The sequence below is a fragment of the Electrophorus electricus genome, chromosome 7 (genome assembly GCF_013358815.1).
Source record: "Electrophorus electricus isolate fEleEle1 chromosome 7, fEleEle1.pri, whole genome shotgun sequence".
In the NCBI taxonomy this organism is placed as follows: Eukaryota; Metazoa; Chordata; class Actinopteri; order Gymnotiformes; family Gymnotidae; genus Electrophorus; species Electrophorus electricus.
Window position 1 is genome coordinate 3,249,128 of NC_049541.1, and position 144,179 is coordinate 3,393,306.

Consider the following 144,179-nt stretch of genomic DNA (forward strand, 5'->3'; position numbering starts at 1 on the left):
TAACATGCAGCAACATTTTCACTTGTACTAATTCAATGGTTCTTAGTAGCATCTGTCTTGCTTTCCTTTGTAGTCTTCTTTTGTATTTCGTCTTGCTCTTCCTCCACATGTTTCTGTTTTGGTCTCTTGTCTTTCTCTCTTCGATCCTTCACTCTCTCAGGACTCTCCTCTTTGTGCATTCTCATCTTCCCTCTGTGTGCTTTAAAACTGTCCTTTCTCTGCTTCATCACTGTTCTGGGCTTGTCTCGGAGGCATCCGGAAGCTCTCTCTCGAATCACCTTCCTTAACTTGCCTCGCCTTCTCTCTTTATCGTCATCGTGATCGTCATCGGCCACCCACCAGAAAAATGTTTCCCACAGAGAGGTTTCGGGCTTGAGGTAAGGACAAAGAACATGATCACCACAGCAATTGTGTGTCTTTAGATCCATGCACCTCATAGGATCACCTTGCACAATTATTGAGCCTATACCTCACTTTGTTTTCATGTATATTTTTGTTAGCCATCCTATAGCTCAACTCTGAGCTTCAAAATCAAATCCCACTCTAGATTTTCCCATCGAAAGGTCATTCATAGAGATTCCATTCACAGACCTCAGAGTCCAGGTCAACCAGTTACTTGTTTGGTTAACTACCAGTGATTACAGTAATGTGCCTAATAAACTGCTGCTCGAGCAATACACACATCCATTCCACTACTATGTTGGTGTTAATGCTGTATTGACAATGGAACACCACCCAAAGTATATCTATTCAGCAGTGGTCCTGTGATCAGAGGGTAGAGAGAGCCTGACAAATATACATTTTATATATATATATATATATATATATATATATATATATATATATATATATATATATATATATATATATATATACACACACACACACACACACACACACACACACACACTGCCTGGCCAAAATAAAAAGTCACCACCTGGATTTAACTAAGCAAATAGGTAAGAGCCTCCCATTGTATAATTACTACATGGATGATTATGTTTCAGCTGGCAACAAGTTTTTTAACCCTAACTGATGCAGTGAGTAGCTTCTCATTTGTTAAACAACCATGTCAAAACACATCCTGTGGTCATGGAAAAGATATTAATCTGTTTCAGAAGGGTCTAATTATTGGCATGCATCAAGCAGAGAAAACATCTAAGGAGATTGCTGGAACTACTAAAATCAGGTTAAGAACTGTCCAACGCATTATTAAAAAGTGGAAGGAAACATCATCGTCGAGGAAGGAATGTGATCGGAAAAAATTCTTGAATGATTATCAGCGATCACTTAAACGTGGTGAAATCAAATTGTAGAAAAACAACAGTAGAACACAGGGATATGTTTAATAGTGAAAGTAAGAGCATTTACACATGCACAATGCAAAGAGAACTCAAGGGATTGGGATTAAACAGATAGCCTTAAGAAAACCACTCGTCAGTGACATTAACCAGCAAAAACGGCTTTAATTTGCTAGGGAGCATAAAGATTGGACTCTGGAGCAATAGAAGAAGGTCATGTGGTCTGATGAGTCCAGATTTACCCTGTTCCAGAGTGATGGGCGCATCAAGGTAAGAAGAGAGGCAGCTGAAGTGATGCACCCATCATGCCTAGTGCCTACCGTACAAGCCTGTGGGGGCAGTGCTATGATCTGGAGTTTCTGCAGTTGGTCAGGTCTAGGTTCAGCAATGTTATGTGCCCAAAGAATGAGGTCAGCTGACTACCTGAATATACTGAACGACCAGGTTATTCCATCAATGGATTTTTTCTTCCCCGATGGCACGGGCATATTCCAAGATGACAATGCCAGGATTCATTGGGCTCAAATTGTGAAAGAGTGGGTCGGGGAGCATGAGACATCATTTTCACACATGGATTAGCCACCAGAGTCCAGACCTGAACCCCACTGAGAATCTTTGGGATGTGCTGGAGAAGACTTTGTGCAGTGGTCCAAATCTCCCATTATCAATACAAGATCTTGGGGAAAAATTAATGCAACTCTGGACAGAAATAAATGTTGTGACATTGCAGAAGCTTGTGGACACAATTCCACAGCGATTGCATGTTGTAATCAAAGCTAAAGGTGGTCCAACGAAATATTAGAATTTGTGACCTTTTTTTTTGGCCAGACAGTGTGTGTGTGTGTGTGTGTGTGTCTATATATATATATATATATATATATATATATATATATATATATATATATATATATATATATATATATATATATATATATATATGTCCAATAAGTATAAGTACAAACAATGTGCTTCTAAAAACATAATAGGCTTTTAATGGGAAATCCCTACATTGTCTGAATTGTCTGTTCAGTTTAGTCCAAGATTCATCATAATTTAGGCTTTAAAAGCAGCCCTTGTATGTTTTTTGGTATTCATATAGAGGGCATACTCTGACACACACTCTTTGTGTGGGTTAATTCAGCTTTGTGTAAAAGTTAGCAGACATGGTGAAGGGCTTGAGAAAAGTCACGTTGATTGTCTCATTACCTGAGTTGATGCTAGCCGACCCCTCCTCAACTCAGCCTGTCTGGTACAGAGTGCAGTACTTGTAGGTTCTATGCCAGCTCCATCCCTACGTCCTCGTACAAAGTCTGAAGGATGGGAGAAAACCCTATTGCTACCAGTGCATTGATATTGAACCCAGAAGTGTGTTCCGTTCAAGTTAAGTGGAACATACAGGGAAGACACACTGTGGCAGCAGGGTTGGAAGCAAAAGTGCTGACCGTGCAATCTTTGGCAACCAGAAGTGAGGATGAGTATGGTGATGGCCACGAGAAGACAGCGGTTAAGCGTCACACCCTCCCATGGGGTCTCGATCTGGGCCAGGTTCTGATTGGACAAGGCCTTGCGCAATGACACTGTGATTGGGTGGTGACAAATGAGAGTAGTCCTAAACACTAAGTAAAAGGCATTTATAAATAATCTTGAAACAATAGCATTTAATGGCTTGGCAAAGATTGATTGAGATTATGGACTGATACAACGGATACAGTCTGGTACAATATGAAGAGTTTGCTAAAATGCTAATGGTTAATAAAAAGTAATGAGGGCCTGTTGGCAGATCTCATTTCAATATAATTAAGAATCTCAATTCATAATTATGAGTAACCTCTACTGTATTTTGTGCATAATTAGCAATGTTAGCGTAATTGGGTGAAGTGGAGTGGGAAGACTTACTGCCTCTTGTGGGCAAGGTCTCGTGTGGTACAGAGTTTGGGATTTGCTGAACGATTGGAGGTTCCTGTGAAGCAGACCATTTTATGGATTCAAAACAATACTGATGGAATCCATTGCTGTTGCATTCTGTATATACTTATGGAATAAACTGTGTTTTAATTACAGTGGTATGTGTCAGAATTTCAAGTTCAAAGGTGCCTAAGTGTTTAGAATGAATGCTGTGTTTCAGGAAAACAGGGTATATTGCACCCTGAGGACCATAATCCTCTTGCTCAGTGTGAACCCCAGTCCCTGACCCCACTCGCCTCTCTCATCCTTCTTTGGGCGTGCATCTCTTTAAAAAAAGAAGAAGATAATAGTTAGACCTCATTGTGAGAATAAGTGGTTGTGTACATGTTCATAAGTAAAACCAAGAAGCAGCAAGGGAGGGGAGTTTGTTCAGTGTTCGTCAGCTCGTATCATGTTACTATTGCCTGGTGACTATGTTTAGTACGGGGCAATGTCAGTCAGAGCCGGTCGGGTAAACATAATTAGACACACAGGTGCTTTTAGGCCCTTAAATATCAGCCCTCCCTTAGACCTCGAGCATATATCTGAGATTTGTTTTTTTTTAAGGGACCACGCCTCCACTTTCCTACTTTAAACTTGGATAGAATATCAAAATTATTAAGACTACGTTAACTTCGCTTCTTCTTGGTTTAGATGCTAAGTGTGTGTGTACCTAGCTGATGAGTTTGTATGAGGGATTTTTCTGCAGAAACGTCCCGTAACAGTTTCCCGAGTTCTTTCTCAAACGTCTCGAACGTGCTCTCGTCCATGCTCCCTATGCCAGGTTAAGGGGTTTTTCTTATTGTTGGGCTCATAAAAATCCATGATAACTTCGTCATCATCGGTTATGATGGCGAGAACGTTTTTATGTGTGATTTTCTTTCCTGTAGCGGTTCCTTACACATAAAGACCACAGGTGTCTAGGTTTTTGTTGTTTATCCACTTTTCTAGAGTCTGCTGAAGAACATTTAACTCAACAGATGCTATTAGACCGTCTCAAAGTCTCACATACAGAGATAGATAGGCCTATAGAGAGGTCTCCTAAAGTTTTCTTCATGCAATGAGCAGTCATATACAGTTATAGAAAATTCAAGCAATTGCACAATACTAGACTAGCTGTATTCTTCTGTAAACCATTAGTTTAAAGCAAGCATCTCTGACCTTTTATAACAAAAAGTATTCCATACAAATACATTTACAATGAAAATACTTTGAAAGTGACTTGCTTGTTGATTTAACGTTAGCTAGGTTACCATGTCAAAGCTGGACTTGGTCAGTAGGCGTTACGTTTTGCGATGCGGCCGTGAATGCCCCCGTCCCCAAATAGAACCGTAGCCTCTATAAACCCCGCTAAAGTCGGAGCAGGAGAATCCCCTATAGACGCGAAAGTGAGACGGATGACGACCCAGTCCCCATATCCGGCCCATATCGTTACCTTGACCGTCCCCATACTGAGCCTCACCTGGACAGACATGAGGAGTGGGTCACCCAGGAGGCGCAGCTGCCGTGAGGATTCCAACGCTGAGTGGAACGTGCCATGCAAGTTTACACGCGCACGCGCACGCGCACGCGCCCCCTTTGTGTCGCCTGACGGCCGATAGCAGGTGGTGTGGCATGAAGAAGCCGAAATCCTGGAGGGTCAGTCTACTGCAGAAGGCTGCTTGATAATGCCCGGCAAAACTCTGCTGAAAACCATAGTAACTCCCGATGTCAGCGTCGGACATTCCTGAATACACACATACACATACGCATCAGCAATCATTCAGTCATACAGTCATACAGTCCTGGAAATGTTCAAGCGGCATCTGATGCCTAATACTCTATAATATTATTGTAAACATTTGTTTAAAAGTTGATAAAGCATGTCTGACTGTTTATACTACAAATGCTCATAACAAACAGAACCAATGCATGCAAGGTGCAATTACATTTCTATAGTAAGTTGTATTTTTGCTTTTTCACGTCCGTTCTCTTAAAATGAGGCACTTTTAAAGAGATGCAGTTGATCTCCAGTGGAATATTCCAGTGATTACATTTCACGCCACGGGTCCAAATATAACTTTAATAATATGAGTTAATAAACATTTAGTTACTCTTCTTGGTGAGTAATTCAGAATGCCTAATGTGACCAGCGTCTTACCTCTCCAGCAGAGTTCTACAAAAATCCACTAGAGGGCACAATTATCCTACAATTTTTAAATTGCAGGTGGTCGTGGCACAGATCTGTGTTAGTGATAGTCAGTAGAGATAAACATTTTGTAAATACTCAGTATTAGAATATTACACAGAGTGCTGTTAAATGTGATTTAATTGTAGCAGATATCTTTGGAAGAAAACAGTTTAGGCAGTAAAGCGATGTCACATTGCTCTCGGTCACGATCTTAATATAACGTTTACTTTACCAAGACAATTGCTGCTGAAACTAAGGCAGCGAGACTATGACAATTCTTGCATCATGACCCAAATCTGAAGGCTAGAAAGCAGTCTGCTCTTCACGCATGATTTCACTGATACTAGATGGCTGGTAGGGTGAAGGTAGTGTTAACTGGTAGGTTTGAGTGCGTTCAGCTGTCTACTCTCATAAAATGAGCCGTGTGGAGAAGACGCCTGGTTGTTTTTTCCCCTCTCTTTCGTTTTATTCTTCTTCTTCTTCTTCTTTTTTGGACATTACACCAATGTGAATCTTTCCATTTACCCCTTTTTTTCTTGTCCCTGTACTGGTGGTGAAGTCTGACCTTGTGACGTCACTTCGCCTGTGTTTGTTGTTTTGCTTTTAATTTTGTGCATGCTTCCACGTCACAGATCACGAACACATCTTAAATATTCCACAGTGCAGTAGTCCGTATGTCCATATATGCCAACCTAACGAGTGTATGGAACATGGAAACTGACACGACTTATAAACAGGACCGCCTAGTGGCCAATAGGTTCCTCTGATGACGTTGCTTGATTACTTCCCCTCTGAGCCAGGCCAAAGGGTACAATAGAGGGCAGTGTGCGCTCCTCTAGTGATGCCGGGGCAGCGGGTGACCTGAATCTTGTCCAAGCTTGATGGCGAGTTTTAGTTTATGCACTCGAGAGATGGGCGTCGGTTTAGAAACAGGGCTAATGTAGCCTCGGGCATCCCCGTGCTCTACATAGACTGCACCACAGACGCAGCGGCGGCACTTTTGTGCTTGGTAGTGTCCCTCTTCTATTTAGCCGGTACGAGAAATGAGGCTCCGTTTTGTTTGTCACATAGGGTGCAAGGATGAGGAGTGCTTTGGGGAAGGAGACCTTTCCGAGGGCCAGGCAATTCGTTGTTTCTGGCTTCAGAAGGTTCGGTGGTGAGGTCTAGCTAGGGTACCACTGCAAACAAGCTGTCGAGAAATGTTTGCATAGAAACGCTATGGCTTATCGTTGGCTTTCTATTGCCCTAAGAAGTAGCTGGTGCTGTATCGACAACTAAAGCCGGTAATTACCAGTTTGTGAATCACTCTCGGTTGTCTCTGGCGAACAAGTGTGCACTAGTTCAGTTCATTATGATCATGTAGTTTAGCTGAATGAAAGATGGTAGGCCAGTGCAGCGCCATGTTGGCAATAAGCACATCCGACGTGTGTGCGTATTTGCATTGAAGTGCAGACAGCGGTAACGGCGGTTGTGCGAGAGCTGCATGTGTGTTGTAAATGTGTGTAGATGAGGGTGAATAACCTGCAGCCTTACTTCCAGAAAAAGCTAATATTCGGTTCATGTTCAGCCTCTCCCACATATACCTTCTGTATCACAAGTGTTCACACACACACACACACTCACTCACTCACTATTCGTCAGCATGTAATCCGCTACACCCAGTATTTTATTTATTTTCTGGTACTCTGATGGAATCAACTGGAGTCATGGAATCAATTCTGCTACCCAATTCAGTTTCTGAGTGTCTTGAATCACTGCTGCATTTCAGCAGTCACTGAGATATTTGTTTATTTCTGCAGTGCTACTACTTATTTAATTCTTATTTGTTATACACATTTCTAGTCTGTGGGCCCGCATTCTGCTCCTACCCTGCCTAACAACACAAGTTGGCCATTGCTGGTACTATCCTGTGCCACAGGGTTGTTTATTTCGGTTATTTGACCCAAACTGTTTTATAGTGAACAGTTTTAATCACTGGGATCCCAGCACATACACACTGATCAGTGTTCTGATGGTATTCCTGCTTACTCCATGTCTGATCTTTGGTGAACAAAATAAATATTTTTGATAGACATATGTCAGTTCACAATAGATCCTTGCTCATATTTCTGGACACAACCCAGTTCGAGTCCAAGCACAAGACGATGACTGCGTCTCTCTTTCACACACACGGCAATGAAAGGAAGCTTATCAGACATCCACGTTCTAAACATGAGAGGCCACCGTGTGCAAACAGTCTCTGCAGTGTCTTGGGAAACCTCACAAGTGTACGTGCAGCGCTGTCGGCAACTGCTAGAATAAAATGAGGGAGAGGTTCAACAGAGGGTCTCGGTGCGAGGGTGAACTGCTCTGGTGGCCTGCTCTGGGTGTTGCAGTAGCTGACCCTCCCGTGAACAGGACTGTGCTGAATGGTACATGACAGAATTAAAAGCAGGGAGGTTCGGTGTATTTTTGGAGCCCCTAAGGCTGTGCTACAGCCGACAGGTTTAACATAATGTTCAGTTTAATAGAAGCAGTTTTAGTTGTATTACAATGAAAACCAACATTCCAAAGCTTGTGGTTTAAGCATTAAGCTTTTTTTGCCATTGGTTTCTGTAATGTGGTCTGACATACAGGAGCGTCACTGATAGCAAAATTAAGTTAAAAAATTAAGTTAAAAATATTCACTTTTATGTTGCCCAGATCTCCCTAGTTCAGTATAATCACTGCACAATTGTCCTTGAGACTGTTAATGACCCAGTTCTAAGGCTAGACAGGTCATGCCTTCTGTTTCCTTATCCAGGGGGAGTGAAGATGAAGCAGACAGGCCACAATCAGGGGGAGTCATGACACAGCACAGGCCAAAATTGGGGAGTCATGACACAGCACAGGCCACAATCGGGGAGTCATGACACAGCACAGGCCAAAATTGGGGAGTCATGACACAGCACAGGCCACAATCAGGGGGAGTCATGACACAGCACAGGCCACAATCGGGGGAGTCATGACACAGCACAGGCCAAAATTGGGGAGTCATGACACAGCACAGGCCACAATCAGGGGGAGTCATGACACAGCACAGGCCAAAATCAGCAGACGACTACACCTTCTTTGTATTACAACACCCTCTGAGATTTTTCAGTCCACAGTGCTCTGTGTGTGTGTGGTTCAGATGTTCAGATGGACAGCCTGCAGAGTGAGATTTCAGTTCTGAAAATATATTCTTTAACCCTACAGATGGGGGGGAAAGACAAGCTTCGAGATGGATGCTGTCTACATGTATCTTCGCTTCCATTGTGTGTGCTTACCCAAAAAAGAAAGAAGCAACTCTCAAAACTTTTATGTTTAAATTTTCATAGAGGTGTTCCAAACTCGGGCTATACAGGACATAGATGTAACCATGGCAACCTTACCTGGCAAAGGTCTTTCTAAGTTTGGATGGTATGCAAACGTGTGTGTGTGTGTGTGTGTGTGTGTGTGTGTGTGTGTGTGTATTGGCACTGCAGGTGAGCTAGACAGTCATACACACTGCAAAAAAGTGCCTTTCAAAAAATAAGAAAAAGGAATATGACTATAAATAACTAAGGGAGGCAGAAATGATCCACCAGTGGGGTGTGATAAGTTCACTTAAGAAGCTGAAATGACATGGGTAAAAAAAAAGCAGAAGTTGAATATACTTTTGTTCAGGTATTAAGAGGAATGTTAGCTTCACTGATGATTTTCAAGATATACTTTATATATTTTTGAGTGAGGTGGTGAGTGAGGTGGTAAGCCAAAACTATAGTAGAATTGTATATAGGTATATACACTTTGTATATAGTAGAATTGTATATAGTTATATACACTTTGTATATAGAATAATACACTTTGTATATAGTCGAATTGTATATAGGTATATACACTTTGTATATACAATAATACACTTTGTATATAGTAGAATTGTATATAGGTATATACAATAATACACTTTGTATATAGTAGAATTGTATATAGGTATATACACTTTGTATATACAATAATACACTTTGTATATAGTAGAATTGTATATAGGTATATACACTTTGTATATACAATAATACACTTTGTATATAGTAGAATTGTATATAGGTATATACACTTTGTATATACAATAATACACTTTGTATATAGTAGAATTGTATATAGGTATATACACTTTGTATATACAATAATACACTTTGTATATAGTAGAATTGTATATAGGTATATACACTTTGCTTGCACAGCTGGTGAAGGACCTCTGTATGAAACAGGTGGCTTAATACAAAACAAAGGCCTCCTCAAATCTACAAGTTTGATTCTAGTGGAACAAGAATTTAATGAGGTAACAAGGGACCTGACAGGAGGAAGAGAACTATTTTTCCCTGGGGTCCTTCATTAGGATAGGCCTGTTGTAGTTTAACATCTACATTAAAATCTGTTGGTCTGTTAAAGCTGGTTCATTCTCAGTCCTCAGAGGAGAAAAGTGAACTTTTTTGACCTCCAATTATTTTTAAATAGAGATGTGCTTTCATCATGTAGTGAGAAAGATTGGGGTCTGAATTCAGTGTCAGAGAAACCTCACTGGAGCTCTACAAGACATGATGGGGGGGGGGGAAAAAATGTGAAAATGAAGTTTGGGAAGCAGTGTAATGTGTCAGAAGAGGGACTGAGAGGCAGGAGGGAGATAGGAATCAGTTTGTCTTTATGAAATCCAACTACATGTATCAGTCATTCTGGTGCCGGGAGGAAGTGGGGGATTTGGCTTTAAGCCAGAAGATGTTTTTTGACACTCTCTTAGTCTCTTCTGTCTGCTTTGAGGTGATGAGGAACATGACTCTTGTTCTAGTTGGAGTGTGTGTGTGTGTGTGTGTGTGTGTGTGTGTGTGTGCGTGTGTGCGTGCGTGCGTGCGTGCGTGTGTGTGTGCGTGTGCGTGTGCGTGTGCGCGTGCGTGTGCGCGTGTGTGTGCGCGTGTGTGTGTGCGTGTGTGTGTGTGTGTGTGAGTGTGTGTGTGTGTGTGTGTGTGCGTGCGTGTGAGTGTGTGTGTGTGTGTGTGTGTGTGTGCGTGTGTGTGTGTGTGTGTGCGCGTGTGTGTGAGTGTGTGTGTGTGTATGTGTGTGCGCGCGTGTGTGAGTGTGTGTGTGTGTGTGTGTGTGAGTGTGTTAGTCTCTTCTGTCTGCTTTGAGGTGATGAGGAACATGACTCTTGTTCTAGTTGGAGTGTGTGTGTGTGTGTGTGTGTGTGTGTGTGTGTGCGTGTGTGTGTGCGTGTGTGTGTGCGTGTGTGTGTGTGTGTGCGCGTGTGTGTGTGTGTGTGTGTGTGTGAGTGTGTGTGTGCGCGTGTGTGTGCGTGTGTGTCTGCGTGTGTGCGCGTGTGTGTGTGAGTGTGTGTGTGTGTGTGTGAGTGTGCGTGTGTGTGTGCGCGTGTGTGCGCGTGTGCGCGTGTGTGTGTGCGCGTGTGTGCGTGTGTGCGCGCGCGTGTGTGTGTGTGTGTGTGTGTTTGTGTGTGTGTGTGCGTGCATGATTGAGAAACAATTGAGAGAGAAATAGAATCACAATAAAGAATAGTTTGGTATGGGAGGTGCATGGAATAGAGCAACAGGAACAGACTGATTCAGTGAATCTGTTTGTTTGTAATAGTAGATGTGGTCAGGTCTGGTTGTTCCTAAGGTGGACTGAAGAGGGTGTGGTTTCGTGTTGTGTTTCCATATATTAATGTGGAGGACTGTTAAACATGAATGGGGTATAGAGGACATGTATTAAGACCAGACAGACTGTGTGTATTTGAGTTTTTTACACATAGAACCACTTGACACCAAAATTACCAGTTTGAGTTTCATTTACCTACACAGAATTTATAGTTGTATCACTGTTCTGAAACAGAATAACATTACCTCTTAAAGGGTTCTAAAGTCAATCCCAGTTCTGGATATGGAGGACAAATATAACTTGAGCAATGAGCTATGTGTAGCCCAAGCTAAAATTAAATTCTGAAAACAGCAAAGAAGCATGAGCACTGAATTAGGACAAGCTGGGAAAGAGGTAGACACATGAAACTGTTGTGCATTTATGAAAGTTTCCAGCAGTGGCTGAAAGAATTCTCAGCTCACTCTGTGGGCAGTGTACATGTCTGTGTGCCTCTGTATGTGTGTGTGTGTGTGTGTGTGTGTGTGTGTGTGTGTGTGTGTGTGTGTAAGAAGGCAACGTGACTGGTTTGAAAATGACAGCCCCTCAGTAGCAGACCCAGGCACACCACGAATGGCGGAACTTCCATGTTCAGCCTGGTTCTCTGCGCTCGGCTCATCTCTGGATGGTTATAAATTGCAGCTGTAGTCACACCGAGGATAAGGCACAGGCCAGTAGATTAGCCCTCGCGCTGCCAAATACAACATCAGCAAGCAGCGCTTCTAACCAGCAGGGTGCGCCGATGCCATTATGAGCAAGTTGTGCCAAAACCCATCAGCATAACACATCAGCTGGCGAAGCCGAGATCACATCAGAATTCTCAGCTCAATCACCAAATCATCACAGAACAGGAAGACACACAGCTGGGGCCACCAAAAGTGCCTCCTTCTCTTTGTGACTGTTTGATGGAGTGATGCAACATTTTCTGGTGAAGTCTTTAAGCTTTGATCAAGCCCAAGGCATCTGTAGAGTGTGTCTTGTCAAAAATAAAACCATCACTGACAACCATCACAGACTGCTTAGATAATCTTTAATGGGTAGAATCTGTTCTCCAAGATGGTCTTATTTCTCAAGTATGAATGCTTTAATGGCATCTGACCCAGGATAGCAGAGTAGTGGTAATATCTGTACGTTGGCAGCAGCTGTGGACTCTTATAGAATGGAGAACTCTTATAGAGTATGGCTTTAGATTACAGCTGTATGGTTTTGATATTTGTTAATGAAACCCAGACACCTGCCCTTGAAAGGATGCCAGTCCACCAGTTTCTCTCTCTGCACATTTGGGCAGGTGTGGGTGGAGCCTCAGAAGAGGTTGCTGTTTGTGAATAAGCTCCAGGCAATTTGTGTGCTGAAACCCCAGTGTTCAGACCAGTATAGTGAAGAGTGCTTCAGCCACCTCTCTCTCTCTCTCTCTCTCTCTCTCTCTCTCTCTCTCTCTCTCTCTCTCTCTCTCTCTCTCTTTCTCTCTCTCTCTCTCTCTCTCTCTCTCTCTCTCTCTCTCTCTCTCATACACACACATTGTTTCTCTGTCTTTTTCTCTATCTCTTTTGCTCTCTTACTGTCTCTCACACTGTTTACCCCTAATCTCTCTCTCTAATTCTTTCTGTTTTTCTCTCATTTCAAGATTTGCTTTAGTTTAAGATATGCTTTGACATGACAAGTTTAAATTTGTATTGTCCAAACACTGCAACCATACAAATAAAACAATAAGTTATACCTATGGCATGTATAACAATCAAGAAGAGAAACTGCTCCTAATCAAATATATCTATTCACTGATAATAAAAAAAATTATTTCACTGAAGAATGATCAAGTATGTGTGCATGTGTGTGCGTGTGTGTGTGGTATTGAGATGTGCTCACTAACTGTCCTCTTACACATACCTGGCTGCAGTAGATGCTGATTCACCCTCTCCCAATACAATTGCCATTTTAGCATTATCATCCTAACGTTCTGAAATCATGTAACATTTCTGAAATTGACTAAAATATTTATTCCTGATATTTTCGTATCAGGCGCATTTTAGTAGGAAGTGCGCCTCTCTCTCTGTTTCCTGTCTCACACTGTTCACACATTCTTTCCTCTCTTGTTAAGAGAGGTTATTGAGTCTGTATTTGGTCAGGTTCTCTCTCTTTCTGTATCTGTTTCTCTTCTGTTTCTCGCTCCCTCTTTCTCTCCCCTTATCGGTCTGCCATTCTGCCCTTTTCCTGTTCACATCTCTTGGCCTGGAACACTTGCTGTCTTTTTGTTTCAACCCTCATTTATTCAGCATAGGTGCAGCACTGATGTCCAGACGTATGCCCTCAAACACATGCATTTTGGAACCAAATAACCAGATGACAAGTATGTTGGCAATATTTCCTGATAACGTACAAAAGCGGGTGGTATATTGCATGCATATGCCATTAAATGTTGGACTGTAGATTAGTTTACTTCCATATGTTCATATACATTGGATTTCTTTTTTGCATTGACCTTTTCACTAGACGAAACACCTCTAAACTAGGCTTGATGGGACTGGAGTTTGACTATTGGGTTTTGTGGAAACATGACATGATATTATTGGCTAATTTTATTTTGCCCTTCCTGTTCAACCTTGTTGATGCATCTAAAAGAAAAATAATTTGTAGAGGCAGGTAAGAAATATTACATTTTAATAAAATATTACACAAGATTTTTTTCTTTTAAATCATATAATACTAATGAATTATGCTCATTATGATCAGGGCAAAGAACTACCAAGGTGATAAAGATCAACCTAATTTCATATTCACTTGTGTCTAGTGTGTGAAGAAAGACCATGCCAATGTGGTGAGCTCGTTAGGATGCATACAGCAGTGGGAGAGAGGCTAATTTGGTATTTGGTGCCCTAAAAGTGCAATATGGCTTCCTAGAGCAAAGAGAGGAAAGCAGTCTGGCTCAGGTGGTTGCAATATTAAATAAAGGATTGGGGTTTATTGCAGTAGTGGTCGGTGTGGATCTCACTGACTGAAGTTGTGTCACGTCCCGTAGTGCTCTCGGCCATTGCCACAGTCCTCTGTAGTACTGCTCTGTCATGTACTGCAGTGATGTGATACCATGCAGTGAATCTGCCAGTGAGGCCCCTTTCGGTGGTACTGTGGTAAGACTTGTAAGAAGTGGCTTCCCCAAGGCTCATTTCTTTAAATGCCACAGACGATGCAGGTGCTGTTGTGTTTTCTAAAGATGTAATAAGGGAGATTTTCCATAAAATATATTATTGAGAATAAGGAACATTTTTAATGGTTATGGCAATATTTAAAGCCCAATGACAACCCATAGGTCAGAAAATGTGGACATAATAAGAGTATATTGTCTAACAAGCAAAAAATCACACTACTGTATGACTCACTCTGTGTGGATTTTATGCAGTTGTTTGTTGCTCATGTTCATAGAAGTGATTGAGAATTCAGCAGCTCCAATATGTTGTTCTGTAGCAAGAGCAAATTAAAACCCATTGCAGTCAATAGGGCCCTTGCCAGCTTCTCTCCAAATATGACTTTGTTCGTATGTTATTATTCCAATTATTCAGATTATTCTTTTTTATCAATTTAAGTGTGAGTTTAACTTAGGCTATGACCGAGTTCATCATAAAGTTGTATAAGGCGTCTAGAATCCCTTTATGCTTAGCTCATTAGAACGGAACATCAGTCCTAAAGTAACGTGATCCGATGCAGTCAGCTGTGGCTCTACTTCAATAGAACTCTTCCCGTTAAAGCGCCCTTTGATATGCGCGTTGTGGAATTGAGCCAGCGTTTCCTTGACCTTGCCGGATGGTTAACTCTCGGTGGAGAGGCGAGGGTATTAGGTCCAGCGGGCGAATCTTGACGGCTGTTTGTCCGATGAAAGCAAAGACGGCGAGCTCACTAGCCACTTATCAGCCGGTCAATTACAAGCATTAGCGGCCCTGACAGCATTCTGATGCATGCGCTGAGCTGCAGTGCGCGTTCGGGCCGCGGTGGCTAAGATGAATAGAGAGTAATTAATATGTACGGCCCCCTTGAGACTCCAGTACAATCTCATGGCAAATTGCTCCATCAATAAGCCTGCTTTTACTCGCGGCATCCAAGCGTATCTGCTTTCGCGAGGCTCATGGCCGATCCTCGGGGTTTGTAGTAGGCCTATAGTCGGGAAACGGCAACCTCAGTGAGCCGCAGTAATTTCATCTCAGAAGTATTTAGTCGTGATGGCTACATTTTATACAAATACGCAAATTTGTTTTTAGTATACTAGTTAATGGATTTGGTTAATAGACGAAGTCTGTCACATGAGAGTTTCGTTTTCTTCAAATAGCTAATAAACTATGTTGATTGTGGCTACAGGTTACATGTTCAGCCTACTCATAAGAGAAAATGTGAATTGCCTATCTTGAACACACCACATATTAAATTATCCGATCTCTCTATGCATCCCTCTCCTTATCGCTCCTTCCATCCCATCCTTGTCCGCTGTAGCCGATTTAATGCCCTCTTTAGTAATCGATAGCCCATTTCATCCATCACAGCTACTTCTACACTATTGATAAACTCGACAGTCTATCGCATCTCTGCTGGCTGTCACTCAAACTCGAGTCCCGGCAGGCCGTAAATACGATATGAGCCTCGATAGACAATACTGCGAAATGAGCTCGCGTTGAATTTTTTCGGAGTGTCAGTTTGATCTTCATATGGACCGCAAGATGTGGCGTTATCGGGAGTAGATCTCTAATATCGTCCTAGCGGTGTCGGTATGGGTTAGTTATATGAGATAACAGTGCTGCCTCTTGTTGTTTTAAGAAAAAGGATGGGAAACCACATGTGCCCTTCGGCCCCCAATCATTAAGGGATCCTGAGCTTCCACTGCTTTGTTAGGCCTGTTATGTATCCATCAACCTCGTGGCTGCCGTGTGATTCAGACCACACATGCGTAACCCCCTCCCGTTTCTAATTGTGTAGCCCTGTACAAGGTGTAGCCCTTCGAAATGATTCCGTTTTCTACACAGACTTTACTTCGTGTGATTTCCGAATTTGCTGATATCTGAGCAGAATGGCGCTCAAAGTTTGTGTACAATAACTGATTTTCTCTGTGTCTCATTATGTCCAGTGGGTGATCATATCTTTTTCTTCACACTCAAAGAGAAGTACTGGAAGCTGCTGACGTCAAGACCAGAAAACTCATAATGCACGTGGTACTTCATCCAAGAGCCATCATTCAAAGGCTGTCCACCAGCTGGACGGATGGAAAAACAGGCTTATAGAGGCCTAATGAGTTTTTATGATAAAGACATTGATCATCACACAAAAAGGTCAGTATTTATTCTAACAGAAAAGAGAGACACATTCTGTTTGTAAAAACTAGACAAATAAGGAATTTGTCTACTTATAAAAATCCTACCCTCACCCTATTGACACCACTATGTGGCGCTATAAACCTAGTAACCTGTGATCCTGTAGAAGCTCAGGAACCATGGAATTTTCCCTTTCCTGAGATCTTTGTTCATCATCAAGTTTGCATACACATGGTGGTGGTTAGAGTGGTTTTTTAAACTCTGGATGAAAATTCCCATTCTGTTATGACGGACAGCAGTGGGATGGAGTTCTCTGTATGGCAGTGTGTGCACTCGGAGATGCATGAGGTTAGCGGCCGTGTTGATAGAGCTACCCTACTGAATCTCATGCATATAATCTGCATTCACTATCACTCATGTTTGCCCATAGAGGTTTACTTGTGGGTGAAGCAGAGAGAGGGGAGAGAATGTGCTTAAAGAGATGGAAGGAGGAAGGAGTGAGTGAGTGAGAGAGAGAGAGAGAGAGAGAGAGAGAGAGAGAGAGAGAGAGAGAGAGAGAGAATTGAAAATGTTTGTTATGTGTTTGGAAAGAGATAGAGAGAGAGAAATGAGAGTAAGGGCAAAGTTGTGCCTGTGTGTGTGTGTGTGTGTGTGTGTGTGTGTGTGTGTGTGTGTGTGTGGGTGTGTATGCGTGTCTACTGGGCATTACCCTATAAGGTGGAGTATTTGATGTGTGTGAATTCTGATGGGGTTTTACATATCCTTTGACACTACAATCCCTCAATACCTAACGGGAAGAGAGCGAAATAGCTTATCTCTGCACCGGCTGCCCTTTCAAACGTGTGCAAACACATACACATACACTGGCACACATGCACACACATGTACCTTCTGTTTGCAGGTCTACTAACTGAGTGTTCAGTGGGAGTGGGAGTGAATTAGAATGCCTTAGAAATGTCATTCATGCCACACTTCCGTCCAGTGACCTTAGAACTAACATTATCTTTCACTGAGAGAGAGAGCAAGAGAGGGGGGGGGGAGAGTGAGGGGGGGAATAACTATCAGTGACAGGGATAATAAAGCAAGGGACCTTCATCCAGTGTTTTTTTTTCTTTCTAGTCCTTCCAGAACAGTAATTGGTCTCAACAGACCTCACATTTGCCCTGCTAATAGGCCAATGTGACATTGAGAGCGAGACATCTCAACATGTCTCTTATTTGCTCGGCTTATGAGATGCCAATAAGGCAGTAAATACATTGCTATCTGCATTAGAAGACTCTGAGCTTCAGTGATGCAGAAAGGAACAGACCTACACAAATGGTTTACCAATGTCTGCTTTAATATTCAGCTCCACACTTCACAACTTTATCACCTCTATGGAATACCTGCCACTCTCTAGGTCTCTGTTTGTCTTCTTTTCAGTTTCTTTTTGTCTTTTTCTCTCTCTTTCTCTCTCTTTCTCTCTCCATCTCTCTTCCTCTCACGCCTTTGTTTTCCTCTCCCAGTTATTGACTCTCATTTCACCCCCCTCTGTCTCTCAATCTTTGTTCTATCCTTTCTTCCCAGTCCACTATTTCTCCTTTATCCCAGCCACCCTGCACCAACCCACACACACACATTACCTCGGTTGGCCTCCATGGCAGACTGGCTGTACGTGTTCTTCTCAGCTGATTGGCTGCTGCTGATGACTAATAATTATATTATTACAGCAGCTTTTTGGACGCGCAGCTGACGGAGCACTCGGCCCGCGTGGCTGCTAAATCCGCTGCTCACGGGAGCTCTCACAGCCTTGCCTTCTCACTCTGTGTACAGACTCACCCATCCACGGCTTTTCCACACCGTAAGTGATAAGGGTTCCCAAAAAGACCCTTAGCACTCGCCCCTTTGAGTGCGCGATACAAGTTAGTGATCTGCTCCACTCCCAACGCCTCAAACCTTTGTGGAGGATGATACCTTCTAATGTGCAACAGAATTTGGAGCTCACGCACGTTTACTGGCAGAGCAAAAGTGCAGTGGGGAGCGACGGCATCCAGAAGGCCTAAGCGGAGCTCAGTAAACATGCTGCCCTGGTTCAGAGGATGTGGACTCACTGCTTTGTTCTTGCTGTTCAAAGTCACACAGAGAACTGGCTTGCTTGCTGCAACAAATCCTTTGGGGAATTTTTTGGGGGGGAGGAATTTTTACAGCTTTGAAGCCCTCTTCAAGATATTCCACATTTTAAAAGAAAGTGCCTTATAAATGCCTTATGCATTTGTGATAGAGTTTTATAACCTGTTGGCCGCACGTGCCTCATTCTGAACCTGCAAACATGCACTATAGATTTTACACATAGGGTCTGCCAAACAGATGTGTACTGTGGAAAATTCAGCCCCATTCATGGTCTTCTGTTTTACACACACTGGCAGTTACAGATGGATTGACTTTGAGAAATCCTTCCTCCTCTCCCTGGGTGGCAGTCTAGGCACAGGAGGGAGCAGTAAACGATTTCTTTCCCATGTGTTTCACTGATCTGGGGTCTGATGCCTTAAACTGCATCTGATGCTTGCTGGGCGCAATTGTGAAAAAGTGCATCTGATGTGTCTCTCAGGCTCTTATCTGTGTCTGTGCATTTGCATCCACATGTATGTATGCATGTAAGTAAGTGTATGCATATATGTTTGCATTTGCATTTATATGAAGGCATGTAAGTGTGTGTGCATGTGTGTACATGTGTATGAATGTGCATGTGTGTGCATGTTCTGTATATGTGTGGGGGCTAATGGGTGATAAGAGTGATACAATTCCCACACACCAGCTCAAGCCCTCTGGCCCACGTTCACACACGCACACATGTGCACAGCTTTAGGTGCTGAAAACATGGTAAGTGGGTGGTGAATTTTAAGTGAATGTAAAAAATAAATAGACGAAAGATGTCCTTTGTTGTGTTATTTTTCAGTTATATTGTTATAAGCCTTTTAAAATAGTTTAGGCAAACAGATTTCATGAAAGAAACCTGAGGACTCTTGACTTAATGCTGTTACAAATGTATACATGCAGTGCTGGTCTGATTGTGCATGAATCAGAAACGGTGCTTCTATTTGAAGAAGAGAGCAAAGATTGGTTTGTTTGCCAGTGATAAGTTCATGTATTCCGTGGAGAATGTCTGTGTCTATGTGAATCAGAGACTGAGAACTCACAGGACAAGGGGATGCCATGCTGAGCCGTTATTTCTCTCTCTCTCTCTCTCTCTCTCTCTCTCTCTCTCTCTCTCTCTCTCTCTCTCTCTCTCTCTCTCACACACACACACACACACACACACACACACACACACACACACACACACACACACACACACACACACAGAGATATACAGACAGGACTGCACCCACAGGCAAAGCTACTGAAGACATAAGATCAAAGCAATATGGGAACATGAGTGTGTTCCTTGAGACAGACAATTAGACCTGCACAAACACACACACACACACATGCTTTCATGCTCACTCCGCTTCTGTGGCTTCTATTCTCAATTTACCTGGCCCGGTGCTACACCATTTTGTATTCGTCTTTTCCGAGCCCACGTGTATATTTGCTTATCAAGGTTCAACTCTTGTCTGGACGGTGAGACCGACTGGACATGCTGGCTTGTCCTGTGCACCCTGTAGAACCTTCCAGAGTGCAGGAGTGCCATAGTGACAGATTTTTGTTTTTTATTTTTGCTGAACTCAGTAGTCGTCAGCTGTACAGTTTTGTTTTGTTTTGTTTTGTTTTGTTTTGGGGGGGGGGGGGGGGGGTAGTGTGTGTCTGTGTTTTGTGTTCCTTTTACAGCTGTCTGTCCAGGCAAGTTTGAATAAGCTACACTGGCTGCCCTTCCTCTCGCTATCCCTCCTTATCACTCCCCTGCATCCACACAAAGTCAAATCAGCCATCACACGAAGAGCTGGATGATTAATTGGCAATTGGCAGTCACACGTACACGCGCACATAAACACACGGTTACACTGACAAATAGTCAGCCAGCTACTTCTTTATCTCTCTCTCGCAGGCAAGCAGAGAATGTCAGTTCAGTCTGAGAGCCAAGCGCAGGCGCACAGAAACTTTGATGTGTTTTTATACGACCATAAGCCTTACGTGTACATATTTGACGACCGTCGAATTCATTCTAGAGTGCTGAGCTTTATGCTGCTATGTAACTTTGGGTATAGCGTCACCAGTGCGATGATGATGATGATGATGGTTATTCTATAAATTATTTATTTTTGAATGACCGTTTCATACATATCTTCATGATTAATCAGCTGTGATGTGACTTATTGCCAGCCCACGCTGAAGTTTGTTTTTTAATTGTGGGGTTTGCCTTTGAAGGAGTCGGATGAATCTGTACATCAGCGTACTGATGGACTCGATATTCTCCTGCAGCCTTTGGGATGCGCGCGTCTGAGAACAAACCTTGGCGAGTGCACGTATATGCATCTGAGGGCGAGCTAAAGGTTAGCAGGCGATCATGGTGTGTATCCCAGCAGCTGCGTTGGAACGGGAGAAAGAGCCGCTTGTGCACTACCAGCGTTTTGCATCCAAACGCTACCCCCCTTTTGCGCAATCGCTATTCGTGCCGTTTTAAAAGCCAGTAATTCGTCTCCTGAGCCAACCTGCGCTTTAGTAGCCTAGCTGTGGAAAATAATCCAATGTTGTTTCCTCAGAAGGACCGTTGCTGTTGTCGACTTTAGCCGTAGCCATAATGGAAAAGGAACTGCTATCTATTCTGACATGTCTTGGGCTCTGCCATCCTTGGACAACGCCTCCATATTGGATTTTATTTATTTATTTCCCCGCCTCTCCCTTCATGCCGTTTGTTAAAATCTCACTGGGAGAGAATGTCATCTCGGTGGAGTTTATTAATCGCTCCCGAGAGCGTGACGGCCCAATTACGGGCCGAAGCCGGCGGGTCTGCGCGCTCTGCTTCTCTCTTTTTCCCTGGAGAAAGAGAAATATGTGTGGTTGAGGTTTACAGAGAGACTGTGTGTTTGTGTGTGTGTGTGTGTGTGTGTGTGTGTGTGTGTGTGTGTGTGTGTGTGAGTGCGTGTGTTAAAGAAAATATATATGCATATTCATTTGTATTCATTCATATGTTTGTGCATGTGTGCACACTGCTCACTGATGCTGATTTTAAACTATACATTGCACATGAAGTTTGTGTAACATTTACACATGCCACGACTGAGGAGCAGTTTCCTCCAAACACACACACACACACACACACACACACACACACACACACACACACACAGAGACAGAGAGAGAGAACCATGTGACCATACTTATTCACACAGCAGGAAAATTAATCCTGAGCCGCCATGTCCTCTTAGTTTGTCCTTCGCTCGTTCAGGCTGTTGTTTTCTCTCCGGGCAATGGATTCCGGGCTGCACTTGTAATCATGCCAGCTCCATGACAGCCTGTCCCCAGTGGTGTGGGCTCCGCGTGCCCCGGCGCCTCCACCCGGCTGCCCAGTGGTGCAGCAGAGGAGGACGAGAGGAAGGATTCCTTTCCTTCTTTTCCTTCTTCTTCTCCTCTCTTTCTTTTTCTCAGTTTGTATGAACAAAAGAAGCAGGTGAGAAAAGGGGGTGTAGGGAGTCAGTGTCTTGTTCTTATATAATAAACAGGCACTCAAGGGCACCTTGGTGTGGAGCTACACACACCCAGAGTAAAAAAGGACATAGGCTTGAGATGACTGCATGAGTGTTTTAAAAACAGGCGTGTGTGTGTGGGAGTTTGGACATTTTATTGATCTTTTGGTTTTTAATTTTTTTTTTTTTTGGGGGGGGGATGCTTGTATTTGGTCAAAGTCACTGAATGCTGTATTTGATTGTGTGTGTGTGTGTGTGTGTGTATGGTCTGCCCTTCTGTTTTGGTCCTACTCTGTAAGTAAACAGTCATTAGGATGCTCAGTGGAGCGGGTCAGCGAACAATACCCGGAGTTCTAGCACAGCCGCCGGTGCCACACGGACCTCTGATCAGATGACGTCGCGGGACCAGGGCGCAACCCGTGAGGCCCAGCCATGCGTGAAAACATGCTTAAACTGCAGACAGTGCAGCTCGGAGCTCCGCAGATTACAGGTGCAGGCGTTGCTCTGAGGTCTGCGTTCTCTGCATTCTGGTCCTCACCTGGCAAGCTGGCACATCCATGTGTTTTTATTTGTGTTTTCTTTTAATCTCAGCTCCAGCTCGATGACGTGCAAGGGAAAAACATGTCACAGATTTGTAATATAAAGGGATCTTGCTCAAATAGAAATTCCAGGTAGAGAGATGCAGAGAAAGAACGAGAGAATAAAGGAGGTAGGTGCATTTGCTAATGAGGAGGTGTGGCTAAGGAGGTGTCTCTTGTGCAGATGCCCTTTAAATCCATTACTACAGCACAATCTACTAACGGCAGGTTCGTCTCTGTGAACTGTCAAACGCATGTCACGGGCATGTTGTGTGCTTGAGGTGTGCGTCCAAAAAAGTGAGCGTGTGAGCTCTTGGCTACCTGGTGTGCCGAACCACAGGCAGTGAGCACTCTTGCCTCATCAACACAAGCTGAACATCGTTCATTCACACAGCCTTGATGAATCTTCACTGTAATGGCAGACCACCCCCCTCGCCCCATTCACACACACACACACACACACACATGTGCACTCATGTACACAGACATGCAAGATGTGCACATGTGCTTCCAGTGCAAGTCTCAAAGGAACCGGGGGTGGGGGAGGGTAGAGTGTGTAAATACACTCAGGATGGCAGCTCATAGTGAGTCTATAAGCAGCCCCGTGTGCCTCCGAACTCCCTAATGAACAGCCATCATTCCCTAGCCAGCAGCATCAATCAGAGCCAATCACTTGCTGCCAATTAGCCAAATAAAAAGCCTGATTCTGTCTCAGTGGGACAGCTCATGAAATTCTGCTGTGTTCATGGAGCCAAAGGCAGTCGTAGAGAAAAGGAACTGCTATAGTTGGCTGTCTAGGTCATGCTGTTGTAAAATTTCAGCCCACTTTGGAATTATGATCGATGATGCTCATTAGGTGGTCAAAAATATCAATAATGACTGAGTCTTTGCAGCCATTGCAACTTAATCACCCTGTCTAAATAAAGAGGTTTAATCACTTTGTCGCACCAGTTCATTAGACCTCAGTGTTTTTTGAGCCTCGGGGGTCTTCGAGAAAGCAGATTTTTGTCCTGTGCCATTTGTCACATGATTTCGGATTATTGATTTTCCCAGTGTTCTGTGCTCTCGACGGCAGCGGTCATGACAACGTGGCACCGCCTTGCAGTTCGACCTTGGTGCCATCTGTCTCTGCAAGGACATTTCCCATAATGCTTCAGCTCCTCGGAGCAGGTGACAGAGACGGAGGGTGGCCATTTTAGCTGTCCATTCACGGGAAGCCCATTTTCCCCTCTGCCTTCCTCTGACTTTATCGGTCCATCATGAGCTGTCACGGTGTGATTGATTAGCAGTGTCATGCTCCAAAACGGGCGTCAGTGGCCGGGATACGTGCCCTTTGCTTCGAGGTTAGCATCTTGCAGCTGTGCGAGTGTTATCAGAGAGGAGTGTTTTTCTCCCTCGCTGCTCAGAGACACCGGTGTGCGCTCAGAGCAGTCCCCAGGGAAAGAAGAACAGTGGCGGTGTCCAGTGCACACTGTTTTATTTTTTTAAATCTTAAGGGATGTTATCTTTAAAACTGCAGTATGGGAGACCTGTAAACAAACATTAATACTCGTAGTCAGTCATGTTATCCTCATGCGGGTGTTTCACACTAAGCCAATCTTTCGCCTGAACGCCTGCCGGGTGTCTGTAAACAATAATAAACAATAACAAGCATTTTCCGTGACAACTGTTGCCATTATTGTTTTGCTAAGGCACTGAAAATTCCATGAGGTACATATATTGCATCAGACCCTTGTGGGAAGATGTTGGCCTTGCCAGAGCATATTGTACCCCTGGGGTTCCAGATAGGTTTGCCACATGGGACACCCAGAGCATATCATGTTTCTGGTGCTTGGTGGGATGATGTCTCTGGTGCTTTGTATGCTCCTAGGAGGAGTGGAAATAGCTATTTATTCCATAGATTTGGCCATAAAGTTGACATTACAGTTGCCAGGACAAGACTGTGCTAGGAAGCAGAAGGTAGATGATGAGAATACTGTATATTGTTTAAATCTGTATGTTTGTGTGTATTTGTGTGTGTGTGTGTTTGCTTGTTTAATTCCTGTATGGAATTTGGGTGCATGTCCTATGTGTCGCTGTAATCTTGTTAGTATATGTACGTCAGAAAGAGAGAATGTGTGTGTGTGTGTGTGTGTGTGTGTGTGTGTGTGTGTGTGTGCGCATGTGTGTGTGGGTGTGTGCGTGTGTATGTGTGTGCGTGTGTGTGTATGTGTGCGTGTATGTGTGTGTGTGTGTGTGTGTGTGTGTGTGTGTGTGTGTGTGCGTGCGTGTGTGTGCGTGTGTGTGTGTGTGTGTGTGTGAGTGTGAGTGTGTGTGTGTGTGTGTGTATGTGCATGTGTGTGTGTGTGTGCATGTGTGGGTGTGTGTGTGTGTGTGTGTGTGTGTGTGTGTGTTATAAAAGGCCAGGTACAGTCAGAGTGTGTTCATGTGGGTGGAAGCTGTGGGAGGTGGGCAGCTGTGGGCTGGTAGCAGTTCTGCATTCCTCTTTTGCTGTATTAACACTGTAATTGGATTTAGATTCAATGTGTGTGTGTGTGTGTGTGTGTGTGTATGTGTGTGCATGTGTGTGTGTGTGTGCATGCGTCTGCGTGTGTTGATATTTGTGTGTGATTGATGCTGTAATTGGGATGCATGTCACAGTCTCTTTGGCTGTGCCTGACCATGAGCTAATTTCTCTCAGTCTTCTAACTCATTCAGAATACAGCCTATCAGGATTAGTTAGAGATGACACTTTTAACTCATTCAGAGTACAGCCTTAAATGATTGTTTAGATGATGACACTTCTAAGTCATTCAGAATACAGACTGACAGCGTTGTTTAGACAATGACACTTCTAACTCATTCAGAATACAGACGGACAGGATTACTTAGACAATGACACTTTTAACTCATATTACAGCCTTACAGGATTGCTGACACTCTGGTATCGTGTGCTGAGCATGTTTTTTTTTTTTTTACTTTGACTGATCTGGACTTGAGAAGTCACATCCTGATGTGAACGATGTCATCGAACCGAGGATTAAACATTCAGAGTACTAGTCCCTCTGGACAGCCAATCAAGAGCAGAGTGACAGGGTTACTAAGACGGTGGATGTGTGGGGGTTGCTCTCAGGTACCGGCTGTGTGATGTGTTATGTAGTCTTGCAGGAAATCAGAAAGACACACCTTAAAATGAAGAAGCATCACCATTGTACTACACTGTTTTTCAATGACTGTTGCTGCCCGAGCAAGCAGTCTCTCTCCAAAGAACTTCACCTGTCTGTGCACTTAAGGATGGGTTAAGTATCCTCTGTTGCTGGCTCATTATCCTTGGGTTTATGCCAGACACCTGGACAACATAAAATATCTCATTACTGTAGTGGCCCAGGCCTCTTTTAAAGTGTAATAGGTGTTCGTGTATGATATCGGTAATGGTGTGTGCCTGGTGTGTAGGTGTAGATCTAGTCATTGTGTATTTTGTGCACGTTGGGGCTGCACAGTATCATTTGTTAAAAAATTATTGTAAAAACAGCCTTTGCAATGTTGATATGCAAATGAGCCTTTTAACAAATCGCAATTTATTATTTTGTGACTGTGCGTGTGTGTGTACTTTAAGCAGTCTGACTAATCTCAGATGTTCCAATGTTCTGTGGGCGTTTTGATGAATCACGGCATTAACATGGTCCAAAAATCACCACCACATTTTGGTTAAAAAGGCCAAAATATACCCACCTTACACCAGTGTTTTTAATGTATGGAAATATGTATTGCAGTAAAGTATACAGTAAAATATAGGGTTTTGTCTATATTGTGAAACCTTAGAGCATGTGTTTGTGTATGAATGTGTACATGTGTGCATGCATTTGTGTGTGTATGTGTGTGTGTGTGTGTGTGTGTGTGTGTGTGTGTGTGTGTGTGGAGAGAGGGACATCACAACGTTGTGTATTCAGCACAGCTTGTTGCTCTCCTGCATGTGTAAGTGTGTGTATGTTTACGTCACCAAGCTTTGTAGGTAATGCCTGTGGCTGAACAGATGGTATCGGTCACTGTGCTGTCTCCCTCACCCTCTATCTTTCCGCTGGCCGTCAGTCCCGACATGCATTGCCATCATGCAGAAGTGCACCCGCTGCCAACCACATGACCACACCCACCTCGTGCACGGATGTGGCCCCTCCCCCTTGGCATGTCCTTTACCACCCTCAGACTCTAAACCGACATCCAGAGGAGAGGAGGGGAGAGCAGTCATACGGCCCACCTCTCTGAGGGCTTTGCTGGCTTCCCTGCCTCTCCTGCCCCAAGCTCTGAAGGCTCCAGGGAAGTGGTTGGCGTTAGTAGCAGGAAGGCTAAACAGACGCTTACTCAGTGCCTAAGCTTATAGTTATCTTGAGCGAAGGCGTCATTAGGAGAACAGACTGAAACCTGCCAATCAGCAAACTGGGGGTAGGGATGTCAGCTTTAACCATGGAAACAGAAACCTCATATGATGACCATTTCAGTTTTTTTAAAAAAGTAGGATTTATTGGATGAAGCGTACAGTTTTAAGATGTCAGGGTTAGTGCTTTTTAAATCTCTGGAAACCATGTAATGATCGTTTGAGTTTAGTAACTGAATAATACACAATTGTTACTAAATATTATGCCTTAAGATTAATTGCAAAATAATAATAAGCCTTTAAGGGGTTAAGCAATGTAGAAAAAGATCAGCTCCACTGCCAAACCTTTCTCTTCATTCCCTCTAGTACAGCAATAGCAAAATAAAGCTTAATATGCTTTAAGATTAGAGGCTACATTAAAAATAAAGGCTAAAGGTTAAAGAAACACAGCATAACTGTGATTGAGTGATTAGTGATTTTATATATATATATATATATATATATATATATATATATATATATATATATATATATATATATATATATATATATATATATATGCATGTGTGTGTGGTGTGTGTGTGTGTGTGTGTGTGTGTGTGTGTGTGTGTGCGTATGTGTGTGTGTGAGAGAGAGAGCGAGAGAGAGGGAGAGAGGAAGTAAAAATTCATGCATGTGTGGGTGTAATACACAGGTTACCAGAGAAACAGAATGTTTCAGTCAGAGGACCTTCATCAGCTCTGCAAGCAAAGTGCTTCTCAAGGTGAAAGGAGTTTATACAGCTGAACAGCTGATGGAGAATGAAGGATCGCTGTCTGAAACATTCTGTTTCTCTGAAAACATCTATGATAATTTTTACTATATCAACACACTCACACACACACACACACGCACACACACAAAATGCTCCATGCCATTTCAGTTCCACAAACACCATCTGCATCTGATACTGACCATTCTGTTTTAGGTGTTAGCCTCTATTTTGGACAATAATTATGGTATGATCCAACACAGCACTTCAGTGGTAATATTTCAGCATCAGACTGTGCACTGGTGGCACTGAGAGGCTGTATGACACACGGTGAACCAGACCAGTGATTGGCTGATTGATAGGTGTTCTCTTAAGTCTAGAAATGCCCTTTCATGTCTTGTTGAGTTATGGTTACTACAGATAGCAAAGTATTATGTTCTTGTTAAAAATATATTAAACTATTTCAGTATAGTCCCAAGACTGATGTCATTTTTGAGATGTTAAACTGCGCCTTGATCAATGATGTCAAAAGTAGGGCTTAACTCCTTTAAATCCCTCATCTTAAGAAGTTCTATCAAGAAGAATGAAGTCAGATACATTATTCATTCCAGTTTTGTCTCTTAATACATTTATCAAAGCTGTTTCTATACTGGTCCTAACACTAGGAGGAAACCTATCATGGAATATCAGTCATTTAACAATAAACAACTACTATATGATAGATACAACCCATTTAGAGGAAAATATAATGAAATGAACTTTTTAATTTCACAAAATATCGAGTTTATAAAGAAAAGGGTCATTTCTGAAAGTGCATTTAGTTGCCAAAAAGACACTGTGTCTTTTTAGTGTAGTTGTGGGAAATGTGTACCACTAGAAGTTGTTGGTCAAGTTCTTCAGGCAGGGCACAGTCCGTGTACAAAACTGCAAGTTCAGAAACTCTGTCCTTTTCCACTGAACATGTCTCATTTAGCGTTTGCTCCTTAGCTATACTTTCTTGGACAAAAGTAATGGCAATCTCACTTGCTCTGCATGGGTTCCTGAAACCCAGCTTGTGATTGGGAAGGTGACTTGTATAGAACCATGGCAAGTCTTTTGTTAATTTCCTAGTTCATGCTGAGTCTTTACTTCTAAACCGAATGAAATAGAAACTTGAAGTTCAGCTGAAGAAAAATAAAATTACTACCTTTCATCGGGTTGGGTTGAAGAAATGTCTGAGAGTTTCTTTCTGATACAATGAAAAGTCTTCATAACGGACATGCACGGTAAACCCTTGCAGACCTTCTGTATACCTAACAAATACAGTGAGCTTTTTAACAGCAGTGTGTAATGGTGCTTGTAGGTCAGTGTGGTGAACAAGTGGTTTTGAAGGTTGGGATTCACTATGCATTGACAACTCAGCTGTCCAGGGTTCCAGTACTTTTGAATGTATTGAAGTATCACAACAAAAAAAGAAACTATTTGCACTCATGAGATAAGACAAATTAAAAAGTATACAACCCCATTGACCCCACGATCAATATCCAGTAGTCATTCCATCACTATGGACTACAGCTGTCTGAGGTGTAAATTTAGCCTGAAGCTGTGAAGCCAGCATAGACTCTCCCTTCAGTTGAATCTCTTCCTCCTTTAAACCTGTAGCGCCTCCCACAATTGTCCTTGGCACTACCAATAACAGGCATATTGTTACATGAAACCTGTAGAAGTTACATTGTTGAAACATGCATTAATTGCAACACTCCATTCAAGCATCATTATCGTCATCATCTTTATCATGGCCATTTCCTAATTCCTACATAGATATAGTCATCAACCAGCTCAATTTAATAATGTATTTTCTTTGTTTTTCAGGGGTACCTTAATCCCCCTCTTTCCCAGATCATCATTATGATGACATCATCACATAATATGCAGTCCATTCAGCTTCTATAAAGAAATGCCCAGCTGATGCTAACATAACCCGCAGCTTTCTTAAGTCTTTAGTCTGTTGTAGTTAATGCGAAGCACGCTGATAGTTCAGCTGATCTTTTCTAGTTTGCTGTCTCTCGCTGGGCCTCGTACAGATGTTTGAATCTATTTTGCATTGCTCTTTTGAGTATGACTCATAAGCTTTAGCTCGTCTTTTCAATTAGTGTTTTGCTATGGCTTTTCATCACCTCACAGAGTTTATATCTTATGTTTATTTTATTTATGCCCATATTTATTTTATTTGTAAGTCTCTTGAATGTCTGTTGAGAATCCAGAGTATTTGCTTAGTTTAGTTTGTTAGTTTGTGTTTGTTTAGTGTGATATATGTTGTGTGTGTGCACTTATCAAAGTAATCTATAACAGGAAAATGGATGGAGATCAAACAGAGTGGTAGTACTCAGGTAGTAGCGATGCAATGATGGGGAATTATTTTTCCTAAAAGTCCGGTGGCAGGGGCATAAAGCCATGGAAAGACAAACATTCGAAAGAAAATATACTAGAATTTGTTTAAGGACAAAGGTAAATTTTAAATGTAAGGGCTTCCAACTATAGCAAAATTTGGGCAGGTATTCCAGCAATAGCAAAGAGCCTTTTTTCAATCTATTATCACTTGCTCTGTCTAGTGGCTCTTGCCAGCGCTCTCTATCCCACACTAACTCTACCTGGCTATTGTCTGCTCTTTACCTGCTCTTCAGCCTTGGACTAGACCAATGACAGGTAACTTTACGTTTAGAGTTCCTAGCATCTCCCATTCATTTTGTCCAAATTAATACCTTCAGCATTTAATACATTGTCAATTATCATATACAAAATGTCATTATTAAAATCCACTCATGTTAGAACGTACAATACAACAACCAAGAATACTTCCTCCCTCTTCAACATTGGAAATTTCTTAATACTAATAATGTGATGAGTAAAGAACACAATAAATGTGATGAGTAAAGAACACAATCAATGTGATGAGTAAAGAACACAATAAATGTGATGAGTAAAGCACATCAACTTCCAGTGCTCCGGTTCTTTGACTTATGGTGCACCTGCAGACACGCTTGATGCAACAAGTATAATCTCTAGAACCAAGCACACTTTGAGTCATGTGTATATGGAGAAATCCTACCAACATGCAGGCAGTAATGGCAGTACAGAAAAAAGCTCTGAATACAAGATCAATATAGGCTGGGATCTACTACACCAAGCAGGACCCTGGATGTGCAAAAATGCACCTGAGACAATCCAGAACATAACAGCGGGATGCAAGATGCTAGTAGGCTGTTCCACTATGTGGCACCACCATATATGGCTGGCATAGTATACAGAAACATCTGTGCTTATTATGGGTTGAAAGTAAAGAGTGGGATACACCCCCAAAGGTAATGAAAAATGACCATGCTAAGATCCTGGGGGGCTTCCAGATACAGACAGACAAAGGGTAATGGCTAAACAACCAGACATAGTAGTGGTGGAAAACAGCATAAGAGGGCTGTAGTGATAGAGGTAGCAATTCCAAGTGAACAAGGAACACAAAAGGCTTGAGAAATAGCCAGGGATGAGAGAAACGCTGGAAAAGATGTGGAAGGTGGAGGCCACAGTGGTTCCAGTAGTAATTGGAGAACTAGGGACAGTGACCCCCAAACTGGGAGAATGGCTCCAGCAGATCCCTGGCACAACATCTGAGATCTCCATCTAGAAGAGTGCAGTCCTGGGAACAGCTAAGATACTATGCAGGACCCTCAAGCTCCCAGGCCTCTGGTAGAGGAAGGCGAAAAATCTGCCAGAGTAAGGCAAGTGGGGAAGTTTTTTATAGAGAAAGAAAAGGAGAAATATGTAGAGGTAGGCTAAACTGCAGCATTGTCATGCAGTACACAAGTTTTCCAGAGAAACAGGATGTTGCAGAGAGGTCCATCATCAGCCATGCAAACAAAGCACTTTGGAAGGACCTCTGTCCACTAATGTAAGGAGATTACAATTCGTCCTGGAATGGGTGCATTTGTTTAACTTGATACTGGTCACATAGAGTTGAAATAAAAATAGCCTTTAAAGTCATATTCGTGGTGCACATCATCTTTCCTGCTCCACTATTTTATTGTATATTCTTACGTATAAAATAGCTGACACAATATGAATGTGAATATAATTCTGATTCTGATGGTAAACAGCTCTGCCCAAGATTTTTTCATAAAGGCTTTCGACAAATTGTCTAAACCAGTCTCATTATTCAATTTGTAACCCCCTCTGAATAGCATTATGATACGCTGTGTGTGGTTGTCAGAAATGTAAACCCAACATTATTCTTTAACTTTAAGTATTAGTGCTTGTTCCTCTCTAGCCTTCTATTGAACGTGCTGCCTTGTTATGCGGATGATTCTGTAAATTCGGATGAAAAACAAACAAACAAAAAACACAAACAGAAAACATCTTCCCTGCGAGGAGGGCTGAAGGCCAGTGAGAGTGCTGTTCTTTCCTCTGGGGGACTGACAGCACTGACACATGTGTACATAGTTATTTTTACCTTTACCTCCATCACTGTTCCTCTTATGTTTCCATCCTTGGACCATTTGCATTTATGTCGTTTAGCAGATGTCCTTTTGCTTTAGTGCTTTAGTTGTCTACTCAGTTTCCTTAACTAGCAGAAATAGATATTCCCAAAATACCCTTAACCAAAACCAGGAATGAGTCTAAGTGCTGAAGCCTAGCTTGAGAGACACAATACAATGAGTGTCATTGAGTGTCAGTGCTGAAATGAGTGTCAGTGAGAGTCAGTGAATGTCAGTGCTGAAACTTAGATTAAGAGATACGATGCAATACAACGCTATAGTATACAAGACAATTGAAAAACAATTACTAAACAGCACAGGTCAGGTACAAATATGAAATCTTCTTCCAAGTGCCTGATTAGGTTTAATTTACATGCCTTTCAAATAGATGAGTCTTCAGTCTGCATGTGAAGACACTGAAGGACTTGTCCAGACAACAGTGGCAGTTAATTCCACCAACGGGGAGCTAGGATGGAGAAGAATATTGATGCTCATCTTCCATAAATTTCAAGGGTCATGGTTCAACCTGGACCATACTTAAAGATCGAAGGGCTTGAGGTACAGATACTTGACCACTATCATCAAATAGGAGGGAGCAGGTCCATTTTTGACCTTGTAGGCAAACATCAGAGATTTTAATCTGATATGAACAGCTACAGGACTCCAGTGAAGTGAGCGGAATAGTAGAGTGATATGGGAAGATTCAGGAGCATTGAAGACCAGCCTTGCTGTAACATTCTGGAGATGAGAAGAAGTTGAACAGACACCTGGGTGGCCTCCCTGGAGAGAAAAGGGCAAATTCTCTGAATTTTGAAGAGGAGAAACACAAATTTGTGACATGACCTGAGAGCGACAGCTGGTCATTACACCAAGGTTTCTTGTGTTTTCAGATAGAGTAATTAAGGAGGTCTTGCTGGGATTCAGCTTTAGGTCATGAGCAGCCATCCATGATGAAATTCCTGTCAAACATGCTGAGGTGTGGATCAAAACCTGCATGTCTGAAGGTGGAAAGGGTAGAATTAATTTGGTATCATCAGCATAGTAATGATAGGACAGTCCATGGGAGGACGTCACCAAGGAAATGAGTGTAGATAGAAAAGAGGAGCCTGGCCACCCCTACAATTCACACCTAAACCCACCAACATTTCACTGGAAACCACTAATGAGTACTAATTACAAGTTCTTCTTGCACTTCTTATATTATATAACATGATATCTCCTCCCTCGTTTCTCTGCTGTAAATGTGAAACTATAAAACACCGAAATAGAGAAGCAAGTTGGAAGTAAGGTTGGTATGGTGTCGTGGGTAACTATGCTGCTGCGCCTATAAGGGAGTGGGGTTCAGTCCTCTGTCACGGTGTTCTATGCTGTACCACTAAGGGTCCTTGCGCAGGACTCCTAACACTAAACTCATCGACCTTTGTAACATAACTGAAAATTGCTCTGGATAAGAGTGTCTGGTAAATGTAAAGAAAGTTCGTGACTGATATTGACTGACAGTGCATAGGCTGATATTAAATATCGGCACTTCAGTTTAACCGAATATTTGTCACACTTTTTTCCTTTGTGTCAAGTTATTCTGAAGCATTCACTTCTGGGTGATAAGAAATTAGATGCAGTCCATTCAAAGCACTGAGATTTGTGATCAAACCAGACTGAAGATTAGGCTCAGGCAGCTCACCGCAAGTGTCTCAGATCATTTCTGCATAATCTCAATACTTGATCTGATTATCTGACCCTTGATCCTTCATCTGACTGTGGGTTAAGATGCCTCTATCTATGTGCTTTATTCATGTCCTTAACTGTGCTGTAAGAAAACAGCAGCGAGATTACACACATTGAATCACTGGCAAATTATACATATAAGGATTTGTTCACATTGTTGGAAGGCAGCAAGGGCAGCGTTCATATTCATTTCCTACTTGAAAAGCATCACTGCTCTATTGTTTCTTTGTCTCTCAGTGTGTTGTTAAAATACCCCCTAAGCCCTCAACTCCTCCATCACCCAAACCTGTGTGTGTGTGTGTGCGTGTGAGTGTGTCTGTGTGTGTGTGTGAGTGTGTGTGAGTGTGTGTGTGTGAGTGTGTGTGTGTGTGTGTCTGTGTGTGTGTGTGTGAGTGTGTGTGCGTGTGTGTGTGTGTGAGTGCGTGTGAGTGTGTCTGTGTGTGTGTGTGTGTGTGTGTGTGTGTGTGTGTGAGTGCGTGTGTGTGTGTGACTGTGAGTGTGTGTGTGTGTGTGTGTGTGTGTGTGTGTGTGTGTGTGAGTGTGTGTGTGTGTGTGTGTGTGTGTGTGCGTGTGTGCGTGAGTGAGTGTGTGTGTGTGTGTGTGTGTGTGTGTGTGTGTGAGTGTGTGTGTGTGTGCGTGAGTGTGTGAGTGTGTGTGTGAGTGTGTGTGTGTGTGTGCGTGTGTGTGTGTGCGTGCGTGCGTGCGTGCGTGCGGGCGTGTGTGTGCGCGTGCACGCGTGTGTGTGTGAAATCAAAAGAAGCATTTCAGGAAAATTTTCTTGTCACAAGTTTCCACAAGGCTTTGAATGAATTTAAATGCAGAACATTGTCCACTGCTTAGTGATTAGTGAAATAACAGTCCAAACTACAGCATTTCCTCCTCTCTCTCTCTCTCTCTCTCTCTCTCTCTCTCTCTCTCTCTCTCTCTCTCTCTCTCTCTCTCTCTCTCTCTCTCTCTCTCTCTCTCTCTCTCTCTCACAGACACACACACACACACACCATATTTCCGGGTCATGGAGTCCTGTTATTCTTTCATGAATCCATAGAGATGCACTTTTTAGTGTTGCACGTAAACACTGTGGAACCTCTAAGCTAATAAGGACCTCATTTGCATTTCATCAGCTTGCTTGCCATGACACCCCCATGTCTTGTTGGCACTGCCTGACTTGAACCTGGATATTTTTGGAAGAGTTCCCTCAACTGCCTTCATGTGTTTGCAATGTGTGTTTGCATTTTTCTGCCAGACAGGCTCCTTTTGCAGAGGTAGGTGTGTGTGTGTTCCAGGTGTTTCAGCATATGGCTGAGCAGTCTGCTTTGGCTCTGTTTTCCAAGCCATGCTTTGACCCTATGGCAAATCCACAGGGACATATGAGTTTGAGCTGAAGCTTTGGCTTAAATTCATTCCTACGTTGTTTTACTGAGTGAACTTTGAAAAGTGTTTTATATGTATTTTTGTGCTAGTCTTCAAGGCACAAGATAAGGCAAAAAATCAATGACTTTTCTCCTTGGACTGTCCTTGGAATAAAACAATCTTTTCAGTTAGGTACCTGAATTCCAACAGGCTTTGGTGCACTGATTTCAGGGACATCATCAAGAATTAATATATGTATGCTAAAAAATTACACGAGACTCATTAAACATGAATAGAAGTGAGTTAGTTATTACAGTCATTACAGTTATTACACCTACTTTGTTAACTACCATATTATTTAAAGTTTTCAACAGGCTGGTTCCTGACAGGATTCTCAGTTCTTGTTACAGGCACATATATTCCTCACATTGTTAACTAGATTAACTTTTCAGTGATGCTACTGAATAATTCACAGTAGGTACTGAACACTATGCTTTATGATTAATAACTAATAAGCACCTCAGGAATCCGCTATGAACCGCAACAGCAGCACTGGACCTTGCGACCCGTAACCGAGGGCTTGATTACTCTTTCAGACATTAACGTTCACAACCCCCAGGTCTTCATAACCAGGCAGCCTTGTGCTTGATGCCAACCTCTGAAATAATGGCCCAAGGAGAGTCTTAATGGCCCAAGTGGTAGCTGTATCTGCAGGTGTTTGCTCTTGCTATGCGGCCACACATCGGCGGGTACTAATTATGTGCCCACTGTTGTTGAGGAGGAGAGCTCATTAGTGGAAGCAGGTGGCACGGACCTCAAACGAACGCTTGCAGACAGCGTTGAGAGCAGGCTCTGCATGGAGGAGGCGAGGGAGCCGAAATGCATCCACCTAGATTTCCTTTGAGAATGATCCTTGGAGTGTTAGATTATGAGTATCTGTGATCTTTTGGTGAAGTGTTTGCCCGTGTGCCTTGGCTACCGCTAGCAGTTCCATTCTTCGTGGCTTGCTAAGTGACACAGCTTTCTTCTAGTGTTGTGCTTCGGTTTTAAAAACTCCATCAGTTTCCATCGGCCAGCAATAGGCCAGTCACTGCTATTGGTCGTATCATTCCCTCCAATTAAGTGGAGAGCAAATCTGTTATAATTGGCCTTTTCTCTTTAATGTAGGTCTACAGATTCAAGCTCGACCCGGAAGTGAACATTCCAGAGGCTAGGCTCCTTCATCCTGACAGTGTAGACATTAGTCTTGTGTTCAGCAGTTCTGTGCTTCATGTTTTCCCTGTTGTGATCAAAGCTGGTATCACTAAAATCCCAACTTTTAGGTGTGAAATTCAAATCAAATATACATGTTTCTACTTTTATATTATGTACTTATACAATATAACAATCTATTTCTATGTTTCATAATATGACTTGAGAGGGAATGCAAAACTGAGCTATATGTGTAGTTGGGCACCGAGAGTAAGAAAACATACACTACTGTGTAGGCTTTTGACCTTTTAATGAAATAGTACAACAAATATATGATAGTCAGTATGGTCTGTGCTGTATCTTTAAGGATTACTTCACTTTTGTTACATAATATGTCTTTAATGATTTAATTCTGTATGTTTAGTAAAAATAAATCTCCTATACAAAAACATACAAGCACATACACATACTCACAAACACACACACACACACACACACACACACACACGCACACACACACACCACAGTTGGTAAACGATATGGCTCGCCCACACACACACACACACACACACACACACACACACACACACACACACACACACACACACACACACACCACAGTTGGTAAACGATATGGCTCGCCCACACACACACACACACACACACACACACACACACACACACACACGCTGGTTCTTCCTTGAGATGGCAGCCTCAGGGCAGCTTAACCTCCAGTCCTCAGTACATTCCCTCTCTCACTCTTCGTCCTTTTCTCTCTTTCACTCTCTGAAATAAAAACACACCTCTGACACCGAGGTTTTAGAGACGGGGGCCAAGGGTCTATTGATTCCTTATCTTGCTCAATGCACTAGTCTCAGTGTGTTACTTAGAGAGGCGTAAACACGCAATTAACAAGCTGATCCTGAGCTGAAGCTTTTGGAAGACTGATGGCTAATTATACTGTGATGAAGCAGAAAAACTTTACATACTCTCATTCTCTCAGTCTTATTGTGTAATACAAAGCGAGTCGGCTGCCCTATGTCATAGTGAGTGCCTCAGACTCTGTGGGAAACTGGCAGCCTCGTGGGATGTGTGTGTGTGTGTGTGCTTATGAGTGTGGGTGTGTTTCTGTCTATGGGGTAGGTGTTGTCATTCTCCATCTCCTCTCATTGCCGTTCAAAGTGCACGCTGTCATTTGTACATTTCCACTCTCTCTCAGTCTCTCTCTCAGTCTCTCAGTCTCTCACTCTCTTTCCTTTCGTCTCTGCCATCCTCTCTCTCTCTCTCTCTCTCTCTCTCTCTCTCTCTCCCTTCCTCTCTCTCTCTCTCTCTAGGACCCTTGACCTCTATTCACAGGCTTTTCACAGCATTAAATCAAGTCTCTTTGTTGGTGCTCTGAACTCCCCTTGAGACACAGCCCGAGAAAAGTGTACCTGTACATTTTTTTGTGGTCTGTTTTTGGAGCAGAGAGTTTCAAGCCAGTGCCTGAAACTCAGGTGCCCTTCTCTCCATTAAATATGACCTGCCCTCAGTGGCACAGCAAACAGTCTGTTCCAGTGATATCTTACAGATTGATTTATTTATGAGGAAATGGGTTGGTAGGCTGCTTCACAGAGGGGTGCAAAACCATATAGCATGGTTCTTTTTAAATGTATATAGTGATGCTTAATAGTATGTTACATAGGTTATTGCCCCAGAGGTAAACTAAGACTCAGATTTAATTTAAATTTCAGCATTTGGCTAATGCTCTTATTCAGAGTAATTTACACGTATTTAGCAGTATTACAGTATGTGTTCTCCCTGTGAACTAAACCGATGATCTTGCCTTTATTTGTGTACTTGCTGCAGTCTTATCATCAAGGAACACTCATTGCTTGCAGGATCTTAGAGTGCATGTGCACGGGGCGGAGCCTCGGACGCACTGCTGCACTGACGCGGCCATGGCGACGCATTTACATGCATGTCAGGACTATGGAGGTGCTCAGGCAGAATAACAGCAGCCCACCTCATCGCTGCAACATAGCCACCGTTGCCGCGGCAGCACAGCAGGATCCTCACAGGGTCTCTGGAGGCTTCCAACGGACAGACGCGTGGGACAGTCAGACAGATGAGGCAGTGAAGAGACTGACATTTGAAAGAAAAAAAAGAGTCCATCAGTTCTCTCTCTCTTTCTCTCTTCAAAGCACAGGCACAGAGCTACTGAAGGGCCAAAATGGCATTTTATAGCTGTGGCTTTTACTGCAGAGGGGAAGGTTTGTTTCTACTCATTTTAGTTTTTTTCACCATATCCATTACATGAGTTCATAAATTATTTTCTTCCCTATGAGGAATAATTCACAAGTACATCTTAACGAATCATTCCTATTTGGGTGCTATAATTTTTCACTGTCTCAGACATGAGTAACAGGGACAGGGAAAGAGCAGCTAAGAACATTCCCTCTTGCGTTGCCTGGGTAGAGGGTGTCTGAGCAGGGGAAGTGGACTGCTATTCTGGAAGTTGGCTGTGAGGTTGGCCTTGGGCTGAGAGTTGTACCATACACACACACACACACACACACACACACACACACACACACACACACACACACACACAGTGTGATAGATGCAGTAGTTGCTGGACGCATGAAGCCTGGTAAAGTATAAGCTATAAAAATGTGACATTATGACCATAGCAAAAATTTGACAAGAATCATTTGTGAAGTGCTGTCATAGAATGGAATTCTTGCTGTATATTAACATTAAACCTTAAAATGGAGGTATCGCTATCAAACACATAGTAGTGTATCAGCCTGTGCAACTACTTCTTACTGGATTTAGTTCAGTCATTATTAGTCTTTTTAATTTTTTTATCATGCCTCAGAAGGTGTTGTTTGTGAACACCGTCCTCAGTAATTCCACATGCCATGTTAGCTGTCCTGCTCCACCCCTTCTCTCCCTGAATGTGCTACTTTCTCCCTTCAAATCTTCTGTGCGCTTCATTTTCTTAAACACTTTTATTGTTCGTCCTCTAGGGCTCGTCCTGCTAAAGGCAGCGTTGTTGGGGACAGGGTTAGTCTTTTCTTCCTTTGCTTCTCTCGCTCTTACTCTCTCTCTCTCTCTCTCTCTCTCTCTCCCACCCTCTTTTCTCCTATCTCTCTCCTCCTGGCTAATGTGCTACCTAATGAAGTTGTCAGGGCTGATCTATTGGTCCGTCCCAAAATGCAGCATTACATAGATATCAAGAGAAAGAATGCTGTTAGTTTGGGCTCGCGAGTAAAAACAAACAGGTAATTGCCTTATGTGTCATAGTTGGCCATTCAGTGCCTCTGCCAATGAAATCATATATCTGTGTGTGTGTGTGTGTGTGTGTGTGTGTGTGTGTGTGTGTGTGTGTGTGTGTGTGTGTGTGTGTGAGTGTGTGTGTGTGGGGGGGAGAGACACATGATAATTTATTTTACCTACTGCATGGCTTTTCACATTCTATAATTACCTCAGACAATCTATGCTTAAAACACAAAGTAAATAAATTAGTAAACAGTACTTTAATTGCACAATTAGTTTTGAATGTTAATTTCAAATGGCACTTTGATGTGTGGAGAAATAGAAATCATCTCTTTATTTCAATGGCCAGAATGCTAAGTTAAAAGTGATAGTAATCTTTATCAACTAAATCAAGCCCTTCATACCAAGTTAACAGTACATATATATATATATATATATATATATATATATATATATATATATATATATATATATATATATATATATATATATACATACACACACACACACACACACACACACACACACACACACACACACATATATATATATATATATATATATATATATATATATATATATATATATATATATATATATATATATATATATATATATATATATATATATATAGGGTAAAATTAAGTAATACTTACTTAATACATCAGTGCTTGATTCAGTCAAGTCTAAGAGGTGTCACAGTGCTTTGAAGTTAGTTGAAATAAATGTGCAAAGTGTTTTCCTTTGACTAAGTAAAACGTAACATGTAACAATCACATTTTACATTGATATAATGTGAAAACAAGTCTAATTTAATGCTGGTAGGTAAAATATAAAAAGCCAATATAGCCTTGAATGACCTCCCAAGTCTATAAAAAGATTATATAAATATGATGAATATTACATGATGAAGAAGATAACTTCAAATATTTATTGTTTGATGCCCTTGGTGTACTGCTGCCTTGTTTTTGAGAGGTAAATATATATGTGTGAAGACAGAAGATGGTCAGAATGGATTCTAGTTACAGACTTTAATAACTTGAGCTCTGTACAATCAAGAGGATTTTTTTTTTTTTGCAATTTTGTGTGAACACTGTTGAAAATGACACATTAAATGAGGCCTCCATTTGATACATCTAAGGCTGGTGAATCTTTTAAAACTACACCTGGAATTCTAATGAACAAATTTAAGAGGTAGTGAATTCAGCTTTGGGTTTTTTGCATCAATTGGCTAGTATGGCGAAAACATTCCAGCTCAGCTATCCCACGCTTTCATTTTGTCAATGTCAGTTTATCTGAATTCTTCCCAAGAGCTGTTCAAGTGAAATTCAAAAGATCCATTGCTTTGAAGTAAATTGCTTAATTAAGTAGACTTGAAAATTTTAGGGAGATTGGTTAGTACAAATTATGCATTGCTGAATATTACAAATGTGTGTGTGTGTGTGTGTGTGTGTGTGTGTGTGTGTGTGTGTGTGTGTGTGTGTGTGTGTGTGTGAGTGAGTGAGTGAGTTGAGTGTGAAAAATAGAAATAGAGGCAGAAAGGGAGAAAGTAAGAGGTACTGAGATGGAAACAGAGAGGGGTATGGAAGAAAGACAAGGTCATTCCTACACTGTAACAGGCGTTCCTGACCTTAAAGACAAGGTCATTCCTACACTGTAACAGGCGTTCCTGACCTTAAAGACAAGGTCATTCCTACACTGTAACAGGCGTTCCTGACCTTAAAGACAAGGTCATTCCTACACTGTAACAGGTGTTCCTGACCTTAAAGACAAGGTCATTCCTACACTGTAACAGGCGTTCCTGACCTTAAAGACAAGGTCATTCCTACACTGTAACAGGCGTTCCTGACCTTAAAGACAAGGTCATTCCTACACTGTAACAGGCGTTCCTGACCTTAAAGACAAGGTCATTCCTACACTGTAACAGGCGTTCCTGACCTTAAAGACAAGGTCATTCCTACACTGTAACAGGCGTTCCTGACCTTAAAGACAAGGTCATTCCTACACTGTAACAGGTGTTCCTGACCTTAAAGACAAGGTCATTCCTACACTGTAACAGGTGTTCCTGACCTTAAAGACAAGGTCATTCCTACACTGTAACAGGCGTTCCTGACCTTAAAGACAAGGTCATTCCTACACTGTAACAGGTGTTACTAACTTTAAAGGCAAGGTCATTCCTACACTGTAACAGGTAACAGGTGACATCAGGACACAGAGGTCAAGGTGGTCATGGTCTTATATCTGGGGGGCTGGGATTTGTAGAGCAAGTGGCAAAAATGGCCCTAATTTCTCATAATAAATTAAAACTATCTTGAACTCAATCTCATATCTCAGCATCATTACACAATGAACAATGTTTTATACAAAGTTAGCATGCAGCTAAAAAACTCTTAATCAGTTGAAAAGGTCACTCTGACAATGTTAGAACCAAGGTCACAATCAATTGCCCTAATTTGTGTCCCAAACACTGACATTCAACAAATATTACCCAGCCTGACAATGATCTTTGCTTCCACTGGGATAGTGTGGAGTTTTCATGGTAAAATACAAAATTTCAACTTGAGCTTCTATAAAGCCAAACAGAACTATCAGAACAGAATGAAGAATATGTCAAAAATTGAGGGTTTGGTGAGGTATCCACACTCACAATTTATATATCTAGCCATCTTATATTGTTTTATGTTCATTATTGTATCTTAATGATACCTTGCATGTGGCCTTAAATAATGGCTTGAAAAGTAGGAGAGAGAGAAAGAGAGAAGGAGGGGAGAAAGAGAGAGAGAGAGAGAGAGAGAGAGAGAGAGAGAGAGAGAGAGAGAGAGAGAGAGAGAGAGAGAGAGTGCCACAGGGAGTCTGGATCCAGAGCATCTAAAGAGGCTGACTGAATACAGGTCCTAATTCTCAAATAGTTCAACTCCTTACATGTTTTCTTTTGATTAAGTTTTCCCCCCAAGCCTAGCATGGACATCAATTACAACTGTTCTTTATAAGTCAAAAATATGTAGGACACTAAACATATGCGGCAGTTTCGTCTAAAAATGCGTGAACACATAATTCCAGATATGCAAAAACTATTGTGTGGTGACAACCAAGTGTTCTAAATTCATTTAAAAATGATGTGCTGTGACCTCAGGACCCTCCACAGCAATTACATGATGTCTTTGTTTCAGACTCAATGGGGGCAATGGGAGGGACCTCCTGCAGACAGGCATGGAGGGTAGAAAGAAGAGTGTCCATACCAGAGAGCTACTTTAGGTGCTCTTTGTTAGGGATTCTGTCCCTCTAGATATTTGTGTTTGGACCTGCCCAAAGGTTGTAGAGAGCAAGACAGAGGTTCCGTATTTCGGAGGAGCAGGAACCTGAGCCTTACTGGCAGAGGTTAATGAGACACTGATGTTTGAGCTGTAGCATTACACTATTGATTTATCTCACCCTGACACTGGTGGGCACAAAGCTCGTGTCCAAACCATTTTAATGTCAGATCAGTGATACCAATTATCACCCACTCCCTAGAATCCATTGGCAACAATCTTAAGTTATTTTCTTCTGATTATCCCTTACCGATTCTGCGTATTTGATTCGCATCTGCACTTGTACCACAATCCCTCTGTGTCGCCAGGGCGAGCGGTAAATCCACACTGCAAGAGCGGCGGAGAGACGGCGGCAGCAGCAACAGCTCAAAGCTGCTCCGGAGAGCAGCGGTGCGCTCCAGAACCCCCCAGCCTCCCTTTACACACTCACACACACACACACACACACACACTCACACCGAAAGAAAGAGAAAGAGCACTCTTTTAGCCTACTGTACTGCCTTTAAACAAGGGTAGAGTGTCAGATGCTGGCTGTCTATCTGTGGAGAAGAGGGGCCCATGTTTTGGAACACTGAAACACAGAGAAAAGAGAAAAGACGCGTCTGTACCGCTGGAAAACGACCCGCTAATAGACTGTGGGAGGAGGAGAGTGTGACTGCAACGCACACAGGCGCGCACACACACACGCTAACTGGCGTATACACACAGTTCGACTTGAGGACGATCGCCGAATCCGTCGTCTGACTTATGGACAGAGGAGGCGGGCGGATGATGAGTGAAGAGAAGCCACGCTTCAGTCGTAGGTGAGTAAAGTTCTTTCGTTCTCACTCTCTCACCTTTCACGGTCAAATGCATAGCCGAACAGATGAGAGGTCACTATACTGCTGCAGACCTTATCGATCACCTTAGACCACCAAGTCCATGGAGATCTTTCTGGATTGGACCGTGTTCCTGTTAAGTGCCCGTAGGAGTTTGCACTGTCGTAGGTCGTCTCGTCTTTCCGCATCTCTGTTTCAGCACAAGCCCTCATCACAATCATGTCCCACTGACTATGTGTTATTTCGACAAAACTGTTGTATCTATTTAGTGCGTTTTCAGTTGACAGGTATTCATAACTCTAGATGGCCACAACTAGTATTTTTGGTATGAGGAGCAGTCGTGAGACTAGAGGATATTGCGCCTGGAGTTTTGAGAAACACTGACATAATAGATGTTCCTGCTCACTCTGCCTACATTTATGGCATCGTTATGGGAAAACTGAGAAGCGGGGTAAACGCCAGAAAACAGAAAAGCCTCTGAATTTATGTGTGTGTGTTCTATGTGTGCATGTGTGTTGCTATGCCCGTGTCTGTTAAGTGATCACCATGGATGGCTAAACACTTACACGCGTACCTGCCAATGTTGCATGCCCGCCTCCGTGCGGCTTTTGCAAGGACGCGCATGGCGCGAGGTTAAAACCATATTCGGTCACATACATACAAAGGGTGTTGTGCTACTGCTATCTCCCCCGCTCGCGCATCCGTGCCATTATCAGCGAGAGCGCTCCTGACAGGCGCTTTCCTGCGTTGCCCTGGGCGATGAGGCGCTTTAAACAGGCAACAGGAGAACTGGCAGCATAAGAATCACAGCCGGTCAGGCAGAGACAGGCAGGAGTGTAAAAGCAATCACGGCCGCTTTCGCCTCTTCATGTATTTGTGGATCTGTGTATTAAGGGGCTAGGCTAGTTATTCATGATCCGAGTCTCCATGTTATGACAGTTGTACTCTCGGATACTTAATTTACTGAATTGGCCTCTTCTAGTAATAAGACTGAGTGTGAAAATGTGCAGATGCCCTTACAGTGCATGGCTTAAGCAGATGCCTTAACATTATTTCAACTAGTGTGACTGGATGTGAAATGCTGCGTGTGAACTGTAAAGCAACCTTGGGTTCCTTGAAAGGCGATATATAAATATAACTTCATTCAAAGTACATTATGTTCCAATTATGGCCGTGGTCTCATTGTAAGAGCTCATTATTCTGAATGATTATGGACTTACTCATGAAATCATTATATAGTTTGGAGGTTAACATGTGCCTTATGTTAAAGTAAATACCTCAAAGGAAGACCTGCAGAGCACTGGATTAGCCAATAGACCTCAAAGTCATTTCCATCAAGAAAGGGATTTGTGGGAGCAACACGTGTTTCACCTTGCAGTAGATTTATTCATTGTCTCTTTTGCTTGACTGCTTAGATACAGATTTTGTTGCATGTCTAAGCGTAATTAAAACATGGAATCATGCTGATTATGGAGATCTGCCAAAATCATTAGCACCTGCTGGCATGACCATAATGAATAAAATCAGCAAATTAGAATAAATACATTGTTTACCATGAAGATTAGCCAGACCAGAGAGTTAATTATAAATATTATGCATTATTGTTGCCTAAGGTCAAAAGTTGTATAATTTGTTTCTGAAGGATTCCAGTCTGGAAGAAGTCCAGTCTGGAGTACTAACAATTCCAGATAATAATAATAATAATTATTATTATTATTATTTCAGACTGGATTTCTTTCCCAGGCTGGAGTCCTACAGACACCCAGGAAGGGAGGCACCTGAGGGTATCACGTAGCACATCCTGTGTGTCCTGGGAGCTGTCAGTGGTGACAGTGGTAAAGCAGTGTACTCGGTGAGGCCCCACCCACTTGGCACAGGGTCTAATGAGCGCACCTCTAACCTTGCCTGCGGCCAGTGGAGGGGTTCTGGGCACGTAGTCTCACATGACTGCTGACCGGCACTTTATACAAACTTGCAGCTTTCTCGACTTGCATGAAATAAGAATGCCAAGCAATTTCATATGAGTGCAATAGAGCATGTGCTTCCTCACACTATAGAGGTTGTTTTTGTGTGTGTGTGTGTGTGTGTGTGTGTGTGTGTGTGTGTGTCTGCTTGCCATTGTTGACTTGTGCACTTTGAACAGATGGTAGTTTTAAGTGACTTGCTGAAAAACTAATGTTCGTAATGAAACAAGGAAGCTTCTATGCTTTAGATTGAATTCCTGTCATTAGTATTCCGATCAGCAGCACTGTCATATATATTAGACTGTCTGATATGAAGAAATTACTAATTCAGTCAATTTCAAAAGATGTCACATTTGTTACCTATTATCTCCTCTCAGCTTGAGTAGGTGTTAGTGTGAAAGAGAGAAGGGATGTGGGGGCAATTCTAAGTAATGCAAAAATCAATTTTCTGCACAGTCATTCAGTGTTTGGCCCGGAGGCTAGTTGGACATGAAGAGGAAAAAGGTTTGGGATGAGCGTGGGTTAACAGCACAAAAGCGACTGTAACCATTAAATATTGGCAGAGAGCGTACACTTACACTGATGTCCTACATGCCGATTTGGCCACTCCGGTTAGAGTGTGGAAGAAGGGCACTGAAAGTTGTCTGGCTTGCTCCCCCTGTCCAGCCCAGGATCTGTGCATACCTTTGTTCTCCTTTAAGGATGGAGGCAGGTGAGAGTAGGCAACCTTGATTAGGAAGCACTTTTATTTTTATAGCCCATTTATGTGTGAGTTCTCTCACTGCGCTAACCGCAACGCCTCCTTGCGTCAGCGACCTTAAAGCAGGAGCGTAAGAGGATCATCGTACGACCGAAAAGCTCTGCCGTGTCTACCCTTATCTTCCGTTTCATTAATCATTCGCGCACCCGCTCTTTCAAAGGCGCGCAAGATGAAGCTAACAGCGCTAATCCGCGAGCGCCCCCCCCCCCGCATCGCTACGCAGCACCGCCGCGTTGTCTGAGCGCTCGCACCCAGCGCGAGACCTGCGGACTGCACAGGCAAGACACGTCAAGGTCAGCCCTTCATACAGTGGCAGAGTCCACCCCCCCTCCCCCGTTTCCATGGAGTGTACTACCCCACCCCACCCCACTCCACCCCCACCCCTCTGCCAGTGCTGGGGTTCAAAGCCGTGTGGAAAACATGGAGTTAGTGTCTGTACTTACCAGCCCCTGGAAGAAAGACTGACATTGTGCTCAGATTCAAAGTCAGAGGGGCGCAGGGGTAGACTAGCTCCTCTGTCATGTGGTATACTGTTCTATGGCATTCTGTCGTATGGTTTCAGCAGTTTTCATTATGATAAAGCTGTGTTTTAGTGGGGGTTTTTAATATTAGCTTATTGTTACTGTTTAAAAAAACACACAGCCAGATGGGTCTCTGGCTACATCAGGCATCAGTCTCAAACTTTCAAGCGGCCCTTTATCAATAATGCATCCTGATTAATCATTAACTAATTAAAGAGGCAGATGGCCTGTGGAAGGCATGTGATCAATACGAAGGGAAATTACAGACATTGTGGACATGGAAGGAGTTGGATCCTGGGGTTTCCGTCTGCAAGATTTATTCAGTTGATTACATTTTTAATGCCCCTTCAGAAAGAGCTGAGCCACTTTGAGCTGCACGGGCCTGTGGCCCTGACTTCTGACGGCGTGGGAGCGAACGGCAATCCTGCAGGACACTGCCAGGTTAGCTGCATGTGAGCGGCACAGCGATGAATCCATTTACTCGCACGGTATTGACTCTGTAGCTGAAATGTTGTGCACCTGACCTCAGCTTTTGTTATCGTGTTCTGCAGAGCACCATGCCCTGTGTTTGCTTTCAAAAACATCCTAAATATCTTGGAAAGCCAGACAACATCCGGGACCATCACCAAAATGCTTTTAGCTAAAGCTACATGTTTCAGATACATTTGTTTAAAATGCAAAATTGTTGCTGAGGTTAAGTTTGGAGTTAGGTGTAGTTTAGGTGGGTTAGATATAAAATATCAGTTATTGCAGACAATTAAAAGATGAGGCACCTTTCTTGCCCTGGGGAAACACGGGCCATCATTAATACATCTTACAACCTAACAATATTGAATTAACACACAAGTACTGTGTATGAGTTCATGTGTGTGTGTGTGTGTGTGGTGCATGCTTGTTTGTGTGTGGGTGCATGTTTGTGCATGGATTCCTGGGTGTTTGCATGTGTATGAGTACCTGTGTCTTTGTGTGTGTGATGTTTGTGAGTGCGTGTGTTGGTGCATTGTGGGGTGGGTGTGTGTGTGTGTGTGTGTGTGTGTGTGTGTGTGTGTATGCTTGCATTTGCCCTTTTAAACCAGACCAGGCCAAGTGTTTAACTGGCAGATATATAAATAAGAGGGTTGTATGTTTGAAAAGCTTACTATGTGACTCTTACTATGTGCATTCCACCATACCACAGTTACTGACAGAGCACATTTATAGACAGAACCACAACACAGTTACTTACAGAACCACACCACAGTTACTGACAGAGCCACAGCACACTTACTGACAGAACCACAGCACAGTTACTGACAGAACCCTGCTGTTTACAAAGGAGACATTTTCTTACATTTCTCCTGATCTTTGTGTGCTCCATAGCCATTGAGCTCTTTTTTCTCAATCCCACTATTGGGTAAGAAGTGACAGTGCACGCTTTTATTTTTTGCCTATTTTCTGTCTCTTCCTCACCGTCTCTTTCTCACTCTCCTTCCTCTTCCTCACTGTCTCTTTCTCTCTCTCTTGACTTATCTCTGCTTGCATCATCATGCTCCTGTGTATCTTCACTCTTTTTATTTCATGCACTCAGTGACACGACAGGCTGCAAGTGAAGACAGAATTTGATCAGGAAGGCACGGGGGGGGGGGGGGGGGTGGCTGTTCTTCCCCTGCTGTGGCGTTACCGTGGAGCTCCAGATGAGGACTTCACCTCCGGGTGGCTGAACACAGCCAAAGAGGGTCACGCAATGACCACAGGCTACAGTCTGTACCAGCTCAGTTTATGGCAGGGTATAGATGAGAGAGAGAGGGGGGGAGTGGCAGTGAGTTGGGGGAGCCAGCTGGACTTGTTCATTCTGTTGTGAGAGAACAGATCCTCAGGTATTAGTTCTGCATCACTGTCTTTCTCTCTTCGTCTCCCTCTGTTTTTCGTACACACACACTTTGTCGCACACACAGGTGCATAGGCTGTTCGCCTCTCGCTTGCTCAAGCACACAAACACGTACACAGGTACATAAACTGCTTTTCAGCTAAAGACCACACACAGCCCGACCGACCCAAGCACACAATAATTTCTCAACACACACACACACACACACACACACACACACACACACGTAATAGAACATGCACAAACTCTCACAGGCATAAGTGTTCTGAACCCCTTTACTCTCCCTGATCAGTAAGGCACAGTATAATAGTATAACAGTATAATAGAGACACTGGGACTTTACTCCCCTTTAATGAGGAGAACTATCAAATTGAATATGCTAATACATCATGAAAAATATATGCTACCAGTGTGGAGCTCTTACAAGTCAAAACTTCTAAAGACCCATGCATTTGCTTTCTCCTGTTAACCTGTCACCTCTACTCAGACGCTGCACCACCCATCCCCACCCACACGCAGGAAAAATGACTGAGAGCACAGGCGGCATTGAGCGAGAGAGAGAGAGTGAGGGAGAGAGGGAGAGAGAGAGTGAGGGAGAGAGGGAGAGAGAGACGGAAGGGATTCTAGAGTGAGAAGTGACAGCTCCTGTTTTAAAGTAGTATGGATGATGTCAGCAGCGAATTTCACTATTATACTTCCAGTGCAGGAAAATGCTGAATTATTTATCATGAGCCACTAGTGAAGGTGGAGCCAGGATTTGGAATCAGAGGTGGATGTTTGGGTGACAGAAGGGGCTCTGGGGTGGGTGGTGGGTGGGAAAGTTGGGGGGATAGAGGGATTCGGAATGTCTGTGAGCTGCTCTGTGAGACTGCAGAGGAAGGCCAACAGACAGAATAGTCCAGAGGAGCGTGTCCATATGTTGTTGTCATATGTACATAACATCACCTCCAACTGTATGCCTGGTTCTTCATTTGTTCACATGGTCATTGAGTCTAATGTTAAAATATATAAATGTTGACACTCTCGGGCCACTTTCTTGAAGTCAATGGCTTCTTGAAACCCGTTAAAAGGAGGCCAGTATACCATAAAGCTGAGAGAGAGAGGGAGAGATTTGATGCACAGCTGAGCACATGATTCAGATCAATGATAAAAGAACAGTGCGTCCCAGGCGAAGCGGGACGGCTCCTTTCAAACGCACGCCGCCTGCTCCACCCACACACGCTCACTGCTGCCGTCGCTGTCATGTATGACTCTATTGAGACTTTTCTTTTGGGTCATAGATTGAGAATGCAATTTATTCTGGTGCATGTTGTTTACAGCCTCTTCAATCTGTGTGTGTGTGTGTGTGTGTGTGTGAGAGAGAGAGAGAGAGAGAGAGAGAGAGAGAGTGAATGCCAATGGTTTTATTTGGATCGAAAGGCCTATAGTTAGTTAAATAATGTTTGCCAGGATTTACAGCGCACTCTCTAGTGGGGTGAAGAGATCGGTTCGGTATTTACTCAAAGCCCTGCTTTATTTAACATCTCACTGCATTTAATTATTCATGCCTGTTTATCAAAAGAGAAGGCTTTGGGAGTTCCTGCATCTTCTGTTTGATAAGGCTTGATAAAACTAACTCTGGATGTTCATAATGCATGTTTCCCCAAATTATAGTAGAAGAAAAATCTCCATTTTAAAAGGCTGATTTTACCCACCCATTTTGGAGAACGGCACTGAGTTTAAACTGTGTTCCTTTTCAACACGGTAAAACAGTTTATTCATGTGAATGGTGGATTACACCACCAGATTCTGCCCATCAAGATGTTTAATTATTACCTTCACAGCACACATTAAACATATTTAATTTCTAGGTCTGTTATTCTAAACTGACTTTGTATCTACTATTGCACAGCCTGACACATTCATAAATATAACAACCAAGCAATCTAAAATCTGCCATGAAACTTTTGAAGTCATTTGCCGTGAAAGACCATTGCAGACCAGATGCGATCTATCAGCAGTATGGATCGGCCTCATCTCTCATCTCTGACCTTATCTGTGGTGGACTGTGTGCATAAGTGTGTGTGCTGTGCTCGCTGCTGTGTGGGGGCAAGCTCTTGGAGTCGGCAACCTCACACAGACTGGGCTGATAAAGATCAGCGGTGACCACACAATTGCCACTGCTCATGACCCAATATAACGCATCAGAATAACATTATAACACATTGTCATACATCCATAAAGTTCATTCACATAATTAATGCATTTTGGAAAGCTTGATCTTTCCATACTGCAGGCCATGACTGACCCGCTAATAACCTCACAGCTGCAATTCCTCTCTCACTGTATCTCTCTCTCTCTCTCTCTCTCTCTCTCTCTCTCTCTCTCTCTCTCTCTTAGTTTTCTTCTCTCTCCCGACTAAAACTTGAAATAAATGTTCCCATTGGGACTGAGTGGGGGTGTGCAGGGTCCTGCAGAGAGTTCAGGGTTGTTTTGTTCTGACTCCTTGACTCTACTTCCTCCTGTCAAAGTGCTTTTGAACCCTTTAGAACCCCTGTGTAGAGCACCAGATTCAGGCAGCCTGGAGACAAGATGCGACCTCTCTCTCCTGCTCTCTCTCGCTCAATCTCGCTCCACCACTCCCCTCCTTCATGGAAAAATATCCTAAATCCCAAGCCACTTTAAGATTCCCTGCTCTCCTTTTTTATCCCCTGAAAATCCTGGATTTCCTTTTTTGGCAGTAAACCACTACAATATTAAAACCTAGAAAAGATAAATATAATATATAATAAAGAGCCCCCGGAACCTGCCAAAATCGTTCTCTTTTTATTTCAGGTTTTCAGACTTTTTTCCCCCTTCTACCAGGAGCTAGAGTAGCCTTGACATCACCCTGCAGCACAGCCGCCCACCCCCACCCCCAGCCTCAGACCAGCCTCCACCAGCACCTTTCTGAGATTCATCTTGGGGGCAGCACTGTCACCTCTGATTAGCTCAGGCTGGGCGTAGCAGAGGCCAAATGAAAGCTCCCAGTGCTGATGATGACTGAGCCTGTGGGCCTGCAGACCACGTTGCTGCACACACACACACACACACACACACACACACATACACACACTGGAGTAGTTTCCAGTGATTTGGAAGAACTGGAAGCAGCCGACATCCTTTTCCCAGACTTCTCGTTTGCCTTTAGCAGTGATCGCGTCGTCCCGTTTCTCCCACTCTCCTTTGCTTTTCTATTCACCTTTATTCTTATCTCTCCTTCATCATCCTCCTCTCCCTTGGTACCCCTCCATCCTCTCATTTCCTGCACACCGTGTGGATTCATTGGCCATTATTTCCATTATCTGCTCCTCGTTACTGAGAGGCTCATTTAGAGCCAAGGTGAGAGAGAGAAGGAGAGAGCACAAGCTCATCACTTTATCTGTATGGAACTGAAGGACACTCCAGGCAGTCCACTGTCATTGTTTCCCCTGGCAGGGGAGATGTCATCCTTCAATCCCTCCTTCTACACTTCAGCTCTTCAGCCTTCTCGAGCAACCCCTGCTCCATCTCTCTCTCTCTCTCTCTCTCTCTCTCTCTGCTCAGCACAGAGCACACCATTCCTTACCTCCTTTTAGAAGGTTTGACTCTTTGGCCTGCAGAAGCCCAATAAAAAACTCAAAATGATGATTTGTTCAGCACAGTTCTGTACCCTGTGTTACGGATATCCATTTGTACATCCTTAAATTATGTACGTTATATGTTTGACCCAGTGCGTGTGCTCCTTCCCAGGGATTAATGGATTTTCTTTCTGTGATCATATTTATCACTTATGGATGACTATCTTTCCTCAGAGGGAAAATAAATTCCATCTTTCCTTTCCTGTCTGGAACTAGTCTTTTTCCAGCAGTGGCTCATGGCACCCAAGGCCCTGCTTCAATGGCTATTTTACTGACTAATTCAGAATATTTTGTCCCATGCATTAAAGCAGTTGTAATTAAAAATAAAACTAGTTAAAAGCTTTTTAAAATTTGTAAAAATGTCATTCTTGAATCAGATGCAAATGTATGCATGATAACTTTGTAATTTAATCTTAATTTATGCATCTTAATTGAATTTAATAAAGCCTTTGTTTCCAGCATGATAATTAATGTACACTCTCATCGTCTAGCGATAGCAGTCTCTTTCCCGTTTTCCCCTCTCTTCTAAAACCTGTGCCACTTACACTACTTAATTATAGTTTTGGTACAAACATCCCTACATGCAGTGGTGGCTACAAGCAGTTGGCGGAAAAAAACAAAAAAAATCTGACCAAACGCATTCATTATTTAATTGTTCGACATCAAAGAGATACCATAAAACACTAGCTAGCTAATCAGAACCCTTGAACACAACCATGAAACGCTTGTATTCCAGCGGCGCCCATAATAAAAAGCAAATTAAGGAAAAGAAACTAGGATGGTTCAGTTCTGACTGCAGTAAGAAGACAGGTAAAGATTGTATTTTGCTGTAAAAAATAATGTCTTTGATTAGAGTCCCCAGACATGACTTTGCTTGGAGGCCCAGAAATGCCAAATCCGCCCCTGCCTACACGGGCCTGGCTGTCTTAGCCTAGCAAAGGAGCATTTGTCTTTCTGAATGTTATCTGGATCCCTCTGTTTCCAGATGAAATACACATAAAAGAAGAAGATGATCAAATCTACAGAGAGTTTATGCTGATATTGATGTCTTCAAATGTGTGGCTGTGCTGAGCCTAGCATGCTGGTGGTGCTAGATATAAGCTAGGGTCAACACTGTCTACTGCCCTCTGTAGTACTGTATGAAGGCGATGAAAAGAAGGATAAAATGTGTGGGTGAATCTTGCCATGAATTACACAGAGCAGTAGATTTATTTCAGTAGACCTTCAATATGTGATTTCTGCATTATTTGGCTTCAGTTATAGCCAGATGAGACCATGCAGTAATATTTACATATAGCAATAAGACAATTCCATTTATACACTAATGACACTTTGTCTGCCCACATTGAGCTACGGGTTGACCCCTGACCCTGTGGATGATTTGATCAGCTGAGTATGTATGGGAGACTGTTCTGGGTCCCTCCAAAGCCATCAGTCTGCCACTCACCCCTCAGCCATACAGCAGACACATGACATCTCTTTCGTGAAATAGTGTTTTGGATGTCCGTCAGACCAGAATCTGAATGCCTTGCCCATCACTTGAGGACTGAGATTGAAACCTGGCCAACTCCAGCCATGCTGTTCTAATCGGATGGAGCTGTACCCACCATCTGTCACATACAGATCTTAATGGAGAAAACAACCTCGTCCATGTTGGTATACCAGTTCTTGTCCATCATCCTTGGGGATTTTGTGAAAATAAAAACTACTTGAGAGATTTTCACATACAGACAATATTGCACATGAATCCATGTAGCCGTTCTTTTGAAATAAGCGTCTTCCTTTTTGAGTCACTGAGTTATCTCACCTCACCAATAAACCCATTTTAACTTTAACACTATGGTACTTTTTTGCTAGCTGTCTATATAAGCAGCATTGAAAACTAAACAGCATATCTCTACATAGTACCCATATGCCTTTTCCACTCCTTAACAATGTGACACTTGCCAGCACTCCTCTGAGATCCTTCTACCAAGTATCCAAGCTTGCGTACTTCTCCTGAAAACACTGTCACAGCTACGAGTGAATTTGAGAACTAAAATGATTTGTTCATATGGTGCAAATCAGCCCCGATTAGCTTTACCCTATCATTAACAACATTTTAGAATTAAAGTATTTCTGTAATAGTAACAGACCCATTCTAAGAGCAAAGGAAATGGGTAGTCTTCATAGCCTGAAGATAGGGTTCCTTAACCCAATTGCCTACCGTTGATAGTTCTGTGGCTGGAGGTAAAGGATTTAGATGAAACTTTGCACAATTGTCTCTCCCCTGCGTGAGGTGTGCGGCTCAATGCTTCAGTACGGCCTGCTTAAACTCTATTAGACACAGCTGCGTCAGGGTGCCGGTTTATTAGCCAGGGATGTGGCTAATTAATCCCATAAGCATGGCTTGAAGACAGACAGACACAACATAAAACCTCTTATCTCCCCACTGGCAGGCAGGTGCACACAGATAGACAGAGAGAGAGAGAGAGAGAGAGAGAGAGAGAGAGAGAGAGAGAGAGAGAGAGAGAGAGAGAGAGAGAGAGAGAGAGAGAGAGAGAGAGAGAGAGAGAGAGAGAGAGAGAGAGAGAGAGAGAGAGAGAGAGAGAGAGAGAGAGAGAGAGAGCATACCAAGCCGTACCGATCCTACATTAGTAGTCATTTCTGTTTGTGAGTACCTGTAACTAAGCAATAGCACTCAGTAGTCGCAGGTCACTGATCTACTAGAAAACACATCACAAACTTCCTGCAAGGATCTGTTGACTTCAGCTTTTGTCCAGTTAATTCCCTTCAACACAGTGCACATTGTGCACCTCATTGAGCCCATTTGTCGTGGACTGCCTTGTTACGGGGAGGATTTGTAATTCTGCTCAAACTACTGTTGTCTCCTAATGCTTGGTGAGTGAACACCCTTAATCCTCATACGCATGCAGAGTTGAGAAAATCAGCCAGTGCTGCAAAGATCCCCACTCATTTGGTGTTGATCCTTCTCCCTGGACTGGTGTTTTGGGAGCTGTCCCTATGTTCCTGCTTGTGGGTGGGTGTGTGTGTGTGTGTTCTTGAATACTGATTGTTCTTCCTGATAATCACACTAATGATTACATGAGTAAATGGCAGCAGCATTCCTGTGTGTTTATTTCAGGTACACAGAATGTCTCGACATACAGCTCCATGCTGTATGCTGGCATAAATGTTCCCCAAAAGACCCAATATCATTATAGTGGGTTAACAGCATGCACTGTAATGATATCTTGGATCTATTTTTTAAAAGGTCTTTATCATACTAGTAAACAAAGCACTACAGAATCATCTTCACTGACAGTGCAGTGGTTCAGAGTGGTTCACACCCTGAAAGTGCAGATAATTATAATGCACAGGGGATTCTACAGAATTAATCAGTGTGCAATTTGAACTGGTTAATTCAATGCAGAGCCCAAATACAACTTTGACAATTTAGCATAACAGTTAAAAAGGAAAGAGCTTAGAACCGATAGACTGATCTAAGAGGATACATTTTTTTCTTATTATTGTTCTTGAATACAATAAATGGAATCAAATAAAAAAAAGAAAAAGATGCATTTTAATCGGCAAAGTTATATGAAAGGATAAAAAGATCTACAGAAGAGTTTAAATGTGGTTTAGTGGCATTTTACTTTGCATGCAAGTTAATTGGGACTTAAGTTTACTAGTGCAGTGTGCCTGAACAATAGCTGTTCAGTAGGTCTTGCAAATTCATATAATACTTTAGCTATTCTTGGCCAGAAAGTGTAATCACACAAAAGATGAAACATTGCTGTCAAACCCATGCCTCTCCCTCTGGCTACATTCCAGATGGCCCCTCGAAGAACAAGTCTAACGAACTTCACTTGAGCTAATGGAGTATTGTAATGGCCTTTAAGATGGTGATACAGATTCCCCTTTAGGGAAACTAGGGCGGGCAATTCAATGAGAGCATGTCAAATAATGACTGATGAAAGTGGGCCCTGTTTCTCTGGGTGTCACTGAGTACATATTGCACTCTTCATGGGGAAGATGAATTAGAGACTTAAAGTCACCCCGATTCTTTGTGCGCCCTCAATAACAACTATGATACTCTATACTGGAAGCCAGTTAAGTGGTTAAATGCTTTCTGTAGTGCTGTCTTAATCGGCAAACAGTAGAGTTCCATAGCAGTGAAGAATTAATAAAATCCGTAAACCATTAGAATGATTAAACACCTCAAGTGAACACACTAACATTGCGCAAATAAACATTTGTTCTAACCACTGCCCAGATCCATTTCTGCTACACATTTGCAATCTTTACACTGCTCTTAATAAACTCATTTCTGCTGCACATTTGCAGTTTTTACACTGCTCTTAATAAACTTATTTCTGCTTCATATTTGCAGCCTTTACACTGCTCGTAATAGGCTCATACCATGCTCTGGGATGGGGAGGGCTGGGTCCGCATTCCACTGCTGCCCCCCGTAGCGCACTACACTGTTAGCACACAGCGAGTGCCTGCCACGTCTCTTCCCTCTTGTGCACAGGATGGTGACGCCCGGAGAGCCATATGATCTTGCCGGGATTCCCAGGGAGTGCCTGTCAGCACCGTTTCGTGCCTGATGGGTCCAGAGTCAGCTGGTAACGCGGTATGACAGCTCTTGTTTTGGCTATGAGCTGTTTGCGTGTTTAATTACTAAAAAGACACTGGTAATATTCTTGCCTGACATCTTCCTGAGTTGATGATGGATGAAGTGTTTTTTATATAGCTTATCAGTGTGTCGTTATGTGCACATTTATGATATGCAAAAATATGCAAATTAATGCTATCATAGATGCTGGTTTTATAGGACAAAAAGATGTATCCACTATATTATATTAGACTCGGATATGAAGCATATTGCGTGTTTTTGTCTCTGTATAGATAGGATGAGCTTTTCATTGCTGAACGTAGAGAGAGCGGCTGTGTCACTCCCTTACACCCCCCCACCACACACACACACACACACACACACACAAATACACACGTTCACCTTAATAGCTTTACACCTGCTCACACACACTCAGAGTACATTTTACAAACAAAGGGTCTCACTCTCATATGGACATTAATTAATCAAAAGTAGCGACTTAACCTTCTGCTTGACCTCTGCTAGAGACACATGCAGGAAACACGCTGGTGCAATTATTCACACCTGCTGACATGGACACACATACACACACACGCACACACTCAACACTAGCCCTACATTCGACTCTAGCCCTACGACCTACACTAGCCCCATACCCAACCCTAGCCCTTCAACTGACACTAGCACTACACTCAGTGCTAGCACTACACCCGACGCTAGTTCTACACTCTGCGCTAATCCTAAACTTGATGCTAGCCATACACCAAATGCTGGCAATATACCCAACACTACCTGACATGAGTCCTCATCCCACACTAACTCCCTCCTCTTGTTAAGTTCAACAGGCATGCAGGTAGGGTCGATCGCATTCCAGATATCGAATGCATTCTAAGTAGACACGTTGATGGTGTTATAAAAGATGACCAGTGGCCAGCAGGCAGTCCTTCTTCTGCCATTATATGTTCAGGTTGCCTACACATCCTTTGTTTTGGCTGTAATCCAAGATAATAACTGGCTTCCCGTCTTCGCAATGGCTGATCTCAGCGTCCTTGTGTAACGGACTCATTAGGGCCATGTTTTAGTTTCTCTTTGGGCAATAAGAAACAAGCATGGTAGTGAGAGTGAAAGCAATCTTGGGAGAAAAGACGTCTTTCTGCTTTGTTGTAAGTGCAGCAGGGAGTTTAGGCTTGTTTGTCTTCAGTAGCTGCTGGCCAAGTCCACATGACATTAAACAAATTGTCACACGTAATATTGTTGCCCCTTCATTCATATCAAGAACAACACACCTCCTTTGATTCTTATCCGAGGCTGTTGGCTTCCCTGTGTACACTTGCATTTTCCAAGTATAGCTGCATTGTGCATCACAGGCAGCCAAGATGTTGATTACATACTTTGCTGGCTTGCTGGGCATGAACTGCCTGAAAGGCCAGCGACCTTCTGACAGACACAAAGGCCAGCGACCTTTTGACAGACACAAAGAGAGACTAATTTCAAAATCGGGGTCACAACAAATACAGATATCATGTGTCATCGGTAAAAAAACAAAAACACAAGCAAAAAAAAAAACAACAACTAATAGTTAAATATTAAATGTATTACAAATGTAAAAATGACCTCTGAATGAATGCTCATCCACTGTCACTTCAGACCCTAGATGGGAAAGACAAGGTAGATGTGCCACCCACTTTCCCCACACACCCTGGATTGCCGCAAGTTTATCTCAGACAAATCGTGCAGGTCTTAAGTCATGGTTGTCAAATCTGAGAATTCTTGAAAAGAAAAAGTGTGAAACACCTTCAGAGGCATTGTGGCAAGAAAAATGGCCCTTCCACTCTCAGCAACCCAAAGCCTGGATGTGGCCTCCCCTCGGGACATGTGTACACCAGCCAAGATTAGCAGACCTATGCAGACATGCACGTCGATGGCATCCATCTTCTTCCAGTCTTTTCCATACTTGCAGAAACCCTGCGTATTTGTCATTTCAAGGATGATTTTCAATGGCTGGTGTAATAAAGGGACAGAAGGTTGAGGCAATGTCCTTGGCATTGGACATAGCTAATCTTGTATTCCCTGGAGTCATCTTCATTATACTGTGTGCTGCCAGCCTGCCCTGATTGGCAAAGGGTGATGAGGACTATTCAGTCCTGTTCTTTGACAAAAATCTCTCTCTCTCAGCTTAATGGTCTTCAGGGAGTTCTTCCTCACACAAAGCTGAATCATCATGATCAGGAATATATTCTTCAGCATCCTCTTCGGATATCTCTTCTTCTTCTCTTCCATTATGATTTTGTTCCTCCTGTACACCTTCTGAAGTCAGCAGGTCATGGAGCTGTTGGACATCGTATCGTGTGCTCATGGTTTCAGCAGAGAGAGAAACTGGGGTCCCTACATGAGCGGTGCCTTTTTATAGAATATGACCACCACCCCTATTACCCGTTTCATGCGAGAAAGCGATGCTATCCCAATGAGTAATGCTCTTACTTTGAAACATTGTATGATGCAGTGTATGAGACATTTTTTTCTCACAATATTGTGTGTGTGGGCATTACAAGTTCAAAAGCACAAAAGGTATGTGTTTCTCAAGGGAAAAATGTGTTGCCACAAGAAGCAGGGTCAGGTGTGAAGTTGGGGGGAAAGTTTTTTTCTTGAAGCATGTATAATTATCTTTGTTATTTTCTCTTTCTCTCCCTGTGTGTATGAAAATGTATTTGAAATAATATTCTTTTTTGTTGTTATAATTAATTTAGCAATGGTTCAGTTGGCTTATAAATCATTTAATAACTGCCGGATCAAAAAGACAATCTTTGTATCCTAAACGTGTAAAGCTTTCTTAAAAATATTTTATAAAGCATTTTTTACTTTTTCTAAAGGCATGATAATTTCCGGAAATATTCATGCAGAAAAGGTTAGAGTGTTTTTTCCACAATTAAAAGTCAGAATGGGTCATTTTTGACCCGCAAGACAACATATGAGGGTTAATACACAAATTCATGGGCACTCGTTAGATTGTGAACGATTGCACAATGTCTGCGGTCATGTTGGCCATATCACTGCAGGCCTGGGGACTCCCGCGGCTAAGGCTCCATGGTGTGGAGGCCAGACAAGTCATTGGTATTAGCGTTTCAGAATGTCTTTAAGACAGCTTTGTGTCTGCATCATTAAGAGGTGGGTAGGTTACAGCTGCAGTGTCTCTCTCTCTCTCTCTCTCTCTCTCTCTCTCTCTCTCTCTCTCTCTCACACACACACACACACACACACGCACACACACACACATACACGTTTGCACATGTGCACAAATACACACAATACCAGGACCCCAGATCCCCTCTGAACAAGAGAGCTGGTTATGCAAATGTCACACATTTTCTCTGTGTGGCTGTGCCTAGAATCCTAATGGCCTGTTCCATAGTTATTGCAATCTACATGTAATCACAGTGCAGAATAAATGACGTTGGTTGAACATTCTATATGAGCTATCTGCATTATTTCACTGTAGGTGATGTGACACAAGAACAATTCAGCATCACTGCACTGCATTGGAGGTGAGACAGTAACACACATACCGTATGAGCTGTGAGTGGGTGGGTGGGTGGCTGGTGTGTGTGCGTATGTGTGTGTGGGTGGGGTGTGCGCGTGTGAGAAAATCATGTCTTCAGAAATTGTCCTTTCTTCACCTCCACCACCCCACAACCCAAATCCTCTTTCACTTGCTCACATGGTCCTCCAAGACCTTCCTTCAAAAAGACTTCAAAAAGGTTATTTTACCTTCACTTCATCCAAGCTAGGCTTTTCCCGACTTCAGAGAACACCTATCAATCAGCCGATCACTGGTCTGGCTCACCGTGTGTCATACAGCCTCTCAGTGCCACCAGTGCACAGTCTGATGCTGAAATATTACCACTGAAGTGCTGTGTTGGATCATACCAGAGTAGAGTGTAGTATCAACTTTGTCTTTGTACTGAATAATTATTGCCCAAAATAGAGGCTAACGCCTAAAACAGAATGGTCAGTATCAGATGCAGATGGTGTTTGTGGAACTGAAATGGCATGGAGCATTTTCTCCCTCTGTGTGTGTGTGTGTGTGTGTGTGTGTGTGTGTGTGTGTGTGTGTGTGATGTAGAGAGCTTTCATCCTGGGGTTCTTTGTCCGCTGTGTACTGTTTGCCTGGTGTGTGTAATCAGCATGAGTTTCACGATGGGATGGAAATTGGTAAGCGCAAGCACACATTTTCCACTTGAGACTGCTCACCATGCTGGGCGTTACCACAGCTAGCGAGTTCAGCTCTCATAGACTCATAGACTAGCTCTGTTAAATACAACAAATCTATAAAGTAGTCCATAGGACAGATGCTTTATAGATGCTCAGATTACACATTTTTTGAGGTTTTGTTCGCAGACAATTATGTAACCTTTGTGGTGGAACTCTTCCTGGACAGGTTAGAGAAACAATGTAATGATCGCAGCAGTCGCTGTGCTATGAAGTGACTCAGAGGAAAGGGTTAAAAAGAAAAATAAAGTTTATTCAAAGACTCAGCCTGAGGGCGTATCAGTTACACACGCAAGCAAACTTTACACTGTTCATCCAAAGCAGGAGAGAAAAAGGAGCAACTCCCTGCTAGGAGTTGTTTTGTCCTGCTGCACCTATCTGCCCAACCAAAGCATCAAAAGCTGGGTGGTCTCAGATAGTGGCCAAGGTCAGGGTCAGAGAGACAAAAGGAAATGCCTGTTACATCTTAACTTACTGCACAATCTGTTCGAGAGGTTGATTGACTATAAATTTTCCATTACACCTTGTAATGATATATTTCAGAATGAGTACCAGAGTGCAAGAGACCTGCCCCTCCGAAAATGTCCGCCCCTTAGAGGATGTGCCACCCCTGTGAAAGCCCTTAGTTCTTTATCTTCTTCTCTTTTTGCCTCATGAGTTGCTCTGCCCATTGGGGTGTGTTTACGGAGCTCCCCTGCTAACCTCTCACTCTCTTTCTTGCAAAAGCTGACAGCGGGTGTGTGTGTAGGCCCAGGGTGATGTGCAATTGGGGGAGTGGGGAATAGAGTGTTGACCCATGTGATCTTGACGGTGGGTGGGGGTGGGGGGGGTAGGGGTTGTAGAACAGCCTGTCAACTCGCAGCATAAATCTCAGAGCAGAAGAAACGCAAGCTCCGAGCTATGCACTTCATGCACGGGCACATTGAACAGAGCAACTACCTTTAGTCTCCTCTTGCCTCAGTGAGAAGCTTCTGCAAAGAGCAGAAGAATAAGACATGCAGCTGATCTGGTTATAATAGAATGCATGGTCCTGAAATGTGGTACGCGGTGAATATGTGGTCCTGAAATGTGGTATGCGGTGAATATGTGGTCCTGAAATGTGGTACGCGGTGAATATGTGGTCCTGAAATGTGGTATGCGGTGAATATGTGGTCCTGAAATGTGGCACGCCGTGAATATGTGGTCCTGAAATGTGGTACGCGGTGAATATGTGGTCCTGAAATGTGGTACGCGGTGAATATGTGGTCCTGAAATGTGGTACGCGGTGAATATGTGGTCCTGAAATGTGGTACGCGGTGAATATGTGGTCCTGAAATGTGGTACGCGGTGAATATGTGGTCATGAAATGTGGTACGCGGTGAATATGTGGTCCTGAAATGTGGTACGCGGTGAATATGTGGTCCTGAAATGTGGTACGCGGTGAATATGTGGTCCTGAAATGTGGTATGCGGTGAATATGTGGTCCTGAAATGTGGCACGCCGTGAATATGTGGTCCTGAAATGTGGTACGCGGTGAATATGTGGTCCTGAAATGTGGTACGCGGTGAATATGTGGTCCTGAAATGTGGTACGCGGTGAATATGTGGTCCTGAAATGTGTCTTCAGCAGTTAGCCTAGTTCACACCATTAACATATCAAGTATACAAAGAATGTTACATAGGATATTTACACTCTTAAGCAGGTACACCGCAGTCGTAGAGTTCTTATTCTAGCCAACATGAATATGGCCAAGGGTTCCCATTCTGTTACAAATGCATTTCATTGGAAATTCAGAATAACAGGGCCTAAGATGCATTCCTGCAGCACATCTTTACAGAAATCTATTGATTTGATTGATTGAGTAGAAAGAACCCCTAATAATAACTAGGGCTCCTTAAATGTGCTTTCGTATATCATAGGTATTGTTTTTAATGTGGTATTTGGAGCTATTAAAATGAGGCATGTTCAGGTTTTCTGGTGCTTTCATGCATTATAGACTCCCAACATTAAAGCCACTGCTTGACATTAATGGTGTAGGTGACTTTAGTACATCAGACTAAAAATGTATGAATGCACTTATTAAAAATGTAATTTGAAATACTATGCAGAACTGACATAATTCCACCTTTCCCCTTCTTCCTCAAATGCCATTAATCCTATAACACAGTCTGTCCTCATTTCTAATTCCTTGCTACTAGCAGCACCTTAGCCAGTTCTTGGGTTTTTGTCCGTTTAGAATAGTTTCAGACAAAATGGTTTCAGGATACACACAGCGGTGGTTTCCTGCAGGTATGGGTGCATGTGTCCACATTTCGAAGCTGGGGGGTGGGGCTGCCCTTAGTGATTGTTATGAAAGGATTGATTGGAGTAAATAGTTTAGATTTACTCAGTTCCTGTTAAAAAGGATGTGCATAAATCCACATAAACAGAAACAAGTCTCATTAGATTGTACAGACAAAATACCAGAGGTGTTCAGCGTGCATGCGTGGGTGCGTGTGTGTATGTGTGTGTGTGTGCGCGCGAGTGTACAAGCAAGGTGAGGCAGAGACAGAAACAGAAGAACAGAGGGGCCAGTCTATGCCACTATTTTTAGGATGAGAGCAGGTTTCACAAGAGACCAAGCAAAGTCTTCCTCCCAAATCCCCAAAAGTGCACAGCAGAATTCTGGGTAAAATCTGTCTCATTGGGATTGTGTTGGCAAATTTAACCTACACTGTGTGCACAATTATTAGGTATAATAATTGTTGTATTTTTGAGGATTCATTTTATTATTGAACAACTACAGTGCTCTCAGTCAATCCAAAATGTTAATAAACCTCAAACCTGAATATTTAAGAAAATAAAAGTGAGGTTTTGGCTTTTTTAGAATAACCATGTGTGCATAATTATTATTAGTGTGCAGAGTTATTATGTAACTAAATGAAAAATTGAAATTTTCTCATCTCACTTGTTTATTTTCATCTGTTAAAATGAGAATAATAAACAACTCAAAATTTACAAATAAACATTTCTGACATTTAAATAAATAAATAAAAATCAGTGACCAATATAGACATCTTTCTTTTCAATAACAGTCATAAACCTTCCATTCATGGAGTCCGTCAGTTTCTTAATCAGCTGATGATCATCCTTTTGTGCAGCAGCCATCACAGCCTCCCAGACACTGTTCAGAGCTGGACTGTTTTCCTTCACTGTAAATCTCCCGTTTAAGAAGGGCCCACAAGTTGAACATTGTCCTGCATAAAAATCATGGTCTTCTTGAAAGATGCAGACTTTTTCCTGTACCACGATTTGAAGAAAGTGTCTTCTAAAACTGGCAGTGGGTTTGGGAGTTGATTTTGAGTCCATCTTCAAACCAAAAAGGTCTGACTAGCTCATCTTTAATAATACCAGCTCATAGCAGTACCCCACCTCCACCTTGCTGGCATTTGAGTGGAGCTCTGTGCCTGTTACTGATCCAGCCACGGGCCTATCCATCTGGTCCGTCAAGAGTCACTCTCATCTAATCAGTCCATAAAACCTTTCTATAAAATCTTTCTTTGGATATTTCTTGGCTCTGACTTGACATTTCATCTTATGTGTCTTGTTCAGTGTTGGCCTGGTTTCAGCCTTCCATACCTTGGCCATGTCTCTGAGTACTGAACACCTTGTACTCCTGGGCATTCCAGGTAGGTTGCAGTTCTGGAATATGACAGCACTGGAGGATAACGGATTCCTGTTCGCTTCAGGCTGATTCTTCTCAAATCTTTGGTAGTTAATTGGCGTCTTTTTTTTCTCAACACGTTTCTTGCGACTCTGTTGACTATTTGCAACAAAACATTTGATGGTTCTGTGATCACACACCAATAGCCTAGCAGTATTAAGAGTGCTGCATCCCTCTGAAAGACCTTTTACCATTTTTGACTTATCAGAGTCAGTTAAATCTCTTTTTTGTCCCATTTTGCTTGAGGAATAGAAGTTGCCTAATAATTCTGGACACCTTGATACAGGGTGTGATCTCCTTAGGCCACACCCTCCCTCATTACACAAATACTTGATATGCTTAAATGCAATAAGCATTCAAGTTTATACAGCTTAGAGTTGAAAATTATGCATAAAATTCTGATATAGTCAAAATACTGTCTTTCCTAATTGTGCACACAATGTATTTTGTAATCTTTCACAATGAAACTGAAGTGGTTAATGGTACAATGAATATCTAACTTGTAACCATTCTAGTGTTTCTGTTATGTTTTCTTAATATTAAATTGTTCAGAAATGGGATATCTATAATATAAAACATCTATAATAAAACGTGTGTGTTTGTTTTTGAGGGTGTGTGCGTTACTGTTGCATATCTCAAAAGAAGTGAGCATTGTAGGTTGTTTTTAGTCAAAGTATGTGTTCACCACATCTGTGTGTTTTATGACCCAGTCTGACCAAAAAATCAATGTGTGTCTGTAACCGCCTGCTGTATCTGTGACAAAGGGAAGGCCGACTTCATCTGTCTGAGTCGGAATTGCTTCTCTTTTTCCTACTATCACTCTTTCTCACACACGCACCACACACACACTCCCCCCATCTTTCTCTTTCTGTTGGATATAGTATTCAAAATTAGATTGAAGGAAAAGAGACAGCGATGTTGAACAATGAATTTTGAATAACAGCTGTCTAGATGGCACAACATGGCTGGCATACAGTCTCTGCTGATTTATCTCTCACTGCAGTCTATGTTCAGATAAAAATCTATCCGAAGGTTATGTCTATAACTTCTTCTTTCTGTGTTTTCTGGGCAGCAGTATGTTTATTTTACTCTTGCCTAGCAGCAGCAGAACAGATGCTTTACACGTCTCCTGCAGGGCTCTTGACTCCCACCATTGTGACCATGCAGAGTTACAAATCACTGGTAGGTAGGAACAGTGCCATCTTATTGAGGTAAGGATGGCCGCTGAAGAAAGAGTACATGGCTCAGCTGGGATTCAATCCTAAACCAGGGCAGCACTTGAGAACTTTACAGGACCTTTTTTGACTACATCTGGAAGACCAGCATAGGTGTAGATGTCACGTGAAGGTAGCGTAGGTGGGAGTGACGTGTTTCTGCGCGAGTCATGGTAGGTTCTTCATGGCCCAGTCCACTGCATTGGCTTTAGTAAGTGCTGATGATGTAGGTATGAGATTACGCGTGCGCTTGCAACGAACTAGCACATGAAGCTGCTGACGAGTGTTGGTGTTAGTTCGAACTGATGAAAGGGTGTTGTGTGAAAACGCAGCATGTACTCATGTAAATGCATTCTACGTCACAAACAGCATCCCAGGTGTCTCTAATATTACAGTGCAACTACATGAAAATAGCATTAGCACCCTCTGTCAGTTAAGTTTTAGTTAGAATACTCTACCTACTGTAACCTATCCTGTGCTGAGCATTGTGTCTTATCTCAGTGGATGATTCTGCTAATTATCAGGCCTTTCTGGCAATGTCAAAAGTATGTTTCAGTATCCAAAACTGTGCAAAGATGTGTAGGACATCCAGTGGCATGATTGTTCCCTGGGGCAAAAGAAAATTATTTTTCCCTCTGCAGGTCTGAAAAGTGATCTGTTGAGGGTTTAATGTACTAACGTGATGCGACATGAGTCCACAGCCCTCTGAGACCCAGCAAGAGCCATGGAGAGTGGGGGATTTGACAATTACATGGAGCACTTCCACTTGGCCAGAATCCCCACACGAGACTCCAACTACAATGGAACTGTGCCCAGTGATTCAACTTTAAGTGTGTGTCAGAGCTCACAATCAACAAACATATTATTCAACAAACATATTATATATACATATAATATTCATGCAAGACAAACACATTAGATTAGGGACCTGACACCTTCAGTGGGTCCGTTCACGTATTATCTACCACAATATAGGCCTATTCTGAATAACTATAACTAGTATAATTTTAAACAGCTAGGGCAGTGGTAGCTCAGTGGTTAAGGTATTTGACTTGTAATTGAACAGTTGCTGGTTCAAGCCCTGCTGCTGTTGGGCCCCTGAGGAAGGCCCTTAACCCTCAATTGTTCAAGTTGTACTCAGTCATAACTGTAAGTTGCTTTGGATAAAAGTGTCAGATAAATGTAAACAGACATAATTCATTGCTTCAAGAATGCGACCACTTTTCTTGGTAGAAGTTTTGCTTATCTGTGAACAATGTGGCAGGAGTTGAACTTTTAGGGCTCTACTTTTGTGGACTCAGAGCAATGCAGAAATACAGCTGCAGAAATCAGACCGCGATGCAGGCACACGTGGGCTTGGCAGAAATAAGGCATCAGACCCTGGCATATTCACATGTGGGCTTGGCAGAAATAAAGAATCTGACCTTTACACAGTCACGTTAGTGTGGCAGAAATGCTGTTTGCATGACTGGCACTGATGCACTAATCCAGTGCAGAGTAGCGCAATTCCAAAAAGAGGTTTGGTTAGACTGATCAAAGGATCAGCAGGTGTGACGCTGCAATATCCAATCAGTTGACCTTCTCATTCCCTATAAAAAAAAATTTGGTGACCAATGACCAATGTATAGTGACCAATTTTATCACAGCAGTGAGTGTGTCAGAGTAGGTCATATTATAGTAACAATAATATTTTCTTTTTATAATAAGAATTAACAACAATGATGCTATAATAATTAGCAAATAAACATTAACTATAAAAATATATACTATTATTGTTATCATTGTTGCTCACTGTGATGAGAATAAAATTAATATTTACATAACTGTGATGTGCTTAATTATTTAAATTATATAATTTGCCATGGGTAATGACATGCCAACTGTCTGATGCACATTTAATAGTCACAATAGAATTATTTATCCTTACGGAAAAAATAATTAAATCAGTTGCATTTAGTTAGTAACTGGGAGATAGTTTTAGTGATGTCTGATCTAAAATTTGTTGTGAGAAAATGGACACAAAATGGTATTTTGTGTGTCTGTGAAGTGAGGACAACACCATGATACACCTGCATCTGCGCTAAGAGCAGGTCTGAGGAGACAGTAGTGCAAGTGCAGTTTGAAGCCAAAGTTTGTTCAAAATTAACGTTGCACTGGTGAATTTGATGTCACACGCCCTGTTATTTATTTCTACCACCAAATTAACAAATGGCAATAAATGCATGTTCGCCCTACAAACTTAGTCAAATGTGTGTTAGTCATCTCCAACACCCCAGCACAGGGACAAAATTAGAGTGCTTATTCTACTAGAACAGTTCTATCATTACTTTGTGTCAGTGCCAAGAGCTAGTAAACAACTAAATGAGAGGAAGCATCCTACAACTAAACAAGAAAAGACAGAGGTAATTATATCTAGCAGTAAAGAGCATAAACTCCAGTCAAGTGCTCATCTTGACACTGGAGCCCTGACATCTAAAAACCGAGTTAGAAATCTTATCATAATAATGAATTCAGATATGAACTTTAGCAGCCACATCAAATCAATAACAGAGTCAGCCTTTTACCTTCTAAAGAATGTGTGTATAAGCAGGACCTGGAGAAACTAACCTATGCATTTATCTTCAACAGGCTGGTCTACTGCAGTGGCCTTTATACTGGTTTTTGCACAACCACTATTAAACAGTTACAGCTTATTTAAACTGCAGCTGCTAGAATGCTTATCAGAACAAAGAGAAGTGACCATTTTACTCCAATTATCAAATCCTTATCCTGGCTTTCAATTTATTACAGATTTGAGTTTAGTACGACTACTTTATAAATCACTGAATCACTATCTACTCCTGTCTGGTCCCTAGGAACCTGTCAACTAGCAATGAATCATAACCAAACAACATTGAAGCACTTCGAATTGACAAACTTGTCCCACTCTTTTGCTCTGGAGTTGATAAAAAGGATAAATCTTAATGTGAACAGTCTTAGTAAGAGATTCTCCCTTACCAGCCTCATGCTAACATGCAGTGTACTGAAGTATAATTGTCGTTTCAATACATGATTATTTTGTGTATTGACACCGACTGCATGTCCTATTTGGCTCCATTGTGAGTGAGTTTTAAACATACTTCCCATAAATTGTGTTATTTTAAGAAACATCTTAATTTTTGCCTGTAATAGCATATAAACATTTAGTTGCAGTCGTTCTAAAATATTCCTTTAAAATCCTTTTGAAAAATGACCTGGTTGTAAAAATCTTGAAAAAGGTTTTAAAAGTTTTACATTGAGAATATTCACAAATGTGTATTAGGATGATCTTGACTGCTTTCAGCATAGTGACTTCCTTGACTACATTGTATTTAAAAATAGTCTAATTTCTTAACAAATTTTTCAATATCTTAGTTCTAGACAGTTTCCTGCTATAGCAAGATTCACTAGTGTATCACACAGCAGTAACAGTTCTTTCGAATTTAAAGTAGCAAAAAGTCACTCACCATTTTCTCACATGGAGGTGGTCATGTTTAAAATGGACTTAATACAGAATCTCTGAAACACTCAGGCCACTAGGTGTCAGTATGAGGACTGTTTCATAGTGTGAAGAATCATTAGAAAAATGAATTATTGTTCCTTTAACAAGCCTCAGACATCCTCTCAGGAGCACCAAGTAAAAGGTACTCTGAAGAAGTTGATTTAAGACTGGTGATTATTGCATGAGTGAGCAAAGATAGCCGTTTCGTAATATGCAGAAAAACTATTGGAAAAATGACTTATGGTTCCTTTAACTTTGACAAACCGCATAGGAGTCCACTCAGGGCAATATGTACTCCAAGAGTTGATTTAATACTGGTGATTATTGCATGATTGGGCAGATAGCACACACCTACTACCAATCAGCATTTCAAGGTCTCCCCGGCATGGGCAGCATATGGCTACAACTGGGATTCAAACCTGAGACACTGGAAGCAATGCTGTGGCTGCTCGGGCATAAAACCAAAACATTTTTAAATGAGCATTTGTGCTTCCTGGTTCTGGACCCAACGCACTGCAGAGCCATGGAAAAATTGCTTCTCTTACACTGTCAAATACAGTGATTCGTTGTAGGAAGCCTTCTGGTGGCATTCGGTTTTGAGCCCATGCAGGAGGGAGCGAGAGCCCAATAATACACCTCTGTAAATTTCAGGACAACGGCTATCATTTTAATACCTCCTGCACCATCTTAATATGTGTTACACTTCCAACAGGCACAATGCAAGAGGTAGAATGCAAAATGCAGGAGGCAGTTTATTTCATGAGGAAACACGAACATGAAGGGTAAAACAAACAGAGGCTAAGGGGTGCTGAGGGTAACCTAACACAGCTGGAGTACACAGAAAAGCAGCAACAACAGTAAAACAAGCCTGAGGCAAACCTGACAGAAAGCCATAACTTACCACAATAACCAACAACTAGAAGCCAAAACCACAGGGCTTAAATAACCAAGACAATCAGACACTAAACAGATACAGGTGAACATGGGAACAGCGGAAACTAAAACGAGGAGTGGAATAGAGGAACAGACGGAGCGGAGAAAACGAAACTAAGGCATGGAACCACAGAGTGCAGGAAGACAGGGAAACCATGACATCAGGGACGTGAGGAGGGTGACCATTCGTGATAATATGCAGCCCCCTCCGTTTTATAAATCTGAGGTATTTCTCTGCAGTGCAGCCATTTCGCTTCCTGCTGCTTATTTCAGTTTAAGAATCGGATGTTTTGATTGCTGCATTTCCAGAACAAATGGAAAACTGGCTCTCACAGAATGCTATCTCTTCTGACTGCCCCACGTTGTGATCGTATCAGCGTGATGTTGAGATAAGCCACCTGTCTGCCCCTCCCACAGTCACCGTGAACGATTGCAAGGTTTAATTTGTAGTTGGACACACTGAGTGTTCAGCCGTGCTTTATGGCCTTTTCATACCTGCCATTCATGTTACATAAGAAGCCCTGAAGCCATGTGTAATTTCTCAGTAGGTCTGTTCTATCTGCATAGCCACAACAGTGTTATCTGTAAATCCATGAGGAATATAAATAGTACATTAGTGTAGGACAATGGATCTTCTCTCTCCCCCACTCCATCCCCAATTCAGTGTCATCTGCTCTTCCATTGTGCAACAAATATTTCCTTCTTTTATGTAATCAGAAGGTCACACACAGTCTTCCAGCTTTAATTTATTCAAAGTGAAATGACACACTCAGGCTGTGCAGGCAGGCACAAACACACATGTATGCTTGCGCACACGCACACACACATACACACACACACACACGCACATGCACACACACACACAGACTTGGTTTCCAGGCACGTCTTCCTGTCTCTTTGCATTATTCCACAGGTTTGATGAGTTCAATGTGCATTAAAGTGAGTGGTTAACACATGGTTTATGCACAGTGCTATATGTATTCAGTCATGCAAGATTGGTCATTTTTTTTCAGCAAGGCTTTTTGCCTACATGAGCACAAAGCTTAGAAACAATTTTATCCCAGACATTGATACAAATCCCTTTTGCCCAAAGCTTTTGGCAGTGTGCTATTTTTATATGCTAATATGCATATCACAGTTTTTCACAGGACACTTCGGAAGGGTACATATGTTCTAATTACACACCTCCCCCACTTCCTACCCCCCCCACCCATGCTTCTCCCTTCTGTCCACCTCATCTCTCTCTCTCTCTCTCTCTCTCTCTCTCTCTCTTTCTCTCTGTAGGTGTGTAGTAGACTGATTCCTCCTGAGTGAGGTGGTGGGGTGCTCATGGCAGCCGTATGGGGCCTGGGCTGGCTGGGTGTGAGCCTGGCTCTGCTGGCCCTCGCCCCAGTGTGCCCGAGCTGCCCACCACGTTGCGACTGCGTGGCTCAGCTCCGCTCTGTCTCCTGCCAGCGCAAGCGCCTCTCTGGCGTGCCCGAGGGTATCCCCACAGAGACGCGGCTGCTGGACCTCAGCCGGAACCGGCTGCGCTGGGTGGCACCGGGAGACCTGGCACCGTACCCACGTCTGGAGGATCTGGACCTAAGCGAGAACTTCATCTCCACGCTGGAGCCCAATGCATTCGCCAGCCTGCAGGCCCTGCGCACACTACATCTCCGCGCAAACCAACTCAAGCTGGTGCCCATGGGCGCCTTCGCTCGCCTGTCCAACCTCACCACCCTTGACCTGAGTGAGAACAAGATTGTAATCCTGCTGGACTACACTTTTCAGGACCTACACAGCCTCAAACACCTTGAGGTTAGTGCATGGTTGGGTGGGTGGGTGGGTGGGTGGGTGGATGGATGGATGGATGCATTGGATTGGATTGGATTGAAAAATATCATTAGACTAAAGAGAAAAATTAAATGTGCATGGTCACCAGTATACTGACGTTTGTACTTCATCCAGTATTTTGTCATCCCTCACCCCACATTCTCCAGGTTGGAGACAATGACTTGGTCTACATCTCACATAAGGCTTTCTTGGGGTTGCTGGGTCTGGAGGACCTGACAATCGAAAGATGCAATCTGACTTCTCTCTCTGGCCAAACGTTGTCTTACCTACGCAACTTGGTTACCCTTCGACTGCGCCACCTCAGCATCTCCGCCCTTGAGGACCAAAACTTCCGCAAGATGACTGCTTTACGTGGTCTGGAGATCGACAACTGGCCATTCCTGGAGTACATCTCCCCCCTCAGCTTTCAGGGCCTAAACTTGTCCTGGCTGTCCATCACTTATACCAACATTACTGCTGTACCTTCTGCTTCTTTCCGTAACCTGGCCTACCTGACCTCCCTCAACCTGTCCTACAACCCCATATCTGTTCTGGATCCTTGGGCATTCAAGGATCTGATAAGGCTGAAAGAGCTGCACATGGTCAGCACTAACTTGCAGACCGTGGAGCCACATGCCCTGGCTGGCTTGAGGCAGATCCGAGTGCTCAACCTGTCCAACAACGAGCTCGTCACTTTGGAGGAGAGCTCCTTCCATTCTGTCAACAGCCTTGAGACTTTGCGGGTGGATGGGAACCCTTTGTCCTGTGACTGCCGGCTTCTCTGGATCCTGCAACGCAGACGGACCCTGAACTTCGACGGCAAGGTCCCGGTGTGCGCCGGGCCTGCTGAGGTCCAGGGCAACACGCTGAGCAGTTTTACCGATTCAGCACTGTTTGATTACTTCACCTGCCAGAAACCCAAAATCCGCAACCGGAAGCTTCAGCAGTTGACGGTGCGCGAGGGCCAGCCAGTGTCCTTCCTGTGTCGTGCAGATGGCGAACCGGCACCCGCTATCATCTGGATCTCGCCACAGCGTCGGAGGATCACGTCAAAAAGCAGTGGCCGGATCACAGTCCTGCCAAGCGGTACACTGGAGATCCGCTACGCCCAGGTGGCTGACAGTGGCACATATATCTGCATCGCCAGCAACGCTGGCGGCAACGACACATACTTTGCCACGCTGACGGTGAAAGGGCAGCCTCTAGACTCAGCGCCGTTTGTCAACCACTCGCTGTACACGGCAGACTTCAACGACACGGGTCTGAACAGCACCCGTGTCTTCCTCAAGTTCACCCTGGACCTCACCACCATCCTGGTGTCCACAGCCATGGGCTGCATCACCTTCCTGGGTGTGGTACTCTTCTGTTTCCTGCTGTTGTTCGTGTGGAGCCGCGGACGAGGCCAACGCAAGAACAACTTCACAGTCGAGTACTCATTCAGGAAGACAGAGGGGCCCACCACCAGCGGGACCTCCGGAGGGACCCGCAAGTTCAACATGAAAATGATATGAAACAACGCAGCCAGGGGTCCCCTGGGGGAGGCATGAGCACCCAACATAAACACTCAGCGCAGACTCGCAGAAAACGCGTAGCAAAACTGTGAAATAAAACCCTGAAGGTCCCAGGTCAAGATTTAATCTTAGGAATTGACATGATGAAGCATACCTTGATCTCAATGCCTTTAGAAAGGGAATTAATATCTCTGTGATGGTACCAATATTATTGTGCGATGGTACCATTATTTTTGTGACACTAAGTCACTTTTTATAAATTACTTTAATATTTATTAATCATAGAAAATTAAGCTAAAAATTAAGTTTCCTTTCCCAACACTATTTGCATGGGTAGTTGGTTGCCACTTTTCTAAAAACACAAAATCCTGTTGTTAACATACCACATCCTGTTATTAAGATGATAACTATTTTGTACAAACTGAACTGCATCTTAGAGGGACCAATAGTGGCACCCAATCCCAAAACCAATCCTTTTTCCATCAATTTAACATGCAGTAGCTTCAGAACAATGGCATAGGTGAACTCCTTACAAATGCCAGATATGAAAATAATTGATGCACCGACAAAGCATCAGCTATTTCCTTACCCCTTTTTTTTTTACACCTACCTTAAACATCATCCCACAGCTGGAAACAAGGTGCCGAGGCAAGGACCTAAATAAGACTTCCCTGCTTTGAATACTAAAAAAGATTTGGCCACCATACAGCTTAAGCTTTACCAATAAACAAAAAGTGAAGCGATTAAATCCCGTTGAGTTTGAGAGCTTTGGCATTCTGTTGTGTCTGCGATTATGCGCTGGGTGAGTTGGGGCAAGCACACTGGCCGCAACCCTGCAGGTGCGCTGCTACCACGGCGACGCCGATGTTTGGTGCTCCCGCAGCAGCACTGCATCGCAGTGGGTGCAAACTAATGTGCAACCAGGACCTCAGGGTCTGGTTAGGAAGCCAAGCCTTGGGTACTGGCTGCACCTTCAGTGCAGGCAGAGTGTTTGCACCAGGGTGGTGGAGGGCTGGTATGAGGGAGGTGACTCTCTCATATCCTCTCCCCCCTGGGACTAGACACACGCCCACGACCCACAGGCCTACATGGGGGGAGGCCGCCTGGGTATCGGGGCCACTGGATGTCTCACACACACACACACACACACACACACACACACACACACACACACACACACACACACACACACACACACACACACACACACACACAAGCCATATGCATTCACAGCTCTGTACAACATTTATAGCTTTATTTATTTACAATGATGAGCAAATGCATAGTGCTATGCAGGAAGAGATGTGAGACATACACTGAAGATGTGAGACATACATTGAAGATGTGAGACATACATTGAAGCTTCCTCACCACACTGCAGTTTCTCCTGATTGCATTTTCAGTTAACTGTAAAATAATAGTACCAGAGCTCATTTTATTTTTCTATTATGCCATTGTAAAGATTTTTTGTTTGATTAACTTTCCTAATAATTTATCGCTTAATATGTTAATTGGAATGCATGTTAGGTTCAGAGCTGCTGCTTTAGCATCACCATGCACATCCATTTTAATTATGTTAATTGGAATGCAGTTTTATTTTGCTGGCTCCGGCAGTAATAGCATCAGGTGCAATAAGAGAGATTATAGTGTTTATTGCTATACTTTGAGAGCATTTGCTACATTGATAATGTAATGTAGGAATGACTTTTCATAGTCAGTTAGAGAGTTTCTTTTTGAAGTTGGATTGAAGGATGGACAAATTCAAAAAATCTAAATGCCCAGAAGCGCATACTGATATAGTGCATTCATAACGGTATTACCATCATATCATGCCACGATTTTAAGCCTTTTGATGACACCAACTGATTTTAGGTTCAGTGTTATACAGAAGTATATTATCATTTAGCATCTAACCAACAGTTTCTGTGCATCACAGCATTGCAGTATGTTACACATGCAAGGCATATATGTGAGAGCATATTTGGTGATACCATTATCACCACAACTCACTATGGTTTTTTTCCGACATTTATTTGGCGGCCAGTGTACAAAAGTCTCTGCTTCTCCTACCCAGTCCCCCCCACCCCATTAAACCCCGCCCCCTACACCCCGACTGGGTCTCAGTGAGGGAGGGGTCCCTGGCTGGTGACCACGGATGTAAATGAAAATCATGACACCCATCTAGCGTATGTGTATTTGACTGTAGAAGGCATTAACTCTTTATATGTTAAGTTTGATATGTATTTTGTACTTACTTTGAATTTCTTTTGTTTTCGGTTTTCACTGATGTTTCATTGCCAGTTGTTATTCAAATGTTATGTTAAAGAATTATCTTTTCTCAATACTGTCACCACAAAAAGATTTAGAGGTTTGTTGAGAACAAATTGCAGGTTAATTAACCGTTCAAGTTAATCCAAGCAGCCCAAAAGTGAGTCCTTAACGGACCATGAGTTGGCGGTGCGCTCCCTAATAGTGTACAGTAAAATACTCCTCCATAAAATAAATAAATAAATAAATCATAGTTCTGCTAACTCCGAACAGAAAATCGATACATGCCAAAAGACCTAGCTGGGAGCTAGTGTTGGGAACAGATTAAGAAACCAAGGAATCCTGAGTATAATGGTGATTTCTGGCAAACTAATCACTCTTTTTGGGCCCAGCCCACCTACCTCCAAGTTTCGCTCATTATTTAAAACTTATCTAAGTGTTCTCAGACCTCACCGAGATCATCAGCAGAGAGGTAGGTTGGAGTGTGCTTGTCGTGAGTGCAGTCGATGTTGTTTTTGTGACTCGGTGTCGTTTCGTTCGTTTGGTCGGTCGGTCCGATTCGTTCTCTAGGTTCGTTAGCGCTTTTAGTTGGCGTTAGGTCTTAGCCGTGCAGTCAGTCACTGTGTTTAGGTGTGGTGTTTAGAAGGAGAGACCCGAGGCCCAGACGGGATGTGGACTCGTATCCTCCCGGCGTTACCCAACACCCGTTTATCCTTGACGCTTCCTCTGTCCAGCAGAGGATAGAATTGCTTATATGTGGTGAGGAAGATGTTATATCGGATGCGGACTGTTCTTGCGTTGTAGCTGACAAACAGTAAAATCTGACAGCTCTGAGGATTGTGAGGTTTTTTTCCCGTACTGCGTTCCCTTTGAAATGATGCAGATGCGAACTGAAAAAAAAAAAGTCTAATATATTTCATTCCAGGTGTCTGACCTGTTAAAAGATAGATAAATGTAATGGGTAGAAGCGTTTCATATGACGTTTTGATGGAGCTGTATATTTTTAGGCTTATTAAATACATCCCGTTGAGCCGTTTCACTGCAGTCAGTGCCTCTATCTTGTCAGCTGCAAGTTTGACAGGACAGACTGGAATCCCTTTGACCTCCACTCTGTCCTCTTCTCTACTCTGTTTTTCCTGTGTTTTTTTTTCTTTTCCTCTGTGTCTGTCTTTCTTTCTATTTTAGCTTTCTTTTCGCGTCCCTTCGCGTCTCAGAGGACTGAAGCTCTGACACCTGCCTCCCAGACACACGCTCTACTGCAGTAACTAAAGCTCCGTGGAAAAGAGCGAAGGTGTTTCCACAGTCTCCACTACAACTGCTTCTCTTCAACCAGTGGAGCTTCGCGGCGACAGTTTAATACTTTCAACGGGATTATTGTTATTACACTGAAAGGATTTATCAGATCGCTGACCTGGTAAAATGATTCCTTAGGAGCAATCCAAATCTGGAATGTGGCTGCAGATAAATAAGATTAAAAAATATAGTAAATTAATTAATCAAGTATTCTCTTTACAAAAAGCAAACAAATATTTTCCTGCACATCATTATATTATTATGTGGCTGTGTAATGTATTTGTATTCATATATTTAGTTCTCAAACAAAAGCACAGAATTTCTATTTTGCCATAATGACGTCAATAGCAACATTTGCTTTCGACACATCTATTATAGTGCGATTTAGCAAGTGTCCCAGACATTCTCCTCATGCTTCCATTCTGGCCTCGTACTAGCCTCTGATTTTTCTGTGATCTTAAGGAAGTCGGTCTAACACTCCCCTCCATCTCCTCATCAATCTGCCATCATATGCAGTGTACTGCACACACAGGCAGCGGGCGACCTATCGCTCGCTCTTTCTCACACACACACACACACACACACACACACTTTCAGACATCCCACACAAATGTGTCACACAAGAGTATTTGTATACCACTTCTACTAGCTGAGAGAGACTAACGCACACACACACACACACACACACACACACACATTGGCAGTGGTGTTCTGCGAAACATGCAAGACAGCAAACAGCCACACAAGCTTGTCAGCCACAGACTGAAGGTTTGTGTAAATAAGAGGATTTATTTATGCATTACTTTCATTTATTTAATTTATTTCAAGGACACTAAATGTTGCGCTCTTGTACGAAGGAAAAAGAAGAGCCTGGACGGTAGATGTAATCTGTGGTGTTTAAAGGGATTCCATTTACATTAAGGGAGAACAGTACACAAGAACAACTCTGGATCTCCATTTAGAGGCTTACCTTAAAATCCTTATTCAGATTTTGTCTCGCAAATTTAAAAAAAAAAAAATTTTAAGATCGCTAAGCAACAGTTTTATTGACATAGACTAGAAGAAACATCAAATATTTCGTATCGATTTTTGAGCATCAAGCGTTGAAAATGCCACCACTGCTCTCTGGTGGTGAATAGTTGTAATAACATACACATAATAAATCCGAATCATACTGATTAACAGTATCTTATAAAAAGTAAGACTGATAGCCTCACATAATATAATAACGATAATATCTGTACAAGGTACAATGTTTTAGTTCATTTGGGCAAATTAAAACAGTGAAAAGCACACCAGGGTCCCTGAGCTGTGCCAGTCAAGTAATTTTAAACAGTTTCAGTTTGACCTTCTACACAGATCAAGTTTTCTGATTCAAGTAAATGTCAAACTCTTGATAACCTAGCCCTAGATTTATTAGCTGTCCTTATTCGAAAGAATGGTAGTAGTTTTGTCGACAGCTGTGAAAGATAGAATATAGAATAGGCTATATGAAATATATCAAAAGTGCCATGGTTTTGGTGATACATTTCCTGTTAATATTTGTACTTATAATGAATAAATCTTATTAAGAGATTCAGGAATGCTATTCGTGAAATGGTTTTCTCTCTTGTGAACTAGCAGATCTGATCTATGCATGCATTTCTTTGAAATCCCTGAAAACTCCCAAACACGTCTGTTCTTGTGTAAATCTCATTTAACATCCTTAAAGCACACTGTGGGACTGGATGAAAAATAATATTTGGGATAATAATGTCTATAAATAAGAGCCATATGTGTGTGGCTGTTCAGATCCTCCTGGGAGCAAAGTGTTATCACCCCTTTGTGTTTATTTCTTGATTTGTTACATGTTTGAAGTCCTTCCCAGTGCATTAACTCTAATATTATACACTCAAGATCAGAGAGGACTTGCTTCTAGGTGTGTGGTTCATTTTGGTATTTGATGACAGAAAGGATGAATGTGTGTGTGGGTGATTCTCTCTCTCTCTCTCTCTCTCTCTCTCTCTCTCTCTCTCTCTCGCTCAAATTTTCTCTCTTATTCTCTTTCTCTTTCATATAATAATGCAATCCTGCTGTTAAAGTTTACATCCAGAGCCACAGATAGTCTAAGCACAAAACAATTACAAGGTGATATGCCATAGATATTTAGGAGAAGCTCCCAAAATGAATTACTATGGCAGTGCCACGGCAGCATGCTGCTCTGTTTAAAATACTGGTATGGCTCAACAAAAACTCCTGTCACTCAACACCACACAAAACTCAATCTACACAAAGCACACAAAGCATGCGGGTTTTTGATCTTGAACTACAGCCAGCCTTTCAGGGTCTTTACTGGATTCAGTGCCATATACACATTTCCATTCCCCTGCAATCCACTGACCATATGGCAGCATGTGTGTGAGAAGTGCATGCTACACTGACTTGGATTGACTGAGGCTCTTGGGGTGATCATGATTTCAGTGCCGGTATTTCATCCAACCCCACAGAGGCTTGGTCTTGTTTTGATTATGTTTTCAAGCATATATTTGTTTTATACTGTTTGTCTTGTAAAGGAAAAAAAACACATTTTCTTCATAAAAGCATGTTCCACACTGCGGACTTGTCTCTCTGTCCTCTTTCATGTGTATTTGTGTAAATGTGCACTGTTGTGACCCCTTCACCATGCCACCATAGACACACAACGCCTAAATCATAATTAGACTGCTCAGAGTGCAGTGCTGTGTTCTGAGAGAGAACTCTTTGCTTTATTTTTCAGTTGTGTGCTGGGGTTTGAGTTTGTTATCACTAGGTGGCATTGATGAGATATAATTGGCTAAGCCTTAAATCCCTCACTTAAATCCCTGTTAAATTTCACTTCAGACCATTTTGTTCTCATCTTTGCTGATCATCGAAAGGCAAAGAAAACACTTATTTTCCAATTGTTTCTTTATTTAATTAACCAAAACACACAATTGTTTTTTTTTATCCATACTAGTCGTTTCATTTCATTTATGTTCTGTAACAGTTATTACTTGGTTTTTGCCTTCTTTAAAGGACTCAACATGTGAACATAAGTAACTGTACAGGCCCTCTATACCTGTGAGACTAAGACTGGGAGAACAGGAATTCAGAGAAATGAGTGCCTCGCACAATTACAGCATGTGATTTTGTCATGTCATGGTGGCAGAGGGAGAAATACATTACCAGGTAGGTGACTCTAAGAATGAAAGGATGAATGGTGAAATGGTGAGATTTAGATTGTCAGTTCTACAATCTTTGGCTCCCCACGGGCACTCTCATAGTGTAGATTGTGTGCAAAGATCATGTGTCTGTCACATTTCACGTACCACCCCCCCACCCCCGCCTCTTAGTTCTTTGTTTCAGGTTTGGTGGATTCCTTCTGTTCTTTCAATTTATCCCCAGTCATGTGTGTCTTTTTAAATTAGGGAAGGTCATAACCCTGAAACAAACAATGCTACCCTTTCATTCTACGCTTTCAGCCAGCCTTGTAGCTATTAACCTGTAACCCCGTCCCAGACACAATCCATGTGATTCAAAGGAGCCACAGTTCTTTGTTGCCCCAACTGTGCCCCCTGGTGTTTGTAAGGTCTACACCGGCATACTTCAGATAGGGAAGTATACAGCACAAGCTCGGTGAGTTTCGGTGCGCATAGTATAGGCACTTCATTGAGGACAACGCTGATATTACATTTGATAGGGGAACGTGGCAGCCGCAAAAGCACCATGTGGAATCATAGCTGGCTTTAGGGGGTGGGATGGAGAGAGGGAGCATGGGACCAGGAGGAGAGCGAAGGAGAGAGAGAGAGAGAGAGAGAGAGAGAGAGAGAGAGAGAGAGAGAGAGAGAGAGAGAGAGAGAGAGAGAGAGAGAGGGGACTGGAAATGGTGTTTGCATAGCTCTCTGTGCAAAAAAAAAAAAAAAATTACTTTTCCCTCCTCAGTCTCTAGATTCTACAGGCATCACGCTCGAGGAGGCCAACATTGCTATTTCACAATGGTGTGTAGGAGAGGAGTGGAGAGAGTTGTAATGGTCACTCCTCTACACTAGATGCACTACAGGAAGGTGTCTGCTGTGTTCTTTAAAATTAGACTGATAGGGACCGAACTATGCGTTAACTTTGCTCTACAGACGAGGGCATGGTTCCTTTTCATTATGGCGGTGTGTAGTATTAATGAAGACCACTAGATGGCAGTGGTCTTTATTGATAAACGTCATGGTGAGAACTGCATTGTTAATGGCCTATTTACTAAAGTCTCAAATTAAGACTTGCTGATGAAGATTCAGATTCGGATTACTGTACTCATTAGGATAACTGTAACTGTAACCACTAGGATAAAACAGGTCAGTGTAGATCGGTGTTCTAGCAAAGGAAAATTTGATAAATTAAAAAGCTATAGTTCATGGAGGTGGTGTGATTAGTCAGTGGGATGCTATTTACATAGCAGTCCCTAAAAAAAAAATTCAGTGTCACTGACTGGAGGAGGACTTGGTCATCTCTCTGAGGATCTCTCTCCCAGTCTTTGAATCTCGCCCGCTTAACAGCGTCTCTACCTTTCTCGCATTTTTCCCTCCTTCTTTCCGTTCATTCTTTCTCTTTCTTTTTTTTTTGGTTCTTGTCTTTCTCTCTCCTCCTCAGTCGAAATTGATTGTCTTCTACCATCACAAAGACACTTGTTTCTGATTGGTTCTTGGAGACCAGAGGAGGGAGAGAACTTGGCCACCAGGGGGCTCACCTCAGCTCCGAGCGCACTCAGACGTTGCACTCCAGCTCAAAACGACGCGGAAAAGCTGTTTAGCGGTACGACGACACGGCCACAGGCTTGTGGGTGTCGCTAAGTAAACAGACCACAGGCTAAATCATAAATACAGAAATCTGAACTGGAAAAAAAAAAACTCACAGTTGTGGCTCCAAATAGAGAGTCAGGCTTGCAAGTCCTGACATGACCTTTAGGGCTTTGATTCATATATACACTTCAAATGCAACACAAAAAAGGCCGAGGACAGAGGAGAATACAACGCATGCGTTTTAACAAGGGAAGAGCAAAGCCTACAAGCAACAAAAATGCAACAGGTAAATAAATAAAATGAAAAAAATTAAATAAAACAAATAGGCTTGGTGTCAGTTTTGTCAGACGTTTCCCACCCTGGCCAGTCTACCTTTATCCCACACCCTCTCCTTGGCCAAAAAGGAAGAGTAATCCTGCAGTTTCTAAACACTTAGTTTAATATCCATGCATAAAAGAATGGTCTGCGTCTCCTTAACAGCAGAGCTGCAGTTGACTGGATTTTTTTTCTTTTTTTTAGATATCAGAATCACTTGAACAACACACAAGAAACATTATTCGAACAGAATTGCATTTGCGTACAAGATAAAAACAAATGAATCACACAGAGGGGGCAGGAGAGAAAACCCAGATGCCAAGCAAAATGTAAAGGAAGTGAGATTTGCTCATGACATGTCTGTCATGGTCTCACAAGTTTGGATTTGCCAGCCCAGCTCCCCAGTACCCTTGTAATCCAATGTCTCATTTTTAAAAAAAGTTCCTTTTTTTTTTTTTACATGAATACTAATAAGGATATCAGGGCAACAACCTGGACTGAATACAAGAGACAGTGTGGGGGCTACCTATTAAATGCTGGACTTTTTTCACCTCTGATTTAACACCTACTTCATTCTGTCCCCTACCCCAACATTCAGGAAGTCTTGTACTCAGTTTTAAAAAGTGGGTGGAGTTTCAGGGAACATGCTACTGCAAAAATCTAAACCAAATATGGCAAAGCAACAAGAGAATACAGAACAGTATAAAGCTTCAAGTCACAATATTTCCAAAACTATTATTTTAGCAATATTCATTATCTTTAGGTACCAGTACTATCATCATTATTGTTTTATTACATAGCCTTTACATTAAAGTTTTTGAGGTATATCAGATTTTCATTGTCAACACATGCCTGCCACGTTGTACCACTAGATGTGTGATAGGTGGAGAATTGATTGCTAATCAGATGGGACTGGCCAGATGATAATGATAGTGAATAAATGAGACATATGTTTAGCTGATCACTATGTATACATCTCTGACTTCTGCTGTCTGCACACACATAAACACTCCCCTAATACTGTAAGTCACACAAAAATAGCTCTGTTGGGGTGTGTGTGTGTGTGTGTGTGTGTGTGTGTGTGTGTGTGTGTGTGTGTGTGTGTGTGCGTGCTTGTGTGTGTTTGTCTGAAGCCAGAGATGTATAAGTGCATTAGAAACAAAATCACACTGCAGGCTTAGCAAAACACTCCTCATTGATCTAAGCACTATTCAGATGGTTAAAAAAAGAATCCATGTAAATAAACACATAAATATGTAAATAAATAAATGCATACATCAAATAAAAATAGCAAATAGAAAAACAATTTTAACATTTCATACAAAAACAAAGTGCTTCCTTATCAAAATGTAAAGTGATCATCTACTACTAGCACACAAGAATTACAGTATGCTATTTTTTCAATGTGGTTGTGTAAGTCTATGCATATATGAATGTATGGTTGTAAGAGAGATTGAGTGTGAGTGTGTGTGTGTGTGTGTGGTGTGTGTGTGTGTGTGTGTGTGTGTGTGTGTGTGTGTGTGTGGTGTGTGTGTGTGGCCAGAGCAATCCCACCCGTGGTTGAAGGAAAAAGGCACTCAACATATACTGCATAGAAGCCACCTCCTTCACCGTGGCATAATGCAGTCTGACTGCTCCATGTGTGTGTGTGTGTGTGTGTGTGTGTGTGTGTGTGTGTGTGTGTGTGTGTGTGTGTGTGCGTGTGTCATAATGCAGTCTGACTGCTCCATGTGTATGTATGTGTGTGTGGGTGTGTGTGTGTGTGTCATAATGCAGTCTGACTGCTCTATGTGTATGTGTGTGTGTGTGTGTGTGTGTGTGTGTGTGTGTGTGTGTGTGTGTGTGTGCGTGTGTCATAATGCAGTCTGACTGCTCTATGTGTATGTGTGTGTGTGTGTGTGTGTGTGCGTGTGTCATAATGCAGTCTGACTGCTCTATGTGTGTGTGTGTGTGTGTCATTGTGCAGTTGTATGCGCAAAAGAGAAACTCATGTTTTTGTTGCTACATTATCGTGTGTGGGTGTGTAAAACATGGAGATGAGGTGGGGTGGGGAAAGTGGTTTGGTATAACTGACAGGCTGAAGTATCTTTGGTATTAGTGGCTGTGTCACATGTGCCACTGTTTTTCTGTGAGGTAGCCGCACTGGTTCTCACTACAAATGATGTGTGTGTATGTGTTCAGATTTTTTTTCACATTTAAACATTGTTTAAGAACCTCGCTAAAAAAAGAAACCCCTAAACCTCTCAGGCTCTGGACTTGTTCACTGATAACTGCGTCTATGGATTTGTGCCCATTCCACCATTCTGTCTTCTTGCTTGATACTACGAATAAGAAATTTGGTGTTTGTCCACACCCGCATGTCCCACCAAGCTGAAGTCCCAGTTATGTTGACGGCCTCTGGGAAACCCACCTATTTTTCAGCACCCAGCCAGATGACTGCAACTGGCAACCGGATGACTGCAACTGGCAACCACTGGAGGGTTTTTAAACAGCTTTGGGTGACAAGAGCCTTTTCACATCCAGCAGAACCCCTTAAATTCAAAACAGGGGAAAGAAACTGAGGACTACATTGTCATGTCAAATATAACTGGAACCTCACGTGAGAAAAGTCCAGTATGCAGCTCAGTGATGTCCGAGGACAGAGAGGTTGGAGTCCAGAGGTCGCTCCAATTAGGAGTCCGTCTTTTTGCGCCCATCAATGCGAAAACCTGTTTGTTTCTCTGTTTGTCTCTGATTTCTCCAGGTTCGTCTTTCTCAGAGTAAAATCGCTTCACTTCGCTTTTCTGCAATGTCATTTACAAGGTGCTTCTTTACTTGTAGTTTACGCACAACAGAGCACAAAGAGTTACATTTAATAGAAACTTTTGTGTCTATGGTACTAATTACCCGCATCGTTATTATAGAGGAAAAGAGAGTAAGAAGGGTGTGGGTGGGGTATAGGGGGACGTAGGGGTAGGAAGAGAGACAGAGAAGAATATTTACATTTCCTTTCCAGTGGATTTTGTAGTATGTTTTTGGAGCTTTTTTAAACTATGTGTTATTTCTACACATTTGATGTCAGGAATGACCCCATGTTGAGTTAGTTTTACATGATTTGTCGGTTAGGTACACAGCCCTGCACCTCACTGCTAGAAGAGAGGAGAGAATAGAAGGGTTTGAGGGGCGGCTCGGTGCCCCTGTCCCCTCCGTGATTATCATTAAGGCATCTGTCATTGGCACTCAATCATACAGTGACATTTTACCTTTACGTTTGGCCACTAGACACTGCCGTCCTCCGCGCAGGAGAAGGCAAGCAGCAGCTGCTCTCTACCCTACTCCCTTTGGTTAATGATTGTTTCGTCTTTTTACTCTTTGGTAAATTAAAATACCTTTGGATTCAAATATAAAAGTTCTTGCAAAAAAATAAATAAATAAAAAATAATGAAAACCAACATTATTGAGACTGTTGTCGTTTCTGGTTAATCGCTGAATGCTATGGCATGTCTTACGTTGGCCCCCATGACTCATGCGATGCTGCCTAAAATAAAGTTGATAGGTGAATATCGAGCGTTGTCCAGCAGGTGGCGCCATTGCTCTAGGCATGAGGAGCGGTCTGGTCGGTCCCGTGGGCTAAAATGATTCTGTAGGGGCAGACACAGAGGGCTGATTGATTCTTCCCCATCCCTTTGTCGTTGTGCTGAAGCGAGAGCGCTGAGCCACGCTGGCAGTGGGGAAAAAACGAGACGCGATCAAACAAACCGGGACAGACGAACGTGGCCCGAAAATTTATACGCCTGGTGCGCCGGAGGCATGTGATTGCGACGCACGAACTCGGTTTTCGTGTAAATTCTCTCGGCCAATCGCCATGACTTAGATTATCAAAAGGCTCAATTCAAAGAGAGGGCGGTGGATTAAAGATGGTTGAAAACTGTGATTCTAATAACTGTAATAAACAAAGAAGCTGTTAGCCGTGAAACGTCAGCACATGCTTTTGAACATAGGTCTACTGGACTCTTCTAACTGATTTAAGAGAACAGTAGAGGCATGTGCTGGGACTTTTATTGCCATCTCTCCTTTGTTCAATCTTAGTTTGTTAGAATGTTCCAGAACATGGAGGCAGCACAGGACTAATGCTTAGAACGAAGAGTAAGAGAGTGCCAAAAGCTTGAGACTTAGACATCAAGCCCCCTCTCTACAGCAGGCATTAGGCCTCCTTTGGCCAAATTATAAATAAATAAACACCATACTGAATATAAAACGTAAATCTGTTGCATCTTAAAGTGAACTTTGGATCCTTGAAAATGAATTTAAAAAAGCACACACACACACACAAAATAAAAGACAAAGTGTGCCTGCAGACCCTTGTCATCGGCTACAGGGCACCTCTGTCCACGGAGGGTTGAGGGAGGGTGATGAGGGAGTCCGGTATCGGCCATGCTGAGCCGAGTAGGTCGAGGTTTGAGTGGGTGTGCAGGAGCTCGAGCTGCCGGGCAGGTAGGCAGGCCCCTCAGGCCTTGGAGAATGCGGCAGCGGTGGCGGAAGTGCCCGGCTGGCCGGGACCCGGGGCAACGGCAGCCGAGGCGCCGGCCTCATCGTGCCAGCGGTCCACGCAGCGGCGCCGTGCGTTCATGAAGAAGTTGCTGACAGTGGAGAGTTCCAGACCCAGCTGCTGCGAGATGGTGATCTGCATCTCCTTGCTCGGACGCTTGTTCTCCTTGAAGATGGCGACGAGCGTGCGGCGCTGGAGGTCGGTGAAGACCAACCTCTGCTTCTTGGGTGCCAGGCTGCGGTCCTTGTGCTGCTCCTGTTCCTTCCGCTTGCAGGCTGCAGACAGGAAAAAGAGAGAAGGGGAGAGAAGGAGAGAGAGAGATACAGAGAGAGAGAGAGAGAGAGAGAGAGAGAGAGACAGAGAGAGAGAGAGAGACAGAGAGAGAGAGAGAAGAAAGAGAGGGTGAGACGCATGTATATTGAATGAATAATTGTACATGAGACACTGTTAGGTACAGATTTTTAAATAGTAGCATTAAATAGATGTGGTGTGTGTGTGTATGAGAGAGAGAGAGAGAGAGGTAGAGAGAGTGGTGTGTGTGTGTGTGTGTGTGTGTGTGTGTGTATGAGAGAGAGGGGGAGAGAGAGAGTGGTGTGTGTGTGTGTATGAGAGAGAGAGAGAGGGAGAGTGTGTGTGTGTGTGTGTGTGTGTGTGTGTGTGTGTGTGTGTATGAGAGAGAGGGGGAGAGAGAGAGTGGTGTGTGTGTATGAGAGAGAGAGAGAGGGAGAGAGAGTGGTGTGTGTGTGTGTGTGTGTGTGTGTGTGTGTGTGTGTGTGTGTGTGTGTGTGTGTGTGTGTGTGTGTGTATGAGAGAGAGGGGGAGAGAGAGAGTGGTGTGTGTGTGTATGAGAGAGAGAGAGAGAGAGGGAGAGAGAGTGGTGTGTGTGTGTGTGTGTGTATGAGAGAGAGGGGGAGAGAGTGGTGTGTGTGTGTGTGTATGAGAGAGAGAGAGAGGGAGAGAGAGTGGTGTGTGTGTGTGTGTGTGTGTGTGTGTGTGTGTGTGTGTGTGTGTGTGTGTGTGTGTGTGTGTGTGTGTGTGTGTGTGTGCTTTTAATAGGAAGAGGGCATCCTCAGGGACTCATGTCAGAGAACCCTCCAGCAAAATCCACTCTCCCTCTCCAAGCTGTTTGGAGTCATTCAGGGGATTTACATTCATGTGGTGGGCTTCACTTTTAACCATGCAGACCTCTCCAGACAAAGAGGTGTTCATACGGCTGCAGACAAACACAGGCTGTCCAGGGTGGAAGGAGCAGATAATACTGAAAATAATTTCTGTTAAAAATAGCTTTCAAAGAATACTAGTAATCATGCTGACATTATTGGACTATTCAGTGAAACAACCCTGTTCCGTTATTTGATGTTTTTAAAGGAACACCGCTAACCAACTCTGGTGAACAGGACATTGAGTTAATTTTAGGTACTATTTTTCTTTATGGATTAGTGTTGTTCTGTGTGCTTTTGTTTCTCAAAGTCAGCAAGTCCTGTGAAGAATGCTCTTGCACAGCACACACTGCTCCAGATCCCGTGCTGTCCTGTGTGTATAATTTGATCCCTTTCATGGCCACAAACGTCCATCGCCATCAGCTTTGCACAGACTCTCTCCCCTCCCTCTCTCTGTCTCACTTTCTCTTTCAGTATCTCTCTCCTTTCCATCTCTCTCTTCTTTCTGTCATTCTCTCACACACACACTTTGCTCCCTCTATCTCTCTCTCTCTGTATGTGTGTGTGTGCGTGTGTGTGTGTGTGTGTGTGTGTGTGTGTGTGTGTGTGTGTTGCAGTGAGGGTTCCCCCAGTGAGATTGTGCTGAGAGTGTGAATGCTGAGCCCTGGCGCTGTATGTCTAATTACAGAGAGCCATGAGCCAATCGATCTCTCCTACACAGTCAAATCTGTTTACTGCTGCCATCTAAAGCAACAGCACGCTCATCCATCATTTTCATATACCACTGCACATCACACACACATGCACACAAACACACATACACACAAAGAACATGTGATGCATGCATACACACTCCTAAACACTGCCTAAAACACAAAGAGTCTCCAACCACCAATGTACAAATACAGACACATGAACACATCAACAACACAATTCAGTTCCGTACAATATATTCCAGATCATGTCACACTCTGCTTTTGAAAATTTATAGGTATGTATAAATATATGCACACATGTGCACACACACACACCCTATAGGGTAGTGTAGTGCATATCACATCCTCTCAGAGTGTATCAACAATCTACATCTATGCAAAGAGTATTAATACATTAAATAGAAATACCTAGTGGCTTTGATAAGGCGTAGTTACAGTTGTACAACCTACATGCTGCCCTGAAACAGGCTGGACAGCAAAAAGTGGCTTGCTACAAAATTTTAAAAACTGTATAAAAATCTGTAATTGTAGCAAATAATATATTTTAGCCGTATTCTGTGACCTATATTTTGATGTCTTTTGTACAATTGTCCGTATGTTTGGTATCGAGCGCCAGACTAGCACATTTCGCTCGTTCCCACATTCTACCTCCTGATGTCACTCGTTCCGGCACGGTTCTCGCGCCTCCCCGAGAGTGGGCGCGCACTGGGCTCGAGGGATCAATACAGATCGATCGCCCGGGAAGGGGGCCCTGATTACTGGACCACGTGCGCAGGAGAAAACAGAGGAAAATCGATCATTGCAGCTTTTAGGGCAATAGCCGAGCGTAGACAGAAAGAAGAAAGACGCACATGCATTAGAGGGCAGGTCTAGTGGAGTAAATTCTATAAAAATCCATCTAAAATGTTCAAAACCTTGGGCACACATTGTCATTACGGCTCAAGTCTACATCAGAATTAGACGGAGTCTTTTCAGAATTTCCCACGTAGCCCTTTTCTCCTTGTCTTTTTTCTAAAAATCCAAATTTCGACAATGACATTTAAGTTAATTATCGCTGACTGTAGCGCAAGTCGTGTAGGCATAGCCGACGTGTAAACAAAATAACAAAGCATTACAGCTACCTTTCAGTAAAATTCACCCCACAGTCCAATTTCACGCACAGCCTATTCTAATCTCTTGGGTCAAACATCCTTTAGCTCAATGCAGTGCAGATATGAATTGTTTAATGTGTGCAAAGCATAATTACCGCAGATAGTCTCAACCAGCTCACGCTCAGGTCAGGTGCACCAGACCGTGGGCCAAAGTGGAGACGCGCGCGTACTGCACGAAGACGAACAAAGGTTTCAACAAATGAACGTTTAACCTTGTGTTGATGTATTGGACCCAGATCTGCATAATCATTAGGCCTATGGCAATAAGCGATAGCTTTATGCAAATTCTGGGTGAAACTTGAGAAAAACACTAGTAAAATCACGCAGACCACTGCTGTATTCAGTATTATATCAAAAGTGAGAAGTCGTAGGATTTAGAATGAAACATCTAATACGAGATGTTGGCTAGCCCTATGAGTGGTAGTGGTCGCCTCAGATCTCCTGTACGACTACGTGCTTAAAATGCAGCAAAATCGCATTTCTTCGCAACGGCTACGCCTATTTGCATCGCAGCTGTAGCCAGAGATTTTACTTCCTGCAGGTAAAAACACTTCTTCGTCTCCACGGAGATATGATGTAGGCTATCCTTTATGTTTTTATGTGGGCTATAGGAAACCATAATGGGCATCAGAAAAACGACAAGTTAACAGGAAGGTGTCGAACTGCTCAGTTCATATTCACAGATGGGTCTAAAGCAAGAACCCTGACGGCGGCGTGGACGGGATGCTTTCTTAGTCCTCGGTGGTTTCTTTGCATTTACTTTGCATCTTATTTGAAAAATGGCTACACATCTGTGTTGCCTAAGCGGCTAAAAAGGTTTTTTCAAGTCCCCGGTGGTTCGATTAGACAATAATTCTTCTGCAGTTACATCCAAACTGACGTATCAGAAGACGTTTTGGATCCAAGAATGATTGTTCGCAGCCTTGTACGTGGGGGCCAAAACGAGCCTTCTTAAAATAGGCCTGTATTGACACCTGTCCCAGCATCTCATTATAAAGTCACATTAAGCTACGTCATTTGTTAATCTTTGTTGTTGTTTCAATTGTTCGAATTTTTTTACAGAGTAATAGTCTCAGTATCGATTGACCTGCGCTTTAAGAACGTTTCATGGAGCATTTATTTAATTCATTCCGCGCAGTCACGGTCATGCCAAGCTTTCTCTGGCTCCGAGCTACCGCGCTTCTCCCGACTCAATATTCTATAATGTAATGAGTGAGTGTTGGCGCTAATATACTGATAATTTAATACATAATGTCTGTTTTCCTTAACCAGACATTGCTTCCACAGATCTTACAAAGCCAGCAATACATTTACGTATTTGTCTCCAGCTCGGCACCATTCGTTTTAGTGGAATTAAACGGAGCTCTTTATTTTCGCCTGTAGGACCCAACGATAAACGACGTGCGTCACCTCCTCTCTCCATTTCTCTCTCCCCTACTGAATCTGTATCTTGACGTGTGTGTGTGTGTGTGTGTGTGTGTGTGTGTGTGTGTGTGTGTGTGTGAAAAACGCCTGAAACTAGAGCTATTAGCAGATGTCAGCTCATACTGTAATGAGAACATTTTTTAAATGAAAATATATAAATTGCTCTCTTACGAGAAAATACATAAAATAGCTAAAGATAGTTTACCCAGACATTCACAAATGGAAGCCCGCTTGTCCTCTGACTGTTGGCAAACTACGTTTTAATTGGCAGAGTCTATTTAGTTTCGTAATCCAGTGGTAATCACGGTTATCGATGTGTTATCACTAAGATGGATGAAGTTCTCTATGATTGCATCTGCGAGCAATATTTTAGATGCGTATTCTGTTTTCCTGTACCTACACTGTATTTATAGGGTATCTGATTGCTAATACCTTGTACTATTTTTCATGTGCCCGTGCGTAGCCATATTGAAACGTGGACCTTCTGGTTAAACATAGACTCGAAGTTCTTTCCCCACGAGCCCTGAAAGCACGCGATTTAAATGCGGTTTAAACACCCTGGGAGGCACGTAATAGTTGTTAATAGTTATTAACTTCACTCAGTTGTGGACTTTATTCGAACGGTCAGTGGAGACTGTATTGTAAAATTATTTGAAAGCAATATGCTTACATCAGCCATATTACCCTCGTAACTCAAGTCGGTCCTTCCAATAGAAAAATGCAGCCTAGTTGTAACTTAATTTTGGAGACACCGTACTCTCCCCTGAGGTAAAGTTCCAGGATTCACATGTCAGCACTTGAAAATTAATGTGAAGCTGATTTTTAGTACCCGTTTTTTAATGTTCTTCATAACTATTTGCTTAAACTTTATTGCAAAAGTCAGTCATGACTAATGAACTTGAAGAAGCCTAAATTATTAGGATTATTAAAGCACATAAAACGTCTATTAGTCTCCCTTAAGTTATTCAAAAAGATAAAAACCGGGAAGGACCCTGAATAAATGACCAGAAATCACAGCATTTGCAGGTGTGGTTCTAAGCAAAAACATGCGACTTGAATGAGAAACTAGTTTTGTGCGGGTGCTGTGTGCGATGAGGGTGTGTTGGAGTGAGGGAGAGTGCGAGGGCGGAATCAATAACTAACCGCACCATGCAGCTAACCGCTCGGCTTGGGATCGATGGCTTGAGTGGGGCCGATCTTTTTTGGGGTGCGGTGAAACGTACCCTCTCCCGAGCGGGCCGGACTACTGCTGACGAAAAACAGCCATGTCAATCATCTACTCACAAATAGCTCATCCACGCTCTATAAACACATGTCTGTTCAACAGATTAAACGGCCTATTCGCTTATAGGCCTAATAGTCCGTTGCGCTTTGCTGTAATATATTGGGCTATTTATGGCTGCCTAAGTTTAATTTGCGTGACTAAAATATAAGTTGCATGACATTTTTTTTTTCTTCAACTGTGATAAAAAGCTGCCGTGATGATGGAGGCCAGTGAGATTTGCATGGGATGACATGGTCATGAAAAGTAGGTGTACTATCGCGAACGCCAGTGTCCAAGGCTGTCAGATGGTGACATGACCGTAGGCCCGTGTCACTTTTCCCTGTCAATAGAATATGGCGCCCCGAGATTCTCGGACACATCGCGAGGCACAACTAAGGCCAATCAATTCGATCTTTCATTTTCATCAGAAACAGAATTTTGAACTCATACATCCCTGGACCGCACCCACCACGATTATCCTATAACCTGTCAGAGTTTGACAAGAAAAACAATTAGAAGTCTGTCAGAGAGAAAATATTTTAAACAGAGGTCACAGCTCTTTGCTATGATAGACCATATGCGCTGTAATTTCAGGGAGTTCTTCCAGTTCAGGTAGGCTACGGTGTGTTTTAAATATCACCGGCGAATGTTACAATTACAAAATTGAATGTTATAATTACAAAATCATTTCCCCTTTTCCATTTTGTAAAATGTATCTGGAAAGCGTACAACTGTGTCTGAAAGCGAGTTAATGTTTTATACTAAAATTTTGAATTGGTGCATTTTGAATAGAATTGAGCACATTACCCAAAATAATATATATTTTATATAGACCAGGCTATATTCTGGTTATTTTATGTATCTCGCTTCAGGTAATCTAAACACGTGCATCTAAACATTTACATATCCCGGCAAGCTCGTGCTGAACGTAACAAAGGTTTCGGCCTTATTGTGTCTGTATAATTTTTAGATGACATGAATATTCCGTTCAGGAATTCGATACGATACACCGCTAGATTGGGAGTTTATTTTTGTAATAAAATAATAATAGAACTACTTATATTTTTTAATACATTGCTTTCATAGAAACGCCAAGTATCACATAGACAAACTATATTTCACTAAACTAAAGCACACGCAACATGAGTTTATCAGGCCTATACATTAAAACTATTGTAGGTGTTTCCTGTTAAAGGCTTTATTGCACATGAAAAAGAAACACACAAGTGCGTGCTCACACATGCACACATTCTTCACGTCAACATCTCATAAAACAAAATTAAACCTTCAAGCGCAAATACCTTTAAGTAAGATGAAAGTTAGCCGAGAACCTTAAAGTAATTTCCAAATCCTAATGCTTTTAGCAAAGCATGTTGTAGTTCTCACTTTTACTTCCTTCATGCTCTTGTTGTAGTCACTGAAACCACTGTAGTTTCCACACAATAATTTTTCGCACCACTTTAGGCCATAATTGCTTATTTACGATCATTTATTGATGCATTTATTTATTTAGTTAATTAGTTATTTTGATTTGCGGGTACATATTAGATGATAGAAAATATATTCTAATATGATATTGATGATTGGCGATACATTCCGTTTCCAAGTGTTTGCATGCATTGAGCAGTTACGTCGTATCTAAGACCAAAGGATGCCTAATGTCATTTCACTCAGTGATTTGCTCATAAAAGATCGCTTGCTAACTCACGCTAGCACACTTTAGTATTTCAGTAATAAGAGGGACTTCGGTTTGTCACTTTTAATTTAAAAACGTGGTTCGATTCACGGCAGTTGTTTGGTTTAGCTCCAGTTAGCGTTGGCAGTTGCTAGGGAATGCAGCCTCTTCATCTATGCTGTCATTGGATATGAGGGAGTGTGGGAACCTGGCGCGTGAGTTTGGCCTTTTGAGATTGGTGTAATAGAAGCTGGGCATTCCTATAGTTCAAGTCAGGGGCAGTTCCTCTGTGTGCACTGCGTTTCCTAACTGGTCTCCTAAATCAATTGCTCAGTGGACAAACATCTGACAAGCCAGATCTATGCCTACCAGCTCAATTAAATGCCATTCATAGCCAGATTGACAAAAGCCAAGGAGCAAAAAGATCTATAACAGATTTTATATTAATCCCACATTACACTGTTAGAGCCCTTTACTGGATCTCTTTGGACTCTGCGAATATACACACAGTAGTTGCTTATGGCCTCTACAGACATCCCCCTTCACTCTAATTCCATTTTTTTTCCTAATCATTGCTTTCTGATGAGTGTTTAGCAAAATGAATACCTGCTGATTCAATTGTCTTAAAGACTAGGTATTCCCGATTTCAGGAGGCAAGTTATAAGAGACTAGAATTTGCACACACAACTGAAGGTAACCATGAAGATTTCCCTTTTAATGTCTTTTATACCAAATGTAACATCCTTCTTCTTTTTCTTTGCAACACAGACACTCCCGGTCATGTTTGCTCTGAATCTATGTGTCAAATCATTAAACTCCATTTGCTGTTATTGTTATACATAAACCACTGTCTTCTTCATACAATGACATATGACGTCTCTGGAGTATGTGTTTGTCACATACAGCGTGATTATTAAAGTCGTTAAAGTCAAGAGATTTCTTAAGCCATATTTTTGTTCACCATATATTTATGGAATTCGTCTATTAATTCCTGAAAATTGCATCTACACCTATAATTGCTTCATTTTCTAAAGACTGGTATTCTAACTCATGGCAAGTCAGTGAAAGTTTTTGTCCATTTGTTAGTATCAAATATATGTAGTTCTACAATAGCTTGTTATTCAGGCTGTTATTTACCATTCAATAGGTATATAAATCATTGCTTTCAGACAGACTTTTTTTTGCAAGGCATAACCCTTCCCGCCATATCTCTGTTTTAGAAATGCAGTGCCATATTTTAGGCCCTATTCCTTATTGAATACTTATTGTGGCTTTACGTGTTCATTATGCTTTAGCTGTAAATGAACGCAGGTGGAGCACACAAAGCAGAAGTGTTAGTGAGTAAAGGCCACACTTTATTAGTAATAAAGTCCCAATCTCTGGCTTCATATGGAAGCATATATTTCCTGTCATTCCCAAATTACATGTTTTATAATTCTGCAAATAGATAATACTTGAGTATGCATTCACTCAAACTGTTTAATGTAGGCCTTGATTATGATTTATCACCATGTGTTTGCTTTGTGAGCTCTACAGCATCTTTCAGATGGAATCTAGAATCACAAAATTTGTCTGTGTCTGCATGTTCGTGTGTGTGTTGCAGGAACAGTGTGTTGCAAATCTGTTGGTGGGAATGTACTGTGAACAGGGGGCCCAGTGTGGTGCGTGTGCGGTATGCGTGTGCGGTATGCGTGTGTGTGCGTCTGTGGGTCTGCTTGGCTGGCTGCTGCTGGTGGGAGCCCCAGAGATGGAAGGAGAGAGCAGGGAAAGGAAATCAATACAGATTCAGCGAAAGTCAGATAAGCCTTAACAATGTATAGCACAGGCACACTCTATAACCCAATCACATACACACTCACACACACACACACACATATACACATAACTACACTCACACACAAGCACTGACACATGGCAAAAGGCATTCAAACACACGGTGTGTCTGATATGGGCATTCCTTCTTGGCATCACGCATACACAACAGTGCATACAGTAGAGCCACATTTATGTATCCATTTTGTACCTGTACTCATTGGGCAAGCAAATACACACGCGCACACAGAACCCCACCCGCATGACCCTGTTGTCACGTCTGAACACAATACTCGTCCCTCTTCATCCCTCAAATACCAAACAATCCCCACCTTGGATTCCATCAGTGTATTTGCTGACAAGCATGAAATGATAATCAGCAGGCCTTTGCCGATGTGAGCAGGAGCGCCGATGGAGAAATTCCCCTTATGCCCCCCGCCCACACCGGGGTCTCGACACTGCCGTTACACGGGCATTCCGCACCTCAGACCGTCTTTGTTTTTGTTTTGTTTTTGATCCACGCCGCCATATTCCTCAGTGACATTTACGTCGTCTCGAAACATTCGGCGCACGTTTTCACTTTGCTTACCGAGAGCGGGCTCTGTTACAGCAGCGCTGGGCCCTGGTCTCCCCCCCACCCCCACCCACGCTTATCAATTATTAACGGCACAATCGATCATTTCAGCAGCTCGCCTGCATCTTCTGCTTCTCACAAAGTCAAATCTCTCCCGCCCTCAATCAATCGCAGTGCCTGCCGGCGTCTGCTTTTATCTCACACAACACACATTTCATCCCGCGCCATCCCACGCTTTTACACTGTGTGTGTTTTAAAACAGATCTATGATTGCTTCCACAGTTTGGTAGCGATGAGTACAGAAGTAAAATCATCTTTGGTTTTCTTTTGGAATGGAAGAGGCAATGTGTGCGTGTGTGTGTGTGTGTGTGTGTGTGTCTGTGTGTAGAATGTAGCTAGAATGTACAGTACCTCCTACTCTAGCTCCTGACTTGAAGCTATATTTTAAAAGTGGGTCATCTGGGAGCCTTTGATATATTTCAACTTACAAACCCACCAATTCGCCTGTGAGTTAAGCTCTTTAAGGTGGTCTTGTTCTATTTGCACCTGTGAGGTGACGAGGTTTAAACCAACACCAGCATGCAGCCTGGGAAAGGAATCAGCATAACAGGGCCTCAGCCATACTGGGACTGACTCGGAGCACACTGACAGGAGCCGCTAATGTCCTGAGAACAGCTGGAAGCATGCTCACAGGAAGCACGGAACTCGTGTGTGTGAGTTTTGACTCTCTTATAGCATTCATGTTCTTTAAACGCCTGTGGGGCACATTTGCCAGTTTCAGAGACTGGACTTTCAATTCAAAGCAAACGTTCCCACTAATCAGATGAATTTTTCTCTCTGAGTCTAATTCACAGGATTCCACGGCCTCTGCTTTGGCAATTTACCCATTTGTATAGCTTGTCTGTGCTGAGTGCTGTCAGATGGTTGGACTCAACCATTATTGTCAAATGGACAATACATTCTTTTTAATGTTTTTGAGTATTATGCATGGAAAACTGAACGGACCACTGAAGCTGTGCAAGAATTTATCCTAGACAGTGATTACACCAGTGATGCCAAAAGCTGAATTCAGCCGCACACATTGTGTTACTGCTCATGTCTGTAACATCTCACACCTACACACACATGCACCCACTCACACAACCACACACATGTACATTAATGGCTCTCACGCATATTCCATTCTACACAGCCAGGCCGAAAACATAATCACCGAACATTACTTAAGAACTCCGAACCGCAGCTGTTCGACGGACATCTCATTCAGACCCTTAGCTAGATCACTCTCGTAGGTATCCACTTACGGCGTCGGCCATTTTGCATCACTGTGTGTCTCAGATGTCCAGTGGCCTGCTAGAAGAAACATCTGAGAATCTTTTTTTTTTTGGTACCTCTGGTGGATTCACCACACCAACAGATCTTATTCAGTATTACTGTGACCGTAATAACGGATCCTGGGTCATTTTTGTGTGTGTGATTTGCTGCAGAGACAACCAGAGAGCAGAAGAGAAGCAGAGAGGAGGAGGGGGGACGTGTTATTGATCTCTCGTACGTGCAGAGCCAGGCAAACATATGAGAATGACAAAGCCACGGCAGGCGGAAAGGCCCTCTGTGGTGAAGCGGAGTCGGGCGCGAGAGCCGGCTGACGACCCTGCCACAGCCGGCCAGTCTCCCCAGCTGCTGACCTGCACTTTTTGCCTTCATCTTCGATTTAATTATGAGATTTCCTGAGATGAGCAACTTTGATGTATTTGCTCCACTGGAGCCATTACCTTACCACTTGTTATTCGCCGAGAAAAGGCAAATCAACAAATGTTGCGTGCTTGATGGAATTAGTGCTGGTCGCTTTATGGTGAGCCTGCATAACGAGACGGATAAAGTCACATGTGTGCATGCAGCAGCAGCATCAAAGACACACACACACACACACACACACACGGGAATTAAAGGTCATGACTTTTTCCTATGTTCTGTGCAAGAGTCTCAAAGCTCTTCATGTAGTTCAGTGGCCTCTCGAGTCCTCATTCCTCATAACTGATCTTTTTGGAGTATGTATATATCTCATATCTATGAGGTATTAATGAATATTTCCTCTTCAAATAACAGAAGCCCCCACAAGAATCTTTTCATTATGTCTAGAGACAGAGTGTATCAAATTTCCGCCAGATGTATTTGGATACAAGTATCAAATACAATGCTCTGATGATTGTAAATGATTCTTTAATGACTATTTAATGAATAATTAAGGTTTCACATTACTTAATATAAGTAGCATGACCAACGATCAACTCATGCTGACAGGTTTCACCATTATATGGTAACCAGCAGCTCTTACCCACAGTGAGATAGTTGCAAGCGATATCACCTGGGTTTTCTGAATAAAATGATACAAGGCACTAGACTTTGGACTGACTTTGGCACACTGTTGTAACCTGCCTCATCATATGCATGCTCTTCTGTTCTGGTGGGCTCTTGTGATTGCGAGTGGATCCCTGAGCCTCTCTGAACAATGGTGCTGGACTTCATTCAGTGTCCTGTCAAACCATGCACCCTCATTCCTTAAGGTGCTTTCCACATGTGCTTCCTTTTAAAATAAATTAACTTAGAAATATAATAGCATTATCGTTATATTACAATACCTTTCAAACACTGAGAGTCAAGTTAGTGTGCCGACAAAATATGGACCTGAATTGCTAAAAATTACTTGGTAATATTGGCATAAAGATATAATGGATGGTTATTATAAATTAAGGATTGTTATTTGAGCAATTATGGGTAATGGTCATTGATGTGTTTTACACTGTTCTTTATCACTCCAAATATGATAACTGTCTGAATTAAAGTCTGTACAAAGTACCAAAACTATATATATATTATAACAGATAGCGAATTTGATCACTCTTCAGTACATTTGGAGTCTGGTTGGCTTATACTTGTTCACTGCCCAACTTTGTTTAACTGCTTACTCAGTACAATACCAGGTGCAAAACAGACATTAGCCTAGCCTAGCTAGAGAAATTTGAATGGCTACTTAAGGTTTAACCTTACTCAGAAATTCAGACCAGTCTGAAACAATTTACTGCTGTGAAAAATTGAAATCTACTAGCGACAGACTCACTTCCCACTTAACCAGTGAAATCTAAATGACCAATGACTGACACCCCCTTAGCTGTGAGGGACCAGAGTGGAAATGACACTACAAGCAGCCCACTGATAGCCTACATAGGGTCTTCACAAACAGCTCTCATCCATTTAGATAGTCACACTTTGGCCCATTAAAAAACGTGGCCTAGACAGCACAGAGGCAGGGACTAGGAGCCTTGCAGAAAGACGCTGGAAAGCAGATGTTTCACTCAGATGTAGTTCAGATGTAGATGTAGTTTCAGCTTGTAATACACAGGTACACATCTATATCCAGAGGGTGCAGGACCTTTGCTAAATGTATTACAATTACATAAATTCTTAACAAGCCGTAAGGCGAGTTTTAGTTGTCTTAAAGCTTATTCTTTGACCACTGAATTTTTTAGATCTTTTAAGACTTCTGTTATTTCTGTTAATAACAATTTACTAATAAGCGAGTGAGGGGAGAGAGAAAGGATTTTGACTGAGCTGAGAAGCAATTCATCACTGTTGCAGAGCTATCCATTAGGCATTCAAATGTGCACAGTTTGGACATGTGTCCATGTGCAGGTCACTAATGCTGCACCTCCCTAACCACAAGGACACTGTTTCTCCATCTCAGCGGTATGCCAGCGGGAATCCATACTGCTTCCAAAAGGAAAAGAGAAGAAATTCCAATTTTGCATTGATCAAGATCATAATAAATTTCATATGATAACCTGAACTGTATAGAACTGTATAGGGTAAAGTACTTTATGTGAACCCACTGTACAACGTAGGCTAAAGGGCTGTTATTGTTGTTTGTTGTTGTTTCCATTTTTAACAAGGAAACAGAGAAGAAGATTAGTGAAGTGCCCTAAGAACAGACCCATGAGTGATGAGTTGGTGGGACTTAAAGCAGCTATATAAGACCTAACGTTTTATTGCTCTTTTTGTACTGTGGTTATAAAGTGTGTTGTTTGTTAAGTCTGCATAGATTTAGAATGCCTCTAATGTCCTTGGATTTTGAAAGGACTGTTCCTGATTTGTTTTCGGCCATTGTCTTGGCCATTGTCAAAGTGTGTCAGGGAATTTTACTATGTATTTTTAGATATGACCAAAATTCAACACAGTCCAGATTTGTTTAAACAATTCAGGATGACTGCAAATTGTGCAACTTATTTAAATTATAGTGTTGCATTGATAGTTTTTTTTTTACAATGTTTGGGGTTTGTTTTTTGTCATTTTATATAGTGGTCGTGGAATAGAACACTGTTCTAGTCATTATATGATGCAGAAATGTCAAAATAGTCATTGAATTCTCATTGAATTGGTAACTGGATAAGCTTTCATGGGACAGCATCTCTGAACATTTTCCCATTGTTGCCCATTGCTAACAAAAGTGATGTTGCAGTTTTAATAATATACATTTCTGCTGACTTCTTGTTTTAAGCTTTTTTGCTTATACTGACAAGCCTTTTTGAGTTTGCATGAAAAATTATCATTCACATCATATTCCCTGAAGTGACATGACTTCTGGGGAAAAAACAAAACAAAACAATCCTGCAAGAAATGAGCTGTCAAATAATTCTATTTGTGAGATTTTTGTATCAGTCTATTTTCAGTCGACATAATGACTTCGCCGGCCCAACCGATGGATGGGTGAAAACCGCGATGGCGGCAGCAGTTCCATACAAATGCGGCATTCGTCATACATAAATGGAAGTGGGGGAGTACCGGTCTAATCAGAGAGCGTTAAAACAAAGCGGGCTAAATTAAAAGCCGGGCCATCAGCACGGTTATCTGCCTTTCAGTTCCGAATCGAGTATCGATCGGTGCGCTCCATTTAAAAGGGACGCAAGGAACTGCGCTATTGATTAGCTGGAGGTCACGCTCCCTTACGCGCTGTACCCGCGCGGTTTTGACTCGTTTGCGCCTTGCTGCGTTTAGAGGCAGTTCAGCGCGCAGGGAGACTCGAGGGCTATCCGCTTGACTCGGGGGACGCGAGATGACACAACCGAAAACAGGAATCCGACCTTTGCAGGGACGCCCGCCGTACATGGTCGGAGATTTCCCCCATCTGTTGTAAGAGAGGGCGGTCTGTACACTCATCAAAGTCTGACAGGAAATCGTTCCTCAAATGTCTGATGGCCATCTAGCTTAGCACCCATTTAGACCTCACTTTCTTTGTTGAATCTTACCATCTACGTATGAGGGTTTAATTATGTACGGCCTTTGCAGCTTTAGACTTTAAACTTTTTTTCAGGATTTTTAAAATAAAAATTTTAGAAGAGGACTCCAGCGCAGCTCACTTTATCACGTTATTTGGCCCTTGGTTTATGCTTTCACATTACAAAATGACAAAATGACTATTTACGTGAGCACCTCTCCCACCACCACCACGCGTGTGGTTCTCTGTATCTCTGAATGCCACTTCGTTGTCAGCCTCTCTCGAGAATTAAAGTGAGTGTAAGCGATCCGACCCTGCACGAGCTTTCGCTGAGTTTGCCAGACGTTGGGTGACAATAAGATACGCATGATGTGGCGAACAGATATGCTTCGGATAATGGCAGTGTGATAGGCAATGTGATAGGCGCCCATGATTGATATCATCCTCAGCGCTATCGGTGTGGCCATTATAACAACTGTATACAATTTAGTCCAAAAGGCTTCTGAACTGAATGTTTCCAGTTTTACTCGCGCTCACTCACCGGCTAGCCTAAGCGCAGACATTCGTTGAAACTCAGGCTCCTGTAACCATTTCCACATTCTCCTGAATGTCTCTCTGCCGGACTTCAGTTTACTCCACGGCTTTGGGTTGCGCAGCAGATCCGACAGAGTTCCCTGCGAGCGACACAAGATCCTCTGGGCGAAGATGGCTTGCGGTATGCTATAGCGCTTCAGCTCGGCTGTGATCCGCTGCGCCACCTCCTTCGTGTTGATCTCTTCCACTTGCCCCGAGCCGCCGCCTTGCGCAGCCCCGGCTGCGTGCCTCTCTCGCTCGGCCAGCATGGACCCGTTTGCCTGGGAGTGGAGGTGGCCGTGAGGATGCATACCGTTGAGGTTGGAGATCATACTGTGCCCGTGACCCCCTAAACTCCGGGCGATGTGTTCCTCACTCCGGGAAAGCATCGCCGCATGTGGTTCGAAGCCTCCCGTCGAGAGCATTTTGTCGTTTGTGAGATGAGCGCTCGGACCGTAAGCTGACAGCGCCTGTTGAGAGTTGTGCAGGGATCCGAGGCCGTTGGACAACGGGGATAACGGCGGGCCCATCGCGGACATGTCTTTGGGATAGTGGCCGTATAAGTTGCTCATGGAGGCCAAGCCACGGTCGTCTCGCATTAGGGTGAAGCTGCCGCTGACATTGCCGGTGGTCAGACGCTGGTGCGCGGCGTGGTGGTGTGGGTGCGCGTGGGGATGGTGGAACTTGTCGGAAACGGTCGAGATGGGCGGTAAATGCTGGAGCGGAGTGAGCGTGGTGTACGTGTTGGACAGATTCATCCCCGACTCGCACATGGTCATTGCTGGATGCAGGTGGCCAGAGAGAGCCGGGTCGGTCCGGTACTCACCGGCGCCCTCCAAGATCGAAGCCATGCTGGATACCATTGCCGACCGCCCGTGCGATACCAGGTTCCTGTGGGACGCTGATGACGGTCTTCCGTGTGAGGAGTTCATCAGGTCTCCCGCCTGTGAGTGTGAGACGCCGTGCATATTGCCAAGGTTTTCCATTGTAAGTTCCATCGCTGAAGAATGTTGTCTATCCGCCTCCCTCCCTCCCTCTCTCCCTCGTGCCCTGTCACTCGCTCACTACAGCGCGCGCTCTAAAACCCCCAGAAGCAGATTTGTTGGGGGGGTTTTTTTCCTTTTTTTTTTTCTTCTCAAAAACGATTTCAAAACCAATCCATCGATTTCGAAATGTTATACGATCAGTCCAGCATGATGTTGTAAACGCTTTGATCTTCGTCGCGGGTAAAAATCTTCACTCTTTCGCCACGGTCGTTGTGTAGAGTGGACAGTGTGCGCGTGTGGCTGATTCGCTGTACAACAGCGCTTCTACCGAGAGACACGAGCTGGGCGCTGTGTCCATGTCTGAGCGAGAGCGCGCATCGGTGTGTAAATCTTTAGGTTACGCGCGCTGTCCCTGGTCCTGAAGTCGCGCTACAATCCACTGTACATATGAATTACGAAAAATGTCCTGTCCTTTGAGGACTCTTCACCAGACCTTAATGAAAACCCCACCCCTTTTGGTTGAGAGTATTGTTAAACTATTATCAACTACCACTGCTATTTAGAGTACATTTAATGATTTAATCCATAAATATCCATTCGTGCTTATAATCCTGCAAAATTGGTTCTTGGGTGATTTCTACTTTTGCATAACATGTCTAATAACTTCTGCACATATGTGCAGTTACAATACAGCTGCTCATTATGATGGCATCATTACAATACATATTTATTACAATGCTAATTTATTAATTTAGTCCAAATAAATTATATTTCACTATAAAATTATATTTCATTTTTTAAATATGAAATATCTTACAACGTACAATGTAATATCTAATTTCAGAGCAAAATGCAGATATTGGCTAAGCGGCACCTGTGTAAAATCCTGCCGGCCTCCTGGAACGAGAAGCATGCTCTCGCTTTCAGTGGTCATTGATAAATCGGATCAATATATTGACTGACACTGATTAATTATGTTTTTTGACCCGGGGTGAAGAGGGATCGCATAGGTCAGAAAGTTAGGGGCAGAGAACGAGTAAGAGCACAGGGCAAGACGGATAAGATTTGGCTCACCGGAATGCAGAGCCGTTGGATATCTTCACCAGAGGTAAAGAAACAGTTACTCTTGCTATTGTCATTTTCTTGAATATCATAGTACGTTCGTATTTGTAAATGTGTGGTGGAATTTCATTTGAGTGGAATAACTGCGCTAAACAGACAGTGAAATGTTTAATACTTGCAACTATTGTTCCTGCAGGTCGAAAGGCCTCCGATCTATTCGATCACTCACTGGAAATCCTGTTAAACCGCCATTTATTTTCAGGTAAGGAAGTCAAATGTGCAGGTAGACCACACATTGATATTTTTGTATATCAATGTATTTATTAATGCCCGAAAATATCATAATCAATATTGCTGCTGCTGTTCTTAATTGCGGGACCGCACAGGCCTATTGTAAAATTTCAGCAGTGAGCATTTAAAGTGGTCTAAGTTGGTGTAGAAGGACCAGAGAAGTAATGGCCACACTTTAGACCTGTCTTCTTCAACGCTACACAAATGAGCGCTGTGTCTTCTCGCTTTAATGTCCCTCTATTGATGAGTGCTTCTATCGGAAATAAATTACGCTTCTGGAGCCAGCAGTGAATCCGTTAACTCCACACGGCACGGCGACTCGCGAGCTCCAGTATCGGCTGACTGACCACAGGGGTGATGGATGTTAGTGAGCGCTCGCCTTTAATTCACCTACAGTTCCACACAACTCTGTAGGTTTAAAACCTGCGTGTGTGTGTGTGTGTTCAAGGGTGTGCGTGCAGTGTTAATTTTTGATGCAGTTTTCTTTTTTCAGTGGTTCAAAGTTTTTAAAGTTCAAATTAACCTTTGGCAGTTTGGCAGATAAAATATTTTGTTCACAACCTTTTTTCCAAATCACCTCGCTTTCACACAGCTTTTTTCTCGGCAAAAGTCTACGCATCGTGCCTGTTGCAAACCATCCAGGCAAATGATTTTACACCATTCCTCATCTTTGCAACATATGAATGATTTCTGACTATCCCGCGAACTTCCTATTGAATAACAGATACTTTTCCCGCCATGTTCACTGTGAACAATTCCGGATGAGAAAATAGCTGTCACGCGTTTTTAAGCAAGTATTCACTTGAGATGTTTTACATTTTTCATCATAAAGCCAGTATTTACAATTTCAGCTAGGTTAGCTCAATCTTTCTAATCTCTTGTCATGCTTGCACACCTGTCTGTTTGCAATCATGACCTTAATAGGCGGTTGATGGTTGAGGCGAGCTATTATTATTATTATTATTATTATTATATTTATTATTATTATTATTATTATTTATTATTTATTATTATTTTTGTCTGCGAAAAAAATGTGTCACAGGATAGTTTTTATCTTAATACAGTGTAATGCTGATCACATTTTCATATATTTGTGTGTCAGTTTTCTCATTGATATTCACACTGTATGGGGAGATTTAGCACCATGCTTGTAAAAATAAATATTATTATTAATAATAATAACCACTTGATAATTCATATACTGTGGTATGATTGCACAGTTGGGCCTACAGGGGAAAAGCGCGTGATTCACAAAAGCCTTCATTTAATCTATACTGTGTATATTGTAATCTATACTGTGTATACTGTAAACGTTAAAATAAATATCTGATCCTTTGAATTTAATAAGAGCCCACTGACTGTAGGTTTCAACCTATCTGTTGCTTAAGAGGACTTTAGCCTACAAAGGATACCAACGTAAAATCTCTGCTAATTATTTGACACTGGTCTGTAATTTCGTTACGTCCTTTATTCGGTCTTGTCTGCACAGATAAACAGAAATTATTATATTAAAATATTGTAATAATGACATCTTGACAATCCTAAGGATATCTGCTGTACCGTGTTTTCCTAAATTCACTGTGATCTCCCGAGGAGCTGGTGTAAGCCTCAGTTAAATCTAAATCTTTTTTTTTCTCATATGAAACTTTGCGCGTGGTATTTCCAAATGCCGAAAGGCGGTAGATGTTACAATGATGAGCTATGGATTAGGCTGACGGTCTAGCGTCACAAGCACGGAACCTCGCAAAGAAAGAAGCCGAGACTGGGCTTCAACATTTTTTCATGTGATCATTTTTAAGCATTGATTAAGCAACTTCAGAGTGCTGTGCGCCTCTAGCCGATTTACATTGCTTTTAAAACTTTATTTTATTACATTATTTGTAAGTGTGAATTTTATTTTATTATATTTCATTATATTTTATATAAATGACAGATGATACAGTCTAATTACAGTTTCTCCTTTAAAGCCCGACAAAAACCTTTATTAGTAGTAGTAGTTGTTGTAGTAGTTGTTGTTTTTAGTAGTAGTAGTATGTACACTGTGTGTTACCCTCATGTCTGATGTCACAAAAATAATAATAATAACTTTTTGTTAAAATCTGTTAAAATGTGATAATTTTGTACATTGCCTTTTGCCTTATATTCGACAACATATTGACCAGTAAAATATGATAACGCTATATTGTATTGCTGTAATTCAACAATGATACGTTTTCATTGATATTATGGTTAAAAAAAATAAATAGTTAATAAACAGTTAGATCATTTTAACTATTTTCTAAAAATTACAAATTTTCATTTCTATCAACTGCACTTTTACATATGAAAATTTAGAAGTATAACTCATTATATAACTTATTATATAATAATACAATACACACACACACACACGCTACCGATATGGTTGTAAAATGTTTTCTTTGTTAAAAATGAGAAAGCGCTTTTGGACAGTGTCAGTGATAAAATGGAGAAGAGAAGTATAGTGTGGCGAGATGAACAGGAGGTGCTCTCCTGCTTCGATACGATCGGAAATCAATATCCTTTAAGTCAATAGAAATACGCAGATCTGGAAGCCCACGATCCTATTAGAATAAGAAACAAAGGTATGATTCATTAACCCGGGCCTGAATAGATTGGACGCGTCGTAGCGGCTAAAACTTGTTACGGCCTAATATTTTAAAGCCATTATGTAAGGGTATTTTGGTGGCTCTGTTATTAGTGTTGGTTATATTTCAATTTGCCACTCAATAAAATTATAGACAGAAGCGTTAAGATGAGTAGATAGTCTATTTAACAGAACAGAAATTAGTAACAGATGAGACGGTGCACGTAAAATAGTCTATTTTTTAGGTGGGAGTTTAACTGTTTTTCAGAGATTATAGAAAACATTAAAAAATGAGGTTTTTTTAAAATCAAATTCGAGATTACAAAGATTTTTCTTTCTTGTAAGTTACATTAACTGCTCTTTGACCTGCAGTTCACGTAATCTTATGAAAGACGTGAGTTATGTTATGGTTGTTATGGTTAATATTTATCCAAACTGCCCTGGAATCAACCTGCTCAGACGTATTCTAGCCTATACAGAGATATTCACATCTTTTGTCATATTAAAATATTGTCCTTGGGGTTAGGCTAAAGATAACTGATTTCTATTAAAACTGGCATCCAGAGCTATGACACACACATGAACAATTATTGAACAGTAATAGTAAGTGATATCTTTGTAAAAGGCTAAATGGTTTTTTTTTTCGTAATCTAAACCCAAACGATTTGGGGCGACGAAAACTGTGTCACGCGCACCACCTAATTGTCCATTTCTTTTTTACTTAAAAATATTCCATAATCATTAATAGACTACATACGAATCGCATTTCTCTTTCAGTTCAGTGTTAGTTTGATTTTTGATGCTTTTGCGAGGTGACATGATTTTCCAGCGCATGGATCCTCTGGGCATGGATGCAGGCTAATGTTAAGCTTAACGTGCTGTCGCGCAGAAGGCCTATTGTGCTAAGCCTTTATGGGCCTTGTAATGTGTATTAAATAAAACCAAGACAAAAAAGCACTATGCTAAAATTGAAATAAAGATGAATGATATGTAGCCTTCAGTGATCATGGCCATGAAATGTGGTTTAGACTATATCATATCACAAAAACAGACATGCATATAATTTGTATGGTCAGAATGAAAACTGAAGTTAACATTTTTGTTAATTATTAAAATGGGCTCATAGTTGTAAATATAGTTATATAGCATTGTTCTCAGATTTATTCATAACAAGAACTTTGACCCACCTGCTTTTTTATGCAACTTGAAGCATTCATGTAAGTCACCTTTTGAGTTTAATATTGGATGCTGCTTATGTTGTCAGGGATTTACACTGTACTGTTGCTACTATTCATGACAGCCTGAACATTCCACCACTAAAATCTCTTAGATTATGCAGCTGAGAAGTCAACTCACCTGGCACCTAAAATTCTGGGAGACATTTTACTTGGAATTTGCATCTTTGTGCAAATATCAGTGGTCAGAAAACATGCTGGAAGGAGCATCTTATTGTGGGAAAAATAAAATAATAAAATGATAAAACAACCTACCCTTTAAATTCACTGGAGCACTGGTTGCTAAGAAACAGAGGGAGAGATGGATTGAGAAGGAATAGTCGATCAATTCTACAGGGGTGTGTGTGTGTGTGTGTGTGTGTGTGTGTGTGTGTGTGTCTGTGTGTGTGAGAGAGAAAGGGAGACAGAGAGAGGTAGAGTGTGTTTACTAAAATGCTTGAGTCTGCACGTTTTGCAATATGAAAAAATTAAAATGTATTATACATGACCGCCAGACTATCTTTACCTCTAGATGTATAAACTGAGTGCAGATCCACCCTGCTCCTATATACACATGCTCATATGCCAGCATTTATACATGATCATATGCCCATGCTCACACATGCATTATTGTCATAAACCTGCATGTGCACGGGTCATGTACATTCTACATGATACACAGTAAAACACAGGCAGACTCAAACACACATGCTCACCCACTGGGTTATGCTTGTGCATATTGAGAGTGAGTATTGATCTCTTCTAGCAGTCGGCTCCAGTCTTTCATAGAGTGCTGTATCTGATCTCTTCTTCACGCACAACACTATGTATTCTGAGCTACAATAGGACTGAATAGGAAACTCAGACCAGCACCCATGTCTATCTCCGGATGTCTGTCTCCCTTTTAGGTTGTGTCTCTCTCTCTTGCGCTCGTCTCATGTCACCTCTCGTGTATGTATGTCTTTCATTTTCTTTCTCTCTCTGTTTCACAGTGTGTCTGTGTGAGCATTTTTCTTTCCGTCTGTCACGCAGTGTGCGCGCGTGGTGTGTGTGTCTGGAATGTCTTTGTGTGACTGCATGTGTCTGCCCAGCGTCCCCTCATGCTCTGACTCATCGCTGGATTTTTGAGTAGCGGAGATCAATGAACGAGGGAGCATGAAAGGAACTGCAACTTTACATCAGGACGAAAAGAACCACAATCTCTATGGAAACGATAAAGGAAATGGGAGATGCCTGAGCTGGTTCCACTCTTCTCTCTTATAAGTATTTCGACAGCTGTGTCATTTTGGCTATTCCCAGGTTAATAAAACCAGTCACCCACTGACCTAAAGAGCCATACGCATGCACCACTTAAATGGTGCGAGTCCTCAGACCTCTTCTCCTCGTTATTTACTTGTTGCCTCTTGCTCATTTCATTCGCCGCCATGGTCTGCATTTTCATTGTTATGCTTATGATGTATATTCCACAAACACCACCACCACACTAATGCCCTGAAGTCTGGATATCACATTCTGAATGAATACATTCTAAATTTCTGAAACACCAATAAAACTGAAGTAATTATTGCCCCAAAATTTATGGTAACATAATTCTGATTTAACCCTTGATATAGATGAGGGCGTTAAACCTTTTTCAGGACTTCGGTTCAATCTTTGATCCATCTCTCTCTTCTGCACCCTTCATTAGGGCATGGCTTTGACACAATGCGTTCCATCTCCACAGCATTACAGCTCATCTCCACCTGCTTATCTGATGCTGACATGCTGCTCCAGCCCTGCGTTTCCTTCCATCTTGGCTACGGAAACTTTCTGTGGGTTGGCGTCCCTGACAATTATGTCCACTACAACCTCGATAAACATTCAGTTTGAAGTCCCTACTATTGACCTTTAAAGCCCTTGCTTGCCTCTGCTCTACTTACTGGACATGCAGGCAGATCTTTCAGTGCCATGTCTCTGTTCTTCATGTTTTACCTTCAAAATCTAGCTCAAACGCTTTTTCCCCAGTACCTTCACTGTTCCTCTTACTCCAGATCTTACTGAAACTGATCCTCTGAGGATGAGGACTCTTAATTTGGTGTGCTGTGGTGTGAAAGGCACATTAAAAATGAAACTTAAATTAAAATAAAGCTAAATTAAAATAAATTAATTACTTTTATTATTACCATCTTTACAGCTGTGATAGTCAAAGAAGTGGAAATCGTGTAACCATACAATCATATAACTCATAATAACTCATAAAGGCCTTTATTAACCCTTTAACTGGAAATGTTTCAGTCAGATCAAGCCCATCCCCACCAGAGCAGCTCTTAGCATCCACCATCTCTTTGAAAACACAGAGTTCGAACCTGCATGCGTTCCAATGACCTCTATGACTGAGCTCGGACAGCCAGCTCTGCTCCAGGCACCTTCCTGGGGTCACCCAGTGTCCAGCGAAGACGCTGGATATTTTTATTTGATTTTGCCTGGTCACTGTAGAGAGGGAGCATTTCCGCTTATCAGGACCCCACAGGAACAAGCCGTACGGAGTCAGACACACCACACGATCACTGCGGGCATTCACAATGGGGATTAATTGATCAGCTAATACTGGCAGATAAAACATCACAGGCTAGGCTGTCAAGCACCACGAACCAATGAATGGCTGCTCTCCTACTCAGGCAGAATGCTCCTGGCCAATTGAAACGATTGCAGGGGAAGTCAGACAGCGCGACTGGGGCGTGTGCTGTTTGTTGCGGCAAGTCAATTAGAAATACATTGGCAAGGGAGTGGTCAAAGAGAATGGGAAATGAATAGAGCAAACTTGCCCTTCCTTGTGGCCAGGTAAACAAAATTTTGCATTAATTCTGAAGCCATTCAGTGAACACATGCACCCTCACGTAGTATTTACATTACAGCAGCAGTGCAGTACTAAACAGTGCAGTACTAAACAAACACGCTAGGAACACCTTGCATGGAAAGGGGAACAATCACGTCAACAGGAAGTGAAATGTTCTTTCCTCTTCGATTTTATGATGGCCTAGTTCTCTCCCTCTTGCACCCGTTTCTCTTCAAATCTCCACTCATAAACGGATAAGAAATATGGCTGCCTCTTTTTTTCCCACAGGCATATTGATTTTGTGAGGGGAACAAAGGAAGATGGAGAGGCCCGGGATGCAGTGTGAGGAAAGCCTGCCATTTAGGCCAGGGCGGCTCCTTCATGAAAGGAGCAAGCAGAGGTGATAGCTGGACCTTTCTTACCTATGCAGACGCGTCCTTTCATTGATACTTGACTATTTGAATAAACACAGAATCAAAATGGAACTCAATATTCAGAGCATGCAAAGGAAACGTGAGAAAAAAAATTATTCTGGACACATGCATATGAATGTTTGTATGTATAAATATGCAAGACCGTGTGTGTGTGTGTGTGTGTGTGTGTGTGTGTGTGTGTGTGTGTGTGTGTGTGTGCGTGCGTGCGTGCACGCGCATGTGTGTGTATTTTCTTACTGTATGAGAGTGAGAGCGTTGAGCTTGTGTGTAGGTGATTAGTCTGGTTGGCCAGCGATAGAGAGAGTTGATCAATATCGTATTGATTGTAGCCGGGTAGTGTCAGGGGGATTGGGGTGAGGGTGTGGGGCTGGAGTGCTGGGCTGCAGGTTGACTTTTAAAAATCCTTTACTCTGCAGATGACAAATAATCTTTTGAATTAGAGGGAGCAGGAAAACACTCATATTTTTGGCCTGTCTCTGGCGGCGTTGAGACAGCACGGCTGTCGTCTGAGGCCTTTACTTTGTCACGGTGGTCTGAGGGCCTGCATTGTGCAGAGTAAACAGTGACGCGGCCACATACAATGGTCTCTTCGTTCAGGCAGGCATGTTATTTTCAATATCCACAAAAGAAAATAAGCAGTTTGTCTGCTTGGGAGGCAGCTCCACCAGACAGTCTGAATCGACATGGCAAACCCGCCCATCAATCATACATATTCCCCCTTTTGAACCTAATAAAAACGATGATCCATCACTCCTGATACATTTGAAATAACATTTACAGAGACCTCTCCCAGGCCAACGGATGAGGCTCTGCCTCTCGGGCTGCATCTTTTCTTTCCCTGCCAACAAACTTTTGTTGTCGGCACTCCGGGAGCCAACCGTCGCGTCGTCGGGAGAGTTGCTGTGAGCAATCAGGGTCTGCAGACGCACAGGCTGTGGATGACAGGTTCTAAACTGATTGAAGAGCTCTTCTATGCCAGAGGAGTCTCACTTTACAATGGTAGGAAGTCTCATGGGAACTAGTAAGGCATGGTTAATATTATTGATCTATATCCTTGACTTGGGTGTGAAAACGACTTCTACTAGAAGGCCCAGTTTGTCTTGTTTCTGTGTGTGGGATCTCTTGGCCTTGATTAGACATACATGGAGGCCCTCCAATCTCCAAGCTGCAAAAGCTTTCAGCCAAGAGGACCCTTAGTGCCATCCCTGTGGAGCTAAACATTTCAGCTGTTGAATGTGTGGGCGCATTTTGTAGACTATAATTCATTCTGTGTGAACAGTCTAGTAAGCTTCTGTTTTTTGCGAGCTACCAGCAGGTGTGGGAGTGGGCAAAGCTGGTCTCAACATTCAAGGTGTGCATCATTAGAGTGTTCTGGCTTGGCATTTATTTGGAATTGCGCGGGTGCATATTTACAAACCTCATTAAAATAAACCTCCCAGTTCTTGAAATTCAAATTCAGTCAGTGACTAATTTAAAACTAGACAGCACAGAGGATGGCTGACCAGTGTGTCTACCTTTAAAATCATTTATTTCAAAGGATGTAAGGACAAGTAGTAACCTAATGGATAAATCACGTTTTAAAGGTTTAGTTGTTTTGTCTATACTATGGATATTTTTAAACAAAAGAATCAAATGCCTACATAAATTCAATCATTAAGTAGTGATAAAGATTTTTTAAACTCTTAATGGCTCTACACGTAATCATGATCAAGAGTACAAAATTAAAGTGAAGCTGCAGGTGATGCCAATTAAATCAATTTAAAAATCACCAAGCATGGTATTAATGTTCTGAGACGTTCCCAGTGCTTTAGTGACCCATCACACGCTATAGAATTCTCTTAGCTGTGCTTCAAGTATATATGGACAGATGTGTTCCCAATATACTGTTAATGTTGTGGATTTCCTGCCATATTGGTTACTGCTGTTCAACAAGACACTATATGCTTGGTTTCGCAAAGTGCCTAACAAACCTGGACTCGCCATTAACCGCTGTTCTTAAATACTTTATGTTCGCAACATTAGTGACTGCACAGTGTTCTTAACTCCTGTAAGCTCTGTAAAAGCAAGTCTGCATTATGGGATGAGGAGCTCTAATTCATTGAAAATCTAATGATTAGTTTCAAGAGTAAGTAAAGGCAGCATGGTGTCATAATGAGTGAGAGCTCAGGGCATTGGCTGTCACAGTATGTCACATCGCATTTTAACATTCACATTTCTAGTGTCATAGGTCATAGATCACAAGGAAAGGACCTCTGAGCACCAATCGGTGTATGATCTATATAGCTATTTAAGCACTAAACACAGACATTCTGATGCTGAATACTTACATGCCAATCTTCTAACTTGGTTTTTGACATAGTCATTTTACTTTCACCTGAAGTAGAAGCAAAATGTTCATTTGGTGAGCATACTTCATAGGACGTCGATCTTGGATGAAGTGCTGCACTCTGAGGTCACTGCAGCAGACTGCCCACAGGTTTGTTTTCTCTCCACCTGGAATTTGACTGTTGCGGAAACAGGAGGACAACATCTGCACCTGTCCTGTAGTCCACAGAGTCCACCTCCCCCACCCCCAGGTTCTCCTCTCTGTGGTCTTCCGTGCACTCCTCTTTTTCCCCTCTCTTTGCCCTCTGAATGGCAGGAGGTCTGTAAAACAGTAAAGAGGCACTCTGTGAAATCAATCGCCTTACAGGGCTGGAGGTGCACTGCCAAGGAGGAGCAGACCCTCTTCATTTCGGTTTGTCTCTTTGAGCAGACCTTGGGGCCAGGCAGTTCAAAGGTCAGGGTTGAAAGGGGAGTGCGGTCAAAGGTACAGCGCTTGTGTAAAAGTCTCTGGGAGGGACGGTACATAAGTGCTGCCTATCGAGCCAGATTGTCGTGTTTATGATCTGTCACACATGGGAAATGGTTTATCAGCACTTCAAAGCCAGCGTTTTAGCAAGGGGTCAAGAGGGTTCAAGGAGCGTTAACCCTTATTTTAAATAACGGGGTACTTACCTGTAAATCACACAGGCTCAATATTTGGCCCTAAAATTTCACTGCCAAATCGGTATTTCTTAATTCTTCCACGCTCTGAAGAAGTGCACCATTAAAGTGGAAAGTGTCCTCCCAGGTGCACAGACCCGTTCCTAACATGTCAATTCCACTGATGTCGCCTAATACTGATCACCTAAGAAAGATGAAGAATTCACGTGGCAGTTGTGAAGCAGCAAAACCAGGGTCCCAGCCAGGATGTCTCTCTGAGGCTGGGACTGAGTGTACGGACAGAGAACTCAACTAGTGTGCTTATCAATCCTTCACACTAGTCCTTTAGTTTAAATCGTAATCATGCCTACCTTAAAACCTTTTTAGATTTTACATTCCATCTGTTGCTGTTCTTTTTGTCCTACATCCCATCCTCCTCCAGTAATCTGCTTCCTGCCTCTTTGCCCTTGTGATCACCCCCGTCTCCAAGCTCTAACGCTCGCCTGTCTCCACAGCACAGCCGCCTTTAAATTAATATATTGATATTGACAAGCCATCTGCTACAGGGCATAAATTATTGGAAGGAAGAAGGCCTCGGTCATGTGACTTTTTCCATTGACGATGATGAATACACCCCCTCGGGGATGGACACTGTAGGTGCCATTTTGAAATGCACTTTGTGATCGGCCATGCCTTCATTTGGGTTTGTTAACATGGGGCTTATATAACTTGATTTAACGCCCATCAACAGAGGGCACTGTTTCAGTATGTGTCTCAGAAAAAGACTTTTCAGATATAGTGTTGCATCTAAACATGACTGTGACTATATGATTGTGAGTTTAATTATATAGCAGGACAGGTTTCTGCAGTTCCAGTGTAGACACAGAACATCCTCTCTATCATATGTGTGCTTGGCAAATTTGTCAATGTTCTAATCATCCGGAAGAGGCTCCAGTGAGTTAAGAAGATAGCCAATCAGTGAAGTGCCCACAGTGCCCTCTGGTCAGTGCTGACCCCTTGACCCCTTCTGCTGACCCTGGGTCAGGGGTCACATTGTAAGGTCAACAATCAGTGACCACAGCGCTGGACAGAGTCATCTCCATGGATACAGTACAGCCCCAAGAGACATCGGGAGCCATGGAAACGACCCTTGGAAGCTCCGCTCTGCAGTGGCGTATTGGGAATTTTCTAAAAGACTTTAGCACCCTCTGCTGGTGATAAATATAGTCTCCTCTGAAAACTTATGAGACGTGAACTATATAGCGAAATATTTTACAAAGGTCTAATTTCTCACATTATTGTTACAATATGTAACAATATGAGACATAGGTCAGACCATATTACTAAATGCTTATATGAGTCTATTGCTAAACAGACATGTGAAGGTGTACAAGCCTTTCCATATGTAGGCCTATACAAGGACACTTGGGTATCTCAAAAGAAATAAAAGAGCAGTGCCAACGAAATGTAAACAATGCAACTAAAATATGATTAAGTAGTTCATCTTGTGTTCCATTGGTGGCCTTAGGTTTAAGCAGGCACTCTGTATGGAGGGGAAGGTTAGGATGGTTCCAAGGGCCTGTGAATGAAAGGGGCCCTAAATATATCATTAGATTATTGTATGGTAAGGTCATGGGGCCCAAAACCCCTGGAGGTACCCCTGGGTTTTAGACACGTGCTGTAACATCAGGTTCCTAGGGGCACGACTAAAATGCAAAATTCACATTTGTTGTTCGTCCTTGAGTGGATTGTCTGCAGTCATCTGTCATGGACAAAAATGTCAACAATCAAGATGCCAAGAGTGTTGTGTTGGGATGTCAGGCACAAAATACGTGCCTTTTGCTTTTAGAATTTATAAATTAAATTATTTCCAGCTAGCTGGAGCTTCCCATTGTCTGTACATTTCCATATGTCACTCTCTCCTGCTCACGTCAGAAATGTTAGTAACTGGCTCAAACATATAGGACTGAATCACTGCTGCATGGACAGGTGAGGCCATTTTGGAATCATTACTCCTGCTGATTCCTTCACAGTCCATCATGTTGGTGCTTGCTAGCCCAGCCTGTTGTTTTAATCTGGATGGCCTTTTCTGATGCTATAAGAGCAATAACAAACAGAGGAACATCAACTATCCTATGTTCATAAGTAGGCCTATATATGAAAAGAGGGTCTGGCTGGCTAGCCGGACAGATGGATCACATTAGCTGACTATCCGGAAATAATAATGTACACCTATTTACTAAAAATTGCTCTTTTGCACCTTTATACAAGTGTAGGAGTAATTTTTAAAAGAAAACAATGGACCCTATGGGTGGAGCTACTATTGCTTATCTATTGCTATTGCTTATATTTGACAGAAAGAATAAAGAAATTAGTCACATGCTAATAAGATAAGAGCCATTCTTAGCTTTGTAATAAGAAGATATTTTCCGAAAAGTAAATGAGTAATTGGATGATTTCAATATAAGGATGCCATATCATTCCAAAACGTTACAGAGATAATGCAATCAAAAAAGAAATGTGCAAAAGTTTACGAGTTTTGTTTTACATGAAACTTATTGGAACATCTGAAATAGCTCTAATAAGAGAATGGTATTTTTATACCAAATAAGAAAACTGTCAATGCCTTTATGATGCCAACTGGCCAAAAATCTGGGTCTTTCCATAATTGCCCCCGATTACATCACAACACCAGGTGCAAGTGGATCCAGAATTTTGAGGAGGCATACACGTTTGTGAAGCACTGACACCTGCTAACAAAGCGGTGAATGCCAAGCCCTGTTCGGTGGAACCAAGGGCATGGGAGTAAGAGAAAAAGGCAATGCTCAGCAGTCTACATGCCTACAACAATGGTAAGAAGGTGGAATGTTTGCTTAGTGAGTGACACTTGACAGCTCAACCAGGTCAAGCCATGTTATGTTGGACTTTTGGACTGACCTGACTTTGGTTTAGGACATGTTAAAGATTTTGTGCCTCTGCTGAGGCCGACAGCATTTGAGTAATTTTAAAGAATGTGTCTAGGTAGTCACCCCCCTTCTTTAGTTCAGAGTAGTTATTTTTACATGTTCAGCATTATAATTCGTATTTACTTGGTTAGCATCAGTACCTTAATATTTTGATCTCTAATTAACATTAGTATTATTATTAGTATAATACTTATTGTTGTTGTTGTCGTCATCGTCGTCATCATCATCATCATGCTTCATCTTTTTTGTTTTGGAGAGGAAAGCACTCTTCTTTTTTGATCTATTGTGATTCAGATATCAAACTTTGAAAATCTTAGTGGGTTAACACATGTGTCTGTCATGGATCAAACCACTCTGCTGAAGCAGGAACATTGACGCACAAATCTAGAGATGTTATACATTCCTTTTTTATCTGGAATTGGAAGATGGGTAACTTTACTCTCAAAATTAGACAATGCATATTTTATTATCTATAACGTGTGGTCACAGTGCTGCTGTACTTATCTGTTATTTTCAAATTTGCCTGAAAGGTTGAAGAATTTACAGAGGACATACCCTGGTGCACACATCATTCACTTATGTAGTACCCCAATGCTTGTTGACTGGTGATGTTTCAACCCAAATATTGCTGATTTTACAGTAAATCTGTGGCTAAACAATATAGATTAAATCTTTTTCTCATAATCTTCATAACTGTTACAATATATCTGCAGGGTTACTCATAAATTTGCACCAAACCAATCATAATTTTACTTTGTTAAATTTGGGAACATCACAAAGGAGAAATAGAATATGTGGATGTTGTGAGAAGAATAATTTGTTTTGAATGATTAAGAATTTAATTGCAACATCCGAGAACTCATCAATTAAACTTTCTATCTGCATGACACAGAACACCATACAGAACAATGGGAGAGTTTTAGGTTTAAAGATTAGGAGCTATTAAAATATTGTAAGATGTTAAAAAAAAAAAACCCTAGAGACTACTTATAGAAGCTAAGCTGATATCAAACACTAAATCCCTCCTGAATAAAAAAAAGACTTAAAGCTGTCCTCTGGAGAGGCAGCAGAATTAAAGGTCTTAGAGCTAGAGCTTGATCAAGCATATAGAATTTAACCAAAGGAGCCTTCATTCAATCTAGAACAAAAATGGATGGAACACAGGGAGAAAAAATCATCCTATTTTGCATTAAAGATAAGGGACCACAGAAAGAATCGTCTCTGTTTTAAAAATATTAACAACATAGTATATACTGATGCCAAGCCAATCTCGGTTGCAGTTACTAACTTTTATAGTTCTCTTTATATGCCCACATTTGAGCAGTTTAGCTGTGAGACGTTTTTAAACCTTACTGAATGTAAGGTTAATACCATTACAGGGTTCAACAATAACGACTTGAATGCCCGTTGCAAAAAAAAAACCAAAAAAAACCCCCGCGACATCGGGACAGCAGCCAGTTTAATTCATTTGAATATTTAAACCATTCGTAATGCAAAACATGCTCTTATCCATCAAAACAAACCAATGATATTCTCTGTTGACAAACGATGTCCGAGCGATGTGTGCGGGAACATGGAGAAGCGTGAATACTAAGCAAAGCGGACCCGCAGCTTCGTTCCCTCATGGATGGATTTTGACCCCTCCGTACCTGATATGTTGTGAATGGTTTGTAGAGAATATCCTAACAAGGGTAAAACAAGAATATCTTTACAAGGATAAAGGTGGCTCTTTCTACTAGTTTTAGGAATCGCTCGACAATGCGAATAACAGTGAAAAATGCCGCTAGCGTGTCTGGACCACTGGACATATGCGTACGACAGATGAACAATAAAGCCGATTCCAAGTTGACCAAGTTAGTTACAGTTACAGTTAAGTTAGTTATCCGCATATCACAGGGGTAAAAGAGAAAGATGTTTGTTATTAACCCTATATGTATTTACAAAAAAAGAAGTTAAGTGAAAGTATATTTTGAGAATGTGCACTCATTTTAAGAATCAACAACCATAACTAAATATATTAGCTTGTGTGTGCTTATTTATAGTTGAATAACACTTTAAAATACAAAGATTTGTTCGCTTGACCGACCGGGCAAGTTGGGGCAAACAGTTATCGGTAAACCCTGCAATTTGTATAGAATTAAATCACTGTGTGATTTGACTCTAACTTTCCAAGAGATTAAGGATACCATTAAGTCAATGAAAAAGGGATAGCACCTGGATCAGATGGACTTACTGTTGCATTATATGTGCACTTTTGGCATCTCTTAGAAACACCACTGTTTATGATGTGTCCAAAAGACTGAAGAAGAGTCTGGATCAAATTATCAGTGAAGCCCAAAATGGTTTCATGAAAGGCAACAACATAAGATTAGACTTTGAGTTGGCTGACTGTCTTGTATTACTGTATCAGATTCTTTTTTTCCAGAATTTTGCAAAGAATTTTGCTTATTTGGGAGGGAAATCAAAATTTCTCAACTAACTGACAACAGAACACTTTTCCTACACAATAAAAATCTAATTCCCATAGCTCTTGATATCATCCAATCATTTTCCCTTGCCTCTGGTCTCTATTTAAACAAGTGTGAAGCTTTACATCTTTATGACTCTGGTGACAAGTTTATTTATAAAATTCAAGTTAGTCTTGAATACTGGGGAATTCATGTGGGAAAAGATATTAGACAGTACCTGAAATCCACACCCCAACGTCATAGACCATACAACACAAGACATACAGAAAAAATAAACAATGAAACTATAAACAAAAACAAAACAAGCCCTTGACCACATATCCACCGTGGCCACGTTTGCAAAATGCAGTCTGGGAATAGTCTACTCCTGCAACAGCACACCCAGGAGCCAGTCCAGAAAAGTGGACCTCAAATAAATATCAGGCTCAACCCAAAATTTCAACACAGCTTTCACTACTGTTATCAAGGAAGCCAGAATTATCTCAAATTCATCTCAAATTCAGTGATGGATTATTGCCTAACAAGCATAAACTGGAACAAAGAGAAAGATTCCTTTGGGTGGCATACCTTTTCTGTTGAAATTTAATTATCCCTTCTAAGTTGCAATCAAATGCACAAACATCAGCATAAGGAACAAAACTCTATTTTGAGACACTTGGTTTAACAGGAATATAATTTATGTGATTGATCTTTCTAATAAACAAGGAAAATTGTTTTCATGTGAGGAATTTCTCTCTGTATAAATTTCCAGTACTATTAAAGAATGGGTCTATTTGTAAATAAGTTCCTTTGGGCCTAAAGCATTTGATGAAGTCAGCAATACTTTGGGAATTATAGCAGAGACCTAACCTTGCTTTGAATGGTACTTTTTTGCTTAGTTCAAGATGTAATAATACACACATTTTGTAATGTTTCAAAATAATAAGATTTTGATAAGAGGAAAATTTCTACTGGAATTCCATTTTCCTAGCATCAACTTGATAACTACATATTTTGTCCCACACAGGTTTTGTATCCCTATTAAAACAATAGACATTGATTTTAAGATCCTCCATAATATTTATCAATGTAATTTGTACTTATCAAATGGATATTTCTGATCTATTTGTGATCTGTTTTCTGATCAAATGAGAGTGAGTCTCTTGTTCATCCGTTTTAGCAGCACAGTGACCAATATAGTGTTTTTGATTATTTAAATATAAGGTAGGAACTAACATTGTCTTTAATGCCTTTAATGATCATTTGAATAGCAATAAAGGCTCCTGAGTTTGTGGTTAACTGCTATATACTGTATGCCAAATATTATGTACACAAGTATGAATTCTGTATCTGTACTCCTTCTTATGCTGGTTTTAAAGGTGAGATAGATTTTGTATCAAATCCTTAAGACTGAATTCTAGGAAAAACACAGACACAAAAACCCTAGTTCCTTCTTAAAGGTGCAGTCTGTAAGATTGAGAAGAGTGCACTTAGCTTGAAAAGCTGAACAAGTACAACTACCAGGCCCCTACCCTTCCTCTCCTATGCGTTCCAACCCTGCCTTCAAAGCCCCCTTAAATGAGGCTGATGAGCAGGTTGTGAAATATCAACACAAAAAACAAATGCAAATTCATCTTATAGACATAAAATGTAATGTAACAGTAAAAGAACTAGCACACACATATTTCAGTGCTTGGATGTTTGTTCAATAAACACAACTGTCTGAAACTGTCATGAATAGTGATACATAAACAAACCACTTATGAGAACATTTACCTGTGAGGCACACATAAATATCAGTACAAACACCAAACCAATATGACTTCTTAGTCACTTCACAAAGATGTTTTCAGCAACATCCAAATAAAACAACGGCAACCAGCAGTGGTTAACCAAAATATTGTCCGGCTGATTAATCGGGCAGATTAATTCCATTTTGAGATAATCGGCATCGGCTGATGTCTGCGCTCAAGAGGCTGATAATCAAAAAATGTCCACAAATTATCTCACAGATTATCTGTCGCATGTACTACTGTCAGGACAAAGTGACAGTTTTAGCAAATACAATGTTATTTTTATTCAAATTACCTACCACTGCTTTTAACACTGACACCATCGTTAAGTATTTGTATGACACTACAGTGTTAGGGCTGATCATGGACAATGACATATCTGTGAACAGAGAGGAGGCACAGCACCTGAGTATGTGGTGTTCAGACAAGAGCCTAGTTCTCAACACCAGCAAAACAAAGGAGCTCATCGTTGATTTCAGAAAAGGCAGTGGTGGTCATACTCCGCTTGTCATCAATGGTGACGGAGTGGAAAGAGTATCTTGTTTCAGGTTCCTGGGCATTCACATATCTGAGGATCTATCCTGGTTGGCCAATACTACATCAATAGCAAAGAAGGCACAACAGGGAATTTACTTTCTGAGATCACTCAGGAAACTAAATCTCAAGAAAGATCTGCTTGTCATCTTCTACCGTTGCAGTATCGAAAGCATCCTCCCTTAATGCAGCTCAGCCTGGTACACCAGTTGCAGACATATCCCTCAGCAGGTCATCAACAGCGCCAATAGAGCCACAGGAGCCCATCTGCCTTCAGTACAAGAGATTTATAGCTAGTTTTCGCTGCCTCCGTACCATTAGCATCTGCAGTGTCCAAACACACCCCTGCAACCAGCTGTTCACTCTACTGCCTTCTGGTCACCGTTTCAGGAGAATAATGGCCCATACTGCCAGACTGAGGAACAGTTTCTTCCAGACCTCATGAACTTACTTCATCCTTACTACAACAGCAACCATTACAGAATGTTTACAGATGATCTAAACATTACCTAGGACATTCCCTAGTGTGTCTAGTGCATCTCAATCAATAAATCTATATTCCTATTCCTGTATCATTCACTGTACAATTATGTACAGTATATATATTATGTAAAGCATAATATAATACATATCATTATTGCACATTGTCTACCTGAACAGAATCTGAAGTTGCTATACGGCTGACGGCATTGCTACTGCCCACTACTGTATTGTTTTAGTATTGTCCACGCATGACACCTTATAATGGAATCTTAGCCTGGTCACTGGAATCTTAGCCTGTTCACTGTCATTCACACAACACCTTATACTGGAATCTTAGCCTGGTCACTGTCATTCACATGACACCTTATACTGGAATCTTAGTCTGGTCACTGTCATTCACACGACACTTTATACTGGAATCTTAGCCTGGTCAGTGTCATTCACACAACACTTTATACTGGAATCTTAGATTGGTCATTGTCATTCACATGACACCTTATACTGGAACCTTATATTGGTCACTGTCATTCACATGACAAATTATACTGGAATCTTAGCCTGGTCAGTGTCATTCACATGACACCTTATACTGGAATCTTAGCCTGGTCACTGTCATTCACACGACTGGTAATTCAGTTCTACATTGTTCCTGCCATGTTACCCCACGATTTCTTTCTTGCGTTTTTATTTTTATTTTTTTTTTTTTTACTCAGTAAATTTTTTATGTTATTACAATAATTAATACAAAACATGCTTGATTACAAGTAAAATTATATATTGTAAAATACACTCTAAAAAGTTCACGTACACAAAAACCACCCAATTACAGTAACGCGAGTAAATGTATTTCTTTACTTTCCACCTCTGCCGATAATCTCTGATTATTCTTGTCCTTTGCAGTTTCATGCATGCATTTCATGATTCTGACTTCTCTTTGGCTAGTTTTCTTAAGTAGCTATCTATTAATTTTTTGTTTGCTTTTACTTTTTGCTCTTATCTTATTGTTTGTCGTTGTATTATCGTTGTAATTTATTATCACTATAATTTTATTATTTTATGTATATATTTTGTTGGTTTGATAGCGATGCGTGTGTTAATTGTATCTCATATGTTTGTCATTAAAATCTTGAAGGAAAGCGGCGGTAAAAGCCGTTGGTTTTCAAATTCACATTTGCCGTAGCTCTTTAAAACTGTTGGTAGTAGTACGTCACTAGACGTTTGATCGTGTGACCTCGACACGCCTTCGTAGGTGTTACGTGATCAGTGTTCTGTCGGGAATTTGGCGTTTAGCTGATTTATTCAAACAAGTTTTGCTGAGACAAACCAATGTCTAACGAACTGTTGGAAGCAATGGTAAATATCTGCATGGTAGTTTGCCTATTTATTTATTTTTTAATAAATATACAGTTTCTTGACCTGTTTTTCAGTTAAATATATATTTTTTTCATCTTAGGCAATCCAATGCTGGTCATTTAGTTCAGTTAAACAACAGACTTTATATAACTATTTACATTCAAATGCATGAAAGCCTATCTAGTGATACAATGATTTTCCTATTAAAAAAAAAACGCGAAGATGTCTGCAAAGATGCAGCTTGGGTGGAAAAGAGCTTCTCGTTCGGTATTCATTGTACATTGGTATATTTTAAAGTTGTTGTTGTTTTTTTGGTATAGTTTTTAAGTAAGTGACAAAGTGGTTCAATAATATGTTTGGTAATATGTGCCACCATGTGGAGATTATATATATATATATATATATATATAATCTCCACTAGTTAGAAATGATGCTTTTTTTTTAAGAAGTGATTTTTTTTATTTTTTTTTTAGCCACTTCTAGAATCAAAAGCCAAAATTCTGTCCAAAAGACCATATAGACCAGGACTTTCCTAAAGAGCAGACAAATCTGTTGAGGATGGAGGGACATCACTACTAGTTAATCTTCACTTCAAGCTCAAATTTTCAGGGTAATCTTTCTTTCGAATGTACCCTCCTGATGTCCTTCCAGAGCATGGTGCAGAGCTTGCGGGTTGTCGAGCTGCGTTCCCTCCTCTCTACTATGGGCAAGTCCAAGACTGGGCTGAAGAGGGAGCTGGTTCATCGTGCCACTGAGCACCTTCACAGAGAGTGCAGGCCTGAGCTCCTTTCCACTATCCGGGAGCTCTACCGACTCCGCCACTCCATGAAAGACTCCAGCAGCAGACGCTCGGAAGTCGTTTCCAAGCCAACGACAGACAAGGTCATTGCTACACCAACTGCCGATTGCCACAACAAACCTGAAGTGCTGGCCAGTGCCGTTCCTGAGATGCAGATGATAAAGATGCCTTTCTATCACACGCTGGAGACGATTGTACCTCCAACATCACTTGGTACAGATCCTCCTCCCCCCCACCATTATTCTCCCTAAATTAGTCATTCATTTCCCACCCATCAGGTAAGTCTCCCCAGTCACACAACCACCACCACCAATCAAGGAGGGTGAGGCCTGTCACATGCTTACACCGAGGCACATGTAAGCTGCATGCACCATCAAGGGGGTGGAGTAACACTTTCAGAGGATGACACTATCCACCCTGTTCTGACGCATGAGCTCAGTCACCTGTGATTGGCCAGGGTCGCTGTGATTGACAGGGGAGAGTGAGTATGCTGCTCCTCTCTCCCTGAGAGCATGGACAATTTGTTCTCTTGGTCTCCCAGCCTTGAATGGCTGTAGCCAGGGATTGAACTTTGCTCTCCCAATGATGGGGGTTTTTCTGCTGGGCCACTAGGGAACCCATAGCATTATTGATGTACTATTACACTGAGATCTGTAATATTTCTGGAATATTTACAGCAAACTTCAGATAACACGAGTATCAACCCCACCCAATCTGTTGAATGTCTCTGTAGTAATCAGCCTGTCTGTAATACAGATTTTATTTGAATGAAATGTTCAGTGACTCTGTGGCTTCTTTTTATTCTCTCCTGTTTACTTGCCTCAGTGCCCATATCTGCAGGTACTCCACAGGTCAACTCCCTCTCCTTTCAGCTTACTGCAAGGCAGCGGGCTCGGATAAAGAACTCTCAGTAAGTTAACTATTCCCTCACACCGGGAAAGCTAGTCATTAATAGTTTTTGTTTTTGCATTTTCTTTTATTACATATATTAGAATGATTTTCCTCTATTTGTAGGAGATAATGGTTATTATAATAATTTGCTCATAGGGTAGTGGTCTCTAATCCAGCCTTATCTCTAATTTTGTTGTCCTGTGACATCCGGCCACCTTAAATTATGGCTAGAAATGATGGTTTTCCAAAACCCAAATGTTTTTCATCTGATTCAATTGAATATGTTAACGCTTTAGGGATAAATACAGAGTGGCTCTTAAGTGAGGATTTCCTAATGGTTCCCATTTACCCCTTTACTCCTCAGTATTGCCCAAGCTGTACAGGTGGTTTTGAGGTAAGGTTGTACTGTGAAAATCAGAATGTGCCATTTCTATGGGTCACACTACAACATCTGTTTGTTTAATATGGTATTCAGAATAGTATGTAAATAGTGTGAGGCACAAATGTGCCTATTCTTACCCATTCGTGCATGTACAGCATCAATAAATCTTAAACATATTCACTGGTGGCCTGCTGTGTTCCCATAAGTTGTCCACATTTAATTGCAGTAAATGTGCATTATGTCCATAATGATTAGAAGTGTGAGGGTCTGTGTTTACATACGTTTGATGTTCATGTTTTGTGCATTTCAGATTTTGCTATACAGAGAGCATTGGTGTCGAAGATGATCAGTATCCACCTAGAATTACTGTTTGTGTCAACGGCGTATACTGTTTGGAACAGGTCTATTTATTAGCGGCACACAAAACGTTGCTCTATTTAATCTGGTCTATGTAAGGAAAAAATCATTTATGTTTTCTGTTGTCACTTAGTGGTGTGCTGTTCTGTATTGTTATGCAGTGTTGTCAGCTTTGTCTAAATACACTTTTGAAGTTTTTTTCCACACCAACTTTTGTCATCGTGACCAGGCTCGATATGCCTCTAATAAAGAAGGGGTGGAGCCTTCTCGTCCCTGTTGTCCAATCAATCTCACGCCATTGCTAAACCAGTTCACTGACAACCATATCCGTGTCCATTGGCATAACTTTGGCAAGGTACTCCATTCTCATTGCTTGTGCTTTTAAATTCACCATTGCTTGTGCCACTGCACTGACTAGTTACTCCAGTCTTTATTTAAAAATGTATGTGAAATGCCTTGTTTCAACTGGATAATATTCATATTGAACAGTGATGTACTCCAAACTGCAACCTTGTTTGATAAATCGTTGAGCCCCCTCCCCCATCTGGATGTGTGTGTGCACATGTAGCACTACTCTGCAGCAGTATATCTGGTGAGGGTTTTCTCCTCACTGGATTTGCTGGAGAAGCTCCAGACCAAAGCAGTGGAGAGTCAGGAGAGCTGCAGACAGAAGAGTGAGTTCCTCTACCACCCTCATATGAACTGATCATGGAATGCTCTCTGGTGGCGAAGCAATAAAGGGAACCCTCTGTCTCTGGACCAATCCATGCCTTGTGCTGCCCATAGGTGAAGGTTCAGGCAGAAGGCAACTGGATACATTCTTGAGCATGTATATTTATGGTCATCTATCCCCAGCATCAATTTGATTCAGACACATCATGAGATTAACTACACTAAAACTCACTTGTGCATTTCTATGAATATTTTTAAGCAATTTATTCATATTAAGCTGAAATAGACAAATGGAACCATTTGTTTTTTTATAATGTTTTTTATTTTCATTTTTGTCATACTGTGTTACCTCTGTTGTACAGTTTGGGAGAAGCTGCACTGGGATCCTGAGAATGAGATTGCCACCACAAGGCTGCAAGTGTCTCTTATCTGCCCGGTGAGGATCCAGAATTCACACTGACCTTGTGACTGGGTTCAGCGTTATAGCTTTCTTTAGGAGTACTTGTTTTGGAGCTTTTGTGTTAAAAATACATCCTTGTTAGCAATTCAAATAAAACCTTTTGTTAGCATTACTCGGCACTCTGCAGTGTGTGGTAACGAGGGATTTTTATATTCTTACAAGATTCTGTACACTTTCCTTGCTTTGTGTAATAGAAGAAAATCCCATTATCTAGTATGTTTCCACCATGACATTAGCAGTCTTTTTTTTTTTTTTTTAACTTTTGATGATGAGAGAAACGTGGAAACTTTTAAAATTCTGAAAGGTATGTGTGTGTGTGTGTGTGTGTGTGTGTGTGTGTGTGTGTGTGTTAAAAGCTGGCGAAGATGCGCATGTCTACCCCCTGTCGTGCACAGGCCTGTGCCCATCTGCAGTGCTTTGACGCTGCCTCCTACCTGCAAATGAATGAGAGGAAGCCTATATGGTCCTGTCCTGTCTGTCATAAGCCTGCCCTGTTCGAAACACTTCAGATCGATAGGTCTTGTGCACACACACACACACCCTCCTTGTGACAATTGATTCAAGTTAACATTGTCAAGGCATTTGTTATGGGTGTCCCTTGGTTTGAACTGAAAAACTGACATTATAGTCAGATAAATGTGCTGGTTTGGTATTTAATGTCCACAGTATTTGTTAGGGTAATGAGGGTGTCTCTCTTTTGGTTAGACATTTAAGGGGGTATTTTATTAGGATTCTCACTAAACTTTTTTTTTTTTAAAGGTAGAAGCAGTAGAAAATAGAACCTATACCACAGTATAGAGGAAGTGTAGGAATTATATATATTTTTCCTTGGTGACTACACTCTTATTGTTGGTGGAGATTAATGACGACATTTGTGGGGGTGGTGGTGGTGCAGTTTGCTGAGTAGCATACTCCAGAGCACAGAAGAGGAAGTGGAGAACATTGAGTACCTGTCGAATGGCTCCTGGAAAGCACTAGGAGAGGGGAGGGAGTGCTGCAAAACATCTGCTCCTTCTCCAGCCTGCATCAGTAAGGATGTCCTGTCTGTCTGTCTGATGTAGTGAGGAGCCTATGCTCATCATTGTTGTTCTTGTGTTTGCATACAAAATGTAATTTTTGGTTGTAATCATTTTGGATTAATTGGTTTTCTTCATTTAGTCAGTGTTACTGTAAGTTGTATCCCTTGATCATTTCTCTACAGCGAACAGTCCTGGGCTGCTAGACATTGTGGATCTAACCCAGGGCTCATCAGACGATGACGACAGCAACAATGTGTAAGCAGGAGAAAGATGCTGTTTGATGCATGTAAGAACTGAGCCCATGTTAACTGTGACCCTTGACTAAGAAGTCCTACTGTATATTTTCTTTTTTTAATATCCCCCCCCCCCCCCCCCCAAGCAATATTATTGGGGGTCCTGTACAGTTTGCATTTTGATTGTTCTGTTTGTTGCACTTTGTATGTAGGCTGTGAGTTATATATAATGCAAGATGATTAAAGCTTTATTTTATATCTGTAAGGCATATCGGTGTTTCTTTTACGTCTTTGGAAATTACATTTTAGTAGTTCAATACGTTGTTCCTGTACACTTTGTAAACTGCATTCTGGTTTAGCAATTTCTTCTTCAAAGTATTCCAGCGTTGTTTGTATGAAGAAAGAAGCATTTTGTAAATTACTTTAGAATTAGTCAAATAAATAGTCCATGACTCCCACTTGCAGGCTCGACCATCAACTTGCAAAAAGTTTGTAAGGGAAATCTCGAACATTTCACTGAAGTGACTATCGCGATGACCTAAGTAGTCGCTTCCTGGACCGTGCCCTGCCAAGAGCTAACTAGCTAACAACATAGCCAAACTTAGCTGCTCTCCTACCCTTCTTTAGGGACACTACATTCTTGACAGCTGTGCGGCAGAGAGTTGGACATCGTTTTTTTATATTGCTACTAGGGTAATGTCAAATTATATAAAAGCCTTTTTAGTGAGCTAACAAGTTGTTGCTTGATAGGTAGCTACGTTAACTGATTACAACTGCACGGGATTAATTGGAGCCCAGAACACTTGTAACCTTAGCTGGTGCATAGCATTAGTCTTTAGCTAGATAGTGTTTCCAGTGTGAAGACTGGTTATTCCATTTTAACTGAACACTACATTGATAATTCATGAGTATCACTTGGTAAGCGAAATTCTGTGGCAGCTAGCTTAGCTAACAGGTTGGTTGTATGTTAGCGCGCTAGATATAGCTAGATAGCTATCTTAGGTTCGCTAGCTTGCTGTGCTATTAAGCTCCGAAATGACGGGCCTTTCTCCGGATACATTTAGTATGTAGAACAGATTGCGTTTTTGGTCTTGCACGACGAATTATCGAGTCACTCTGATTTTAATGTCAGCGGAGTTAGCTGGAACATTTTAGCTAGCACGAAAATTCGCCAAGTAAAGCGCCTGTTAAGTTAACGTGTTGGTTGGCAATCTAGACGGTCTCGTCCGCGATTATTCAACGAGAACTTGGTGCATGATGTCAGTTTAATAGCGATAGTAACGGTACAGTCCTTCTTGACTAGAAAGCTTGTTATTTTCACTGGATCTAAAGGTTGATTTATATGGATGTTTTCGTTCTAATGAGAGTTTAGTAAGCTCAATGACAACCCCAGTCATTGCTCATTAAGGCGCATCCTCTTTATGTCTTTGATATATTAATTCGCATGCCAGTTTAAAAAAAGATAGTTGGCAAGATTGTGAAATTGAATATGGCTCCCAAGAAAAGACCACTACCCTTAATAATCGGCGGTACAGGAGAAGCACAGACCCCAGCTTCTAATATCGGCGCTGCTTCAGAGTAAGTTCTTACTTTAGGTTTTTGGTTTTTTTTAACTTGTATTAGCTTACAAGAAAATACATTCCTAAAATTCATGCAGCGTAATAGACTAGCTGTCTGGTCCACAATTTGTGTGCTCCCTGTCTCTGCCCACCATCAGAGCACATCTAGAGGCCCTTCAAAAGAAACTAGAGGAGCTTGACTTGGATGATCAGCAGAAGAAGCGCTTGGAGGCCTTCCTCACGCAGAAAGCCAAAGTGGGAGAGTTGAAGGATGATGACTTTCAGCACATCTGTGAGCTGGGAGCAGGAAATGGTGGTGTGGTTAATCAAGTTTGCCACAAGCCCTCTGGACTGGTCATGGCCAGGAAGGTGAGATGTTCCGGAGACAGTTATACACGACACAGCTTTTAAACCTATGAGATGCCCATGTTCACAACAAAAGTGGCATTTGCATATAGGACCTGTTGAACCTTATTGAGTCCCCAGTCATTTTTAGATTCTCTTTACCTATTTGAAGTCATAATTACAGTCTGTTCTGTTAGGTCTCAACATGGTACAACAAGTTTCATTGTAGATTTTTAAAGCAACATTTTTGAATTCCTGAGGTTTTCTTTGTATCATTTAGCTCATTCATCTTGAGATCAAGCAAGCAATCAGGAACCAGATCATTCGAGAACTTCAGGTCCTCCATGAGTGCAACTCTCCTTATATAGTAGGCTTTTATGGAGCTTTCTACAGCGATGGAGAGATCAGCATCTGTATGGAGCACATGGTGAGTGTGTGTTGAAGTAATCCTGTACACCAGAATTTGGAAAAAACCTCATGTTGTACTTAAGATTCTAGGAGAAGCCACCATTTTAGGATAATGCAAACAACTCTTGTAACTCATTGTAGTTAGGCCAGACAATGTTAGCAATTTTGTGTGATGTGCCAGCAACGGTATAAACAAGCTATCATCATCACTGAGCTCTTGTCTCCAACACATGAACGTGTAAAATGTATGTGTACAAACATGAGAAAAGTTTAAAGCTAATGAGACGAGGGAGAGTTGGATTCTATGGATTATGTGGTAGCATGAAAGAAAAGGCTATTGAGAGCTGTTCTTTCCTGGCCATAGGATGGCGGTTCTCTGGATCAGGTACTGAAAGAGGCTCGGAGAATTCCAGAAGAAATCCTGGGGAAAGTCAGCATTGCTGTACGTATCTACTATGATATGGTAAATGTTCAGATTTTGAGTCAGACCTTTGGGATATGTGGTCCTCATGGAGTGCTTAAAATGAGTTGTTTTTTCCCCTCCTGTAGGTTTTAAGAGGTCTTGCCTACCTCAGAGAAAAACATCAGATCATGCACAGAGGTAATGGGGCTTTTCTATGAGGTAGTTCAGGATTTTGTGGTGTTTGTTGCTCAGTTACATTGATTTCAAAAATAATTATAAGACATATAAGTACATGCCACTTTGCAATTTTCTGCTTTTGAAATAAACAATTTATGTCGAGTCAAGCCAATCTATCTAGTATATAATTAGAGCTATGTAAAATAAGTACACTTTAACAAATATCACCAAAAATGTAATTATTCCTTCACTTCATAAATAAAAGTTATACCTTGAAAAAATGTTTATTACGCCCTTGGTAGTCAGCAGTCTAATCACATTTGCAGATGTCAAGCCCTCAAATATACTGGTAAACTCAAGAGGGGAAATCAAACTGTGTGACTTCGGAGTGAGTGGCCAGCTCATTGACTCCATGGCTAACTCTTTCGTAGGCACAAGGTCATATATGTCGGTGAGTCCATCTGATTTCTCCTAAGTAGGCCATCTGAGGTCAGCAGGAACTACTTTTTATGGTTGTATAACTGATTTATAAGATTTTAAAGAAAGACATGCTGAGATTAGTAATTAAACATTTAGAATTTTGAAAAATCTAAGTTTACATTATGCAGTGTCCCTTGCAATCCAACAGAAAGAAAAAAACCAAAACTTTAAGTTTTAGTTGAGGGGGGTGGCCATATATTGTAGTGTTAGTTCTATTCAAACAGGCCAACTGTAAGCAAATAATGTAACTCATCCATGTTTGCTGTGTTTTGGTCCCCCACATAACACCTCTGGTTTTGTTTGTTGTACTAAGCCGGAGAGACTGCAGGGCACTCATTATTCAGTGCAGTCAGACGTGTGGAGCATGGGGCTGTCTCTGGTAGAGCTGGCCATCGGCCGCTACCCGATCCCTCCCCCAGATGCCAAGGAGCTGGAGGCCATCTTCGGACGCCCTGTGATGAATGTAGCGGGGGGAGAGATGCACGGCACCTCCGCACGACCCAGACCCCCCGGCAGACCTGTCAGCGGTAGGACGTGCTTTGAGAGAGCTCTCACTCTCTCTGCCCACTATACCATATATTATATTATTTTTGTATTACTGACTAGATGACAAATTATTCATTATATTAGTAACTTTAGCACATAATTAGGGAATGACAAGATTTAAGAGTATATAACAAATGCCTAAATGGCAATATTTGGAAGTCTTTTAAATTTTATATCATAATCTTAGACCAGCTGACAAATTCTGTTTTTTGTCTGACATTGGTGTGCACATCTTTATAAATTAGTATTTTATGTGTAGTTCTGCAACCTTTGTTTATTTTTTGAGGTTTCATGTATTTATTGCTTCCAGGACATGGGCCTGTCATGGCTATATTTGAGCTGCTGGATTACATTGTCAATGAGGTGATGATTCTTGCGATGCCTAATAAATGCACAGTTGTTGAATTGTGAAGGTTTTTTTTTTCAAAGCCTGTTTTACTAAACGTCTCGTGTGCATGTGTGTTTCATACACAGCCTCCACCTAAACTGCCTCATGGAGTCTTCACTGCTGATTTCCATGACTTTGTGACCAAATGGTGAATAGCATCATCTTTTCTCAGTTGGTAGTACTCACTGTATGTACTCAAATGTATGTTCTAGCAAAACCATTTTGGCAAATGGGGAATGAAATATTTCAGTGTTAGAAGTTTTTCAAGTGTGAACTAAAGTGTTTTCAAAATGGTATTTCTAGTCTCATGAAAAATCCTGCAGACAGGGCAGACCTGAAGATGCTGATGGTATGTATGGTGGGCTTATATAATGTACTTGGTTACACTGGCCAAATTTACACTCAACTTGCTGACCTTCCTTCTAGCAAGCATTCTTCTCAGAGCAACCTTGCATGTGTTTACCTGTTTTCACAGAACCACACATTTATTAAGCGCTCAGAGGTGGAAGAGGCAGACTTCGCAGGCTGGTTGTGTAAAACCATGGGCTTCAACCAACCCAGCACCCCCACTCGGACAACTGAATAACTAAATTAAAGAACATGTTTCCTTAAAGACACACACACACACACACACACACACACACACACACCATCAGTCTCTCTGTCGCCCACCCTTGCCTTCAGATCTCTCATTTGTCACTTTTGAGTCTGTCACAGTTTTGCAAACAGGACTCATTTACGGAGCAGTTTATAGACCTGCCATCATCCTGCACACATACTCTGCCCAACCATAAATTGACTGAGCAGTTTTCGGGTAAGCATATAGACAGCTGTCGCAAATACACTTTCACGTCCACGTATATGCATGCACACATACACAAACACATGCACACATTTTCAAGTTAAGGCCTCTCAGGTGAATCTTATATTAATAATTGTATAGATATATTACTTTTTCTGGGCTTTGATCATGTGCTACAGTTAATATATACAGTATAAAGACAAAATGTACATCTCAGTCACTGTTATCAGGCAGTCATGATGAGTTCAGTGCTTCATGAGTCATTTTTGCCATTGACATGAACCAGAAATGATTGTACGGCTTTTAGCCTTTAACTCAATAAAAAAAAAAATCTTGTGATTGTAACGATTTACTGTTCTGTCTCTTCCGGGAATTATTTTTCATTCACTGTGGAATAGAGGTAAGGTAATCAGAAACAGTGTAAGTCTAATATGACTATTTAGATCTGCCTTTTATAAACTAGTTATCAGTCAGCTGTACGGATAAGATTAGCCTTGGATGTGGTGTTTGTTTCAACACTACAACATCCTCTTCCTTTAAAAATATCGTGTGGGTCATAAAAGAATAACAATTGAACATAAAACACAGAACAATTGTAAACTCTGACAAATGTCAATAGACAGTTTCAAAGTTCTGTAAACAGCAGTATTGTAATGAGTTTCCTGTGAAGGGGGCTGTGTAAGCTTAATAAAGGTGTTGCTAGGTATAAGCTAGAAACCTTGACTGCTATTTTTTCACAACTAGAATTTAAGAGCTGCTCTTGTAGTAGAGCATATATCTCTAAAGCTGTTTTTAAAGTCACTACACTCATTTGGGTTCTTTTTGAAAAAGTGGCATTCGAGTCCTTGAACAAAGCTAAATCCAACCATGCTGATTTCTCCGTTATGATGGGTAGGCATTTGTTATAGAGTTATAACAGTCCTTGCATTTCAGCCATTAAGAAACTTGAACCTGTTTCAATCAATCAGAAACTTTCAGTATATCACTTATGAGTTTATGAGGTCAGGTTACCTGTCTCTGGGTGGCTGTCAAAATACTTCATCATTTCTGCCTATGGCCATAACAAAAATTCATATTGGAAGATTGCGGTGTATCATTTCACCCAGCAGGTGGCGACATATGCATCTGATTTTAGGGTCGCTGAGATGCTTGGATAAATCCAAAGCGATTTGTAGCATGTGGTCGGATATCCAGCAGATTTGGTTGAAATTGGTTTAAAATTTTCAGACTGGTTACTAATGGAGCATTTCGGTGTGGCAGTACCAATCTAGGATCAATTATGTGATTAAACCCATGATAGACAAAGGAGGAATGTTAATCCTATTCTAAATTGCATTGATACTAGTCCTGATGATCTCTTATTAACTAGAGCGTGCCCATCTGATCACTCAGAAGGTTGCATTATATGATCAAAAGTTCCATTTGCTAATACGGGAATATAAATTTAGCAATAGCCTGTTCAAGTATATGCAAATATAACGCCTAAAATGTATTGTTAGCTAGAATGTATTATTAACATTTTTGCCCTTCAGTGATTTCAGCTCATGGTTCTGTCTTCTCTTTTTTCCCTCTTGACATCAGTGTGATTGCTGCCTATCTCTGCATTCAGTTGAGGTGCGTCTCCTCTGGACACTCTGTTTTCCGACTGTTGCCAGTAGCCTTAATTACACAGCAACCTCTGCATCCCCACTCCCCTTAGTCTGGTGTAATCATATGTCCAATGTATAAGACCTCACCAAAGTCTTGCGGTGGTCGTTTGCAATGCAGTGTGACTGGATTTGGGAGTGACACGGGGTATTTGCCCTGCAGGCGTCCCAAGACAAACGAGACGTGGTCGCTTTAAGCCCGCTCCCTCACTGCGGCAGACAGACAGCAAACTCTGCAGTCATTAATATGCAAAAATGCAAATGAGTGGGTAATTAAGAGCAGGAGTTCTACAGAGGCTCTTTGATTGCTAATGAATTCTAATCTGCAAAAAGGGGGATGGGTTGATGGGAAAAAAAACGAATGAAGAAAAGAGAGCAGGCAATGGAGAGAAAGTGGAATGAACACGAAGCACTGTGTCTCCAGAGAAAGACAGAGTGGGGAGTATCCTTCTCTGTGTGTGCTGATAAATAGTTGATTTGTCCTCTACACTAGACTGGGGGGAGAACATGGTCAAGCTAATGTTGCTGCAATATATAGGACACACTAAATAATGCAGACAAGATTGCAATACACAGAACATGACATTGCCTTCAGTGATGGAGCATCTGAAAATTAGGGTGGCAGTTCCAAGGGTGTATAGAGAAGGTGTGGCGGAGATGCTTAATAAATATTTTCCCGCAGGCTCAGATGTGTGTGTGTGTGTGTGTGTGTGTGTGTGTGTGTGTGTGTGTTTCTCTTTGCGTGTATGTGTGTTGTTTGGCACTAGTTGGGAGAAAGGCACATGTGAGTTGCCATCTGACCCCCATTGAGAATGAAGGCGAGAATGGGGTTAGGTGTCTTGGCAAGACTTGAACAATGGTAGCATATGTGTTGCGAAGCTCAAATGATGTCATATTGTCATTTTGGCAAGCGGTGACTCCTCATTGATGCAAAGAGACAGAGCTGTCATTGTTGTGCAGCGCTTCCATGATATGCCCTCGTCATTCCCACACCCATGTTCTTCTAATCATGAATCCCACAACGTGCATCTGTGACATGCAGTTTCAATACTAACAGTCTCTTTTTTCACCACGATTCACTTCATCAAACATAGCTGCATTGAGATCACAATGGAACAGACCACTGGTGCAAAATGCTGCTCACTTTGAGGAATTCAGTGCTAGACAAGGGAGAGCTACCTATATCATTGCTTACCCTCAAAATCAGTGGCACTAACATTGTACCCCTATAAAGCAACAGTCTGACTATTCAGTAACCCCTGTGTTTTGAATATCACTGCATTAGTTGGTCAGGGTTTGGTTTTTTTTTATAATCATTTGCTGATTGAAAACAATGGATTTGTATCTTCTTTGTATCTTTCATCCTTGCTTACCAAACCCTGAAGTGTGTGAGTTTTCTCTGCCTCTCTCTCTCACACACACACACACAGAGAGACTTCCGTCACTCACCTGCACCACTGTGACCGCAGGGCAGCACAGTAGCTCGGCACTCAGCTGCAGTTTTGTGTGTGTGTGTGTGTGTGTGTGTGTGTGTGTGTGTGTGTGTGTGTGTGTGTGTGTGTGTGTGTGTGTGTGTGTGTGTGTGTGTGTGTGTGTGTGTGTGTGCATATGCGCGCACGCATTTACTCACAGGAAGTGTGTGTTGTGCATACTGTAGCTGAAGCGTGGGCGTTTAGACAGCCCAAAAAAGAAAATAAAACAAAACAAAACGCACACCCAGTTGGTGACAGGGTTCCCAAGGTCCAACACACCAGTCAGTGGCCAGTATCAAAGCCATTGTTGTTTTGTAGGGTCATTGAATTACCTATTGTAGTTATAACAAGGTAGAACACTTCAATTACCACAAAGGCACTACCTTAATCTGGTGATTTGGACAAAATGGGTTTACAAATGAAGGAGTATGACCATGCACGTGCAGTGTGTCTTTTTGAATCACCTATAAAAGCAGCAGGGACATGATCTGTGAAAAGCTTTAACTGAGTTAAAGATACAGCAGGAAAAAAAAAGACTTAGTAGTAATCTGAGCATAGTGTAGTAATTCATATTTTTGCTTCCCCGCCTTGCCCCCTGATGAAGGACAGCGCAGCGTAAAATGATGAGTTAGCAAGTAGTTTGCAAGCCTTAAAGGAAATGGTGCATGTATATGAGTGAGGGAAGGCAAAACTTTGAAGCTGTGCATGCGGTGGGCTTTGTGTGTGTGTGTTTGTGTGTGGGGGTGTGTGTGTATGACGCCGACCCTTCTCATCTGCATGGGCTTTCATAAGAAATACAAACCACCGGGCCATGATGTGACTGTGGCTGTCTCGTAAAGAGCAAGGTGTAATTTCCTAGAACCAGGTGCACAATCATCTCACAGCATACCGAGCATACCAGTCAACCACATGAGAATCACCTTACTGAAGTCATCTCACAACAAATGCTCCATACTGCCATCAAGTTCAATACTGTGTCAGGTAGAGTAATGTGATAAAATGCTATACATTGCTGGCTAATTTGAACAGAAAAATGTCTATTAAAACATGTATGTATTTTTCACATTAAATAGGCTAAAAAAGGTAAAAGTCTTTTTTAACAGTCTGTTGACTGTTATTGGCACTGTACTAATATACACATCCTTCTTAACACTTTTAAACCAACATTCATGGGAGGTATACAAAAATAAATCAATAAGTAAAAGTAAATTACATTTGTCAGAATTGCAGAGAGCATGCACAACTGTTCCAACAGGACAAAAAAGCAGTGTTCCTTCTGTACAAGATTGTGTGTCCCTTGATTTGTCAACATTCATGCCAGAAAATACTTAAGCTCTGGAACGCACCGCCCTGTCTCTTCCAAAGACTCTACTATTCAGCTGTTTACGGCTGTTTGTGTCCTGCTTTTGCTTATTTACTACATACGTCCAAAGAAGACAAGGAAAACATTTTTTTAATTCTATTTCTTAAGTCATGTTACTATGATCACATTCTTCTAGCAATTTGGCCTAATAAGAATTAAACATGGCATACCTTCACCCTCAAATTTTAACCCCTGGAAAGTCTTTTTCTATCGTATTCTTGGGCAGTTCCTACAGCTGAAGTCTTTCAAATCCTACAAAGGCTGCTATTGAGCAGCCTGTAGCGGTTGACACAGACGGCGCTCTGGACTATCCAACTTCGCTATCCTAGAGGTTAATGTTCGGTGCCCTGTCAGGCCTTATTCACGATGTCTTGTGTGTTATTTCGCCCCTCATCTATTGTAATGTGCAGTCCGCTTCGTCTCCCATGCACGCCGGCCGTAAGGGACGGTGGTTGCCATGGTTTCGGCGGCCCTGGCGGATGCTTTCAGTTAGCTAATCCAGCCTGAACCTCTCCAACCCCTGTGCTGAATGCACTCCATGTCAGACACAGCTGCTCCTCTTTCAGCTCCAGGGATTCATGAGGCAGCCGTCTCGCCAGTGCCGCAGACTGCAGTGCTCCGGCTTTGGGGTGCTCACTTGCTGAGCTGGGGTAAGCTCTGGGAAACGCGTTCCCAATTACTGAATGCTGTAACCCCAAACGTCCACTGATCCCAAACTAGGGTCTTTAGCAATTCCTTGGCAATCTGTATCTGCATGGATCTCAGGAATTTACTGTGGGCTGGGTCCCACAAAACTGTATGTTGTCATGCATATAAAACATGGGAAGTCGAATATGTGTCTCCCTGGAAATGCAGGTTTCCAGTTTGACGAAAGGCCAGTGTTAATGTTTTCTTAAGCCTAAGCAGGAAGCAATTCTGCCCTTAGTAACACTGACAAATCATCATACCTCAGCATATCTGTTATATTTGTATTTTATTAGTTTATGAAGTGTGATAAGAAGCAAAATAAATGTCAGCACTATGGTCAGCGGCAAACAAAGAAATCACTAAAAGTAATTTTAATTTCTTCTGAGTCAATTTACTGTGGACTGTAAAACAACAACAAAAACAGTGTTATCACAAGTTATTAGCGTTGTGATAATGTTAGAGTTACAACTTTCAGAACAAGCTCACACAATCCTTATTCTGTATCTATGGTTTAACAATTCCTTGTGTACTGCAAAGGGATTAGTGATATGCCGTCTTGTTATTCTAGGGCGATTCCTCGCCTTCCCCACAGTCTGCTATCCTGTTGTCAACTAGAGTTCTACTCAATTTCTAACCTCCCCATCTCTATGTGAGTCATAATCCAAGCAGACATGTTTGATTCCTTGTTTCTTGTTGTCTTAGAGTTTTAAAATGCTAAAAAGGTACAATCATTATGCATTGAATATTTGCCATCTTGTTGGATATGCAATATCATCAGAGCACCAGAAATTGTGTAAAAACATCAGAAACTTGTTAACTTTCAAAATAACATTTCTTAGAAATCGAGTCTTCTTCTCTTTAATGTTTTTTTGGTTTTTTTTTTGTTATATGGATGTAGGTCATATATGTCAGTGTTGTTTTTGCTGTCTTATTCTCACTTTCAAGGATGTTGTTCATCTTGATAAACAAATTCAGGTCCAGCACCTGAGGCAGATTTGAGTCATCAGGGCATATCCCGTTTTCGACCCCTCATACCCCTAAAACCACAGTGACCTCATAAAACACCGGTAACAGGGCTTTCAGATATAAGCTCTTACGGCTTCTGTTTTCACTGCCAAACACCAAATGTTCACGCTTCCTCCTCTTTTTTAGAGCCAACAGAAAGTCCATTTACACCTCAGAGTAAAAGCCATTTGCCCTGATCACCTTCTGATTGGTTAGCAGCTTGTTCAATCTCCAATTAGCTAATGTGTTGGGATTTTGATATCAGAGATAGGTGTAGTATATGTTGGAAGTGTTTAACACCAAGAGGCCTGTGTAGAATTACACAATTATGGGGGGATGAGAAAATAAGAATGACATTTTTGGCTAAGGTTAGCACCAGCACAGTGGGAATAACCAAATGGAATCTAGAGCAACAGGGCTGGTGTGCTTAGTTTTCAGTAAAAAATGTAAGTTGTCATAGAGACTTACCTTAGGTTGCAGTTTTGTGAAGTCAGAATATAACCATATAAAGTTTTTCTTTACCTTACCAATTAGGTCTTTCCATTTCATTGGAGCAAACCTTTTTTTTTTTTTTTTTTTTTTGCAAAACTCTTCATTGTTTACTCTGATCACAGGAATGCTGCCTGAATATGGCAAAAGCAAAACGAAATGAGAAAACGTTTTTCACTGAAAAATTATTTTTAATGTTTTTTTTTTTGTTCTTGAATATTAAAAATAGTTTGTTTATAGTAGGCTACCCTATAAAAAGATATGAACCTGCCATCACAACTGGGAATAGTGGGATACTAATTTCTGCAGTGTCCAAGTGGTATTTCTGTCTTGAAAATGCAGGTGTTTTATATTTTATTTAATACCAAGATTTTTAGTCAGAGAAAGGTTGCTCATTCTTGTAGACTTCCATTACAGTGTGTTGTTGAGGCTAGAATTTGAAGGATACGTGGTATGTTAAACAAATTTTTTTTTTTTTTTTTTTTTTTTTTTTTTTTTTTTTTTTTTTTTTACAGTTTTCCATGGCTTCCTGTTGCCATTCTTTCAAAACCAGGGTAGGGTGTGCAAGGAAAAGAGGCTTGGCCATAGGCTCGTGGCGATTGCTACTTGTTTATTGATGTGTCAATCAAATGCTTTCGGGAGCTCTATTGGCCAGTCGTCTTGGTTTATTGCTCTATCTTCGTATGCTTCAAGTCCACTCGCTCTTCAGTTTCTGTCGTCTCACTCCGCGTGCTGGCATAGTGCTGGGCAGTTTACAGCAAAATCTAGCGATTGTTACATTAAAGTTGGCGATGAGATTTAGTTTTGCTGTAGCTGCTTGAAAAGTACTGTAATAATACATATTTTTGAGGCGTTAACGTAAAACATCATAGTCTTCGTGTTGGGCGTTTGAAATTGGACACCGCTGTAACGTCCTCGTTTTCTGCGGAGTAATATTGTTGGAGATGACAATGTGGAGGTGGCTAAAATGTCTACTCGGAAGATGAAATGGTTACAATTGTAGCAATCCTAAGAAAACTATAGGGTAGAACTTAGCGGAGTTATTGTTTAGTTATTACATTGTAATTATACTTTACCGAGGATTGTTACACTTTTCAAGGATAAGAGAGAACACAAAACTCAATTACTCGGTGATTTGTGGGACCTAAAACGGGGGGAATTTGTCCCCCAACTTTATGTTTTTCTCTCTCCCAAAAGCACTCCTGTTGGATGCCGACCACTTAAACGGACAAAAGGTAAATATTTGAATGTCTCCTTTGATAGTTGAAGGTTTATGTCTGCCTCTCAGTATTTTCGTCTTAATTGGTGAACTTTTGCAAAATAGAGTTCTGCAATAAATGTAGCTAGCTAACTAGCATAGCAACTTTTTGATGCAGCGGGTCCTAAGTTTTTTGTCCGAGGTCTTCTGTGCGTGGGGTTATGAGCTCCACTTGTGTGCGTGACCATAGGAAACGACTTCTTTGTTCAGTTTACGCAGCAATGTCAAGTGTAAAAGGTACTTTTATGCTCTTGGTGAAATTGTTTCCATAAATTGCTGTAGATCATAGCCCCATTTTAGGAATATTCGATGCACTTTTAAGCGCCTTTAAATGATAATATCTACTTTGAATTTGGTATGATGATCGTCTACGTTTATTATTTTAATAAAATTAAAGTATTCTGACGTTTATATAACGTCAAATAAAAGTATATTCGGGGTCTTAACCTGGTGCAAGATGACGGCTTGGATTTTAATTCACGAAGTCCATCGGCTTAGTTTGTTTATTCCACTTTTCGTGGGAAATAACTTTTCATTTAATTCTCATCCTTTAAAACAACAACAACTTGGCAGCCCGCTCTGATGTTGAATGGAACGTTTTCAATTTCTCAAATGCCCGCTATTTTTCGACGCAGTATATTTGATCTCCTGGTGATCCTTAAGATGTTTTTTTAAACTTTTCGAGAACCACACTCTTTCTTTGTGTTGCAGGGAGTTGAGGCCCGCTGGCCCACTCCGCTCGCATTTTTACTACCCCAATAATCCACACGAACAGTTTCCTGACGTGTTCCTTTTCCGTTAAGCGTACGATTTCTTATCTTATGAAATGGATTTCGCCGTGATGGGGCGAACAGATAGCGAGTTTGCTCTGGAACAATCGATAAGTATTTATTTGCGTCGATCGACTGGCTCGAAAGAAGAGGAGAGGGGGTGGGGGGTATTAGGAGCAGGGAGTGAAGCGTGTCCATGCGGGGGTGTTCGTGGTTTCTCCGGGTTAGTTTCTAAGAGGATGAACAAATACAATAACTTTTCTAGCGGTTTCTCTGTCGTGTGCTGCCCATCGCCCCAGCTTCACAAACGGAATGTTTGCTGAATTAGTCGTAGGAACGGGCAGTCGTTTCTTAACGCGCTTGATGCAAGGACACATGGAAAATGAGTGATATTCACGCTGTAGTTGGTTTTTTTTTGGTCTTTTAATTATACAGCAAAGGTTTCTGTATTTGAAAGCAGGGCTGCAGATTTTACAATTTGCCTATAAAGTTCATTCGTCTTGGTCATTACATTTTCTAGCAGTTGTAAATCAATGCGACTGGACTTGAATTTTGCAGGCGGTTCGCCACTTGGGCTTCGTCAGTTCAGGTGACTGGCTGGGTTTGACATGCAGTGCTGTCTTACTCTTTGTTACAAATTGTAAAGAGGACTCAGTCAGTGACTCCTTTATGTCTTTTTTTCCTGACTTTTGAGAAATGCTTCATTTATGTTACTGCAAAT

General features: G+C 41.9%; 6 protein-coding genes across 15 annotated transcripts in view; 4 read left to right on the plus strand and 2 right to left on the minus strand.

Moving 5' to 3' along the window:
- Positions 1 to 4,777, minus strand: part of LOC113584690 — a 5,047-nt gene extending 270 nt beyond the window's left edge. The window contains exons 1-6 of the mRNA XM_027021763.2: positions 4,708 to 4,777; positions 3,503 to 3,531; positions 3,198 to 3,261; positions 2,744 to 2,878; positions 2,508 to 2,611; positions 1 to 371 (exon numbers count right to left, since the gene is read on the minus strand). The exon at positions 1 to 371 is cut by the window's left edge and continues 270 nt beyond it. Coding sequence (XP_026877564.2) covers positions 33 to 371; positions 2,508 to 2,611; positions 2,744 to 2,878; positions 3,198 to 3,261; positions 3,503 to 3,529 — 669 coding nt within the window. The 5' untranslated portion in view covers positions 3,530 to 3,531; positions 4,708 to 4,777 and the 3' untranslated portion in view covers positions 1 to 32. The remainder of the gene's footprint in view (positions 372 to 2,507; positions 2,612 to 2,743; positions 2,879 to 3,197; positions 3,262 to 3,502; positions 3,532 to 4,707) is intronic.
- A 38,502-nt stretch (positions 4,778 to 43,279) lies between these two features.
- LOC113584695 (leucine-rich repeat and immunoglobulin-like domain-containing nogo receptor-interacting protein 3) lies at positions 43,280 to 77,900 on the plus strand. 3 transcript variants are annotated; one of them, XM_027021769.2, is made up of 4 exons: positions 43,280 to 43,790; positions 47,402 to 47,491; positions 72,052 to 72,567; positions 72,750 to 77,900. In XM_027021769.2, exons 3-4 carry the CDS (start codon positions 72,097 to 72,099, stop codon positions 74,091 to 74,093), a joined length of 1,815 nt encoding a protein of 604 aa, XP_026877570.2. In that variant the 5' UTR covers positions 43,280 to 43,790; positions 47,402 to 47,491; positions 72,052 to 72,096; the 3' UTR covers positions 74,094 to 77,900. The 3 variants fall into 3 exon arrangements, with proteins under 3 accessions (XP_026877570.2, XP_026877571.2, XP_026877569.2); XM_027021770.2 differs by lacking the exon at positions 47,402 to 47,491 and adding an exon at positions 57,069 to 57,170; XM_027021768.2 differs by lacking the exon at positions 47,402 to 47,491.
- A 9,339-nt stretch (positions 77,901 to 87,239) lies between these two features.
- On the minus strand, positions 87,240 to 103,898 carry onecut3b (one cut homeobox 3b). Its single transcript, XM_027021773.2, has 2 exons — positions 102,869 to 103,898; positions 87,240 to 87,556 (listed from the first exon to the last, which is right to left on the minus strand). The coding sequence occupies exons 1-2, from the start codon at positions 103,896 to 103,898 to the stop codon at positions 87,240 to 87,242; spliced, it is 1,347 nt and encodes a 448-aa protein (XP_026877574.2).
- Positions 103,899 to 124,820: 20,922 nt separating this feature from the next.
- On the plus strand, positions 124,821 to 129,686 carry pias4b (protein inhibitor of activated STAT, 4b). Its single transcript, XM_035528101.1, is given in 11 exon segments — positions 124,821 to 124,847; positions 125,499 to 125,859; positions 126,472 to 126,576; positions 126,910 to 126,931; positions 127,230 to 127,320; positions 127,506 to 127,631; positions 127,845 to 127,950; positions 128,311 to 128,384; positions 128,765 to 128,925; positions 129,304 to 129,437; positions 129,610 to 129,686. Coding segments are annotated over 11 exon segments (1,284 nt in total).
- Positions 129,687 to 130,193: 507 nt separating this feature from the next.
- On the plus strand, positions 130,194 to 135,120 carry map2k2b (mitogen-activated protein kinase kinase 2b). The gene is made up of 11 exons (XM_027021739.2): positions 130,194 to 131,238; positions 131,378 to 131,588; positions 131,845 to 131,991; positions 132,337 to 132,414; positions 132,522 to 132,573; positions 132,879 to 133,003; positions 133,346 to 133,559; positions 133,889 to 133,941; positions 134,053 to 134,114; positions 134,270 to 134,315; positions 134,442 to 135,120. Exons 1-11 carry the CDS (start codon positions 131,150 to 131,152, stop codon positions 134,550 to 134,552), a joined length of 1,188 nt encoding a protein of 395 aa, XP_026877540.1. The 5' UTR covers positions 130,194 to 131,149; the 3' UTR covers positions 134,553 to 135,120.
- Positions 135,121 to 142,019: 6,899 nt separating this feature from the next.
- The window catches only part of tcf3a (transcription factor 3a), a 24,254-nt gene continuing 22,094 nt past the window's right edge, over positions 142,020 to 144,179 (plus strand). For 7 of the 8 annotated variants that reach the window (XM_035528190.1, XM_035528194.1, XM_035528195.1 and 4 more), the window contains exon 1: positions 142,579 to 142,665. Coding sequence is in view for 1 of the 8 variants with exons in the window: in XM_035528196.1 (XP_035384089.1) it covers positions 142,606 to 142,665 (60 nt within the window). In the remaining 7 variants the exon portion in view is untranslated. Of the gene's footprint in view, positions 142,666 to 144,179 lie in introns of all 8 variants that reach the window. The other variant, XM_035528196.1, reaches the window with a different exon arrangement.

Bases quoted from the DNA above. Each gene is read 5' to 3' on its own strand.
- LOC113584695 (XM_027021769.2), top strand. From the start codon at position 72,097: ATGGCAGCCGTATGGGGCCTGGGCTGGCTGGGTGTGAGCCTGGCTCTG. The intron at 72,568-72,749 runs GTTAGTGCATGG...CACATTCTCCAG, and splicing joins ACAGCCTCAAACACCTTGAG to GTTGGAGACAATGACTTGGT.
- onecut3b (XM_027021773.2), bottom strand. From the start codon at position 103,898: ATGGAACTTACAATGGAAAACCTTGGCAATATGCACGGCGTCTCACAC. The intron at 87,557-102,868 runs GTGAGTGAGCGC...TCCTGTCTGCAG, and splicing joins GTCTGCGCTTAGGCTAGCCG to CCTGCAAGCGGAAGGAACAG.
- map2k2b (XM_027021739.2), top strand. From the start codon at position 131,150: ATGGCTCCCAAGAAAAGACCACTACCCTTAATAATCGGCGGTACAGGA. The intron at 131,589-131,844 runs GTGAGATGTTCC...TGTATCATTTAG, and splicing joins GACTGGTCATGGCCAGGAAG to CTCATTCATCTTGAGATCAA. The intron at 133,560-133,888 runs GTAGGACGTGCT...TATTGCTTCCAG, and splicing joins CCCCGGCAGACCTGTCAGCG to GACATGGGCCTGTCATGGCT.